This window comes from Zingiber officinale, chromosome 5A (assembly GCF_018446385.1).
Source record: "Zingiber officinale cultivar Zhangliang chromosome 5A, Zo_v1.1, whole genome shotgun sequence".
NCBI classification, from domain to species: domain Eukaryota; kingdom Viridiplantae; phylum Streptophyta; class Magnoliopsida; order Zingiberales; family Zingiberaceae; genus Zingiber; species Zingiber officinale.
In genome coordinates, this window is record NC_055994.1 from 497,803 (window position 1) to 635,620 (window position 137,818).

The following is a 137,818-nucleotide window of genomic DNA, read 5'->3' on the forward strand; positions in this document are numbered from 1 at the left end:
TTTGGTCCTAACAAGTGGTATCAGAGCAAGGCCGCTCTTCACCGGAATCATCGCCGGAAGGGTCAAGTATAACAAGAAAAGCTAGAGGGTGAAGAAGTTGGAGCAAATTCTTCAAGTTCAAGATTTTATCAAGCTCAACTTCAAGATGCAATTCCAAGATGGGCTTGGATTTGACACAAGGGTGGCTCCACCATACACTTCTACGAGTTTCGATTCTTGGAAATCAAGAATCGAAAATTTTCTTATGATGGAGATAGAGCAATGGTTTGCTCTCATGGAAGGTTTTGAAGCTCCCACAAATTCCAAGGGCAAAGTACTCAAAAGGAGCAAGTGGAGCAAAGACCAAATCCAAAGATGTGAGGCCAATGACAAAGTGACCAAGCTTTTGGTCAATTTATTGCCAAGAAACATCTTGGAACAAATTGGAGAGTTTGAAGATGCCAAGGAGCTTTGGAGCAAATTGGCAAGAATTCATGAGATCCCCTCCACTGTACCAGATCAAGGAGAATCCAAAGAGGGCGACTCATTGGATCAAGACCAAGAGGAGGACTCCGAGGTTGAGAGATGCTCAACCTCCGAAGAAGAAGTTCAAGAAGAAGCTTCATCTTCAAGGGAATGCAACGAAGGGAACAAGGAGGGAGCATACTCCTTGTTTCATATTCAAGATGATGAAGCCTCCACCTCTAGGATTGAGGGGGAGCAATTTTTGGTGACGCCGGATCAAGAAGAAGGAGAAGCTTCTACATCCGGGTCAAGTGAAGAAGAAGAAGATGGTGCCACCTCCGAAATTCAAGAAATATCAAATGGAGGAGCAAGTGCCATCCCTATACAAGAAGGTATAAATGTTTCAATTAAAAATAAAAATCATATAATATGTTTTGAGTGTAGGGAACATGGGCACTATAAGAGCAAGTGTCCCAACTTGGCCAAGAAGAAGGGCCAAGTGGCACAAAAGGGCAAGGAGAAGCCCAAGGAGACCATCCCCGAAATAAAAAGGAGCAAGGAGCACATTGTGTGTTTTTCTTGCAACCAAAAAGGGCATTACCGAAGTCAATGCCCCAAGGGGAAGAAGATGGTCAAGGCTCAAGGAGGCATTAGTCAAGGGGGAGCCTCCAAGGTAAAGAAGAAGGTAACATTTATTGAGCCTACCCCTTTACATTATGGTAAAAAGCATGATAGTTCTAACTTTTATCATTTTAATGCAATTTACCATAAGAATAGAAAGCATGAGGGCTTTAAGGAAAAACATGTGGTCCTACATGCCAAAACTACCCAACCTAAGGTTAGGAAGGTAGATAGAAACCTAGGCGATAACTCTAAGGATGTAAGATACAAGCCTAGAAACAAAAATGCTCATGGATCAAATACTAAGGACTTAGTGAGAGAAAATCAAGTCTTGAGGTCAAGACTTGATAAAATGGAGAAGACCCTAAAAATGATGGAAAATATCCTATTAGGGCAAAGTGAGCATAACTTAGGTTTAGGAAAATCAAAGTCATCCAATGGCCATAAAGGTTTGGGATACAAACCAAAAGCTAAGAAGGATGTGCCTAGTTATCATAGGGTTCCATATAGTTATGGAACGAATCCTAAGTCTAGAGGTCAAGTCAAGGATACAAGGGAAGATATCCCTAGAAGTATTTTTGCAATGAATGTGACTAAGACTTCTAAGAAGTCTAAGAAAGTCACAAAGAAGGTTACAAGGGAAGCTATCCCTAGAGTTGACCTAGAAAATGTGACCAAGGCTTCTAAGAAGCCCAACAAGGTCACTAGGAAGGTATGTAGGGAAGTTATCCCTAGTGAGTACCTAGAGCATCCAAGGAGCACCAATAGGTGTTGGGTTCCTAGGAGCATCTTCTCTACCCCATAGATGGGTTAGAGAGTGTCAACTCCGATTAGAAGGGTAGTTAACCCAACTTTGAGGAAATTGACACTCAAGGAGCATTTTCAAGGTTTTAGTTAACCTTTGAAAATGAAATGGACCTATTGATTACTCCTTGAAAGAGTAAAATGTGCCTAATGGTGGAAGAATTGATTTTAATCTTAAATGGCACATATTGGGAAATTCATAAGAACTATCAAGTTGGGATTTTGGTATGTTCTTAGGCAATTTAAGGCAATCCGGGCCTTAAATTTAAAAGTGCTACTCTTGAGGAAAAATGGAATATGCCAACATTTGAGGACATGTTTATTTTCAATTGGCATACATTAAATCAAGGAAATTAGAAATGCCAAATTTAGGCTTTGGCATTCTCTTGTAGCACTTTAGGGCAATCTAGGTTTAAGTTGTAAGTTTAGCTAAGACTTTAAGGATACTTAGATAGTTAATCTAGGTATATTTTATTTATGCTAAATCTTGCCATGATTGTTTGTCCATAATATGCCATGACATCATGTCTAGTTTTGCATTCATGTTTCATTATGAAAAATCCAAAAATACCATGTCATGACATTCATACATCATGTAGTAATAGGATATTTTCTTTTGAAAATTATTTTCTTTTGATGTATGCCATAACATAATCATGCATTAAGTTTAATTCCTTGTAATTAAGGACGAATGGCATTTAACGACACTTATTGACAAGTGACATCCTGGGTGGATGTCTAATATCTCTAAAATGCCTAGATAGATATGTATGATCCCTAGAATAGGGCAAAACCAAATTTTACATCTCACAAAGACCTCTAAGATGACTTGTATGTGTTTTGTCCACAATAGATACAAGTGAGATGTTAGGAAGATGAACAAAACTCAAGATGTTGATTTAGTGCATTCTTTTGAGTTTTAGGTTCATCAAAACACATAGTTATGTGTTTTCCCATCATTGGGAAAGCTAATGTACAAGTCATGTGCATTAAGCCCAAGGAATGTGATGGGATATTGGTTTTGAAAATGTTTTAAAATGTTTTTGGAAAACCTTGGTGAAGGCTATCTTTTGATAGTAATCACCATTGAATAGTTAGACACAAACTTGAAGAGAAACACTAAAGTTTTTGCAAGTTTTCAAGTTTGTGTCAATCTTTGAAAATATGAAGTATTTTCATAGAAAACTATTTTTCCGTGATAGTAAACGCCCTAAATAATGTCTACACGAAATTTCATAATTTTTGGATTTTTGTAGAATTTTCTAGGGGTTTCTGAAGTTGACTGAAATGGAATTTCAGCAACTATCAGAGCTCCGATCGATCCATGGATCGATTGGAGTTCCTGAATCGATCCATGGATCGATTCAAATGGCAATTCCCGCGAGCAGAAGCTCGCTGGATCGATCAGCCGATCGATCCAGGGAGTCTGAATCGATCAGTGGATCGATTCAGCAAGGTTCAATCGATTGGAACCCAACTTCAATCGATCCAAGTTGCTGGTTTTGGCTGGGAAGGCCTGATTTCAGCATCTTTGAACCTATTTTAGTCTAGGTAACCATTCCAAACCCCTTAAATACATTTGTATACATACAAAGGGTGTTTTCATGTTGAAAACAAGGATGGATTGGTTAACGAAGACTAAGTAGAAGTTTAGGTTGAGGTTTTTTTTAAATTTTGAATATTTGAACCTCAAAACTTCTAAATTTGGGTTTCCTAATGTTTTAGGGATTCCAAGTCATTGTTGGTGCAATGACAGAAGTTGCCACCATGTCTTTAGGGGGAGGGACTCTTTAAAGACATGAAAATTATTTTTTTTCATGAACCTTGGAAGGTGGTTAACCTTCTGTTGTGAACTTGCTCAAGGTTGAGCATTTAAACTTGAAATGGGGAAAAATGGGGAGTGGATATCCTCATTATTTCAAGTGGACACTCAAGTGGTAGATAATGCTCAAGGTTGGGTAGTTGTCTACATTGAGGGAGAAGTTAAGGATAAATGAAGGGTATGGGACCTTCATTATCGTGTTGATCACAACGAGTGATGTTGTGAACAACGATGAGCAACTCTTCAGGGGGAGAGTCTTCAACAAATGGATTTGTTGAAGTGTGCCCAGAATTGGAGCATAGGTTGATGTGTGTCCAATGATGGGTTGATGTGTGCCAATAGGGGGAGAATGTATGGTTAAGCTTAGGCCTTCATTACCTATGGGAAGGTCATAGGGGGAGAATGAAAGGACTCATGAAAGGGAGTAAGTTAGGCTTTCATTACCTAGAGGGAGTTTGCCCTCTTAGGGGGAGAATGAAGAGCTTAATTTATGCTTTCATTACCTAGTGGCATGAAGAAGGAGGCTATGGGATTAGCCTAACTTACATATGGGATTGTAAGTGTTATTGTGGTATTGTCAAACATCAAAAAGGGGGAGATTGTTGGTGCAATATCCCTCAGGTCAAGGTTGACCTGGGTAACCAAGCTGAGTCTTGGTTTGGGTTTAGATGTTTGACAATAAGATATTGATTGAAGAAGAGTCAAGTAGGTCAAGGTTGACTGGATACTTGACTGGGAAGTCCTAACTGGGATGTTAGGCAAAATGAAAGTCCTGGTGAGTGAAGCCAGACAGAAGGAAAGTTCTGGTAAGTGAAGCCAGGCAGAAGGAAAGTCCTGGTAAGTGAAGCCAGGCAGAAGAAAAGTCTTGGTGAGTGAAGCCAGGCAGATGGAAAACCCTAGTGAGTGAAGCTAGGTAAAAGTCCTGGTGAGTGAAGCTAGGCAGATGGAAAACCCTAGTGAGTGAAGCTAGGTGAAAGTCCTGGTGAGTGAAGCCAGGCAAGGGAAAATCCAGATAGATCAAGGATGATTGGACATCTGGTGTTGGGAAGTCCAAGTAGGTCAAAGGATTGACTGGATACTTGGCATGAAAGAAAAGTCCAAGTAGGTCAAAGAGATTGACCGGATACTTGGCACAGAGAAAAGTCCAAGTGGGTCAAAGGGATTGACCGGACACTTGGTAAGGGAGTCCTAGCAGGTCAAGGGAGTGACTAGATGCTAGGCATGACATACCAACAGGTCAAGGTTGACTGGATGTTGGTTTGGGAGGTTTGGGACTTGGTTTTGGACAAAATCCGTCGATCGATCGATGATCGATTCAGCTCGGATCGATCGCGATCGATCCGCACTGCCCCGGTCAGAGCCTCGGATCGATCCGTGGATCAATTCAGAGGTCCCAATCGATCGATGGATCGATTGGGACGCGCCTGCTTCGCTAAGCGCCGGATCGATCCGTGATCGATCCAGCGCTTTCGCAGCGATAGGCGCCGGATCGATCCGTGGATCGATCCAAAGCCTCCCCGATCGATTGGGAATATTCGAATCGATCGGGATCCGACCGTTGGCGTCGTTTATAGCTGCAGGCGTGTGATGGCTGCGGCACCTCTTCACCGATTCAACTCAGATCTTCACCAGCTCCTCCACAGCTCTCTCCAAGCTCGAGATCACCAGTTCTTGAAGGATCTTGGAAGTTCTCCAAGTCAAGAGGCGGATCTATTGCAAGAGGAAGAAGTTAGGGTTAAGGTTTTTATTGCACATCTTGTAAGCTTTTGCTTATCTTGTATTTCCCTTTCTTCTTCTTGTATTGAGAGGGTTGTAGGGCTTCTCCGCCTTTGGTAGTTACCATAAAGGAGTGTTATTCATAGTGGAGGGTGTGTGTGTTGGTGTGGATCCTTGGATTAGTCACCTCTTGTGAGGTGGATACCAAGTAAACCAACCGTGTTAGCGTTGTGTGATTGTTTCTTTGTATTTCCGCTGCACATCTTTGAAGGAACAAGCACCGCCGAGCACCGAGCGAACGCGACGAGCTATTCACCCCCCCCCTCTAACTACTTTTGGTCCTAACATAAACAACTTGTCCTAATTTTCAAACAAGGCATGAAAGCTGAAATTCTTGATCCATGTTATGTTTAGTTCCAAGTTTGTCAAAATATATCCAGGTTGTTATTATTCCCTTTAATAACCTATCGTTTTATCAATCAAAGTCATGACATGAACCAAGCAACAATACCAATCAACACATCAACCATCAACCATGATTAGAAAATTTCTAGGCAAAAGTCCAACCAAGATTCCTTGGTTGGAATTTATGAGTAAGATCTAGGAGCCAAATACACATGAATTATGTAATGGCCTTCCCCATACTCAATTAATGTCTCTTCAACCTAATTATTCAAGGGATGCATGATACATTTTGAATAATTGGGTTGATCCTAGCATCTTACCCCATTTCTAGCAAACAAAAATATTTTGTTAAACCTTATTGTTTGTGTGAGATGTTCCCAAGTTGCCCAAATTATTGTCCCAATTACTCTTGTCATTTTAATAGTCCTTATTGATCATGGTGAAGTTCTAATGACCTAAGGAGCCAAACACATTCCCAACTCCCTCCTTAAATGACTAAATTCATTCTCCGGAAGGGGTTTGGTGAAAATGTCGGTTAGGTTTGACTTTGACTCCACATATGTGAGCACAATGTCACCCCTAGCTACGTGATCTCTAATGAAGTGATGACACACTTCAATGTGCTTGGTCCTTGAATGATGGACTGGATTTTTAGTTAGGTTGATCGTGCTAATGTTGTCACATAGCACTTGTACACCCTTATAAGAAAGTCCATAATCCTCTAGGGTGTGTATCATCCACAACAATTGTGATACACTCTCTCCCATGGCAATATATTCGGCCTCGGTCGTGGAGAGAGCAACACAATGTTGCTTCCGACTTGACCAACTAACTAAAGATGAACCTAAAAATTGACAACCCCCACTAGTGCTTTTCCGATCCAATTTGCACCCAGCATAATCGGAATCGGTATAGCCTATCAAGTCAAAAGACTTTGTACGAGGGTACCATAGACCTACTCGAATTGTGCCCTTAAGGTATCTCAATATTCTCTTAACTGCAATTAAATGAGATTCCTTGGCACAGACTTGATATCTAGCGCACATGCCCACAGCGAAAAGTATGTCCGGTCGACTAGCTGTGAGATATAGAAGACTACCAATCATGCTTCTATATTGCGTTAAATCAATTGGTTTCCCACTCTCATCATTGTCAAGGCGAGTGTTTGTCGCCATTGGAGTGGACACTTCCTTAGAGTCACTCATATTGAATTTTCTAAGCATCTCTTGAGTGTATTTCGTCTGATGGACATAAATGTCATCTCGAGTTTGTTTGATTTCAAGTCCAAGGAAGAATGTCAATTCTCCTACTAGACTCATCTCAAACTCACTTTCCATGTGAGAAATAAATTCATTCAAATAGCCCTTGTTATTTGAGCCACAAATTATGTCATCGACATATACTTGGGCTACAAAAATATTTTCACCATCTCTACGCAGAAATAGTGTTGGGTCTATTTGGCCTCTCACAAAACCCTTTTCTAGTAAATATGTTGACAACCTTTCGTACCAAGCTCGTGGTGCTTGTTTAGGCCCATAAAGTGCTTTCTTGAGCTTGTACACGTGGTTTGGAGCTTCGGTATTCACAAACCCCGGTGGTTGTTCAACATAGACTTCTTCTTTAATAAAACCATTTAGGAAGGCAGATTTAACATCCATTTGATAGAGCTTGAAACCTCTATGTGCAGCAAAAGCTAGCATCAACCGAATGGACTCTAATCGTGCCACGGGAGCATAAGTCTCATCATAATCGAGACCTTCGACTTGACTATAGCCCTTGGCTACAAGTCTTACCTTGTTTCTTACAACTTTTCCCTTTTGATTTAACTTATTTTTGAAGACCCATTTAGTTCCAATAATGGTGGTCTTTTTCGGTCTAGGAACCAAGTCCCACACTTGGCTCCTTTCAAATTGACCTAATTCGTCTTGCATAGCTATGATCCAATCAGGATCGCGCAATGCCTCATCAACTAATTTTGGTTCAATCTCTGAAATCAATGCGACTTCATTAGACTCATTTCTAAAGAATGATCTAGTCCTAACCCCTTGTTGAATGTCTCCCACAATTTGGTCTTGGGGATGACTAGTGGCTATCCTAGATTGTCTTGGTGTTGGTGGTGCCTCATGAATGGTCTCACTCGGCACAGGCGAGGACTCAATATCAGGCAAAGGATCAAATTGAGTTCTTTGTTGCCTTTGCTCATCACCATCAGAGTCAACTTCGACTCGTTCTTCATTTTGATCATTCAAACTTGATTTCTAAGTTTAAATTGAATTTCTCCTACATCCCTTGGTTGATCATTTAAGTTAGGGATTTCTTCAAAGGCTACATCAGAGGACTCTTCAATCAATTTGGTCCTATTGTTGTAGACTCGATAGGCTTTGCTGGTAAGAGAATACCCGACCAGTATCCCTTGATCAGCCTTAGCCGTGAACTTCCCAAGATGGTCCTTGGTGTTCAAAATAAACACCTTACAACCAAACACCCTAAGATGTTTAATTGTAGGTGGTTTCCCAAACCAAAGTTCATGGGGAGTCTTTCCTAAAAACCTATGTATTAAAACTCTATTTTGCACATAGCAAGCTGTATTCACAGCTTCAGCCCATAAGTAGCTCGGTAGTGAGTACTCATTGAGCATGCTTCGTGCAGCCTCTTGTAAGACTCGGTTCTTTCTCTCCACAACCCCATTTTGCTGTGGGGTCCTTGGAGTAGAGAACTCATGCCTATATCCCTTCTCTTGACAAAACTCTAAAAACCTATGATTTTGAAATTCCCCACCATGATCACTTCTAATGGTTTTAATTGTTGTCGATTTTTCATTTTCAGTTCTTCTACAAAAGGAAATAAAAATATCTATAGTTTGGTCCTTATGTTTCAAAAAGAAAGTCCATGTGTATCTAGTAAAATCATCAACGATTACCAAGCAATATCTACTTCCATTCAATGATATTACACTACTGCAATCAAATAGGTCCATGTGCAATAAATCTAAAGCAGTAGATGTACTTACAGTGCTTTTACCTTTATGAACACCTTTGTTTGCTTACCCTTTTGACATGCATCACATAGTTTGGTCTTGTGGTACTTGATGCTGGGTAAGTCTCGCACTAATCCTTGGTTGGCCAACTTCCGGATGTTCTTCATGTTTACATGTGCCAACCTTCTATGCCATAGCCAAGACTCTTCTTCTTTTGACATAAAACACTTAATCAAAGCATTAGTAGCACTTTTAAACGATACTTGATAAATATTATCAACCCTTGTGCCTACTAGTACCGTGTCAAGTGTGTCAATGTGTTTAACCAAACATTGACTTGAATGAAATTCAATTGTGTAACCCGTATCACACAATTGACTGACACTTAGGAGATTAAAAGTCATCCCCTTGACTAGAAGGACATTCTTGATATGGAGACATTCGGATATATGAATGTCTCTAACTCCTACAACCTTAAGGCTACCATTATTACCAAAAGACACATTACCTCTACTTTTGTTTTGAATGGTTGTAAACAGTGATTTGTTCCCGGTCATGTGCTTGGAGCATCCACTATCAACAAACCAAGTTGATAGATGCTGTAAAATACCGGAAATAGGCGAATATTAATAAGGGATTTTTCCGGAATTTTTGGACATTTTTCGGGAATTTTTCGGAGCTCGTATGGACGAGTTAACGGGAACAAGAACGGGGTCCGGAAAATGCCTGTTTAGGCTACCCGATTTAAGCGAGGAAAAGATTATATTTATATATCCTTTTCCTTTTTATTTTCTTATTTCTTTTTCCTTTGCTTTTATCGCCGTTTCTCTCTCGCCGAAACCGTGCCGCGCCCCTTCTTCCCCACGCGAAATCTCTCTGCCCTAACCGCTGCCGCCCGCGGTGGTTCCTCCTCCTCCTCGCGACAGAAACCCCTCGGCCAGCAGGGGCTCGCCGGAAGGAAGATCAGTTTCGTTGCATCGCGTCGCCGCCACCGGCCGAGTCGACGCCGACCCTTCTTCTTAGCCTAGCGTCGACAGCCGGCCGCCATCGTCTGTGCCTTAGATCGCCGGGAGCCGAGAGCCGCCGTCGCACAGAGCAGTGCCGGCCACCAGATCTGTTCCGAGACCCCCTCACTCTCGATCACCCCTGCGCCAACACCGTGCCCTAGCTTGTAGCCGGCTCCGACGCCACTGCCTTGTTTCGTGTTTGAGCAGCCGGCGATCGCAGGGATCTTCCTCACCAGTCCCGTGCCCTGGGTTTGATTTTTACAGTCGGCCTTGCTTCATTTTTTCTCGGAGACAAATCGATTAAGGTAAGGTTAGGTTGTTAATTAGGTTGGTGTTTAGATCTATGATTCCCATAGCTTGATATTTGTTCTTGTTCTGATCAAGGATATTATTGCTTGATACCATATTGATCTGTTTCGTGGGAAGAATTTCCAGCAAGGTGCTGTTCTGTGGTTTGTTTTGGGTTCGGCAGCTTTCTAACAGCGGCTACTTTTCTTAGGCAGCAACGTTTCTGCTGGGAATCTAGGTAAGGTGTAGGATAACAGATCCTTGTAGTAGATTCTGTGTTGGTTGGACTATTATGATGGTAGATGTGAGTTAAGTTTATATGATGAATTAGGTTATGTATAGAATTGGATTGGTATTGAATTTAATCCATTGCTTGTTTTGTTATATGGGATCAATTCCATTTCTAAGGAAGGATAAGGTTATTAAATAGGTTTGGAGATTTTTATTTAGTTATATAGCTAAATACATTATCTGTTTGATAACACAGGACTTTGACGCGAGACGAGTATCTCGACGTCGGATTTGGACATTTCTATTGGAGGCGGGTACTTTTGACTCTTGTTGTCTTTGATATGCTTAGTAATGGAATTAACATGTTTCATTAATTATGTTTCTTATCTATTTCGGTTAATCACTACCCAAATCTTACATGCTTGATTGATTGATTGGTTTTGCATCTCAGGTATATTTTTACCTGTTTATACATGCTTATAGGGGTAGTGATATGCCATGCTTGACCATGTTCAGGACCTAGGTTTTTATACCTTCTGTGTACCTTGATTTGATATGATTCTTTGACCTAGGGTGCACATTTCTATATATATGGATTAGGTCAGGATGTTTATATGGTTATTGCCATGCATCATTTGCATGATTGCATGCTGTGCGATAGTCCGCTCCATTATTGCTGAGCACATCGCCAGTTACATGGATCTGCACACACCACCACTCATGGGTTAGTGGTCGATTCAGGCTGAGTGTGTTGCAGCAGGGACTCTGTTAGGCACCGTTGGTCCGCTCATGGGTAGTGTGACACAACGTGTTATCCGGCAGGGATTCCTCCCCGTCTTTGAGTACCGGGAGTTGAGAGCATTGCGCTCCCCCATCTATGATTTGGGGTAGGAGGATAGGTGTACTCCGACAGCATCCCGTCCACTCGGTCACTCATCAGGAGTAGTGACGACAGAGTGCACGGTTGTCACAGCCCTACCCACTCGGCCTCACTTTGGTATGAGATGATCGACCGGCGGGGTGACCACGATCATTGGCATCATATGCATGATGCATTTATTGCTTGTGTTTGTGGTTGCTGCATTTATATGCTGCATATTGTTTGGATACCTATGTTTGACATGCATACAGGATTCCTATACCACTCGGACTGTTTGACCTTATACTCAGGACCTGGTTAGTACAGCATTCTCCTGTTTACTTCAGATGCATATATATATCTTTCTTATATCAGGAGACTGTACGCATGATTAGTGTTAGGTGTTATTTCTTTACTTTGCATATCAACTGTACCTGCTGAGTGTTGGACTCACCCCGCCTCCATTGTTGTTATTTTCAGGTTGATGCTGTCAGGAGAGAGTTCCAGTTGCTGGTCCCTGCAGACCTCGAGGATAGGATTTGGTTTCCGTTTTGGTTTCTTTTCTGTTCTAGACTATTTAAAACTTGTTATGTTTTAGATTTATTCCACCTATGGACGTTGTATGGATTTTATGATGTCGATGAAATTGGACTTGGTTTTATTCTACTACATGCCTGCCTGAACGGCAGAAGAGGTAAGAAAAAAATCGGATTTGGGCTTTACGAGTGTAGTTGAGTAGGGTGGATTTCGAGTCAGAGTATTATTACTGCGTGGTTGTGTCAGCCAGAGGCTGAATATATATATAAACTGCGTGGTGATTGATTTTATTTATTGTTATGATTCCAGCCGCCTGTGGCTGAGTATTTAGTGCTTGTAGAAATTTTTGATTGTCCGTCGTACAGGGGAGATGCTGCCGAAATTTTCTCGGACAGGGACTCCTCTGGGGGCGTGACAGATGCTCCCCCTCGACCAATGCCTACAAGACACGGAAGATAGAGGTTTTAGGTACCCAAATCTTGGGACCTAATGCTTCTACAACGAAAGACCTAGGAACCCATGCCTTGGTCATACCTTTCCTAGTTCCATGAGCCCTAGAAACATGTAATCTACTATCTTGAGTTCTAGACATTAGAGAAATGAAACTGACTCCTTGGGTTGATACCCTAGCCCGGCCTTGTTGTAGACTGCCCTTTGGGCATTTAGAATCATGTCTAGAGTCTTAGAGCTAGTTGAGAACTTCTCAAGCATTTTCTTGAGTTTCTCAACCTCACCCTTTAAAGCCTTGTTCTCATCCTCAAGGACTTCTAGATGTAGGTCATCGACCTCATCTTCCCTAAGGGTCCTTAAGGTTTCTACTTCTTCTTTTAACAATTAATTTTCTGTTTTTGACTTTTTAAGCAATGTAGATAAATGAGTGATAGTCTTATAACACTTTTCTATATGAGAAGAGGTTACCTCTTCATCATCCGACGATGATGAAGCCGCGGTTGAGGCGTCGCTCGAATCTTCCTCACTTCCGGAGTCCGAAACCTCCCTTGCCATGAGTGCTAATTGTCGTGTGCTCTTTTCCATCTTCTCTTCCTCCTCCGATGAGCTCGATGAAGACTCATCCCAAGTGGCCTTGAGAGCCTTCTTCTTCTTGGCTCTTTCCTCCTTCTTTTTGGCTCGTTCCTCCTTCTTCTTAAGTTTTGGACACTCACTCCGGTAGTGGCCTTTCTTGCTACACTCATAACATGTAACATTAGTCTTATCGATATTTTGATCATTAGATTTACCTTTTCCTTTATATCTCCTGCTTCTTCTCATGATCCTCCTCACAAAATTTGCCATCTCTCTTGATGATGATCCACCTTCATCATCGGACTCGGAGGAGGATGAAGATGAAGGAATCTCTTTCTCCTTCTTCTTTTCTCTCCTTCTTCTCCCATCCTTGCTCTTTTCTCCTGCAACCAAAGCTATACCTTTCTCCTTTTGACCTTTGTTAGCAAGTTCATGAAGTTCCATTTCACAAAAGAATTCGTCTAATTTAACAATGGAAAGATCCTTGGAAACCTTGTAGGCATCTACCATAGATGACCACAAGGCATTCCTTGGAAAGGATTTAAGAGCGTACCTTACTAGGTCGCGATTCTCCACGCGTTCATCCACGGAATGTAAACCATTGATGATTTCCTTGAACCTCCCATGTAGTTCACTTACCGTTTCATTTTCCTTCATGGTGAGATTTTGTAGTTGATTCAAGAATAGGTCCCTCTTGGCTATCCGAGAATCTCGAGTTCCTTCTTGGAGCTCGATGAGCTTGTTCCATAAATCTTTTGCACTCGAGAATGGACCTACCTTGACGAGTTGGTCCTTGGCAATCCCACATTGTAAGGTGACAACCGCCTTGGCATCGGCTTGCCCTTTACGAGTTTGTTCAGTAGACCACCTTGATGAATCGAGTTCCTTACCTTCTTCGTCCTTCGGTGGTGTGAAGCCTTCCTTGACCGAGAACCACATGGAGATATCAGTCTTGAGGTAATACTCCATGCGGCTCTTCCAATACTGGAAATCTGCTCCATCGAAGAACGGTGGTCTGTTGGTGCTGAATCCTTCCTTCATGGCCATCTTGTTGCTCCTTGGAATGTTAGTCCAGATGAAGAGCACCAGGCTCTGATACCACTTGTTGGGATCTTAGATGGCTAGAGGGGGGTGAATAGCCCCTTAAAAAACTTAGACAGAGAGTTCTACACAAAAACTAGTTAGCACAGCGGAAGTGGAAAACTAAAACGAAGGAAGAAAAACACACACACAGCAGACACAAAGATATACGAGGTTCGGGGATAACTTGCCCCTACTCCTCGGCGTGTCCGTAAGGTGGACGACTCCTTGATCTTCGGTAGATCGCACCCCGGATAACTTCCGGTTAAAGATGTCTCCTTCTCGGTGGAGCAACCTCTCAACAGAGTCTTAAGAAAGATCTAAATTAAAGCACGAGACTTACAGAAACTCGGTGGCAAAGGAGAATGGAAATGCTTACAACCACGCGAGTATCAGTAGCAGAAAACAGAGATCGCAGTTCACCCGAGAGCTCAAGAACTTCGCACAACAGCACAGACTATTCTTTCAAGTTTTTTTCGTTGTCTTTGTTCTTGTTCCCCTCTCGCTGTTTTTACTGCTTCTCAAATCTGATCTCTGCTGTCACAGATCTGGTCAAAACTGCGCAAATCAGCGCTGCAGCCAATCCCTCTTCCTCCTTACCTGGTTCTCTGAACTCACACCAATGATATCACAGTCATCACTGGCGTCTTCTGAGCTCGAACCAATCCCCAGGAGTCAAGATCGCAGAAATACCATCAGAAACCCAAGGAACGTTGATGCCTCAAATGCATCTGTTGCAGAAATCACAGTGTAAAGAGCACTTGTCTTCTCTTAATGAAGCTCAATTTGAAATTAACCATGAGAATGTGATCTGCAACCTGCAAGCTCAAAAGACTCACAGCAGATGGTTAAAAATAGATGGTGAAGACAAATACGACAATCGTAAAAGTACATGCAAAACAACACATCGGATCGGTCTCGCACCGATCCACGCTCGATTATCGCTGATCGGTGCGGACCGATCAGAACTAACCCGATCCCCGCACCGATCGATAGCGCTGTTTGAAAATACGTGCAGCTCCTGATGCGGACCGATCAGCATTAACTGATCGGTCCCGAGACCGATCGTAGCGTTCTTCCCAAACGCTATAGCTTCGATCGGTCCGCATCGATCAAGAACGCTCAGAGCCATCGATAACTCACAGAGGCTCACCGTGTGGTCACCGATCAGTCTGCAGACCGATCGAGCTTCTTGACTCAGTCCGGGTCGAGCCCTCTCTGACCTAGTCCGGAGAAATGAGCTCCCTAGCCCTCTCCGACTTCATCTGGTCCTAGAGAACGAGCTACCGAACCCTCTCTGACTCCGCATGCCAAGTTTCCTTCTTGGACTTTTCAACACCAGATGTCCGATCACCCTTGATCCATCTGGATTTTCCCTTGCCCGGCTTCACTCACCAGGACTTGCACCTAGCTTCACTCACTAGGGTTTTCACCTGGCTTCACTCACCAGGACTTGCACCTAGCTTCACTCACTAGGGTTTTCACCTGGCTTCACTCACCAGGACTTGCACCTAGCTTCACTCAGGTCAACCTAGTCAACCTGGATTAGTAATTAATCTGAGTTAATTATCTGATACAAACTTAAATCAGTGTCAACAGCAAAACAACATCCAGGTCAGACTGTATCAACAATGACAACCTGCGTTAAAATTAGAAAAAAAAATACAAACAGATAGAGCAAAAATCATTTAAGAGAAATTTAATTGATTTTAATTTTTTATTTTAATCTTTTGATCATTTTAGGGTTAAATTTTTCAGATTTTTTTTTAATTTTTTTATTTAAACCCTAAACCTTCCCCTTTGTTGTTCATTAAAAAAAATGTAACTTATCGGGTATAAAGCAGGTAAATAGAGCAAGTAAGCATAAAAAAAATTCCAAAGGTAATTTTTTTCACAACCACCTCCAAGGAACCTCCGAGCCTCAAAATTTTATCTGCGGTTCTTATCGCTTTAAGGGCGCCTTTGGCTCATCCAAGGTGCCTCCAAGCTTCGATCTGAGGTGCCTTAGAGCACCTTTGTGGGGCCTTAGACATTGTTCATTTGAGGTTGATTTTTGTTTCTTTTATCCTGCAAAATGTGTTAGTCCAAAAATAAAGTATACCTTACAAAATAAAGTTAGCACAATAATAAAATAACAGTATTAATTAGTTTTTGTCTTTCTAAGACTAGAAACTATTCATGGTCTCAATTTAGTTTTCCAAAATAGACATAAACTAGACCTACGCCTAAAGTTCCTAATTGGGACTCGTCCTCACTAGACACTCTCCTCCAGTGACTTATCTTACTTACCATGTAGAATCGTTTGACTTTACTTTGACCTACCAGGTCTTCCCGCTAGTTGTCATGTCCACAGACCCAAATGGATTTCGACCAACTGTCTAGTCCACGGACTCAACCGAATATCCCGCTAGATATCGAGTCACATCTTGACCTCTCTGTACTTCTACACCAGCTATCAGGTCCTCGAGATCTAGCTAGATTTAGCCTTCTGTTATACCAGTCAAGTCCTGTATACTTGGTAGAAAGGTTGGATCACACAACACCTAATTTAATCCATTTGTCATTCATCAAAATTTAGGTTTGACCATTTATGCTAACTCCACCAATAATCTCTCCCTTTTTGATGCAATGACAACCTGTGTTAAAGTTAGAAAAAAATACACTGATATAACAAAAATGATTTAAGAGAAATTTAACTAATTTTAATTTTCTATTTTAATCTCTTGATCATTTTAGAGTTAAGTTTTTCAAATTTTTCTTAGTTTTTTTTTACTTAAACTCTAAACTTCCCCCTTGGTCGTTCATCAAAAAAAAATATAACTTATCGGGTATAAAGCAGATAAATAGAGCAAGTAAGCATAAAAAAAATCCAAAGGAAAATTTTTCACAAAAACTTGTAGGTCTATTTTAGGAAGGAGTTGATGAGTTCAAGGAAATTTTCAAAGTGTTTTTAAAGGAACGTTCGAAGGGATTTTCAAAATTTGCAATGCATTTGTAAGTATTTTTCAAAAACAAAACATTTTACAAAGCATGTCCAATTTTTTTTTTTAAATTCAAAGATTAACTTTACAAGAATTTACAAACCATTTTCTATGGCAAATTTCAAAACACTTTTTAAAAGGAATTTTCAAAATAACTTTTAAGGTAATATTGCAAAGTAATTTTCAAAGTTAAATTTTTAGGGTAACTTTTGAAAAGCAAGTTTTGCAAGTAAGTTTTCAAAATAGTTTTTAAAGAGTGTGTTTAAAGAAATTAAGCAAAATAATTTTGTGAAGCATTTTTAAAAATATTTTTCAAGCAAAGTTTGACAAAGTTAAAAGTTGTGACACAACATTTTACAAGGATTTTTCAAAGTAATTGTTAAAGCAAGTTTTGAATAAAAGTTTCAAGTATTTTCAAGGATATTTTTTAAAATTTATAAGTTATTTTCAAAACATAAAGTGTTTGCATGAATTTTTCAAAGAAGCGAATTTCAAAATATTTTAAAGTGTATCCTCTCTCTGAACCTCATATTATTTTAAACATAATATTCATCTAAAAATTATCCTTAGATGCCTAACCTTTAGTCGCTAACTAACTACTTGAAGATTGTAACGTTCACTAGGTTAGTAAAGTTAAGTGTGTTAATCCAGCTTATATACTGATATAAGCATATGGAGTTCAGGCAAAGACCTAAGCATCTCACACCATTTCATGTTTTTGAATACACAAGCAAGATAATCCCAGTATACTTGTGAGATGTTGATTGCCTAAAATTATAGGATCATGATTTCTAGGGGAAGTCCTAGGCTAAGTCCATAATAGTTTTGAAACACCTAGAAAACTGGGATTTTGTGAAAACATAATTAAGGAATTTGCCTAGAATTTAAAAATTACTTGTAGAAAAATGAAGTGAGAGATTAAGTCCTAATCTATTGTAAAACAAAATCATTATATTATCAAGGGAAGCTATCAATCAGGTAAAATATAATCAATAAGTAGGTCGATCAATCAAACAACATATCCAAGTACAGTCATAAAACATAATAATGTCAAGGGATCATCAGTAGGTGGAGGTGGGGGTTGAACAGTGATATGTAGAGCCTAGAGGATCACCTATACCTGCTCCTCAATCCTCCAAAATCCAGTAGTCATCTCGTCTCAAAGGGTGGTGTACCCTTGTGTGATGGACTGCTCGATTAGGGTGGAAGACTCCTCTAATCTGGCGAGGCGCTTGTCTATGGAGAGTGAGGTAGAAGGATGAGTCGGGGTAGGAAGAGGTGCAAAGAACTCATCAAATGAACTCTAGCATCTCCCCTTTAGTGGCGACAGTTGCCCCATCGGCCTCGGCCAGAATGACTGGTGGGATACCCTCATCGTCCTCATCCGGAATGGTGGTTGAGGCTAGATACCCACTCTCCAAGCTAGACCCCTCTGAGCAGTGACCTCTATATGTGCTAGGGCTAACTGACGCTATCCAATACTATCATACTCACTCAGCAGAATGAGCATGTCCTGGGTGACATTGACTCCTATGGATGAAAAGATGGCGGTTAGCACATGACAATGAGGCATGTGGATGCACCCTCGGGTGAATAGGCTAGATATATGTATGTATGATATTATAAAAGATATGTAATGTAATGCTAACTTCGAATCGTTGGCACTGTGCGTAAAGGAAAAATGAGTGGGATGGTCTCATCATCGCAACATTGAGGGATGTGACCGGAAAAATATAGGTGGTGAGGACTTAATATAATATATAGTTTTGTACAAAGAGAGAGAGAGAGAGAGAGTTAGTCACGGTGGGTACTCTCTTCACCCTAAAAAAGTACATATGGATGATATTCAATGTAATATGGGAGTAAAGCTCACCAAATGGTAAGTCCCTACTAGGGTAGTACAAAAATGGACAAGCAGACTACCGTATACCTAAGTAGTCGATTAGAACAGTAGGGGAGAAACTAATGTTCCTACCAGGTACTCTGGACTAAGGAGGAGTAGGTCAGGTCATCTACCTTAATTAGGTTATTGTAAAATTGGACATATAGATCTAGATTCATTGTCTGATTACAATAAACTAGACAACCTAAGTTATAATAATCTATTAGTTCTATTATGTTTGGACAATACCGGGTAAAAAAAATCCTATTTAGATATTTGGCCTTAAGGGTACATATGTATGCTCAAAAAAGTACAACCTAAGTTGCTCAGTCAAGAATCTAGCATCGGTAGATGGTGTAGTGATGGGTGGAGTAACAACTCATTTTTTTTTCCTAAACAATTAATAGATATATACAAATCTAAGCACATACAGTAAAAATTTCAAAAAAAACACACAAAATAAATAAATAGATCAAGTTAGAGGGTACCTCGGAAGTATTTTTGTCGTTTGGGAGGTGAAAAAAGGAAAAAAAGGTGACCCACAAAAATTACTGATAGACAATGATTTATAAAAAAGCGTTGTCTAATATTAGTTAGAAAATAAAGAGATAGACAACGCTTTTCACTAAAATTGTTGTTAAAAAAAAAGACAACGTTTTTTTACAAAAAATGTTATCTTTTAAGTGTTGTAAAATCTTAATTTTCTTGTAGTGAATCCTCTTCTGAAACTGCCGGAAGAGGGAATCCAGTACAATAGTAAAACAAAGATAAGTGTAACAACTTACACTTTCCTTTATGCAGTAATTAGGTACATTAATTAAAACTTTTGTTACCCAACACTTTTGAAGGTAATCGGATCAAGCTCGGTGTTGGACAACTTCTCAGTAATAGTCAAGTGCAGTAGCGTAGCAGCACAGCAGGAGGACGAAGCTGGAGCAGCCGAAAACTTGAAAGATCGCTTATAGAAGTCATGAATGAATTGTGTTGCAGACTTGGGTGAACCTTCCTGTTATAGACTATTTAGGGTGTTTCCCATCCTTGTCTGAGGCGTCTCCAAGTGCAAACTTCATCTAGGAAACTTTGGTTGCGATAAGCTGCGCAAACTTCGGCTTCTATCCACGTGAGGGCGCCTTCAACCACTTTAAGGCGCATTCGAGGCACATTAGGCGCCTCCACACCTCAAGACTTTATCTACGATTCTTATCGTTTTGAGGGCGCCTTCAGCTCGTTCAGGGTGCCTCCAAGCTTTGATCCGAGGTGCCTCAGAGCACTTTTGAGGCGTCTCGGACATTATTCATCTAAGGTTGATTTTTGCTCTTTTCGTCCTATAAAATATGTTAATTCAAAAATAAATTATAGTCTGCAAAACAAAGTTAGCACAATAATAAAATAATAGTATTAATTAGTCTTTGTCTTTCCAAGATCAAAAATTAGTCATGATCTTAATTTAGATTTTCAAAATAGACTTAAACTAGACATACGCCTAAAGTTCCTAATTGGGACTCGTCCTCATTGGACACTCTCCTCCAGTAACTTATCTTACTTACCATGTAGAATCGTTTGACTTTACTTCAGTCCATCAGGTCGTATCGCTAGTTGTCAAGTCCGTAAACTCAATTGGACTTCGATCAGCTGTTTGGTCCTATGGATTCAACCGAACTTCCCATCAGGTATCGGGTCATACCTTAACCTATTTAGACTTTTGCACCAGCTATTAGGTTTTCCAGATCTAGCTGAATTTCAACCTGATGTCAGACCAGTCAAGTCCTACATATTTGGTAAAAAGGTTAGATCACACAACACCTAACTTTAACACATTTGTCGTTCATTAAAACTCAAGTTTGAATATTAATATCAACTGCACCAACAGATCTTGCATTACCTTTGAGTTCACTCATAACATACCATATCATAAAGAAAAATAAATTTCTTATCAAAAAAAATATTTCTCGAAAGAAATTAAAATTAATAAAACAAGATGTTGATATAGACAAATTCTAACCTAAATATCATAAAAATATAAATTATTAAAAATAGTAATAAAAGCTTCGGAGGTTTTGATGAGAATTTAAATCTTATTTTTTGGATCTGAAACTTGGCGGCTACGGATTTTCTAATAATAAATATAATTATCTGAATTTTGTACGGATTTTCTAATAATAAATGTAATTCTCTCAATTTTGTACGCGTGATCGTCAACGGAGTCAAATCAAAAGTAGGAGTAATTAATCCGACGTAGTTTTTAGAGTTTTATCTCATATACGTAACACAGTCAAACTGTAAATTTTCTTTTATCACCAACCTCCATACGTAGATCTATCTTGTTTCAGAATCTAGCGATAAGAAAGCAAAGAAAATCTTTAATATATACTGCAACTAGATCCGAAGAATTACGTTCTCATCCCTGCGCGAGGCAGAAAAATTCAGTAATTAACTTATCAAGATCTATGGCGCGTTAATTGGGAGGGAGACAAGATCATATCATACCGTTGCGACAGTTAATTGCGTAGATCGGGAGAAAAAGAGAGAGAGAGCGCGATGTGAATATGTAAATAGTAAGAAGAGGAGGGCATTTGTTGCGTGCCCTTGTTCCACATACATGCAGAAAATGTGTTTGGAGTTATTGTAGTGGGAGACCAATGGTCAAAATGATGTACAATGATAGGGCTCTGAAAACCTCTGTTACATGCCTGCATGCTTCCATTTCCCCTGCAACGCAGAAAGAGCGATTAAAAAAGCCCTAGAAGAGGGATCAGCACCGGTACAGCATCATTATTAATTGTGCAGGTGGTGCCGATCCCAGCCAAAGCAAACAGTTCATCCAAAAGTAGTGAGTTGAAAGGGTAAAGAGAGGTGGGGGGAGAAGGCATGTGGAAGCCTGCAGAAGGATGAGACATGAATTTGTCTGCAAATTAAACACTCCAATCATTGTGGGGGGAAGATGGCCAGCAAATTAACACACCCACCTATCTTTTCAGTGATGATGGATGAGTGTGAGGCTATGAGCAACTACTCCAGACTAACTCAGCTCCATCACATGACCATGAGTGCCCTCTCAGGTGGTGCATGTTCCCCGAACCCCAGCCACCACACTTGGATTATCTTTTGTTACCCTTGTATTAATTAGGCAAAAAGACTGTGAGTCTGGTGAATACTATGGACCACATTCTGCATATGGGAGAGGTGAATGATAGTAGTAAAAAAAAATAAGAAAAAAAAAGTTGCTATAGCCATTCATGAAGCTGTACTGCAAGCAGTGGCATCCATGGAGTAAAAGTGGGAAGAGTCACTGTCATGGACGCCAGTCAAAATGAGGTCCTTTTCACCATTAATTGAACGGATTCATAGTCAATCTGTAAAGTGTAAGATACCATCATGTTGCCTAGCTCATGTGACTCCTTGCCTATTGCGAAAAAGAAAGTGGAGGTCTCAGCCTTTTGTATTCATGTACCTGAAGGACTGAGAATTAGCTAGCATCCATGCAGCGAGCACAAGTTTCAATTAATATTACAAAACTATATCTTTCTTTTGCAACCATAAAAATACAAGAAGCAGGGGAAATGACAAGACTCATCAAGGAAAGATATATGAATTGGATATATAACAATATGTGAAACGACAAGACCACACAGAAGCCTGGATTCAGTTTAAAGCATGGCCGAGATTTCCTTTCTTTTCCATTGTATATGTTTAATTTATATGTATAGATTAGTTAAAAGGGGTGATTTGATGTGTAATAGTAGCTAGCTAAAACTACAAGGGAGTAGGGAGAGTGGAGGAATGAGAGTCACTAAGCTGGTGATCAGGTGAACCCACTACTTGCTGCTCGATGACCAGATGAAGCTAATTCAAATGCACCAAGTGATGGGTTGATAAGACTTGACCTTCAAACAGCTAGTGCAAAGTGACAGCCATGATCTTAGCTAAGAATCATCCGGATGCTATGAGGATTCTGATCTGATCAGTTCACTGACTTAAATTCTTTTACTAGGTAGTCTGGCATGCATTTGAGGTTATACAATTGGAGTGAAAACTTGAAGTATAGACTGTGACTAAAAACATGTAGAGAAGAGATCAGCTATCAATTGTTACTGTCCCCAGAAGTTTGGTTGTTTCAAAGTTTTTTCGATCTGCTATCAATTGGAGGCAGACAGGCTTATAGATGCATATAATCACTGGAGACTTTAATCAGTGATGGAGTAGTCCTTGGAATGAGACGAGAAGAGTGGAGGCCTACACAAAATGAAAGTTCTGAATTTTTGTGAATGTGTACGATAGATCGAGGAATCCAGCAACTCACTGCTGGAAGTGAAGAGGATTAAAATGTTCTACTAATGTTTAGTAAATATATTCCTTCGGCTTCTGATCTCACTCTGAACTTTATTAGTTATTATTGAGAGGTATTCTTCCAATTTCCATAAAAAAGGATAATATGGTGCACGAAGTTTCGTTATGCGAAATTTCGGGAAAAGATTCATGGTACGCAGTCTTACCCATGACCTTTTGGTCATATAATAACAACTTTACCGTTGCGTCAAGACTCCCATTCTTCCAACTCCATAAAGTTTAATAATGTATCATGTATTCTAATTCTAGTGTATAAGATTCACACTGTACTGGTCCTCAAAAAGTGGGTCAAAATAATGAAGATTGGCTGACGTGGAGGTTAAAGTCAAACGATCAAAATCGTATATATGGTCAGATGAACCATGAGATTATGGACTACAGATTAGGCAAGGTTGGCCGAGCGGGCTTTCAGAGCCAGTAGGATGTGAAAGGCTGACTAGACCGTCCGAACGACCATCCTCCGCGACTTGCAACTAAAATTAAAAGTCAAATACTAAGTTATCTAATCTACTGTACTTGCCGATCAGACCTTAGGTCCAATTGAACACAATGCGTCCCTCTAACAATAGGAAAGTCGAGTGAAGAATAGGTCAGTAGCTTCACTCTATACGCCTGAGCTAGCGATATCCCGACCGAGTGGCGACTGGGCAGTCTACAGCGGGACCCAAATACATGTTATATCGTATTTTTTTGGAAGTTTTATACAAAAAATGATAGAGAATATCCTGCCAGTAAATAAATCGTCCTTTAAAAGTTTCCCATATGTCAATCACAGTGATTTACTATCTCATTTGAGAAAAGATGTTAAAGATGTCAGTTTTTAAGAAGTGTTTGGAAAACGTGTTAATGCTTTAAAATGTGTGCACAATGTAACAGTGATATTATAAAAAAAATCTTCATCTACCGACGGAGATATGTGATGTTTCTTGCTTGTACATGTCATTTACTACAGTTTATTGCTTTTATCTCCAAAACTAAACACTGATTTAAATGTCGGAGGGTCTTTTTCTAATTAGATACCAACACTCCTTGTATTATAAGATAACACAGAATTTTCCTAATTTTCATCAAATTACGTCTCAGTTTACTGCCTCGATCAATTTCGGACAAAATAAATGAATACATAAATTACTAGTTTTATAGGTCAGAGGATTGCGTTGTGGTGCCAACCAAAACGATTGGTCCCCTTTCCAATTTCTAATGGCTCTCTTCTCTCTCTCTTTGACTTCACATATGCATGTAAACTATATAAAATATAAACCCAGTTCACGTGAAGCATGCAAGATTACAACTCAGGGCTTAATTAGACTGCTAATTAATCTCGAGCAGTCTGTTAATTTCTCAGCTTAATTATATCAGAAGATAGTTTTTAACTAGTCAGAACAACAAAGAATAGATATGGTTTTGTTTCATTAATATACGTAGAAATATTTATTTTTCTCGGAGAAACCTTATAATTCAAAGTAAAATGAATCTAGACAGAATTTCCACACATGCTTAAATTCTACACCAAAGAATAAAGTAGCCAGCTAGATCTCCACCAAAAAACCCTCACAAGTCAACTCAAGTAGTGCAATTGCTCCGATCAAATAAATCCAAACAATTAATGTTCGAAGTTGTTTTCAAAGAAGGAAGCTAAAGGTAGAGTGAGATGATCATATAAATTGGTCGAAGTGTGCATCCCACATTACATCAAAACAAAATTGGCGAGCACCGTGCCCTCCTAATCAGTAAAGGGGATGCTCATCAGCCATGAACTCTCTCACTTCCATCCGCATTCAAACCAGCACAACTTTGGCACAAATTACAAGCTTAGATTTTACAGCTAGCGCATGGTGCGTGCGTGCGTGCGTGCATCAGGAGAGGGGGGATCGGTGGGGAGCGCCCTTCCTTCTGCTGCTCAGCGACAGCACTAGGAACCCGCCGCCGGTCTTCTTCTTCCTCGGGCCCCGGCCGGCGGCGCGGTCGGCGCTCGACCCGGAGCTGCCGTCGTACTGCGTCGGATCCTCCAGGATCGAATCGGGCGCCAGTCGGCTCTCCACTTCCTCGATCAGATCCGACCCGTCCATCCGGAGATTTTCAAAGCGGGAGAAGGCCAAGTCCGAGTCATGCAACCGGAACAGGATGCTCGACAAATCCTCCCCCCGCGACAGCACGTGCTCCACCTGCATACACGCGCCGATTCGTTTGACTGAATCAGGGTTCGTAATTAAACAGAGCGCGCACCTTGCAGGAGAGGGAGCAGAAGTGGAAAGGCTCCTGGAGGATCCTGTCGCAGCTCATGCAAATGTTTCCTGAGCCCTTGAAAGGACGAGACTGAGGCCTCGGCTTCAAGAACACTACTTTGGCACTGTTAATGGTGTAGGGCTGGCGAGAACAGTGGACGAAGTCACTGGTTTTGGACGCGAACGAGCAGACCAATAATTTCTCTGAATTAATTAAGTACCTGGACAAAAGAGCAGTCTATGAGCTTCTCAAGGTCGTCCAGTCGAACCACATCATTGTACACATATCGCCTCACCTGAATTTCAATACAATAACAAAAATAAACACAGGAATGAGAATTCGAGTGAATAATTAAAATCGAGAGAGTTCGTTACTACTAATTTGACCAAGCAGAGGAGCAGGGGAAAAGGCAAGATGACAATTATACTCCTCTGATGGCAGCAGTGCATGGTAAAGGACGCTCTGTGCTCGAGGGCAAAAGGGTATATGCACTTATCGTGAAATGCAGAGAAACATACACAGCACAGAAAGAATTGGGAAAAAAAACAGAGAGAGAGAGAGGATTGAGATCAGTGTGTTAATAATAGTAAATGGGATTGGAGCAGAGAGAGAGAGACCTGGAGAAGAGGGTGGTGGGAGTGTGCAGGGGCGCAGTGGGGGCAGATGCTGGAGCAGCAGTCGAGGCACAAGATGTTCTTCTCGTTCTTCTTGCGGCTCTCGTGGGCCCCGCAGCTGACGAAGAAGCTCTCCTCCACCAGCCGACCCAGCCACCCCGGCACCACCGCCGGCGCCGCCCCTCCTCCTCCTCCGCTTCCATACTCCCCTCTCCCCATGCCCTCTCTCGCTTCGCTCGACTCCCCGGCTCCCGATGTGAATTATGACTCCGATATATACATGGATCGGAAGAGAAGAGAGAAAAAGAGAAAAGGTAAAGTGTAGGGATGCATTAACGACCCTGCTGCGTCTATTTATAGCAGTACAGAGCAAGGAAAAAAACAGGAAAGATAAAGACTGATTCATTATGGGCAATTAATTTAAAAAAAAGGGAAGAAAATTATTTCATAGTGATTTCTGTCTTCTTGTGTAAGTTGATATTGTCAGGGATTTTGAGGATTCGGTGGAGGTGTAAATGGCGGGAAGGGAGGAGGAGCCTGGCTCCAATTTCTTCGTACTTTCACTGTGCTCATCCATCACCTGCCTCGCTCCTCTCTCCCTCCCTTGGAAAGAGAAGAAGAAATTAGTACCAGGCTTGTGAAATTTGTTTTTTTGCTCCAAATTTGTTTTTTGTTTATTGACAAAATTTTGTATTAAAATGGTATTTAGCTTAACAAAATCATTGCTGTTTCTGAATTTTTATATATATGCATGTTTACTTTCTAGATAGTTGACTTTTAAATTTCGTCTGGATAATATAATAATAATATATACGCTGTTCGTTGCTTGGATCGATCGAAGCCACAAAAATTCAAGAAAGATAAATGTGTGAATTTTTTCTTCTCCCTCATGGCCATGGAATGAGTTTGAGAAGAAAAGCAAAGGAAGAAAAGATAGAGAGAAATGGCTTTGCTTCCTAAATTCTCCTCTCCTCCTTTCCCGGGCCTGCAAAAGCCTTCCCATAGGCTGCCCTGTTCGCCCCCCGCGGCGTTCACCAAGCTCGACCTCCCCCCTCCCTCCCTCAGCCTCGACGCCGTGCAGGAGAAGAAGCCGCTCTCGCTGCCCCACGGGCCCCCCTTCACCGCCACCGGCGGCGGGAGCGGCGGCGGCAGCGGAAACGGCCACAGGAGCGAGTTCTACCTCAACGTCGGCCTCGCCGTGAGGACTCTCCGCGATGACCTGCCCACCCTCTTCGCCAGAGACCTCAACTACGACATCTATCGGTGCGAACCGTACTCCTCCGTATCGAATTTCCCGAAAAATTTGATCTTGCTGCGTTTCTGACTGGCTGCTCTCGCTTTTACTTGCTCTTTTCCCTGTTTTTTTTTCCAGGGAAGACATCGTCTTCATCGATCCGCTTAATACCTTTCATGGCGTCGAGAACTACAGGCTCATTTTCTGGGCGGTGAGGTTTCACGGCAAAATTTTGTTTAAAGAGATAAAGCTCCGGATTTTCCGGGTATGGCAGCCGTCGGAAAACATAATCTTGATCCGGTGGGAGCTGGAGGGCGTGCCGAGGGTGCCGTGGGAGGCTCGGGGAACTTTCCAGGGGACGTCGTGGTACAAACTGGATAGGAACGGCAAGATCTACGAACACAAAGTCGATAACGTGGCTTTGAATTTTCCACAAGCGCCGATCAAGCCCGTCACCATGATGGATTTCGTGGCGGCTGCATGTCCTCCGAGTCCCAACTTGACGTTCTCTGCCGGTCTGCCGGAGGAGAACTCCTCTTGGAGATACTCCTCCTGGTCGGAGCTCTACAGGGCAGTGAGGAGCACGCTTGAACTGGAAGGAAAATTTCCAGAGTTCATAGGCATCGAAGGTCTGGTTACTTGTTCATAGCGTGGACAATTGGGGGTAGCTGGATAAAGAAATATGAGATCAGAAAGGGAGATCATGGTGAGTGATGTTCATATGCTCCCTTTGTGTTTCTCTTCCTGTTGTTAACATTTGATCAGATAAGTGCTGCACAAGTACAGTTAGTTGTTCCTACTCTTATGCTAGTTGTTGTTCAATGAGCTGGTGATTGTGATGCATTTCTGGAATTCTCTATGATCTTGCCTGAGAATCATCAGCTTGAAATCTCCCTTCACCATTATGCAAAAGATGGGCATTCCAATCCAATGAGGTTATTGCCTACTGTTCTGTGTTGCTTGTTTAGGCCACAATGACTGGACTGATGAAAATTATAAAGCTTCTGATTCAATTCACTGAAATCCATTGGCAATCCCTAATTACAAACTTTATTTGTCAGTCTTTCAAGTTAGATTTTGCTCATCATTCCACTTGAAACTCCATATTCTTCTGTAGTTCTCCAATATCTACTGATCCTGCCCGGAAGTTGAGTCGGACAGAGGTTGGCTGTGCTATCCTCGATGTTGATAGAAAGTCGTGAAGATGCCTTGTTGATCTGACACTTACTGAAAGGGTTCCACGAGTGAATGACGGGGGGTGATAATTGGGACGATGAGACGAGAGCTCTGTACACACTCAAACAAGCCGCCCTCACGTTAGAGACTAAGAATCAGGGAAAAAGTCCCCGGGTCAGGCTCTCCGACGCTCAAGTCAGGTACTTTTTCTCCAGAAGCACAGTGGAAGGACGAAAAGTAAAAGACGAAGGTGAAAAAATGAGTGAGCATACCTCTGTAGGAGGAAAAGCCTCCCTTTTTATATGACAGCGGGTACTTTTGGAGTCTGACGAGTGTTAGGGAATGTTGGGTGTCAGGATTTGTCTGGCGGTGAATGATACATGACATCTTCCTATAGGTCTGAGGAGGGATCGGTAGGCAATGAGCCCTACACCGTTAACATATTCCCTGACAAACGGTGATTATTCTCTGACAGGTTGTTATGATTCCTTAGTTTGATTGTCGTATAGTGTGTGCCCGCCCTGGTCCGCTAACCCTGGACTGGGTCCTCGTACATGCACATCTTGACTTGTGGGAACAGACTTGCGTTCCTTGGCGCATTTCCCTGGCTTGTGTTTGTCGTCCCGTAATTCCAGATCTGTATGTCCAGCCCTACATTTGTCCTTCGATAAATCCGGACCTACGCTTACCGCCCTGCCAATCGAGGCCTTCACTTGTCGTTCCTTAAGTTTCGTCCCGCATGCTCGGCCCTGCTCCGTATTTTATCCTGTAATTCCTGAATCATACGTCCTGGCCCACATATCCTGTTCTGCATGCTTCGTCTTGTAAATCCCAACCTGTAAACCTTAGTCCGCTCACCTTGAACTGTACGTCCTGGTCCGTATGTCCGGCTCTGCATGTCTCGCCCTATAAATCTCGACCTGTACACCTTAGCCCGCTTACCTTGAACTGTATGTCCTGGACCGTATGTCCGGCTCTGCATGTCTTGCCCTGTAAATCCCGATCTGTACACCTTAGTCCGCCTACCTTGAACTGTACGCCCTACCTTCAGCGTTTCTACTTGCCATGTGCCATATAGGCCTAACCCCTAAATACCACATAGGCTCAACCCTGAGCGCTCGGTAATCTTGACCTTTGACCTCCATGTACGCTGAGTCTTTGACCGCCACGTAGGCTTGACTTCTGACCGTCACGCGGGTTTGACTTTTGACCGCCACTTGGGCTTGACTTCTGACCGTCGCGCGGGCTTGACTTCTGACCTCCGCGTGGGTTTGACTTCCGATCCTATCAGCTATATGACCCCTCTATCATGCACCGTATCATCTACAATTGGAGAATGCTTTCTTACCCAACCAGAGGAGCTCTTCCATTTGTTAATCACTCCATTGAAAGGCCGACGAACATGGCTTGTGGAATGCGATCATGATCTTGTTTCCTCTTCTTTCTGTCGGTGTATTACTCATTTGTTAATCACACCATTTGACCTGAACATCCATTGTCACAACACAATTGTTGACAATGGAAAGCATCAAAGCAATGGACCAATGGTGTGTCATGAATCATCTTCTGTCTATATTTGTAGGTTGAATGCCTCAACCTGATCATTTTGATCTTCGATCATGACTTTTTCTTGATTGGTTTGTCTTGTTATATTCATGGAACACTCTTTCTATGTGCTTGTATGGAGATAGTTTGTCAATTTTATGCTTTCATCTGAAATTGTTAAATGCAATCTACCAAGATCAATGTTCCTGATTGTTGTTTTACTGTTTCAGGTCTAACATTATTGCTTGTGCCATGAACAGAATCAAAAGGTCACAGATCGTAGATCCTTCCACTGTATGCAGCTAGAGGAACTGTCAAAGTGTACAAGTTAGTTGGCAATGCTAGCATTTTATTTGTAGTGATGTAATCCATACATTTAGGGATACAGAAGAATGAAATTTGCACTTCACTGTGTTCTTCAATGCTATAATCGATAAATAAGTTTCAGCAGGCAAAAAAAACATATCCAGAGAATAAATAGAGAGGAATTCAATTTCTTTTTGTCAAGCTTTTACGTTTAGAAATCAGAGTTCTCCCCTTCACTCTATTGCTGTTAGATTCTGAGGTAAATATAAATATTATCTTAATGGGTGAAGCACGACATATTTATCAATAATTTAATGAACAAAAATTAAACGGTAATTTATCAAATCACGCGCCTAGACATCTTAATTGATCAAAAAGCGTATACTATTTTGGTATTTATCAAAAGACGTACTTTTTCAAGTGCACTTCCTTTTTTATCCTCCTGACCAATCAATTTTTTTTTGTTGTTTTTTTTCTCCCTCTTCTCTTTCCTATCTCCTCTTTCATCAACGACATTTAAAATTTAGTTAATTTTTTGATAACATTTTAATACATTTAGAGAGGGTAAAATAAACTATGAATAATAAATTTGAACTCCTTGCAACATCAGGAATTCACAGGAACTGAAATGAGTGTAATATGATGTCTTTAGGTCCATTAGTGAATTTCGGTCAAAACACACTGATAGACCTAGAGAGATCCGATTGTACCCATTTCAGTTTCTATGGATTCCTGGTGTTGCAAGGAGTTCAAATATGCTATCCATTGTTTATTTTGACTTTTAGAAGGTGTTAAAATATAAGAAGAAAGAATCAGCAAAAAGACTCCATATTAGGCCTGATATGATTCCATATCAGACCCAATGTGGATTTTCACTCTATTAGGAATGCTCAATTGTTTTAGGAACTCTTCATTTCCAATGTAGCATTTTATTTTGACTTAAATCTCAGTTCATGATGTATCTCTTTGTTGGGGGTTTGAAAAATTATGCACATTGGAAAAGTCTTAACTGCTGAATACCTCTTCAAATATGCTGGATTGGATATTGAAAAGTAATGATTTTTGCAATTCCTCTGCCTTTTGCTTGGTATCTTTTTTCCATTTAAATAATTGACACACTTTTCTTTCGACCTTCAGAATTTGGAGTGGTGTCTCTTTGTTCTTTTCCCTTATTTCTCGTAAGTGATCTCATTTTCTGGATTAATTTTCTTTTACAAAGAAAAAAGAAATAAGTGAGTCATGACTTATTTGCAATTACATGCTAGTAGAAGAATTAGGTCTATCTGGTATTGTGTCAATTCTATTTATTGGAATTATACGTATTTTCTCTTTTTTCAATAGCTATACTATAACTATTTGTTCTAAGTGTTTGCATATGTATTTCTTACAGGTAATGAAGCATTATACATTCTCTAATTTGTCAGAGAACTCTCAACGTTTTGCTACTGTCTTTTTCCACTTGATTTCATCACTAGTTGAAACATTTATGTAAGAGGATATGCATTGATGCCCTTATCTATTTTTCTACTTAGAGCAATCATAAACACATCCATTATGAAATGAAAGAGTTCCTAAAACAGTTGAGCATTCCTTATAGAGTGAGATCCACATTGGGCTTGATATGAAATCATATCAGATCCAACGTGAAGCTTTTTTGTTGATTCTTTCTTCTTATATGTTAACACCTTCTAAAAGTCAAAATAAACAATGGATAGCATATTTGAACTCTTTGCAACACCAGGAATCCATAGAAACTAAAATGGTTGCAATCGGAGCTCTCTAGGTCCATTAGTGGGTTTCGGTCGAAACCCACTAATGGACCTAGAGAGCTCTGATTGCACTCATTTCAGTTTCTGTGGATTCCTGATGTTGCAAGGAGTTCAAATATGCTATCCATTATTTATTTTGACTTTTAGAAGGTGTTAAAATATAAGAAGAAATAATCAACAAAAAGGCTCCACGTTAGACCTGATATTAATCATATCAGGCCTACGTTGGGCCTGATATGATTCCATATCAGACCCAACGTGGGCTTGATATGAAAATTTTTTGCTGATTCTTTTTTCTTGTATTTTAACACCTTCTAAAAGTTAAAATAAACAATGGATATCATATTTGAACTCCTTGCAACACCAGGAATCTATAGAAACTGAAATGAGTGCAATCAGAGTTCTCTAGGTCCATCAGTGGGTTTTGACCGAAACCCACTGATGGACCTAGAGACCTCATATTATACCCATTTCAGTTCATGTGGATTCCTGATGTTGCAAGGAGTTCAAATTTGCTATTCATAGTTTATTTTACGTTCTCTAAATGTATTAAAATGTTATCAAAAAATTAACTAAATTTTAAATGTCGTTGATGAAAGAGGAGATAGGAAAGAGAAGAGGGAGAAAAAAAAACGGAAAAAAAAAGTTTGATTTGTCAGAAGGATAAAAAGGGAAGTACACTTAAAAAAGTGTGTCCTTTGGTAAATATCAAAGTAGCATACGTCTTTTGGTCAATTAAGATGTCTAGGTGCGTGATTTGGTAAATTGTCGAAAATTAAAAGGGTAGTTTTTATTTTTTAATGAAAAGGATGTACCATATCTCTCCCTATGATATATATATATGCGAAAATATTACCCTGCGACACACATTCATGCGGATCGGTGCGGTGGATCGATCCATTGATCGATTCATCCTCGCTTGTTGGTCTTCTTGCGAGCGATGGATCGATCCAGCAGGGACTAGATCGATTCAGCCCTCGTTTACTCACACCCGTCTCACGATCGTGAACAATTTTGGTTGCAATCCAGCCCCAACAGCTGCCGGAACCATTTGGGTTCACCTTCCCCTCCGGTTATAGTAAAGTTCGGGGGCAGGCGGCCGGAGCCCGCCGACGATGGGAGGGCGCGACTGGCACGACGGGCGCGAGAAGACAAGCGGGCTGAATCGATCCACTGATCGATTCAGGGCGCTAAAAGACGAAGCAGGGCTGAATCGATCAGTGGATCGATTCAGCTTTACGCGCCGCACCAAACCGCACGGAGCGTGCCGCAGGATAGCTTTTCTCTCTCTATATATATTTCTTAATTATATTTCTCATCTAAATCTCGAACTTATGTGGTGTAGTAATTACAGTTAGAATATAAATATTAATTAAAATTTGAGAAATCATAATTTTTAATTCTTTTGTTTGGTGTCTATTATTTTTTATAAAGAATATAATTCGTATTATTATAAAATGACAAAAATATCCTGTGACCTCTACCGATAGCCACCGCACCTCTGCCGAAGCTTGCGGCAACCAACGGTTGTCGCCGGTGGCCTCCTCCGCCGGCAGCCGTCACTGGCGACGGCGACAATCGTCGACAGCGACCGACAGTGGTCGCCGACGACGATCGTCGACGGCGGGCGGTGGTCGCCGGCGACGGGCGGTGGTCGCCGGCAGGCCGGGTCGACGGCGGTGGACAGCGGCAGCCGATGGCAATGAATGGCGGCCACGGTGGACGTACTAAGGATATATTCGACATTTAAATTTTGGTTAAACGGTGATCTCGTAATGTAATCCGATTACATAGTATTTGCTTTGTAATCCAGATTACAAAACTTCACTACTTTTTGTAATCCAGATTACATTACATTATAAGTTTAAAATTAAACCAAACAAAATAATCAACCTTGTAATATAATCCTAATTACATTACAAAGCAGATTATACCCTACCAAATGTAGCCTAAAACAATGTATCGAAGTCCATTTATGTCAATTTACAATGAAAAAAAAAATTAAAGTGGAGCGATTTTTTTATCCTTTGACAAAATAGAGGCTATTTTAACTCCCCTATTTTAATTGTAATTATACTTTTTTTTTTTTAAAAAAAACTATAATATTAAATATTATAGGAGTACTATTTATATAAGCTGGATTAGTTGACTGGCCCAGTTAAGAAGGAACGGGCCCAAGTTGCAGTGTAGAATGTGAGCACAAGATCGCACGATTTCAAGGACGGTTCGGTTGGAGAATTGGCAGCATCGGATTGATGGCGAGTGTGTCGGAGGAGAATGGCTCGGTGCTGCGCGAGGGGGTGGCGTCGGTTCGCCCACCGAGGCTGGAGGACGCCGGGCTCGAGGACTGCGCCCTCCCGCCGGAGTCCATTATGGAGGCTTTCGCCCGCGCCGCTATCTCCGCTCGTCCCGATTTGGACGAAGAGAGCGAAGATGAGGGTTCGCACGAAGCCCTAGATTCGCGGTCGCCTGCAGGGGTGATCTCATTCGTCGAGCAGACGGAGCAGTATCCTGATGGGCTTACGGTCCCTGAAACAGTGGCTTCCAGTTTGGGAAGGGAGGAAAGGATGGCAGAGCGTAAGGAAGAAGGGGAAGCAGTAGCTGAAGACGCAATCTGATTCAGGTATGCCTATTCAATTCTGTTTGAGGTTTCGATATGTACTCGGAGAAATTGATCGATCTTTGAATGCTCATTTAGAAATCTTTGTTACACAATGTTTCAATTTGGTCGATGCTTCTTGAGCGATATTTGAAACCATGCTTTTACCCACTTTACTCTATTTCTCCGATTTACCTGTCAAGGTTGTTAATGTTATGGTGTCATGTTGTTCAGATCGTCTCCATCATAAAAAATTTAAAAAAAAAAACAAAAACAAAATTTATCAAGCTAAAAAACATTGCTGAGATATTGAAGTGTTTCTGGGAGTCGATTCAAACGGGTTATCATTCTCATATCATTAACAGCAACTCTAATTGCACCTCATTAACTTTGACGAATAATCAAAATCTATCTGAACCTTCAAGTTGAACGAAGAAAAATATGTGAGGCGTAGCTGCTTCCATAGTATGTCTGTCACCCTACTTGAGCTCCATGATGTGTGATTCATAGAAAAATTATTATTTGTCGCTGTAAGTAGCTGATTTTCATGCAACTGATGGCCTGATAGTGGATTGCTTCATTCTATTCTAGTTTAAATTAAAAAATGTGGCAATCCACCATCCATTACCATTAGACACTATTAGCTAATAGCTGTAAATAATAGCTTAACAGGCAAAAGGGTCCACTATTGCAATAGTAATAGTAAGTTTCAAAAGAGCATGGATGATAATCAAGGCAAACTGGGCAAACAAAAGGTAGTTGGGAAACAAAAGAAAGCCAAAGATAGTCCCCCATTCTAGTGCGATGAAACTCTGGTTATTCCCCTATATTAGTCCTCTAGAAGATCATAAGTCAAAGGATGATGACCCAGCCCAATCTGATGGTGTATTTTTTTGCAAAAAACAACTAAGAAAATGAAGGTTGAGTCACCACATAATCCATACATTGTATTGAGAACACATATTCAGCTACATACACGGCCATTATTAATAAATTATTTAACTTATAAAATACAACTTAGATATTTAAGAATTTAACCAGAAAAATCAATTCATTTAAAATAGTTTAGACTTGTCATTTAATAACACAGTGCTGAAATCAAAGTTAATACTTATTGCTTAAAGTAAAAAAATCCTATCCTTACAATAGACAATTATTGATGTAGTTCATATGGTATAAATTTTTGGGAAAAGATTTATGGACAAAATTGAGACTTTTTTTTCCCTCTCCCAGTTGTCACATTATACACTCTCTTTATCCAAACAAAGCTGTGCTTGGCTGGTTTCTTGTTTTTATAGGTGCAATCGTTCATAAATGCTTGAACTCGTTTGCATCTAAATCTCACATCAGACATCATTCTATAGATGAACATTCTTATCTTTCTCATGTCTATCAAATTCAACTTAGATTAGAGCATCATGGTTTTTACTCTATTCGGGATATATTATTATGTTTGAACTGATAAACTAGGATGATGTGAGAGAGCCAAACTGGAGACTAAAGCAATATGCAAACTACATATGCATGTGCAAGAATTTGAGATGTGGCATTGTTGGTTGCTACTCGGAAAACCTAATGGTTCCATTGTACAATAATTTTGTACAAAGGTCTGAACCTTTTTCTAGCTACCATGTGTTCTTTTAAATTAAACTTGGATCGCCTGCGGAACTTTACACGTTTGATCCAAAGTTTAATCTATTTGTTCTTTTAGGTTTAGACTTGGATCTCCTGCGGAACTTAACACTTTCGATCCAAATCACCTAGGTTATTAATTCTATTAAATATTAATTTCCAAAATTGGCTTCCAGTTCTGACGTGGCGAGGCACATGACCTTCTTGGATATGGGAGCAACCACCACCGACTAGACAAAGCCTTTTAAGGAAAGCTAATATTTAATTTCCTTAAATGACTTTAGGTCAACCGAAAAGAACAATCAAATCACAAGGAAAAGAAAAACCAAAAGAACACAACATCGAAAATAAATTCGAAATACTAAAATCGTATGCCTCTTGTATTTGGTATTATTTTCAAAAATAACTAGTATGATGCGAAAAGGAAAAATACTAGTTATACCTTTTAGAAAGACCTCTTGATCTTCTACCGTATTCCTCTTCTAACCTCGGATATTGTGTGGGCAACGATCTTCCGAGATGAGAAACCACCAATACACCTTCTTCTCCTCCTTGCAAGGTTCGGCCAAGTCAATAGCTCCTCCAAGGATGAAGAGAAAACACCACCAATGCTCCAAGGGATAAAGCTTTCTCTCCTTCTTCTCCAAGCTTGAATCCGGCCACCACTTGATCTTCTAGAGGAAGAGAAGGTTCGGCCACAACAAGGAGAATATAGAACTTGAAGGGGCCGGCCACACCAAGGAAGAAGAGAGGGAGAAGAATAATAAAAGTTGTGTGTCATGAAGGCACCCCAACCCCCTCTTTTATATTCCTTAGCTTTGGCAAATAAGGAAATTTAATTATAATAAAATTTCCTTAACTTTCCTTGACATGAATTAATTGAGAAAAATAAAATAAAATTTCCCAATTAACCTTGTAATGGCCTGCCACCTCATGGAGATCAAGCAATACAATTTTTAATCAACAATTAAAAATTCCTTATTTGTCTTCGGAAATTTTAAAAATAAAATTTTCCTTTAAAATCCCTTCATGGGTGATAAAAAGAAAATTCTATAATTTTAATTTTTCAACATGTGAATAATTTACAAAGAGAAAAAATAAAATATTTTTCCAATCTACAAATAAGGAAAGAGATCTAATCTCTTTCTTTAATCTTTTGTAGATCCTTTTAAAAAGAGATATTTTAATTTTTAATCTCTCCAATTAAATTATATCTTTCACATAAGAAAAATTTAAAATTAAAATTCTTTTAAATTTAATGGGGCCACCACCTAAGCTTGGGTTTACCACCCACGAACCTGTGTCACGACCCTAGCTGAACCACAAGCCAGCTGGCCGACCCCACATCACGGTGGGTATAGATAAGAGGCTACGATAGGGACCGGAGGAGGAATTGGTTTTGTCTCCCGAACACAACTTAATTTATCAATAATAATTCATACCATACTGCACCAATCCCAATTACATTTTTGGGCTTCTTATTATGAGTGTGTTAGAGTCCCGAATGAACATTAATTAAGTGAGTTATCGACAACTCATTTAATTAGAATAGTACCACTCGACCTTATCATCATGTCGGACACCTCCAGGGTTTAACATCCTTACGAGCTCGTCTTGGGACATTATCAACCTAGATTTTTAGGACAAACACACACATAAGTGATATCATTTCAACTTATCGGGTTTATTGATTTATCGAACTAAATCTCACCCATCGATAAATTAAAGAAATAAATATCAATATATGTGTTTGTTATTATATTAGGATTACACTTCCATAATAACTAAGGTCTAAAATCAAACAACCTCTAATGGTCCTACTCAATACACTCTAAGTGTACTAGTGTAATTATATAGTCAAGATAAACTAATTCCTAATTACACTACGACCTTCCAATGGTTTGTTCCTTTCCATTTTGGTCGTGAGCTACTGTTTATAATTTATAAGGTACTGATAACATCATCTTTTGTATGTGGCACCACATACTATGTTATCTATAATATAAATTAACTGAACAACTACAACTAAATGTAGACAATTTGACCAAATGTGATTCTTTATTCAAAATAAATGTTTACAAAAGCTTAGGCTTTCAGTATACACTCTAACAGGCATAACACTGCAGATGCAGCCATGTGGATTGCTTTTTTAACACTATAATAGTAAATGACAGATCATAGCATGCGTACCCTTCCATTGCTGATCCAACCTTAGGGCAATTGATTGAGGAAGTATTATTTAGGGAGCTTTGCTTTTGCATATAAAAGGTGAATGTGTAGTACTTTCGAGGAGTGAGCATGTATGATCCTGTCCGAGAGTCGAGGTGATGGACGCTGGGGGATGTGGCGCTCCTGTTGACTGTCGGCGGACTCCGAGTCGGAGAGACCTGCAACCACAGTAGCGTCAGTGCCGAGCCAGGGAGGGATTCGCCGGCGATAGTCCTCCGACGCTCAAGTCAGTCACCGATGATTCGAAAGAAACGAATCGAAAGAAGCAGAGTAACAGTAACTACATTAATGTTAGCATACCTCCGCTGAAGCTTGGTGCTCCTTATATTGGGCTACCGGAAGCATGCACGCTTCTCAAAGCTTTTCCTGAAAAGACCTATCTGGAAAGCGTCTCTGACACCATACCTCAATGACCCGAGCATATCTCTGACATGATAGCGATCCTCTACCCTGCCATGCCGCCAACCATGCTGTCTGTCGGTGGCACGAGTTCCCACTGTTGGAGTGTATACTGAAAGCCTAAGCTTTGTAAACATTCATTATGAATAAAGAACCACATTTGGTCAAATTGTCTACATTTGTTTGTAGTTGTTCAATTAATTTATATTGTAGATAACATAGCATGTGGTGTCATATGCAGAAGATAATGTTATCAGTACCTTATAAATTATAAACAGTAGCTCACGACCAAAATGGAAAGGAACAAACCATTAGTAGGTCGTAGTGTAATTAGGTATCAGTTTATCTTGACTGTATAATTACACTAGTACACCTCGAGTGTATCGAGTAGACCATTGAGGTCGCTTTTCAGTCGACTTTATAAAGCAAAGACCCTGCTATTATGGAAGTATGCTCTTAATCCTAATATAATAACAAGCACATATATTTGATATTTATTTCTTTAATTTATCAATAGGTGAGGTTTAGTTCGATGAATCAATAAGCCCGATAAATTGGGAAACGATATCACTTATAGTGTGTGTTGATTATGAAGGAAACCGTGTCCTAGAGATACTAGGTTGATAATGTCCTCAAGAGGAGCTCATAAGGATGTTAAACCCTGCAGGTGGAAGTCCGACATGATGATAAGGTCGAGTGGTACTACTCTCTTAGATATTAATTAAACGAGTTGTCAAGAACTCACTTAATTAGTGAACATTCGATATCTTAAACACAGGAGACTAAATTCGCCATAAGAAGGAGCCCAAAATGTAATTGGGATTGGTGCAGTAATAGTTCTCTAGTGGAATGATTATTATTGATAAAATTAAGGGGCGAACACGGATGCTTAATTTTATCGGAGACCAAAACCAATTTCCTCGTCCCTATCGTAGCCTCTTATTTATGAGTTCTATACCCACCTATACCCACCTGCATACCCATGGTGTAGGGGCCCTTGAACCCAAGCTAGTGGGGCCAAATTAAGTTAAAAGGAATTTTAATTTTAATTTTATTATGTGGAAGAAATAATTTATTAAAGAGAATTTAAATTAAAATATCTCTCTTATAAAAGATCTATTAAAGATTAAAGAAAGAGATTAGATCTCTTTCTTTATTTGTAGATTGGTGAGATATTTTATTTTCTCTTTAAAATTATTCACATGATAATAAAATTAAAATTATAGAAATTTCCTTTATTAACCATGAAAAGATTTTAAAGAGAAATTTTATTTTTAAAATTTCCGGAAACAAATTAGAAGTTTTAATTTGTTGTTGAAACTCTCCTAATTTGCTCTTTTGATTGTGGCTGGCCATCACAAGTTGATTGGGAAATTTTATTTTATTTTTCTCAATTAATTCATGTCAAGGAAAATTAAGGAAATTTTATTGTAATTAAATTTCCTAATTTGCTAGGTCAAGGAATATAAAAGAAGGGTGAGGTGCCTTCATGAGATACAACATCTATTATTCCTCTCCTCTTTGTTCCTTGGTGTGGCCATCCTCTCCTCTCTTCCTCTTGTGGTGGCCGAACCCTTCTCTTCCATCGAGCTTTGTGGTGGTGTGATACTACTCGAGAAGAAGAAGAAGAAGGAGAGAAAGCTAGCATCTCGAGCTTGGTTAGTATTTTGGTTTTCTTCTTTGGTGAAGTTCTTCCTTTTGGGACGAACCTTGCTGGAGGAGAAGAAGGTGGTTGGTGGTTTCTCATCTCGAGATCGCTGCCCACACAACGTCCGAGGTTAGAAGAGGAATACTAGAAGATCAAGAGGTTTTCTACAAGGTATAACTAGTAATTTTATTTCCATATCATGCTAGTTATTTATGGAAATAATACCAAATACAAGAGGCTTACGCTCTAGAATTTCAATATGTTTTTTCGATCTTGTGTTCTTTTGTTTTTCTTTTCCTTGTGATTTGATTGTTCTCTTTGGTTAACCTAAAGTTATTTTAGGAAATTAAATATTAGCTTTCTATAAAAGGTTTTGTCTAGTCGGTGGTGGTTGCTCCCATATCCAAGAAGGTCATGTGCCTCGCCACGTCAGTACTGGGAACCAATTATGGAAATTAATATTTAATGGAATTAATAACTTAAGGAGACTTGGGTCGAACGTGTAAGTTCCGCAGGAGATCTAAGTCAAAACCTAAAAGAACAAATAGATTAAGTTTTGGATCAAACGTGTTAAGTTCCGCAGGTGATCCAAAATTTAATTTAAAAGAACACATGGTAGCTAGGAAAAGGTTCAGACCTTTGTACAAAATTTTTGTACAGTGGAACCTATAGGTTTTCCGAGTAGCAACCAACACCCACAAAAATATCAGCTGATTCTCCTTTTGTCTGTTAGTGGGCCGAGCGGGATGGTCGCTCGGCCATCCCTCAGCCGTCCGAGTGTCTGGCTCTTGGGCCGAATGGGGTGGCCGCTCGGCCAGTAGGACCGAGCTCCAATGTTGTGCTGAGATCTGGGTGACTGCTCGGTTGCGCTCCCGTTTCGCCGGTTCTGAGGTTCGACTTAAATCCGAGCGAGCTGGCCGCTCGGCGTGTGCCTCGTCGGCACATGGTTTTCTGAGCGCCGGAAGCTCGGTACGTGACCGAGCTACGTACCGAGCTATGGTGACATTGGGTTGATATTGGTTTGGCTATCCTCCACCCCGGTCGGGCGAGTGGGTTGCTCGACCAGCCCGCGATATAGGGGCGTTGACCGTCCAGACTTTGATTTCCATCGTGGCAACGACCCTATGAAGGATGGACCCTTATCACCGGATCAATGTATATTGAAGCAGCCAAAAAATCAACCATATAATGGTTTTTCATCTTTTTTTCCATGGGCAGTCTATATATAGATTGATACCTGACACTTTGTATTAAGCAGCACACGAACCTGAAGGTCAACCACTTAGTGCCATTACTAGAAATTCCATCTAAAGTTCATCTTGCTTAATAAATACCTTTGATCCAGCATGAGTTGCAACAATACTTGGCAACTAGCATGTCTTGTGCTTTATTATTGTGCACGAGTCACATGGATTTATTGTGAGAGCCACTATGAGTAATTCCATTTAAAGTTCATCTTGCTTAAGAAATTCCTTTGATCCAGCATGAGTTGCAACAAGACTTGGCAACTAGTGTGTCTTGTGCTTTATTATTGTGCATTAGTAACACGGTTTTATTGTGAGAGACACTTCCTCTACTCATCGGCCAATAGGGCTATGTTATATGCTTTTATTAAATCAACGTGCACAAGTCATTTGAGCTAATTGTGAGTTGATTGCAGTTGTTGACACCACTTACTGTCAGCCTCACTGCGTTGCAGTCGCAAAGTCAACTTTCATATGCATGGTACTGAAGCTCACCGTGGGATCCAACAAAACTATCAAAGTGTATCTCCCGTTGTTTTCATCCCCTTTTGTATAAATGTATATCAAACCTCAAACCAAACATAGTACTAGTTGGACAGAAGGAATCCTCATAAGAAAGTTCAAAAACTCTGGGAAGGTTTGAGGGGATTGTTAACAGTGGTATGATAATATTTAAGTTGGTATAAATGTATTTATTTGCTCTTTTGGGTTTAGTTAGAACTATGAAATTCATTCCAACTTTGCAAGTGGGTTTAGGATAATTCATGATTGCTCATAGTTTAGTTTACGCATTGTGTCAAGGAAGATATCTTCGGTCATGCTATCCTAACCCATCTCCCTTATGCTTTCGGCAGGATCATGAGTTGGTCTGATCTGCTATTCTCTTCCATCCACTGAACGTGGAGAATGCATTTTAGGTTGATTTTGACTTGATAGGATATAACTTTCCCTTTGATTGGTCCAGAGGTAATTTAGTAGACGAATTGATAGTTCGTTGCCCCACGTCAGTAGAAAAGGTTCCAACTTGAACTGCTTTTGTATAATCAATTCAATTATTTGTAAACCTGGGAATGCAATTCGATGTCCTGTCTGTAGACAGCAGCCAGTTAGGTTTAAATGACTGATGATTCTTAAATCTACAAGTAATCAATCCTGTGTTTGGGGGAATTTTAGTTGCTTACACAAGGGAAGGTATTCAATACCAATATTGTTGGATGTACTTTGCCAAAAATTCACTTATTATATTTTTGCGAGAATAAATAATTGCCTACTCGTCTGAGCATTGCATGCTTGCAACTGAAAGAAAATTACTTTCTTCTTCGTTCAAAATCTCCTTTGATGCTTGCCTGGAGGAGGGAAAGTTTGTTGGCATCACAGGTGATCTCAAATCCATTCTGCTGGGGGGTTCCCATGCTGCAAAAAGGGATTCCATGGTAGTCTTGCATTCGAGTATGTTCACCACAGCCGACATGGTGGGTCTTCGAGTTGGAGTTGGGTCGGTGCAATTGAGAGCTAAGTTTAACATCTGCAATGCCTCTTCCTTCGAGTACTCTGAATCCAAGGCAGGGTCGACTAATTGGAGCAGATTACCTTGCTCCAAGAGAACATAAGCCTGCAGATCAGGTAGATGGAACAATTACAATCACTCAAATCGCTAGCAAATGAGAATGTCCTAGAGATGTTACAAAAAGAAAGGTATCATTTGCATAAGATGCATGCACGAGCAATACGAGCAAAAATGTAAACTCATTCAATTGATATAATTTACTTACCCAGTCAAGAAGAAATATAAATTCTTTCTTTTGCCAATAATTTGTGTTGCAGATTCCACTAATAGTTTCTAACATGACCACTCCAAAACTGTAGACATCTGCTTTGTCAGTCAGGTAACCCCTCGTTGCATATTCGGGAGCCATGTAGCCCCTATAAGACAATAATTGTGAAACACAACTTATCCAATAATACTATACCTACTGACAGAAGACTTGAAACTTTGTAGTTATTAAAAAGCATGATAAAATTCTTAATCTACTAGGATCACTACAATAAGCAAAAAGCATAGTTCTAGAAAGTATATAAGACATCATATGAGAAATAGTTATTGATACTATAAAGCATACAATAAATAGTAGTTATTGATACTAAGAGAGCTAGTTTATCGCATCCTTGCTTGATTGTCACTCTAATGAGAAATAGTTTTCCAGAATATTCTCATCAATCATTAGCAATTACCGAACACAAGTTTGAATTCTCCTTATTTGTTCTCTCTTGGCCTTTGCATAATAGTTCAATGAGAAGCCCGAAACAGGGCAAGCAAGCCAAGAATAAATCATCTGGAATGGAGAGCCATAATAGCTCAATGTGAGGCAAGAAACAGGGCAAGCAAGAATGAGCAACACTTAAAATCAACAAGAATGGAGAATATAGGAAGATGTGTGCTCTACTTAATTAATCAAAAATATTAATATTTCATTGCAATTGCATGTTTATCGTGGCTGTGTAGAAGCTTAATTTTTGTTATCTATTAGTTAAGCAAAGATATGATCAATTTTTCAACAATACAACAAGAAGCAAATATTTATTCAGCACAAAGAATGGGTGATTGTCATGGACAAGAGCTTCTATTATATTGTATAATAGTCGTGCTTCTCTTAAGGCTGAAAGAAAAATTTATAAATTATATTACAACACATCATGCTTCATGGATTAGAGTGTTGAGCAATTAGAAAACCAAAGGATAATACTAAGAAGAATATGTGAGATTTTAGGAAAGATAAGAATCATAAGATCAAAAATATTATTATTCAGGATCAATTAGATGAAGCTGGATTGATAAAATGAGAGAAAACACACTAGATGGTACATATATTAGAAGAAAATTGATACATTATATATTTAAAGAGGTTGAATCAATTAGTTTTTAAGATTGAGGAGCAGAGGCAAAACAAAGAAAATTTTAGTTAACATAATTAAAAATGAATTTAAGAGACGAATATCACTAATGTTATAATTTGGCATACAGTTCCATGAAGAGTCCATATGCGTAACCTCAAATAGTTGAGAGTTGAGACTAGTCTGTATAATCTTTGAAACTTTTTTCCTGTAGCAAAATCCTGCATTACATTGCATGACTTAACTTTAAACTAAACATGTTTGGAGAATCATCGTATTAAGTAATCATGTGTATATGTATTGTTAGAATAAAAGGGTTCAAAGTTTAGTGGTTATTATCTGAGGTCATATTATTAGTCATGGGTGTCATGTATACAAGACGAGTAATCATATTATCAACATTGAAATAAAACCTGGCTTTACACTAGTATCATGGTCAAGTACTTCCATCCACTTTTGTCATCCCCTACTCTTTCCTCCTCTGTCATAATGAAACAAAACACCTTTCTCGTGTATTTATCTTGAACAATCTGCCTTCCCTTTATTAGAGTTTTTTAGTCTTTGCTTTGTTCATGCCTTTTGACCTGAACATGACAAACTTAAACTTCAGTTCTTTCATTGCAACTTTTCTTACTCGGAATCAAGTGTTGTGATCTAGTCTAGTGGATATCTTATTTTGTGGAGTATGCCTTGTATCTTGAATCCATACACCCTCCACCAACTTTGTGCTACCTCTCCTCTATCGTTGTCCAACTCTACTTCTCATCCAATACATGTGTATGATCAATGTAGGGACTTCACCAAATCCTCAAGTTCTACTAGTGACTTCATTCATAGACCCTCTTATAATTGTTATTACCATTAGACATAAAACCTCAGCTATTCCTTTACAAAAAGTTAAGCCTCCACTATGTATCATGTTGCCCATTATGTTTGTACCACACATCATCACACATTTGTTTGTCTTTGTCTTTTGTGACAATTCATGTCTTACCACAAAATTCTAAGTGATCCCTATTGATATGTGCCATGGATGAGCAGGCACATGCTCTTCTTTCACGTGCTATATAAGAACGTTTTCACCATCTCTTAGAGTGAGCATGTGACATGCCAATTGCATGATCATGATATAGTATCTTCTAAATGGAAAATTGATTTATACATGGCTTGACTATTTGCCCAAGGGTATGCTAAAACTTATGTTGTAGACTACTTCTCCAATCAATTGTTTAAATTTTGGCTAATAATTATATATAGTTTACGTGTGTCTTAAATGAATGCCAAATAAATTTTCATATGGCAATCTTCCAAAGAAAATCTTTGTGGAGTAACTAATAGATTATATTGTTGATCAGTTCAAGCAGACCAGATAGATCTTATTGGGAGAGTCTTATAGTCAAACTAGCGCGATGCCTCAATCTATGGCAGAGTGCTTTTCTTTCTTTGGCAGGTAGCCTAACACTTATCCTTAATGTTCTTAATAGCCTATTGAGATGATATAGATTAAGTCTTTACATACGGACCTCAGATTCTGTGTTCTAAAACATTGCAGATGCATTGTGAGAATCAAGTAGCCATTCATATTACTGGCAATCTGATGTTTCAAGTTTTCACACTTCATATTAATGTTTCACACTTTATTAGAGATGCTATTATTGCAAAAAAGAAGATTAGCACGCCATATACTTCTCCCAAAGACCACATTTAAGGGGCGGCACAAGGAGGCTAGGAGTGCCTCCCTTGAAAGAAAAAATAATGTTAATTTGCTTCCCTGAAACTCATAATCCTATTATTCAACTGATTAGATATTGCTTATGGTTTTACTAAGTCAGCAGGACCAATGTTTTCAGTTGACCAGTTAGGCAAACATGTATCTATCTATGCTCTAAGCCTCTAACTTGAGGTGAGTTATATTAGACTTGGGAGTTGCATATACTTAAGGTTAATCACATTGTAAATACTGAAACAAAATTCTAGTTGATGTTGTTTGATATAAAGACTATTATGCATGTAATCTGAGAGTTCACCTTGTTCCTGCTATTCTAGTGCTGATGTGAGAATTCTCTTCTTCATCAAGCTTAGCCAACCCAAAGTCTGATATTTTTGCATTAAAATTTTTATCAAGCAGAATATTAGTTGCTTTGATGTCTCTGTGAACAATCTTTAATCTGGATTCCTCATGAAGATATGTCAATCCTCTTGCTATTCCCATACAGATATTGCACCGTGTCTGCCAGTCAAGATTTAGCCTATATTGCTCAGGACCTATAAATACTGATTTGCTTAGTAAGTTGTCTAACATAACAACAAAGATAAATGTGTAAACAGAAAAATATGTAGTTACAGAAACTACCAAATAGCGCACGAGCAAGACTATTGTTTTCCATGTACTCGTATATTAGAAGTAACTGATCTCGCTCAATGCAACATCCATAGAGTTTCACAAGATTCGGGTGTTCTAGTGCAGATATCATGCCTATCTCATTTACAAATTCACGGTTCCCTTGCTTTGACTTAGCTGAGAGCTTTTTTACAGCAATTAGAGTTCCATCTGGCAGCATACCCTGGGAGTTATAGTTGTGCAAATGTTAACCTCCTACTATTACTGGAGGATTTTAAAGTTCAAGTGTAAGTAAAACAAGTAAAACTGTATGATTTAGCAACAATACCTTGTAAACAGGACCAAACCCACCCTCACCAAGCTTGTTTGAAATGTCAAAAATTTTTGTGGCAGCTTTGATTTGTTTAAAACTGAAGTATCCTGTCACCAATTCTATTCCTCTAAGTTCTGCATTAAAAAATAGTTTAATCATAAAGTCAAATGGATGCTAATATGTTATAACAATGGACTTGTTCCAAGCTCTGCAACCCATTTAGTAGATGGATCAGTACATATATATATATATATATATAAAGAAAACTAAGTTCCAAGAGAGAGTTTCATTGAGATCATAATTTTACAGAAAGCAAATCAACACAAAATAGATGGTGTATTGAATCTAGACGCACAAGATGACTTCATTTACAAATGTGGACAGTAGTAAAAAATAACTACTTAGCATAATTAAAAGAAATTCACCTATTGCAACAAGAATGAGAGAATTAGTGTGAGATCCTCATGATCCCACAAAGTCCACATCTTTCTTATTTTTCTTATTTTTAGGTTCCAAGCATAAAAGCTTGTGTTGTAAATTGTTATCATCTTATAGTTTACAAATTGAAACTTTTTTCTTGAATATCTCCTCCTCTCCATGTGTCTTCATCCTCTACTTCTGTTCTTTTCATGTCACTTTGTTACCTCAACGTCTTTGAGCATCACCAAGTTAAGTGCTGGTGGTATAAACTTAATGGACTTCATTACATACCACACAGCAAATAATTCAACAAAGGACATGCTATTGTTGTTTAAAGACCAAAAAATATACTACAACTTCAAAAGGGAAGGTCTAATATAGTATCCAAAATTGTTACAAAACTAATCCTCTGGCAATGCGTGTTTATCTAGAGCAATGACTGATGATATGCACCTACGTAGTGCAGACAAAAGCGTCTACTCAAAGCCACTAGACTTGTAAATTTTATGTAAATTATGGATAATAAAAATAAAATAATGTCTTATAGGAAGCACTCTAGCATACAGTGGATACATCATATCCATCAACAAAAGTAAGAAAAAAGAAAAAAGAACTAACATCAGAACAAGTCCATGAGAATACAGAGCCCTTAAGGAACTTCTCCCCTCTTTGTAGGTTGTTCAAGCTCTCTTTCTAGCTAACAATGTTACATTTTTGGTCCTCCCCAGATTAGCATAGGCACTCAATGACAATGAACAACAGATAGAAAAATCAATGCTGAGACTTGAACAGAAGGCACTAAGAAGCAGCAGCAATACAAAATTTGACATCAGCAATATGTATGCAGTCCATCATTAGGCAATGCAACATCATTAATAAGAACCAAGTAATGACATTCATGTAATTACAATATATTGAGTGCTGCTACATTAGGCAATATATTCATGTGACATCGCATTCAAATTAGTACATTATCATGTTTTGATATATATTATTGTTTGATTAGTTGCATATATTGAGTGCTGTCAATATATAATAAGAACCAAGTTATATATTCTTGTTTGATATACATTAGGCAATATATTAGTTGCATATATTGAGTTGCATATACTTAAGGTTAATCAGTACATTATCAAACAAGAATATATATCTATAAAAAAAGAAAATGACATCAAATAAGCATAAAAATTTCCACATTACCATTATCATGTTTTCTTCTTCTTGACAAAAGCAAAATTGGTAGTACAATTAGGCTGCTACAGTGCAGGCAGCAGCAGTAATGCCAAGAATAGCTCCAGTAGATAACTTATGTTGCGAAGCTTCTATACACATATCAGGTGAGAAGTCTACAGAGATAATAATCAGGTCATTTGTCACTGTAACCGTAAGCACAAAATTGAATCGGAGAGAACATAGTATGGACATTGAAGGCTCACTTGGTGTTACTGAAATGGCAGATATAAGAGGTCCATATACATTTCTATAAGGTATGGCGTGTGTGCCTTTTCCACCCCATTGTAAGTGAATTTCCAAAGTGCCATCTATATCGACATAAGTATTATTGAAGACCTCAATTTTTACTTTTCCATTGCCATGAGCTTCTTTTGCAATGTTATAGTCTCTCAGAACCTTCTGTCCCTGCATAGTTATAAATAAATAAATTTCTTCAAAAATCATATTCTTCAATCTAGCATAATGATGTCTAGCAAAGGCTATATCTTCATATTGACTGAATAATAGCATAAGTCTGAAAAACCAGGTGCCATACTGGAAAATTTTCAAATTTTGGTGAATTGGAATTAACAATTTGCCTTAAAAATGCACATAGTGGATTAACTAGTGCCTGATATCTAAATTTTAATCAATTTCAAAAGAAATACTTAACTGACTTTTAGAGCATCAATCCATATTATCTAATTTTAAATACCGGTAATATTTTGGAGATATAAAATCACCATCACTCTGATCTGAATGAGCTAACAATTGTTAAACATTAGTTGGATAACAACCACACTAATGAGTTCATTTCAATATGTAAACTTGGCTGCATAGCAAATAGATTACGAAGATAGAGTTAACAACATAAGCATGAGAGTGGCACAGAAGATGAAAAATGCAACTAAAATTTCTCATACAAAAAACACTACTGAAAAGACTGGGTATCTCAGTTTGAAACAGAGAACTAGGCATGCAATTAATGGAGGGATATAGATAATACTAAACAATTACCTGTATAGACACATCAAATATCCTCTGTCCAACACTTGGGAATGTTTGGTCATCAGTAAACATTATTTCAGCAAAGTGAAGCTTCACTGTGTAGTTTCCTTCATGTAAACAGAGGCCATAGTACTTAAGAGAGAGAGGACTGAGCCTAGCAGTCATGTATAAATTGGGATTATCCATGTGCAATAATGAGGAATTTGTAGGTATAGCAATGTACTTCTCGCTATCATTGTTATGCTTGTCTCTATAGTAACCCGTAGAACTGTATGCCCATTTGCCATTGTCACCAGAATAATAAGATGGCCCTAACCGGTTTGTATCTGCTTCATATACATTACCATCAACAACTACTTTATGCCCTCCACAATTGATGAATAAGTTGCAATCTGCAATCATTATGAAATCACTTTTGAATCTTCTTGATGCATCATTTTGCTCTAAAGGAGAATTAAAAAGAATGCTTTTGGCAGATAAGGGTACTAACTTCGCACTTCATCAGTGCAGGGGTGATTTCGCCTAAAACATGGTGCGACTCTATAAAAGAAACACAAAAAGATACTACTTTTATTTTCTCAAGTCTAAACCAATTGTTAAATAAAAATGAACAGGCAGTAACTGATGCATCAAGAATTAAGGTGGGAAGAAATTAACTTACAAATCATTGTGAATGGATGAATAACTAGAAAATAGATTCCTGCAATAAAAAATTAACAGTTGTTGGACATGAACAGTGTCTTGTCAGTATCCAGTAAACCACAACTTACACATTTCCTTGTTGACAACTAGATGTGACAGGCGAACCATTGAAATTGTTATAAGAAAGATCACTGTTACATATGCAAGAATGAGGTCATGTGTTTCATGCTTAACATAAATTTGGAGATATAAGTGCCCTAGAAAGAGTTTCATACAAATTTTTAGCACTCTCCAAGATCCAGTCTGGTATTTTCCCACTAATCATGTTACTTGTAAGGTACCTACATGAAGACAGAATATATAATTTACTAGCAAGATCATAGGTAAAATATATACACTGAATAGCCCATGAAGTAAATTTTCTTTTTTAACAAAGGGCATGATAGAAAAACGATTACATGTAATTAATTGTTCCTAACAGTGCTTGATAGCTATCTGGAATTGGACCACTTAAGTTGTTGAAGCTCACATCTCTGAAATGAATCATAAAATTAATACGTTGAAATGAGACCAGACCAAAAAGGAAAAAAAAAGTTTCCCTGAATGAAAAGGAAACTGAAATTAAATAATAGCAGCATATGCGTCTACAAATAAAGGATGCATTATCAGTTTCTCCTTAGTTTGAGCAATTGCTTGATATGGAAAAGAAAGAAAATAGAAATATAGAACTTCACAAACATAGAAACTTACAAGGTTTTTAGTGGCAATTCTTTAATAAAATCAGGAAGGTGGCCGGTCATAGACAAATTCCTAAGAACCCTGCACCGATTCGGCAATTTACAATAGGTGTCCACTAGGGAGTGAAACAAAAACAAAAAAGATGAAAGCATAGTGTTACTATATTGGAACTTGGAAGGTTCATCTGAAAAACTAGTGTACTTACAGTCTGTGTAACATTTTCATATTTTGTAGAGCAGGAAAACTCCGAAGACCTCCTTTCAGATCAGAGACCCTCCTTAAGGACCAAATTAGCCAGTTTGTTAATAGTAGTAATACAGAAATGTCAAGAAGAAAAAAGGATGGAAACTAAGCTCAAAACTCATACAACTGAAGAATTGATGTCAAATTTGAGAAGGTGGGAGGAAAAGGCCCCTCCATTAATGTTCCTTGAATATCCCTAATAGCAAATGGTTCAGAATTCAGGAAAACTACTAAAAACCCTGATGCTGATAAAAATTGGAAGGCCAGATAACAAAGAACCAAGAGTACAGGTTCTTACAATCTGACGAGTTTTGTCCAGTTTCCAAAGAAGCTTGGAATCTTTCCAGATATTGGGTTCCCATCAATTACACTGAAATCAAATAAGAAATCGTCAGTACAAATAAAATAGCCCAATCACTTGGTATGGCAATTAACAGATTTGGGTAGATGGAAGGACCAAGCCACTGATATTTTCACAGGAACCATATATCACTAATTAAATAAGTAGATGAAAATATATTACTCACAATTCTGTTAGATTTGTCAATTTGCCAAGTGAATCTGGTAATGGCCCTGTTAGGTTATTTGCAGAGAGATGCCTGACAAGAAAACAGGAAGAAACAAATAGATTGTAAAACCATTAATGACTAAAATAGGTAGGAACTGGGAAAAAACCCCAATGGCTGCTTTTATTAGTTGATTAGTTGGAGAATCATTGAGCATTAGCATTCCTCCACGGTTTCTTAATAAACAATATTGGTATTTCCAAGGAAAAAACTAAATAATTGTTTGAGGCTCATCTGTTTCTATATCACTTGAATCCATCTAGCAAAAAGATGAGGATGCAACACTAATGCAATTTCAAGGCTGTTAATTTGACATGGATAGTGCTTAAATATTTTCAGTTTATTAACAGAGTATGATAGCTGGATTGGTGTAGGCCAGTGGTTGAAAATCTTTTGCAAGTTTCCATAACCTCAAATTAGAGCATGGGGCAGTGCGACCCTTGGGGATTCATCACCAAAATCCCCCCACCTACCAGAAAGAACTCGTGGGTCTCATAAAGGTTGTGCGCCATATATTTTGTTCCTTATTTTTTAAGTCATACTTTCTCCATTCACACAATTCAGTACACCTGAAGTGCATATTTGGGCAACAAATCCCCACACCAACACAATGAAAGTGGGTCAACAATCTTGCACATCATGCCTTCTGATGTGGCGGTTTTCTGCAGCCCTCACATGTTCTGTGGGTCAGGAGTCATGCTGAGTTGTCGGTTAAAGTCAAGATGAGGTGGAAATACATGGGGAGCCAGACTCATCCTGCGGAACTCAGATCTAACCCATCCGACTTTATGTGCTCTAACACCTTCACATTGTGCGCAAGTTGGTTTTGTATTTCCAACAACCAAAGCTACTCCCGTTTGATGCTATGAAATATGAGAGCCAATTTAATGTTGAATTGCAACAACTCGTAATGTAGATCAAAACAGTACCATTTGCAGTAAATGGTGGATAGCTTGATATTCATGGTTGATAGGTTTTCCAAATATTCTCACTTCCTTGCTCTATCACATCCTTAAAATGGTGATGTAGCAGTGGTCATAGACTGTTAGAGTCAATTTTAAGCTATCATGATCCCATCTGGTGGCCTTTAGTAGGAAGAGGAAAGAAGTAGAGAATGTCAGACATTAAAGATAGAAAGAGACGCAGGTGATGAACCTGACAAGGTCACACTCCATGAGGCACAGTAAAATGAAAAAGGGAGGAAATTGCTTGCCTAACTTAATTATGATGCAGGGGTTTTATAGATGAGGCATTGAGTCTATATATTTGACTGATTTGATAGATGGGTTATGTGTTAAACTCCGTAGTGATTGTCGTAAAGTCCAACAATCAACTGACTGAGGGTACTATCACTAGTTCTTTTCAAAAGGAATTATCAATCTTTGTAGCTTATATCAAATTCAACTTAGGGTGCAACCCTTAATCAGATGATAGAGCTAAGATAGTGAACAAATGAGTCGAGTAGGGTCATTGATTTGTTGGCTTCATAATGTCTTGCTTTGGTTGATAATATTACAATGCACATACCACTTACATCTACAAACCACTCCATTCAAAGTAATCTATGCTTGGACTCCCCCTAAGCTCAAGTAATCTACACGAGGAATTGCATGGCTTAAGCCAATAGAAATCAAATAATGCTCTTGGCTCTTGCAAAAAGCCCAACAAATGATGTGTAGATTTAAAGGAAGAGATTGAAGGAAGAACTTTTATTAATGGCAAATAGTAGATTGATACAAAATTATTCGCTTGTACTCGCAATCACTCAAAACTCTTATTACAACTCCAAAAAACTCTCAATGCTCCGTTCTATAGATTGATAACATGACTCGATCTAAACCCTAATATAACTTAATCTAAATTCAAAATAATAATAGTAATAAAAGAAAGACCAAGCAACATTTTAGTTTATTCAATAAGGAAAATTTCCAATTGATCTATTCTAAAATTTATTCTAATAAAACTTTAGTTATCCCTAAAGATAAGGAGAAAGGCAGTGATTCTTCAATATGATGCGACATTACTATGACATAAACATCATGGTGTCTCCCTTGAAGTGGTCAATTTTGTCTTGCTTAATCTACAACAATGCTAACAACTGTTCATTCAGTAATGTTCAAATAAGAATTTTGTGGATCACTTCTTTAGGTCATTTCATATTACTCACATTGGGAACATTAGGTATGAGATTAATCTGCCACATGACTACAAATCCACTCTTTCATGTCTCATGTCTCAAAGAATTGAACAAGAAGAAAAGCAGAGGAACCTCATCCCTCAATCTATCCTACAGTTAAGGCTTGTTCAATCCACCTAGATTATATCTCAGGTGTCATGTTAATCTTTCAATTATTTTAATATAAAACAAAATAAATAACAAAGATTAATTATATCTTTCAAGATAATAATTTTACAGTGTCTAAGATTAACTAAACTAGCCTAAAAATTGTGTTATATGATATAAATGTTAATAAAATATTTTAAAGTTAATTTACTTAGTAAATTTAGCAATTTGTATCACTCATTTATATATTCAGGTTGTGTCATGGCTATTTTGAATTTTATCCCTATTAATTGAATTTGAAGTTAATTCAATTTTTTTCTTATTTATTGTATCAAATCTAAAGGCAATTCAAAACTCTTCCTAGTATAGTGCTCAGGTTGATAACCAATAAAGCCTCTCATATACCCATGCTCAAATTTTCTTAGAAGCTCCCTATCAGGGAGTGGTTTAAGAAACCTTACACTATTGTCACGGGCAAGGGTTGATTGTTGAGCATATCGACACTTCAGCAATGATAAATGAAGAATGCAAAAAAAAAAAAATCTAAATGCAATACAATGTCGAGTCCTGAAAGAAGTAGCAAGGGTAGATTCTACCATATTTGTCCATATCAAAAAGACTTGGTCATCAAGGGACCTATGTCAAGTAAGAGGATTTGTATGAGGAAATTGTCAGAGAGGCATGACAACACATAAAGAGAAAAGGTCGGACAAGCTATGTAAGGAAGTTGAGAGAGGATGATAAAAAGGTGTGTGTGTGAAAGGTGAAGGGGATAGACTGAATGTGAGTGAGGGAATCAAAGGATGGAGTGTGAAAGTGGGTATCAAAACCCAAGAAGGCCTCCTGAATTTCAAAAGGTCATAACTTTTGACTTGGGTATCAAAACAAGGCGTCGTTTGACTTGAATCGAAGCTCGTTCAGAGACCTAGATTTGTTACCAGGTGTACTCCATAACCCCCAAATTTTGGATCCGAAAAACATCGTTTAGGGCCATCTTGGAAGCTCCAAACATCTAGTTTATTATTTTTGATAATTTCTATTTTTTTGGTATTTAGGATATTTTGGGTAGTTTTTTTGTTATGAGTTAGGTTTGTCTATATAAACGTCTATTTAGTTGTTTGAATGATTATCCTTCATTATTGAATAAAATTTTCTTTTTTGGAAAACCTTAAGAACAGCGGTTTCTCTTCTTGTTTTCTTCACAAATCCTCCTCATCAGCCTTTAGGGCACTCACTATTCCACTAGACATCAAAGTCAACTAGGTATGGCCCCATTGATCCATTAGACTTTTATTTTTAGGTAAAGTTATTTAAGACTTGGTTGCTCGGCATTGACATTGTCATTGATATCGACTATTGGGTTACATTTACATGGGTGGAAGGATAAGAGGAGGGAGAGGGGAAGGGAAAGACTCACAAATCTACACATAATGTATATGAATCACTAATGTACATATTGTTGTCATATCCGCTCTATCTCCCTCTCATCTCCTTCCAATCTTTCCACCAAAGAAAACCCATCCATAAAAAGAAGATAGGATATGATCATCATGTTACAAAAAGTTAGTCTTTCTAAAGACATCCTCAATTCCATTCACGAGTTCACTTCTATCTTTCTTCTCATAACAAATAGTTAGGAGAAATAAAAGAAGTATTGGCAATGAACAATCCTCTCAACAACCAGACAATGCCTTTAAACCCACATTAGATCAATTGGTTCAAGTAGCTTAATTGTGAACATAAGACCATTAGTAGAAGGCATTTGGTTTGGCCAAATTTTAGATCGGTTCAATAAAACATTCCAATCGAAAACTGCAATCAGAGGGATGCCTTCTAAGTTTCCCCTGCAGTAAACTATCGGCCATATACTCAATCTCTAAATTAAGCACGTGACAACCTAATGGATCAATCATGAAAAATATGGGAAAATTGCAAAACACTTCATGTTATCTTTTCAAAATGTTAGATATTACCTCTCAACAATTCTCAATTTTTTTTGTTTGTAGTTTGATTGAACATAGTCACATACCAAAGTTACATACAATCCTTATTACGGTATGTCACAATGAATGGTCTATAAATCTCACATATCATCCACTAAATTATTGAGTGAGAGAAATGCTTACAATAAATTTAAGTTGATGAGGTTGCCAAGAGATGCAGGTATTGGGCCTTGTAGTTGGTTGCTTTCCAAAGTACTGCAGCAGAATAAATCTACATAACATCAGAGAGTGTGTAGAAAAAGAGTTCAAGAGAAGAAAATGATAGAGGTAAGCTCAGTTCAAGAAGTGTGGTGATGTTCCCTAGTTCCTCTGGAATTGTCCCTGACACGCGATTTCCTAGCAGTGACCTGCAAAGAAGAGTTTCTTGTGTTGCCTTTTTCATATGTTATTTTTTCATTTAATTTTTCAAAAGTTTAGAAACAGGAAAGATAGAAGAAAGCAATTAAATATATTACAATTTGGTCAGAGGAAGAGAAGCCCATGCACTTGGAATAGTTCCATTGAGATAGTTTCGTGGTAGGTCTCTATTAAACAAACAAACAACAAATTCTGTTCAAAACTATCAACAATTCAATCAAAAATGTCATTTCTATATCCAATAAGAGAAGGACTCGAGCATTCAATCACATCCTATATCATTTCTAGAACTTACAACACTTGCAAGGAGGTAAGGTTGGCAAACTCATCTGGCAGAACACCAGTCAAGTTCTGACCTTTCAACTGACTAAAACATCAAATCAAACATACAAGAATGAGGTCAAGTTAGATGAGATGCATTATTAATAAGCAGAGAATTAAGTTGCAGGATAACGAGGTGTACATGCTAGTCACATGGCAAAGACTCATGGAGGAGCTGCAACTGCATGTGAGATTGCTCATAATGTACTCAGAAGTAGTTGGTGCTGTTTCTACCCATCCAGCATTTGTGCTGCATGGATCTACTGAGAAATTCCAGTTTTTTTCCAACTTAGAGGCTATCACCCTCAATGCACGAACTGTAAAACAAAACAAAACAAAACAATTTATGTATGATTCTATGTGTGCATTTATATGATCAATGCCAAACTACTTGGAGCTTCAAGTGTTCTTCCAACTAATACTTCCTACGATTGAAATTTTACTAATTTTTACAGACAATGTACTTGCTGAAATAGAAATTTCTTTTCCTCATTAAAAAAAGGGAAAATTACTTATACATGTAGCCTACTAGTATATGAGGTAGAAATCAGCAAATAATTCAGACTAAAAAGAAACATAATACCTTCTCCCGGATCTAGTTGCTGGGCTTGGCATCCATGTTCTTGAATCAAGCTCAAGAAGAGAAGCAGATAGAAGATGATAAGATTAAACTCACTGCTACAGCAGCCACATGAAAACAATCTGAAAGATCTCTGCTTCATTATTGTCCTTTTCTAAGTCGATCGTCACCAGGACTAAAATCTTGAAACAACTGCCATCTTTCCCAGCTCCTTGAGTAGGAAGTAGCTTCTGGTCTGCGTGAACCGTTTAGTGATAAAACCAGCAGCTCACTCTTTGACAAGAAATTATTTAATGCTGTTCTATGGCTACAGTCGACATTGAAGTTTTGTTCTGCAGCTTGACAAGAATTTTCTTTGTAATTTTTTTGTGGCTAGTACAATCATAAAACAAGTGGTGTGTGTGTGTGTTTTTTTTGTATTTATACACTAATTTTAAAATAAATTAATATGATTTTTAAAGTACTTTTATGTGTATATAACTTTAAGTTACTATTAAATTAAAATCGTCAGTGGCGGATCTAGGGGGAGCGGGGGTGTGCTTGAGCACCCCCTTGCTCGTGAAAAATTCCACCAGTATGCTGTAGTCCGAGGGACAGCGAGAAGGAAGACAAACTCTAACTCTCTTCTTTGAGCACTCTCTTTTTTTTTTATCTGGATCTGTCACTAAAAATTGTAATAGGTAGTAGGGCACTGTCAAATTATAAGATGTGCTAAGGGGCTATTAAATTTTATTATATATAATATACAATTATATTTAGGCATTACCCAAATTTAGTGTTGTATTGTATTAAAAGCAATACTAAATTTTAACAAAGTTAAAATTATATCATATCTACTACTATATTTTTATTATGTATATTAAATTATATTATATGAATTAGTAAAAAAACTAAGTATAAAAGTACTACATAATAGACCTTTATAAAGTTTTCTTTTTATTGATGCAGTTTAAGGCCATTCTTTTGTAGATAATTTAGTCACGGAGTCCTTAAAAAAAACCTATACTCTCTCAAAATAAGTTAAATTATAGAGGGTATTTGTCTTAGCAAATACCTAATGAGACATTTTACCCATGTTAAAAATTAATTTCAAGACTTATTAAAATAATCATAGTCCGTCCAAAATTATGTGAAGGAAGATAAATTACATGATCAATTTATATTCGACTGTTAAGAAGTAAGGGGAGTCAGAGAAATTTTTTCTTCGAGTACTTGCACTCATTAGAAATGAATTTTTATTTTAATCCAAGTATCCAGTTTTTCAAACTGATTAATCCTGGAGATGATTGATCCAGTCCCAAGAAAATTTTCCACCATTCATGAAAGTAAATCAAGAAGTGTTAATGGAGGCTCATTGAAACAACAAACATTCTTAGGTAACATCTCACCAAAGAAAAAATTCCTTATAATACGACGTAAATTAAGATTCAAACTTTAAATTTCTTTATTATTCATTAAAGGATTTAACTATTATACCATTGCTCCGGGGATAAATTAATCTTTTTCTATTATAGTAAAGATATCATTCTCTGATTAATTGGGCATCGGTTAGACGATAATTTAATTTCTAGGGTAGTAAAAAAGGTGAAATTCATCAGCTAATAGCTAATGATCCCACACGGATAGTCCTATAATCATGTATAAAAAAGTAAATTGATAAATTATAGTTGTCCAGTATAAAAAGAATTATTCATTCAACTTGACCGAGAGTCGACTCTTATCTATTATAATAAATTTATCTCATAGTAACCAACTCAATCGACTCTTATCATTATAATAAATAGTACTCAACTCAACCATAATTTAGTTCCCACGAGATGCCAAATTTGAGTTGCCGACGCTCGTCAATCTTTCAATTACCAAGCAGAGACACGCGACAGCTGTTTATTTTTATTTATTTTTTCCTTAAGCTTGTCACCATTCAGTATGAGAATTGACAGCAGACCAAGAAAATTAATCCACGTGGAATGTGGGGGGCATGTCAGAATAATAAGAGAGGCAATCATCATATGCTACCCTGTTGACTCAAGTCAGAGAAGAATAGAACCTGGTCAACTTTTGATTTTTTTGAACAAATAAATTGAGAAATTGTTTTTCTTTTTTTTTTTAAAAAAAAAAATGAATTAAGACCACTATTTCGTTGATACTCTACTGAGTTTTTTTCCCTCATAAAATGCCCTTAGAACTAACCCTTTTTTCCATCCTTTGAGCATGAAGATTTTGATATGACTAAGTAGTAGGGGTGATTATGGGTCGGGTTGATTTGGTTATTGGGGTAAAAAACTATCCGGCCCTACTAGATCAGACAATGTAATATCAGGACCTATATCCGGCCCTATATCCGGCGGTTCTTATGTATCAAATATCTGACGGGTTATTAGTTATTTGGATATCCGACCCTATATCTAATGAAATATAAAATATAAATATAAGTACAACAAAAAAAATAAAATATTTTAAAATGATAATAGACATTACTCATTATACGTTGTAGCAGCTAATCGAAAATAACTACTATAACATGTAGTAACTTATCGACAGTAGCTGCTACAACGTATAGCAGCTTATCAACAGTAGTTGTTACAAGTAGGGGTGATCGCGGATCGGGTTGATTCGGTTATTGGGATAAAAAATTATCCGGCCCCACTAGATCAGATAATGCAATATCATGACCCTACATTCAGCCCTATATCCGGCGGATTATTTTTTTTCGATTCGGTTCGGGTCGGTATAAGCGGGTTGGTCGGTTTGACGGATTGACTACTCACCCCTACTCAGTAGGATGAAATCTTTTCAACTTGCAATGGTTTGTATAATCAATAAGGTGACGTTTGGTTAAATGATGAGAATGACTATGAGTTTATCATTGATGTTGTCGGATATCATCCACCAAAAATTCACTTTTGTCTTAATTTTGTCCAAAAGAAATTCCCGAGTATGCTAAACAGTTCAATCTTGCCATAGCCAAGTACTTGTGGCAATAATGTTCAGAAACACAATTGTGAGCAAAACTCTCATTCCCCAGAGAAAATGACTCACTTGTCTGTGCAATGCAGGCTTGCAACAGATAGCAAACTGCTTTCTTCTGCCATCACAGTCTTCACAGACGCTTGACTGTGTAAGAAGACAGAGTTTCCGGGCACCACAATTGATCTGAAATCCATGCTGTTGTGGGGTTCCCATGCCACAAACAAGGATTCCATAGTCGCTTTGTGTTCGAGTATGCTCACCACATTCGACATGGTGGGTCGTCTAGTCGGAGTTGGGTTGGTGCAAGCGAGAGCTAAGTTCAACATCTGCAATGCCTCTTCCTTCGAGTACTCCGAACCCAATGCCGGGTCGACTAGTTCTAGCAGATTACCCTGCTCCAAGAGAACATAAGCCTGCACTTCGAGTAGATGGAACAGTTACAATCACTCAAATCACTAGCAAATAAAAAATGTTCAAAGAGATTGTTAAGGTTACTCGGGTAGCTTGCCTAGTTTATCGGTTGGCGAAAACGAAAACTCATTGAATTGATAAGATTTACTCACCCAGTCGAGAAGAAATGTGAAATCTTTCTTTTGCCAATAATTTGTGTTGCAGATTCCACTCACAGTTTCTAACATGACCACTCCGAAACTATACACATCCGCTTTGTCGGTCAGGTAACCTCTCATTGCATATTCAGGAGCCATGTAACCCCTATAGAACAATAATTGTCATACACAACTTATAAGCATACCTACTGACACTGACAGAAAAGAAAACTTCTTAATGATCATGAATTCCCACAACATCATCCCATTGATTCCACTGACTACTTTATGTTTTCATGTATATCACCAACTTGAGAGTGAGTTATATATACTTGAGGTTAATCGCGTCGTAAATACTGAAACAAAATTTTAGCACCTTGTTCCTGCTATTCTAGTGCTGATGTGAGAGTTCTCCTCTTCATCAAGCTTAGCCAACCCAAAATCTGATATTTTTGCATTGAAATTTTTATCAAGAAGAATATTGGTCGCTTTGATGTCTCTGTGAACGATCTTTAATCTGGATTCCTCGTGAAGATACGCTAATCCTCTTGCTATTCCGATACAGATACTGCACCTTGTCTGCCAATCAAGGCTTAGCCGAAATTGCTCAGGACCTATAAATAAATACCCATTTGCTGAGTAAGTTGTCTAGCATAACAATAGATAAGTGTGTAAACTTATGTAGTTACATAAACTACCAAATAGAGCACGAGCAAGACTATTGTTTTCCATGTACTCATATATTAGAAGTAACTGATCCCCTTCAATGCAACATCCATAGAGTTTCATGAGATTCGGGTGTTCTAGTGCAGATATCATGCCTATCTCGTTTACGAATTCACGGTTTCCTTGCTTTGACTTAGATGAGAGCTTTTTTACAGCAATTAGAGTTCCATCTGGCAGCATACCCTGGGAGTTATAGTTGTGCCAATGTTACATTGGAGAATTTTAAGGTTCAAGTAAAAGAAGTACAAAATGTATGATTTAGCAACAATACCTTGTAAACAGGACCAAATCCACCTTCGCCGAGCTTGTTTGCAATGTCAAAATTTTTTGTGGCAGCTTTGATTTGTTTGAAACTGAAGTATCCAGTTACCAATTCTAATCCTCTAAGTTCTGCATTGCAAATCAGTTTAATCACAAAGTTAAGTGGATGCTAAGATGCTATAACAATGGCCTTATTCAAATTTCCCTACAACTAATTTCCAAGAGTAAATGCAATTGAGATCATAATTTTACACCAATCAACCCAACACGAAATAGATGTGTCTTATAAGGATTATAAGACTACATTATCATGGATTTATTCTTTAAAGTTACAAGATCTGACACCCATAGAAATACATTATCAAACAAGAACATAAAAAAGAAAGGAAATGGCATCAAATAAGCATAACATTTTCCACATTACCATCATCATGTTTTCTTCTTCTTGACAAAAGCAGAATTAGTAGTACAATTAGGGATGCTACAATGCAGGCAGCAGCAGTAATGCCAAGAATAGCTCCGGTAGATAACTTATGTTGCGAAGCTTCTATACACAGATCAGGTGAGAAGTCTACAGAGGTAAAATTAGATCATTTGTCATTGGATCAGAGAGAACATAGAATGGATGTTGAAGACTCACTTGGTGTAATCGAAATGGCCGATATGAGAGGTCCATATACACTTGCATGAGGTATGGCATGTGTGCCTTTTCCACCCCATTGTAAGTGAATTTCCAAAGTGCCATCTATATTAACATGAGTATCATTGAAGACCTCAATTTTTTCTTTTCCAGTGCCATTAGCCTCTTTTGCAATGTTATAGTCTCTCAAAACCTTCTGACCCTGCATAGTTATAAATCAATATATATCTTCAACAAAAATTTATATTTTTAACTCATATGTTCAAGAAAAATTATATTCTACACTCTAGCTTGATGAACATAATCTAAATGAACTAGTAAGTTGTTAAAAAATAGTTGGATAGCAACCACATTAATGAGTTAATTTCAATTTGTAAACTTGGCTACATAGAAAATAGATTATGAAGAAAAATAATTTAGTAGACTTAACAACATAAGCATGAGAGCGATACAAAAGATGAAAAAATGCAATGCTGAAAAGTCTCAGTATCTCAGTTTGAAACAGAGAACTAGGCATCCAATTAATGGATGGATGTAGATAAGACAAAGCAATTACCTGTATGGACACATCAAATATCCTCTGTCCAACACTTGGGAATGTTTGATCATCAGGAAACATTATTTCAGCAAAGTGAAGCTTCACTGTGTAATTTCCTTCATGTAAACAGAGACCATAGTACTTAAGAGAGAGAGGACTGAGCCTAGCAGTCATGTATAACCTGGGATTATCCATGTGCAGTAATGAGGAATTTGTAGATGTAGCAATATACTTCTCGTCGCGATTGTCTAGAAAATCACCCGTAGAGCTGTATGCCCATTTGCCATTGTCACCAAAATAAGATGGGCCTAACCGGGTTATATCTTCTTCGTATACATTACCGTCAACAACTACTTTATTCCCTCCGCAATTGATGAATATGTTGCAATCTGCAATCATTATGAAAGTCACTTTTTTTTTGTGAAAAAAGCATGATTCTTTTATACACTGAATCTTCTTGGTGCATCATTATGCTTTAAAGGAGAATTAAAGGGAACCCTTTCAGCATGTAAGGGCACTAACTTCTTGCTTTATCAGTGCAGGGGTGATTTCGCCTAAAACATGGTGCGACTCTATAAAAGAAAACAAAAAAGAGATGCTACTTTTATTTCTAAATCAGTTGTTAAATAAAAATAAATAGGCAGTAATGCATCAAGAATAGTGAGAGAAAAATTAACTTACAAATTATTGCGAGTGGATGAATAACTAGCAAATAGATTCCTGCAATAAAAAATTAAGAGCTGTTGAACATGAGCAAGTTTCTTGTCAGTAGTAACAAATAAACCACAACTTACACATTTCCTTGTTGGCAGCTAGATGTGACAGGTAAGCCACTGAATTGGTTATAAGAAAGATCCCTGTTACATATGCAAGAATGAGATCATGTGTTTCAAACTTAACATAAATCTGGTGCTCTAGAAAGAGTTTCATACAAATTTTTATTACTCTCCAAGATCCAGTCTGGTATTTTCCCGCTTATCGAGTTGCTTGTAAGGTACCTACATGAAGACAGAACATATAATTTGCTAGCAACATCAAATGTAAATGCACTGAATGGTCCATGAAATAGATTTTTCTTTTTAAGAAAAGGCTTTATAGAAACACAATTACATGTAATTAATTGATTTTATGAGTGCTTGGTAGCTATCTGGTATTGGACCGCTCAAGTTGTTGAAGCTCACGTCTCTGAAATGAATCATAAAATTAATACTTTGAATGATACTAGACCAAACAGGAAAAAAAAAGTTTCCATGTATGAAAAGGAAACTGATAGCAGCACTTGCATCTTCAAATAAAGGATAAATTCTAAATTTCTCCTTTGTTTGAGCAATTGATTGATATGGAAAAGTATAAGAGAATAGAAATATAGAACTTCGCAAACATAGAAACTTACAAGGTTTTTATTGGTGTTTCTGCAATAAAATCAGGAAGGTGACCGGTCATAGACAAATTCCTAAGAACCCTGCACCGATTCAGCAATTTACATAGATGTCCACTAGGGAGTGAAACAAAAACAAAAAGGATGAAAACATAATATTATTATATTGGAACTTGGAAGGCTCAGCTGCAAAACTAGAGTGCTTACAGTCTTTGTATAAGTTTCATATTTTGTAGATCAGGAAACCTCTCAAGACCTCCTTTCAGATCAGAGACCCTCCTTAAAAAACAAATTAACCAGTTTGATAATAGTAGGAAGACAGAAATGTCAAGAAAACAAAAAGAAGGGAAACTAAGCATAAAACTCATACAACTGAAGGATTGATGCCAAATTTGAGAAGGTGGGAGGAAAAGGCCCCTCCATTAATGTTCCTTGCATATCCCTAATAGCAAATGGCTCAGAATTCAGGAAAACTACTAAAACCCCTGATGCTAGTAAAAATTGGAAGAACAAAGAGCCAAGAGTACAAGTCCTTACAGTCTGGTGAGTTGTGTCCAGTTTCCAATGAAGCTTGGAATCTTTCCAGATATTGGGTTCCCATCAATTATGCTGAAATCAAATTAGAAAACGTCAGTACAAATGAAATAGCTTAACCTCTTATTATGGCAATTAACAGATTTGGGTAGATGGACAGCTAAGCCACTGATATTTTGACAGGAACCATATATCACTCATTAACTAAGCAGACGAAAATAAATTACTCACAATTCTATTAGATTTGTCAATTTGCCAAGTGAATCTGGTAATGGCCCTGTTAGGTTGTTTGCAGAGAGATGCCTGACAGAAAACAGAAAGAAGCAAATAGATTGTAAAACCATTAATGACTGAAATATGTAGGAACTGGGAAAAATAACAATAGTTGCTTTTATTAGTTGATTAGTTGTCCTATTATTATATCATATCTAATATTCCAAACTCTCACTTAGAGTTCTTTGTACTGGCTCAGGTTGATAGCCTATAAAGCGTCTCGTATACCCACGTTCAAGTTTTGTTAGAAGCTCCCTATCTTCATATCAGTGAGTGAACATATTCTGTACAAGGAAGTGGTTTAAGGAACCTTACACTATTGTGATGGGCAAGGGTCGACTGTTGAGCATATCGACACTTTAGCTATGACAAATGGAGCTTGAAAAAAATCTAAAGGCAATGCAAAAGAAGTAGCAAGGGTAGGTTCGACCATATTTCTCCATATCAAAAACATTTGATCGTTAAGGGACCTATGTCAAATAAGAGAATTTGTCTGAGGAAATTGTGGGAGAGGCATGACAGCATATAAAGAGGAAAGGTCTTGGGCCTTGTGGAAGAAGGACATTCTATGCAAGGAAGTCATGAGAGAGGATGAGAAAGAGGTGTGTGTGTAAGGTGAAGGGGATAGATTGGAAGTGAGTGTGGGAATCAAAGAATGATGTGTGAATGTCAACCAGGTATGGCCTCATTGTTTCATTAGACTTCTATTTTTAGGTAAAGTTATCTAGGCTATTGGGTTCCATTTACATAGGTGGAAGGATAAGAGAGGGAGGGAGAGGGGAAGGGAAAGACTCACACATCTGCACATAATGTATGAATCACTTATGTACAAATTGTTGCCGTGCCCTCTCTATCTCCTTCTCATCCACAATAAGAAGATAGGACATCATCATCAATGAGTTTAAAAAGTTAGGCCTTCTGAAGACGTCCTAAGTTCCCTTCATGAGTTCACTTCTATCGTTCTTCTTCTAACAAATAGGTAGGAGAAACAACACAAATATTGGGAATGAACAATCCTCTCAAATCAATTGGTTCAAGTGGCTTAATTGTGAACAGAAGACCACTAGTAGAAGGCACTTGGTTGGGCCAAATTTTACATCGGTTCTACAAAAAAATTGAGAACCAACATGAAACTGCAACTAGAGGCTTTCTTCTAATTTTCCCCCGTAGTAAATCATCATCCGTATACTCAATCTCTAAATTAATCACATGATAACCGAATGGAGCAATCATAAAAATATGGGGAAAACCGCAAAACACTTCATGGTGTCTTTTTGAAATGTTAGATATCATCTCTCGATAGTTCTCAATACTTCTTTTTCTTTTTTTGTATTTGATTGAACATAGTCATGTGCCAAAGATGCACGCAATCCTTATTTTTACAAGGATGAATGTCTAATAAATCTCATACACCATTCACCAAAATATTGAGAGAGAAATGCTTACAATAAATTTAAGTTGATGAGGTTGCCAAGAGATGCGGGTATTGGGCCTTGTAGTTGGTTGCTATCCAAAGTACTGCAGCAAAATAAATCAACATAACATTAGAGAGTGTGAGAAGTAGCAACAGAGTTCTAGAGAAAAACAATTGAGCGAGGTGGAGCACAGTTCGATAAGTGTGGTGATGCTCCCTAGCTCCTCTGGAATTGTCCCTGACACGCGATTTCCAAGTAGTGATCTATAAAGAATGTTACATTCTTCATAATTTTTTTATTTGAATTTAATTTTTCCAAGGGTTAGAAACAGGAAAGATAGAAGAAGAGAGCAGTAAAATATATTATTACAATTTGGTCAGAGGAAGAGAGGCCCATGCACTTGGAATAGTTCCATTGAGATAGTTCCGTGATAGGTCTCTATTAAACAAACAACAAATTAACAATTTAATCAAAAACATGTCATTTCTATAGCCAATAAGAGAAGGACTCAAGCATTCAATCATATCCTATATCATATCTAGGACTTACAACACTTGCAAGGAGGTAAGGTTGGCAAACTCATCTGGCAGAACACCAGTCAAGTTCTGACCTTTCAGCTGACTAAAACATCAAATTGAGCATGCAAGAACGAGGTTAAGTTAGATGAGATGCATAGTGCATTAATAAAAGGCAGAGAAGTTGCAGGATAACAAGGTGTACATGCTAGTCACATGGAAAACACTCATAGAGGAGCTGCGGTTGCATGTGAGATTGCTCACAATGTGCTTAGAAGTACTTGGTTCTACCCATCCAGCACTTCCACTGCATGGGTCTACCGAGAAGTCCCACTCCTTTTTCAATTTTGAGGCTATTACCCTCAATGCACTAACTGTAAAACAAAACAATTTTATGTTTTATGTGTACACATCAATTTTATAAGAAACGCATTGGAAACAAAAGAAATTTCAAGAAAACGAAAAGACCTAACTAACTGTAATAGTTAAAACTTATCAGAACATATGCAGTTCATATTTATGGCACAGCAAAAATTGTCAAACTACTTGGAGTTTGAAGTGTTGTTGAATAGACAAATAAGACAAGAGTGATTGATTATTAACTAAAGGAGGAGAGACAATCTAACTAAATCATGCCATGTAATGTATCCCTACTTAGAAGACCAAAGGAGGAGGAATCCATTATGAGATTTTTGTTTTTCAAGAAAAAGAGCCACACAAAGTCAAGTTTTTTCTTACATGATTGTAACCCTATTTCCACTCGTTGATCATAAAAAAGACATTTTTGGTCACCGCGTAACTAATATAGCAAGTGTTCCTGCTGTGAAGGAGTAGAGAGAAGGCATTTAGAGGAAAGGGGGAAAAAGCACAGTACAGTGCCAGTCGGCAGAGAGCAATAGAACAATAACAAAAAAAATCCCATTTTTATATGTATTGTTAATTCGAACCTTCCAATTAATACTTCCTAAGATTGAAAATTAACTAGTTTTTGCAGACAATATACTTGCTGAAATGGTTTTTTTTTTCTCATAAAACAAGAAAATTATGCAGTCTGAGAGGTAGAAAACAGTAGAATTCAGATTAAAAAAGAACAGAATGAATACCTTCTCCTGGATCTAGTTGCTGGGCTTTGCATCCATGTTCTTGAATCAAGCTCAAGAACAGAAGCAGAGAGAGGATGATAAGATTGAACTCACTGCTCCGGCAGCCGCATGAAAACAATGTGAAAGATCTCTGCTTCATTACCGGGCTTTACTGAGTCCTCACATGGACTAAATCTTGGAAGAACTGGCAATTTTCTCCTCCTTAAGTAGGATTTAGAGCAGCATTCGAAGTTCCTAGTCTGAAAACTAGAAATCTTTTGCTATCTGCATGAACCCTCGAGTGATAAATAAAACCAGCAACTCATTTAATGTTGTCGGCTAGCAGCTGACATTGATATCTTGTGCCGCAACTTGAATTTTTCTTATTTTTAATTATTTTTCGGGTGATATTTTTTATCGTTCACCTCACCCACGAAATTGTTCAAATAAATATCGAACGTTTTCTTATTTACTAAAAAGAGTACCTTAATTTTAAAATGACAAAGTATTAAAAATAATGTTAGTTCTTTCTTACTCCTTTCGAGTTAATTTCCTAAATTCCCTTTCTCTCTGGTCATTTTTAATACATCCCCTCTCTTCAAATTAAAAAAAAAGTTTTATATTTTTCCATATCAATTCCATCATTAGACCTTATATAATTTCATATCAGATTCACAGTGGACTTGATATTTTTCCATATCAGACCTATTCTGGGTCTGATACAATATAAGTCTAGTGTGGATCTGATATTTTTCATATCAGGTCTAGTGTGGGTCTAACATTTTCTCACATCAAACCTAGCATATGTTTCATATTTTCTCACATCAGATCCAACGTGGGCATGATATTATACATATCAAGCCTAGTGTGGGTCTGATATTTGACCATATCAGATCCACACTCGACCTAATATTTTTCTATATCAGACCCACATTAAAAAATAACTTTTGGAGAGAGAGAATTTAGGAGATGGGTGGGAGGAATAGAAAGAAAATAACATTATTTTTGATATATTTTTAATAATTTTAAAATTAAAATATTTTTTGATAAATAAAGAAATATCATTGCTCCTTTTGATAAATAACATGATAAATATAGATAATGGTACAATATTCCACATTAAGTATCACCCTAAGATGATTGTTATATATTTTTTACAAAAGAAGTGAAAATTACTGTTTTAAAAATAACATTTAAAATTAATTACATACAAATAAAATAATTATGTATAAAATACTAGAAATAGAACTAACTAAAAATGAAAATTTTATTGAGCTAGAAGGCTTATTGACTTATAATTTCATAAAATCATCAACTATATATTCTTAGTAATATATTTTGACACCAAATATTTCGTTTAATTAATTAAAACAGAGCAAGGGCACGTGAAATTTAATTGACATCTAGATAACTCTTTGACTTGGATTGTTTAAAACATTTAAGACATTTCAAAAAAAATGGGTTGTCTTTGAGTTCAAAGAGGATCAACAAAACTCCTTTGACTTGAATTGTTAAAAAATAATACACGCTTGAAAATAACTCATTTTGGCTTTGAAAATTATCCTAAAGACTTTCTAGAATTTTGATGATAATATTTAAATTATTTTTTAAAAAAAAGAACTGAGTAACGAACACAAAGTGTTTGATGATTAAACAAAATTCAGGACTCAATATAACTCATTTTTTCAGCACTTTTTTTTTTAAAATTAAAAGCATTTATCAATACAGTTAGATCAAAATTCATTGATAATGTAAAGTATTTAATTTATTTATTGCATCAAATTAAAAATAAATAAAATATTATTTTAAAAAAGTTTTGACTTTTTTGAATATGTAAAAGGAATAGGTATTAGGCAAGTAATAATAATAAAAAAAAAGATTTTGAACATAAATTTTCATTATCCATTTATCATTTCCAAATATGATATTGATGTCAACATCTCAACCACCTCAATTATTAATAGGATAATTTTTCTAAAAAAATGCTTATAAAATAACTCAAAATTCTCATTTTGATATTAAAGAGCCTCTAGCTAACCCACTAAAATACATATGCCATCTTTCTAGGTCATTATTTGGATTTTGGATGGCCCACTCTTTCTATTAAAACAAAAAAAAAAAACTAAAAGAAATTTTGATATAAATGAAAACTTAGAGGTATTTTTTAAAAGACCAACAATTGGATACATCTACTACTAAGGACAATAACACTACACAATCAACTATAAATCAGTGTTGCATAATCAATAAAAACACTACATATCTTATACGTTTGTTTTTTTTTCTTTTTTTGGCCATTCATTTTTTAAGGAAAAAAAATGTTTAATTTAGTCCCATGAAGCTTCCTCGAAGTTGCAAATTTTGAATTACAAATCCTTGTCAATCTTTCATTTTCCAAGAAAGAGGCTAGGAATTGGTCGATGTAAACATCCAGGACAGCCTAAAACATTAATGTTAAGGTGACAACTTCACTTTTGGGCACCAAAGAATTTGTGAACTCTTATTTATTTAACAATAGAGAGATTGAACAGTTCTTCAATCATGATAAAAAGATCCAGGGTCTGCCGATTGGCAATGCAAGTAAAATTAATCATCACTAGTATCTGCACAAAGACTTGGTACAAGTCAGCTGATTCTCATAAGTCAGAATTGTGAGTTGGCTGCTTCTCTTGTGCTTGCTCTTTGCGTTTTTGAATGCAGTTGGCAGGATACGCTACAATGTTTCTCACATAGTGCTGAATGGAATGATGAAGATTGAACACCAACGAAAATTCTTTTAAGCAGTTGGATCATTTAGCTACTTCATCGAGCTTGTGAAGAAATCCTTCATTTTCTTCCTTTTGAAAGATAGAAGCATCGAAACTTAGATGATTTGAGGAAGCAGCCTCAAACTTAGTCCAGAGCTCTCTCTTGAGTGTGGTTTCGCCAAGCAGTTTCTCTTTTTGGGTACTCTCCAAATTGAAAGGAGTGGAAAATGAGAGTGAAACGTTGGGAGTTGTTGGAAGCGATTTTTCATCTGATGTTTCCAGCAGTTTACAAGTCTTTAGGGGTGATAAGAACCAATCAAGTGTCTCACAAACTTCCTTTCTTCTGTTAGCAAACCCAGGAAGAATCTGCCCGCCAAATAGATTTAGGTTATTGGTAATGGATCTGTTGGAATGTTCATCATCCAAGTCAACAAATAGCTCAGCAACATTGTTATTCTCAGGAAGCTCAGAAATCTCCACATCCGGATGTGACTCGATGATTGGATTAAGAAACCCAGAGCTCCTTGGTAAGCATGGAGTTGAAAGCTGAAGATCACTTGTTTCTCCGAAAGAGCAAGGCTCTGATAAGACAATTGGTGCTGGCTTTTCTTCCACTCTAGCGAGACAATGTTGAGCAGTAGCAGGGCTAAATGATGATGGAGGTAACTCATGAGGCTTTGGATGGGCTCTATCGAAGAATATCTTGAGCGCAGATTTGGATTGCCCTGGGAACTTTGAGGAGCATGTTCTGTTTTTGGGTAGTGGTGTGAGCAAAAATAGTTGTTTTCCGCAATCGACCATACAAGTGCCAGCACGCCAAGAGACTAGTGGTGAAGGTGAAACTGCAAGTTCAAGTTCAGTATCTGTTTTAGGTTGATTTCTTTCGATTTTGACAGCATCTTCATCTTCCATGTCACCAGAAACAGATTTAGTTTCTTTAGATTGAGTTAACTGATTTTGAGTAGCTGTCGGAGCAGTGTCAAGGGATTGTTGTAGTTTTGAGAGCCATGGCTGAATAAGATTTAGAAAAACAAAACCATACGTTATGATTCAAGAATGGCTCCTCCTCAATCCAATTTTAAAAATGTAGCGGGCATTATCAAAATAATAGTTTTCTACAAAACAAAACACCAACGAATGTAATACCAGAGATGCTTGATAGCTTAAAAAAATCAGTTACCTTCAAAGATGCATGCATATCTGATAACACATTCCGCAAGGAATCAATTTCTTGGTTTGCCTTGATGCCTTTTCCTTTATTCTCAATGGCTCGAGCAATTATTTCATCAATCTGCAAAAGAGCTAAAAAGTTAGTTAAAAGATTAGAAGCTAAAAAGTCGGTATAGAAGCTACAAACTTTCAAATGTTAATATATCAAATATTACATCAACAAACAGCAGCAACCATTATCTAACCGATCATCGTAATGATAATCCATTCAATACAATATAGAACAAATAAAGCCATTACAACAATTGAAAAACATTGTTCCTATCGTTATCAAATTATCAACTTTACTTCCAAAAAGCGTGCATGTACAAACCAATTTGAGACAAATTTAGTTTTCATAAATGGCTTAAAGTTCGTCGCTTCCTAAAAGTTTCCCTTTCTGGGAGAAAGCTGCATTCTTTATCAGACAAAATACACTAAGAACCCCCATAGAAGTATGACACAGAAGAGGCGAAAAACGCTAATTTTATTCCCCTTTTTTCCGAGATGGTGATAAATCTAGGGTTTACAGAGGCGAACCTGGGCGACGACACTGGCTAGATCGGAGCGCGCAAGGAGGAGGCGATCGACGCCACAGTCGTGCTCGTTCACTTCCTCGGACTTGTTGCTCTTCTTGCGTGACCGGAGGGTGTTGCGCCCGCGGTTCGATATGTCCCCGAGAGGTTTCCTCGCCGCCGATTTCCCGCGAATGCTCTTCATCGTCCCTCGTACCTCGGCCTTCTCCTTCCCAGCGAGTCGATCGAATCTAAGGGATGGGAATCTAGGGTTTCTTTCTCGGTGAACGACGACGAAGACCGACGAACAAGAACTCGCGAGACTTCCCAACGGATCTATTTTTAAGTTTGAAAAAAATGGGATATTTATAGATTTTTAAAAGCCTTTTAAAACTGAGCATATGGGCTGAACTGGGCCGGCCTAATATAAAATAAATTAATATTAATACACGTAGTTTACTAATATTCCTTATTCAATGCATGATTTGGATTATTAATATGATATTGCATAGGATTTTATTTCTTGAATAATCCAAATTGATTACCGATGCGATAAAAACTTCTCTGAAAGTTTAATTCAAATAAATTAACATAATTTAATGTTATATTTAATTTTCCTAAAATTGTGAAAGTCAATTTCACACTTTAAAATTTTTGTTACAAAAAATAGATAGCTAATAAAAATATTCGTTTTTTATAATATATATATATATATATATATATATATATTTGAGTAATTAATAAATGAGCAAATAGTTTCTTTTGCTTATTATTTGAATCATAATATTTTATAAAATTGGGGGCCTTTATAACTTGTTTAAAAAAAAAGAAAATAAAAAAGTTTCAAAAATAAAAATAAAAATAAAAATAAAAATAAAAATAAAAACTGAATGTTACTGCCCAGGATCGAACTGGGGACCTTTAGTGTGTAAGACTAACGTGATAACCACTACACCACAGTAACTGAGTGTTAATTTTTAAGGTTTCTAGTTATTTACAGATATTATAACCAGTACACTTTCTAAAACTGGAAATTTTGGTTACAAAAATAGATAGCCAAGAAAAATATACTTGTCTTTTTTAAAATATATATATATATATATATTTCTGAATAATTAATAAATGAGCAAATAGTTTCTTTGGCTTTTTATTTGAATCATAATATTTTAAAAATTAGGAAGGAGGTTTCTTTTATAAATTTTTTAAAATAAAAGAAAATAAGAAAGTTTCAAAAACAAATCTAATGTTACTGCCCAGCATCGAACTGGGGACCTTTAGTGTGTAAGACTAACGTGATAACCACTACACCACAGTAACCACGTTTCAATTCTTCAGGTTTTAAGTTATTTAACAACATTATAATATATTATTATGAAAGAATATATTTAAAAAATTATTAAAATATCATCTCACTCATATTTATAACTTATTAAAAATTATATTTGACCAGAGCGTATTAATTAACTTAGGAAATTTTAATTATAAATACTCCAAACAAAAATCTCTCGATCAAACCCTAAACTCTCTTGCCTCAAACCCTAAAATTTATGGAGCAAAAGTCAGCTGAGTCATTATTCCAAAGATTAGCAGTCGTCCGTGATTTACCTCCCTCCATATTAGTCCTTGGACGGATTGACAGTAACGCTAGGGGCGAACATATTTATCTTTTACCATTACATTTCGAAGACATAAAGAACACACTAGAAGAGGAGAAGAAAAAGGAAACCATGCAAGCAACCATTCTTAAACTGGAGGCTGAAATTTCTGATTTGCGGAATGAGATTGCAACGAGCCAACGAGAGAGGAGAAAGAATTCACAATGGTTGGATTCTGCTTTGCGACTGGACTCGCCATAATGACGACTGCGTTTTAATTCTAAGTATAGATATATCATGATAGTTTGTTTGGCTTTCTACAAATTCCCAAGGACATGCATGAACTCACATTGCTAGCTAGTAAATTGATTTGTTCCACAGTGCAAGCAAATTTTTCTGATTGGATTGGAAGGTATTAATATGTGCGTTAAAAAACAACAATAGGCCATGCATTGTGATTGTGATGCTTGAATATTAAATGATTAACTGTACATATTTGATTGTTTGTTTTTTTAAAGTTTCTTGGGCTTATTGTATGTAGAAGGATGATTACGTTTATTCTAGATGTTCCTTACAATATGTGTTCAGATTATATAAAATGGGTTAAATTATGATGACAACTTATAACTAAATCTTGAGTTATGACTGAAGCAGCCCCCAGGGCGTAGCGTAATCGATGGGCACATGGTATTTCTGGCGTAATGGCCAGGGGTCGATTCTCAGGAACTGACGATCTGATGTTTACCCCGCCATGTGCCTATGACCTATGTACCTGCATGAACCTCCCTCCATATCCGTGGGGCCGGCATTAGGGGGGCCGCTAAGGTAACGGATCTACCTTTGAGTTATGACTGAAGCACATGAGTAAAAAATGAGGGTTGCAAAGATATATTAAGGTGGATGTATGAGCATATGAAGATAGATAAAATAAGAAATTAGATCATTAAAAAGAAAGTTAGAGTTGCAACTATTGGGTGAAAACTCCTAGAGATGCGTTTAAGATGATACAAATATGTACTTAGACGATCAATAAATATTTCAATTATGAGATATGAAATTATGACAAACACGCACATCAAACAAGGAAGAGGAAGACCAAAAAAATCTTTATTAATAATATAATAAGATAAAATTTATTTAAGTATAGATGATAATTTAGTAGGGGATAGAATTATTGTCAAAAAAAAATTTGATTAATAATAATAAAATAAGATAAAATTTATTTAAGTATAGATAATGATATAATAGGAAATAAAGCTATAAAATCATCTATATAATCATACTAAGATAAGATTTGATTATTGTTATATACAATTCAGTTGCCTTCATAATGTATAATATAGCTACAAATGTATTATGCATTACTAATTGGGCACATGAAGGTCATTTTTTTTGTGAATTTCATTTTATGATTTTTTTTATAATCATATCCAATTCTTCGAATCGATTAATTTTGAAAGCGACCAGTCAACTCTATAAAAATTTTTTATCGACCATCAGAATAAATTAAAAAACACTCACGATTTGACATTCAATGGTCAATGTTCTTAGATCTGTCATCTCACTGGAGAACTTGTATTATGCTATAGTTGAAAATTAAATTTTAAATATCTAATTAACCATTGGAATGGTTGAAAATTAAATCTTAGATATTTAGTTAACCATTGAATGTTTTACAGCTTCATAGCCCGGGGCGAATTTCATAACATAACATGATGAAACTAAGTAAGATTCCATACCACCTCAAGTGTGATAATTCATCAATCTACAATAGGACTGCCATCTAGTGCTTTCACACCGTATGCCATGACTTTGTACTCTAGATGGATCAAATGGATAATGGGTGAAAAAATATATCTATTACCTTAACGACCTCTAGTGTTCACTCCATATATATGGAGGGAGGTAAATACAGATACACAGACGTTAGACGCATGGTGGAATAAACTCAGATTATCAATTTCTAAGAATTGACCCCTGACCATTATGCCAAAAATGTCATGCGTCCACCGTTTATGTTACACCCTAGGGGCAAGATAATGGGTGAAAAAAGCTCCATCGTCATATCAACCCGGTTAGAACTCATTTGCTTCTTATCAAATTCAAACAAAAATTCATTAATTTTTCAAATTCAACATTAGATTAAGGTTATGATTTATGCACAAAGTTCAATTGAATTATAATTCAATTATCTACGGCTAGTAGATACCAGAAACAGAGAATGATCCAGGTTTGGTGTTATGTGACTCAATATTTTTTTCAGAAATAGGGAGTGAAGCTTCTCAAACAGTATGTGAGTGTCAATACGATCAAATGTTTTGTTGAGATAGAGGCATCTAAATCGGAAAATGTTGGCGGAGGCCCATTCAAACGATCAATGTTCTTAGAATTATCATCCCATTGGAAAAAAAATCTTTGTTGCTCCGGAGGTGAGATAGAGGCATCTTTCGATCATTCTTCCATCCGATGGAATCACGGTGTCATCATTCTTTTACCATTGCAATTGGGTTAGGAAACATAATCGATCCATACTCATTTTCACAAATGAGTGGTTTCTCTTTTATTTTTTTTCACTAACCCTCTATTTGGGAGGAGGTAAGAGAAGGGGAGGAAAGGTTAAATAAAGAAAAGAGAACTTTTAACCCCATTTGGGAAGAAGTGAGTTAACTGATAAGTATGTAATAAACAAAAGAGAGAAAAGAAATAATTACTTTCTTATTGATAATAGCATAGGCTAACAAACTTATTTATACAGATGGTCAAATAATTATATGCAAAAGTATTATGATATATATGGTAATATATTATAATACCTATGGTAATAATAAATATAAAAATAATGATAAATATAGTTGCGATTGCAATCCAAACATAATAAGTCATCAATAATTGAAATCAATTTCAAATTCTATCTAGAACATGATAAATCTTCTTATTATTATTCTGGACTGCTATCCTTATCGTCATTACCCCCCGATAAATTCAACTGGATATTCAACATGTTGAGTTTGATTGTCAATCTATGAAACTATTGTCGGGAAAACGGTTTGGTGAAGATGTTAGCAATTTGATCCTTTGTAAAGATGTATGAGACTAATAGTTGTTTAGCTGCTACATGTTCCCGTACAAAGTGAAATCTATCTCCACATGTTTTGTGCGAGCATGAAAAATTGGATTTACAGTAAGATATGTTGCTCAAATGTTATCACACCATATCTTAGGTATAATATCAATAGAAAGATATAATTATGAGAGAAGGGATTAAAAGTAAATGATTTCAGACGTTACATTAGCAACAACTTTATATTCAGCTTTAGTACTGGATCAAGATATAGTATGTTGCTTTTTAGAATGGCAAGAGATAAGATTTTGTCCATGAAATATTGCATATCCTCCAGTAAAACATCTGTCTTTAGGAGAGTCGACCTAATTTGCATCACTAAATGCATTCAACTCCCGTGAGGAATGTCGATAAAAAAAGAAAAAAATGAAGAATAGAGCCTTTAAGATAACGAAGGATCCTCTTAACTCCTTCCCAATGTTGTTCAATGGGTTAGTGCATATATTGACAAGCTTGATTATAGCAAAAGATATGTCAGGATGTGTGATAGTGACATATTGTAAGGCTCCAACAATACTCTGATATATTTGAGGATCAACCAATGCAGGAGATGATAAAGGTGCAGAAAAATTGCCTACAACAATCGGTGTTGAGACATGGCGTGCACCATTCATCTTAGCCCGTTGAAGGATTCCAGTAATGTATTTGTTTTGTGAAAGGAGACAACCATCCGAATTTGAGAAAAGTTCAATACTAAGAAAGAAATGGGTTGTACCGAGATCTCTAATAGGAAATTCTTGATTAAGAAGATAAAGTTGAGAAGTGATGCCTTCTTAATCATTACCAGTTAGAAGAATATCATCAATATAAATAAGGAGAAAAAGCATAGAGCCGACATTGCACTTATAAAATAAAAAGCAGTCAGTTTTTGAGCCAAAGAACCCTTGAATGTGTAGCCAAGTAGAGAGACGATGCAATCATGCACGAGGAGCTTATCAAAGACCATATAATGATTTATTCAATTGACAAACATGTGTTGAAAGTTGTGGATGAATAAGCCCAAGTGGTTGCTCCATATTTACAATTTCCTCATGATGACCATGAAGAAAGGCATTGGAAACGTCTAATTGACGTATTGACTAGTTGGAGCTAACAACTATAGATAGTAACAATCTGACGATTGTAATTCTAATAACCATACTTAATGTATCATTAAAGTAAATGTCTGGTTGTTGATTAAATCATTTTGTCACAAGACGAGCTTTATATCGCTCAAGAGAGTCATCAGCATGATACTTGAGATGGAAGATCCATTTGGAACCCACAATATTCATGGAGGCAGTGCGAGGAACTAAACACCAAGTCCCATTGTGAAGAAGAGCATCAAATTTTATAGTCATCGCAGCACGCCAATTTGGATCCTTAACAGCTTATGTAAATCATGTACGTTCGATAAATTTTGAAGAGACCACTAGAGCCTGTGGAAGGGGATATCGAATGGCAACTGGTGGACATCGTGCATAGATATCACTTAAGAGAAGTGTGCGCCGAAGAACATCTTCATCAAAACCACTTGTCGAATAAGGCAAGGGTTAGGCTAGGAATGTGACAATGCGAAATGTGACATATTCGAGAAAGGAATCAAAATTATCCTCATGATTAGATGATGTGTTAGAAGGATCAAAAGGGGATGTCTCAATGAGTGGCGGAGATGGAGCTGAACCCAAAATACCATTACCTCGTGTATCATTTTCCGGTAGAGGAGATAGATGTTGCATGCTTGTTGTAAGGATGGGTGGTACCAAATATGTGCTACTTGTCTTGGGAGGAGAGGATGAGCATGTTACTAAAAGAGGGAAGAGAGACTCATTAAAAATAACATACCGAGATATATAAATCTGCCCAATCGGTATATGTAAGCAACAATACCCATAATGCAAACTGTTATAACCAATGAAAACACACTGTTATGAACGAGAGTAATTTATGTTTAAAGTATGGACGTAACCATGAATAACATGTACAACCAAAGACTTGAAGAAAAGTATAGTCAGGAGTTTGATTATAAAGCTTCTCTAGTGGACACTTTTGATCAAGCAATGGTGTGGGAAGATGATTTATGAGGTAAATTATAGTGTTAATTGCGTCATCCCAAAATTTTCGAGGAACAAATGCATGATTAAGAAGAGCTAAGGTTGTTTCCACTATATGTAGATATTTTCTTTCTGCAAAAGTATTTTATTCAAGGGTGCAGAGATAAGAGACTCGATGAACAATTCCACAAGAAGTAAGATGACAATGAAAAGCTTGATACTCACCTCAACAATAAGAATGAAAAGAAAATATTTTGAGACCAAAATAATGCTAAACTTTGTTTTGAAAACAACAAAATATGTCACGTAAATCAGACTTTCGTTTCATAGGATAGAACTGAGTAAACTTGCTAAAATGGTCAATAAAAGTGACATGATATAGAAAATCTTGATTTGACATGATAGACGCGGGACCCCAAATATCAAAATGAATTATTTCAAGTGGAAAATTAGAAATATGATTACATAGAGAAAAAGGTAACTTGTGACTCTTGGCTTCTAAGCATGCCTTACATAAATGAGGTGATGAGGTATATGAAATAGGTAAACTAAATTGATTTATGATTCTTTGAACAATACGAAGAGAAGGATTACAAAAAACGAGCATGCCAAACTGGTTTATTAGTGCGCTCACCAATAAAAACTTTAATGGAAGGACATTGAAGATGGTAGAGACTTTTTTTAATCTTAGCATGAAGTAAAATTTCACATGTCGTTCTATCTTTTACAAGACAATGATCAAGATGAAATTCAAATAAGACATTGTTATCAAGACTAAATTGATGTGTAAAAAGCAAGTTTTTAGTAATAGACGAAACATGATAAATATTGTGCATGTGAAAAGTTTTATTAAATGACTGAAAATGTGTGTTTCCATAGTTAATAATTTGTAAACCCGAGCAATCGTCTACCTGTACTGTATCCGAGCCACAGTACGATAAGATTTCTGTAATGATGTGATGGTCTAGCGTGACATGATGAGTTGCTCCAGTATCAAGATATCATCCAACAGGTGAAGATTTTGTGGATAAAAGGATTCTAGAATAAATTTGTGAAGCAACTTGCATTGTTAGAGACTTGTTGGAAAATAAATAAGAGAAGTTTGCTCTTCTGTTGATATGAAGAAATCTGAAGTTAGATCTCCAATAATAAACTTGGTCGACACCGTGAAAGAGATGCTCTGATGCTGTTATTATTGCTGGAAAACAGGAAGGACTACAGAAGAGAAGATCTCCTATAATAAAGCTGCTTGCTGTTGAGAGGAGTTAGGACTGTTTGTTGCTTGCTGTTGGGAAAAAGGGAGCCCTTTTTTTTCTTTCTTCTTGAGCAACCAAGAATGACAGAGAGAGAAAACAGAGGAGATTTGGAAAAGAAAAAAAAAAGATAAAACAAAATAAATGGTGGGGAAAATTTTAGAATAAAAAAAGTAGAGAGGACTATTGGGAAGAAAAGAGAAATAGAGGAAAAATAATGACAGCTAGTGGAATGGGGAAGAAGAGAGAGATCATGACTCTGATACCATGATAAGTATGTAATAAATAAAAGAGAGAAAAGAAGTAAATACTTTCTTATTGATATTAGCCTAGGCTAACAAACTTATTTATACATATGGTCAAATAATTATATGGAAAAGTATTATAATATATGATAACATATTACAACACCTATGGTAATAATAAATATAAAAATAATGATAAATATGGTTGCAATTGCAATTGAAAAGCTATCAATAATTGAAATCAATTTCTGATTCTATCTGTAACACGATAAGTCTTCTGATTATGTTATCCTCGTTTGGGAAGAAGTGAGTTAACAAGGTGAATGGGAAGGAAGAGTAAGCTTTAATCTTGTAAGGGGGGAAAGAGACAAAATTCCTTACACTCCAATTCAGGATGTAATGAAGGGGAAGGGGAAGCCTAAAAAATTCTATTCCAACTTTATCCTCGAGCTGCCAACATCCTCCCATGCTTTTCTTCCCATGGAGAGAACCCTTCACCGTTCGGACCCAAGCGTTGCCCCTCCTTCCATTGTATTGACTTCGTCCCCGATCATGCTCACAGGTCAGCAGCCGACGACTTCTTTTTCTTAGTCCCAAAGGTTGCCACTAGGAAGGTCGGAGATGGCAATGATGATTGCAGATCCTATCCTAATTCAATCTCCGAGGGTAAATGGCGAAGTCATTATATTCGAAGAAGAAGAGGAGATTGCGGACATTGAGGAGGGAGATTGTAGAGAGCCCTTCTATGATAAGAAAGAGGCAGCCAAGCTTGCTTTGCAAAACTATGCAACTTAGTGGTGAAAACACGAACTTTGGTGGGGAAAAGAAAAACAAGTTTGCCGATTTAGAGGAAACAAAATGGAGCCATAATTTCAAAAAAATTAAACGTGCTAGCTATCGAAAGCAACCAAATATCGAACATTTAAAACTAACAAGAGGATAGGGTTCAATGCATGAACAATTGAATATGAGTCAATTGGTCGAAAAAGATTTTTTTTTTCCGAAAAGCAAAAACAGAAATCATGGAATACAATGAAATGGATGTACGCAGATTGAATGGATCGGATCGGATCGGCTCGGATCGGATTCCATACATAAGAACCTGGACAAGGACGACGACACCGATGAAGAGGAGAAGCCACCGACTCAAATTCCAATATAATTTGAAACTCTTAAATCTGAATCTAATCCAACCGAATAACTCAAATAATCTGATTAAAATTGATTTTTTTTTATTAATTTCTCTATAATTCATCATTTTTATCTCAATACTCTATAATTATTGATCCCGTCTAAAAGCGGAGAAAATGGTTGGCTGGAAAGGTGACTCTGATGTTGATTGCTTGAAGACTGATTCAACAAAAAGTGGCTCCCAGCTGTCCTACGTGTCAAAAGGAGTGTTAGTGACTGGGTTAGAGAAGGGGTCCCTGCCTAAAGCCTTCGATGCTCAAGTTAGTAATCGTGTCGAGTAGATGAACAATGAGAGGAACAATAACTATGAGTGTATAAAACTGCGTAGTCTCGCATACCTCCATCAGTAGATGAAGATTTTTTTTTATAGTGTTACTATTTGTTTGTGCACAAATTTCAAAGTATGTCTAAAAAAAAAATAGACCATAAAGATGTTCTTACACCTTTTTCAAAATGGACCCACAATCTCTGCGTTTGGCAGAGGAAAAACTTCTAATATACAATTTGCAGGGAGAATATTCTCTATTCTTTGTGGCACAAAACGTCAAAGAGGAATATAAGGTTGTTAGGTTGAGAGACCCATAATATGCTTACAACATAGTTTCCCCTGTGACTCGATGACAATCGCTCATAAGGACCAGTCGATTGGACTTATAGAGTGTTGTGGGAACTCGTCCTTCAGTCGGCCTATTTAGCCAAAGGGTTCAATCGGACTGGGCGTCCATTCTATCTAATCGGAATATAGTTTCAATCGGCGGAACTACTTGATCTAGCTAGTAGTACTACCTCAAAATGACAAATATGCTTGACTATGTTGAGTGCTGACAAGTCTTGCATTATTCATCAATATTTAGGAATTTATCGTCCGACCGGCCCAATAGTCCGATCAGATAACCTGATGGACTCGACGTCCGACCGGCTAAATGGTCTAGTCGGATAACCTCTCAACTGTGATGTTCGACTGTGCTAACTTTAAAGGTTGACTCTTCCTTGATTTTGACTATAATGTCAATCAAGTCGACCTCCTTGACTTCGACCCGACTCGGAAGGTCTTCTCTCAATCATTATACAATTATCATACTAACATTGATATTAATACACGTAAAAATATCTTGATTTTCAAAATAAAATTTTATTTAATCCTTAAAAAAAATCACTAAAACTTAAATTCGGGTCAATCCAATTCAATCTAAAAATCTCTGATCTGAATCGAAAACCTCTAACGTGTATCGCAGCAGTGCTCGACTTGCCAAATTCTGAAAACACTCCAGAACAAAACTTGAAGAGGAAAAGAGAAAGCAGAGCCTCCAGAAGTAGGGGTTTAATGTTTAAAAGCATGCAATCGAAATCGAACAGGGTATAGAAATTGTTTAAAATAAAAGAAAATGGGTAAGTTTCAAAGAACTTGATTAAAAAAATAAAAAATTCTATATTAATGTTGCTGCCCAGGATCGAACTGGGGACCTTTAGTGTGTAAGACTAACGTGATAACCACTACACCACAGCAACTTCTAACTTCATTGTAAAGATTAATAAAATTTAATAATATTTATTTATCTAAATTAAATCAAAACATCCTTGAGGTGAGATTTTTTACCAGTTTCGAGTGGAGAGTTTAAAGTATTTAAAATGAAAGCTGCCATTGAGGTGCTTCAGCATAGTTAGTTTAAACTTTTTTTAATGAATATAACCTTACTAGTCTATACTTTTATCTACATTCATTTTCTTTTACAGTTCATAAAATAAATGGCAAAAATAAGTTCTATTGAGAGTCTCTTCTACCGTCATCTAATCAACCGTACTAATTGATATGGTGGATGATATGAAGTCTCCGAGTCGATGAAAGTCAAAAAGGTCGGTTGACGGGTGGTCAAAGCTAAGAAAAGATCAACCTTTAAAAATAGAGCGATCGATCAGTTGGCCAAGAGGATTATCCGATCGGACTAATGAGCCGATTGGAAGCCGAGTTCCTCAGTATTAAGAAATAAAGACGGGTTAGTACTCTCTAGAGCTAGGAATTCTTTGTCATTTGAAGATAGAACGATTATTAGCTTGATTGAGTCGTTCAACTGGTCGAAACTGCAGTCCGATCAGATAGAACGAACGCTTGATCTAACCGAACTTTTTGGCTAAAATAGATAGACCGAGCGAGAGACAAGTTCCTAACAACACTCTATAGGTCCGATCAGCTAGAGTTATTATTGATCGGGTCACAGAATGAGCTCTGTCGACTTGCCATGTAAGCATACTGTGAGCTCCTTAACTCAACGATCTAGTATTCCTTTTTGGCATCTTATGTCACAGAGGACAAAATATTCTGTGTGCAAACTGTATATTAAAAGCTTCTTCTCTACCAAATGCAATATTGCTGGTCCATTTTGGGAAAGGTGTTACAGGATCTTTATAGTCTGTAGAAATGCTTTGAGATTTGTGCATAGAAAAATAATAACACTATAAAAAGGGACAAGTACGCTTAGACAACACGAGACTAGATAATTTTACATATGCGTCCACTGTTCTTCCTATTGTTCATTATCTTCTGCCGATCACTGCCTTGAGCCTTTGAGGGACTACACTGAGACCCTTTCCTTGACTCGATTGGTAACACTCCTTTTGATATGCAAGAATGCTTCGGAGTTATTTTTGGACAATAAGGAGTCTTCATCACATATCGAGCACTTCATCTCCATCGATTTCAGACAGGATTACTAATCATTTCATCCGGAAAAAAACTACTATCACCTTATCTGAAATTGACGAATTAATTGAAAAAAGGAAAACGAAGTTTGCGTCGAAAGCACTTGTTTAGCTTCAATTACATTCGTGCTTGCAGAATTCTACCAAGAAACAGTTCAAGTGACTCTTATGGCTCCAAGGCATAAAGTTTAGGTGATGAACTATTCTGGTTCAACCTTGGGCTTGAAATTCTGAGCTCCAGATCTAGTGCATGTGAGACTTCACCAGATGAATTGGGCATCTGACAGGGGCAAGAATCCAGATGAATCATTTCTTCTTCTTCTTCTTCTTCGATCGGTGAATTCAGATCTATCGCCGCAGCCTGAGGTTCAAAAGAGATCAAGAAAACAAACATATATCCTATCAGGAAGATTGCACGAGATCAATGAACCTACCACATCCAAGAGAGTCGATCGACGCTTCTTTTTGCTGTGGCTGTTTTGTCTGAGGAAATACTTTTGAGCATGACTAGCTACTTGTGTTGGGGTTCTTGTGGTGACGAAGTTCCTCGAGATGCCTCTCCAATCTCCTTTTCCAAGCCTCTCAAGTCCCACAAGAAATTGTCTGTGTTCTTCCTCAGTCCATGGAACACCTATGAATAAATAGCAATTCAAGCTCGAGCAAATTAAGTAATGAAAGAATCCTGAAGACAGAGTATGATGGCTCACCCTTCTTCCTCTCCTGAGTTCTGCCACAGAGACCATCAGAGAGATAGCCATTAGAAATCCTCTCAGTGGCTTCATTGACTGAGCCAAGGGAGGAAGATGTCGATGATGTAGGGGAAGTAGCAGGAGGATAGTTGTGGGAGAGACACTCCATGCTAAAGCTCTTCTTCATCGCGGAAGCCATGTGCAGCTCTACCCCAAATAGCTTCACTCCCCCTCCTCCAACCATGGCTCTTGTGATGATACAAGTCCTAGAATTGTGGCCATAATTGCCACAATGGGAGCACTTCCTCACCATTTTCAACCTTCACAAACTAAATCCGACAAACCTCTCTGTCACAAGGCTATAAGAACTGACTAAGTGCTGGATCTCAAGGTTGGAGGAATTAAAATTCAGGTCTCATTGGTGGGCAGGATTGTAGTGGGGTGTCACCATAATGGACACACAATTGGATATGTATTTTACTCTGACAAACATGTATAAATAGATGATTGCAACTTGCATGAGTGTCGAGTATCTTATGCGTTCTCTGATGCAATCAGAAGGTCTTTTTTAGTTAAATAATGAAGAATCATCATTGTGAATTCTTTAATGCAAATATCTCCTATGTAAGTTGGATCGAAAGTGTTAGAGGAGGGATAACACTCATGGTTTTTTTATGTTTTTCGAAAAACAATCGATTAGAATAACATAGCGGAATAGAAAGAATAAAAGAAAATAAACAATTGATACACATTGATTTTACTTAGTTCGGAGCATGTGACGACTTCTACTCTAAGACCCGCGATCGTCAATCGCTTTCGTTGGACAATTCACTATCAATTCGAAGTATTGTACAATATATCTTTATTACAATGTAAGTGCTAGTGTGTAAAAGTTACCGACAACTAAAGATTCGTAGACTCGAGATTTGGATCGTCAGAGCAACGTTTCGACGTCGTAGAGTCATTTCCGGAGCAGCGCATAGGAGAGAAGTCGTTCGGATTTTCATCTTGAAGCTACTAATCGAACTCTCCTTTTATAACCACATCCGAGCACTTGGACTCCTCCTCAAGTGCCGCCACTGGGCTGATGTGGCGCGCTCTCGTCGAAACTTCATCTAGCAAACTCTATCCATATCCGAGCGCCTGGATCAGTTCGGGTGCCTGGACCGTTGACGTGGATCAGCCAATCGGCATGCGCCACCTCTGCCCGCGCAGGTGCCTAGATTCGCCCCACTCTAGGCGCCCAGACCCAATCCGGGCACATGGATGTTCATTTTCCAGCCAACTTGCAATTTCAATCATCTGCACCACAAGGTTAGAGACAGACAATAATATGTAAAGAAAAGTAATATTTGACAGTGTTTAGACTGTCCAGTCTTGACTTTGAGTTTCGCTGAAACTTTAGGTCAGACAACACCTATTGTTCCCTCAACGGAGAACACGTACTCACTTATGTTGGTGCGGTTAGCACTAACGATCTAACTCAGGTTATGATGAATGACAAAGTAGGTTAAGTTAGTTTTATTATGATCTAACGTTTTGATCAAGTGAGCAAGAAAAGCCCAGCTAGGTCGACGGGCCGACTGGATAGTTGGCACGAAGTCCAGACAGGTCGACGGGGTGACCGGATGTCTTGCACGAAGTCCAGCTAGGTCGATAGGCCGACCGAGCTGGCACGTAGTCCAGACGGGTCGAAGGGCTGGTCGGACGTCTAGCATGAAATTCAGACGAGTCGAAGGGCTGATCGGACGTCTGGCAGGTAAGTTAAGGTAAGTCACTGGAGGGGAGTGACTGCGGGGACGCGTTCCCGGGAAGGGAACTTAGTCGCCGATCTAACTTAGAACCATTTCGGAACTCTAAGTTGAGATCTTAACTAGATTCTGATCTCGGTAAGACGGAATCTAATTACTAATCATTCCTTATATAACTGTGCTAACACTTTATTTTGTAGGGTAGTATTATTTGCATTTCGCCTCGGATTAACGTTTTCTTGCAGGTAGCTAGAAAATAGAGGTCCGGGCGACCGAAATGCAAGTTTTATCCCGAAGCGATGTCACAACATGAAGCGCTCTGGTTGGCTTGGCTACGTCACAGTCCGGGCGCCCGGAAGGGATCCGGGCTCCCGGATCCTCCTATATAAGGAGGTCTTCTCCAGAGCTTCAACACAACAACTACAACACCATCTAACGCTTGCTCTGCCATGTTGTGCTCCTGCGACGCTGTGAAGCTTCTCCGACAACGTGATGCTAAGAATTTCTTTTTCCTTTATTCTGTTGTCGGTAATCATTTTAAAAGTTCCTGTACTTACACTTGTAACATTTTTACGAACTGCTAATGATTGCCCAACGAAAGCACTCGATGAGTGCGGGCCTTGGAGTAGGAGTCGACAAAGGCTCCCAACCAAGTAAATCGGATGGTGTTAGCGTTGTTCTTTTTCTCTTCCGCTGCTTACTCTCGATACGATAATTTTTTAAATCGCTATTCACCCCTCCTCTAGCGAATTTCTTGATCCAACAACTTACTCCTCTCAGAAGAGTTTATCTTTTGTCAAATCAGTCCTTCAAACTGTTTGGACTTTTGCTCAGCATCTGAGACTTCGGGACTTTCATCTAATATCTTCGACCCTAGGATTTTCTGCCTGGTGTTTGCGACCTTAAGGACTTTCACCTAGTGATCTCGATCCTAGAATTTTTGCTCGACATCCTCGACCTGCTAAGACTTCGCTCAGTCCCACGGACTAGGACTTCCTTGCCTAGCCATAACTAGAACTTTTCCCCTGCCCAGTGTCCGTTAGGACTTCTTTGCCTAAGATCACTTAAGATTTTCATGTACACTCAGTTAAACTTATTAGAACAACAATAAGACTTAACTTAGAACCCTTTATCAATATCAAAACTTAGGTTCGATCATCTGGTACTGCTTATACTAACAATCTCTCATTTTTTTTATTATGTCAACATGGTTCAAGCATAAAGATAACACATCAATAAGTTAAGTACAAGATAACAACTTTCATAAGCAAGAATTTTTGAAGTATGGAAAATTGCATTTTCAAAGTAAGAATTTTTTGGTATAAAAATAAAACATAGAATTATTTCTGAGTTAAGATTTTAAGCTCCTCTTAAAAAATATCACTTAGTTTTTCTTCCATTAAATAAAAAATTCTTCCTTAAAAAAAATTTAGTTAAATACTTAATTTTAAAAATAATTTCTTTGAACAATACTTGTTAAATATTTAGCTTTTAAAAGGACTTTAGTTATACTTTTGAAAAAAAATACTTAACTAAATATTTAGTTATACTTTTGAAAAAAAAAATATTTAGCTAGATACTTAACTTGAAAAAAACTTTTTCCAAAAAAAAAAATACTTAGCTTTTGAATTTTTGAAAAGGAACTTAACTTTTTAAACAAGTACTTAAGTTGGAAAAACTTCATCTTTTAAAGCAATACTTAATTTTGAAATCAATACAATTGAAAATACTTAACTTGTAAATCTTCATTTAAAATATACTTTTATTTTTTTTGAAAAATACTTAACTTTTAATTCCCCATATATAAAAAAAATAAGCTAAGTGGCATTCTTCGTAAAAATCTAAATAACCGAAGAGTACTTTTTTTAAAAAATATTTTAAAAAATAATGTTTTGAAATTCCTCCCCTTATTAATTCCTTAAAAAATTAAAAAAAAAAATTAAATAAGTGATTTAAATTTGAGGGGATAGTTAACTTAAAAATTAGGTAAAATTAATGCATGCAAAAAATAAAAATATGTTTAAAAATATATTTAAAATAATCATCTATTTTCTTAGCATCTCACCTATTTTAGATTTTCAAATATGATAACCTTATGTGTTTTGAGATACGCATAATTCATATAAAGTATAATTAATTTGATTTAGAGTTTAAAGTATAATGACAGGATTCGAATTGAGTAAAATTTGAATTTGTTAATTGATTTGAATTCAAGTTCAACTTAGATTAAGTTTAAATCATTTTTGGATAAAACCAAATTGAATTAAATTTTAAGTTAATTAATTTTGAATTAATAAAATTTTCTTTTGTCAAATTAAAAAAAAAATTGAATTACATTCGGATTACACTAGTTTAGATTGAAGATTAATTAAAGTTTTAAAAATTAATTAAAAATTTTTGAAAATTAATTTAAGGTTTTGAAAATTAATTAAGTTTTAATTTAAGACTGAATTTTAAAAAAATATTTAAGTTTAAATTTAAAAAGTTATTTAACTTTGACTTTTAAAGAAATATTTAGGTTTGAATTTTTTAAAAATTTTAAAAAATATTTAATTTGAATTTAATAATAAATAAATTTTAAAAATAATTAAGATTTTGTAATTAATTTAAGTTTGAAAATTAATTAAGTTTTAGAAAATAATTTAAGTTTGAAAATAATTAAGTCTTAAAATTAATTAAGATTAAGATTTTAAAATTAAGATTTTGAAAATTATTAAGTTTTAAAATTAATTAAGATTTTGAAATTAATTCAGATTTGAAAATTAATTAATATTTTAAAATTAATGAAGATTTTGAAATTAATTTAAGTTTTAAAAATTAATTATGTTTTGAAAATTAATTATGATTTAAAAATTAATTATATTTTGAAAATTAATTATGTTTTGAAAATTAATTTAAAATTTAAAAATTAATTATGTTTTAAAAAATGATTTAAAATTTTAAAGTTAATTGAAGATTACAAAAATATTTAAGTTTGAATTTGATCAATTGAATTAATTAGGTTTTATGATAGATTGATTGAGTAAATTGATTAGGTTTGAGTTAAGTTTGATAAGTTTTGAGTTAAGTTTGATTAAACTAATTCTTAATTTTAACTTAAATTCATCTCTCTCTTTTCTAGATTATCAATCAGAGAATCTTATAGGTTTTGTGAGATAGTTAATTTTATCTTTAATTTAAATTGAAATCTAAGGAATGATTTATATTTGAGTTAGATTTAGGTTTAACAGTTAGTCGATTAAATATCCATTTTGATAATTGACTTCCAAGCTGTGGTGAGGTATAGGGACCTTCTTAGTTATCGGAGCAATGGTCACTTCTAGACAAAGGTTTTTAAGAAAATTGAATATTTAATTTTGTTTCTAAAAATCCTAGGTCTAATTAGTCAAGTGTTGATCAAGCCTAAGTCCTTATCTAACCATCCTAATCTATGCAAAAATAAAGAAAGTAGTAAATCTAGCAATCAAACAAATCTATCTAATAATAAAAATAATTTTTCTATTGGCTCCCCTAGATCATAGCTTCAATAAGATCTATTAAGGTAATGAATTTGTTCCTTAGGGATTCAATATTAATTAAGTCGAACTTGATTAGTCAAATTAGACTTATGAACCCATGCTTGGACTACGTTTATATTTGTTCAATTTACTAACGATAAGTAAGATTTAAATCGATGTTTAGTCTTATATCCGAATCCAAATTGGTTGTATACGACCCTTTGTTTTCTAAGAATTAGATCAAGGTTCTTGGAACCCAAAGTGAATCATTCCAATGTATCCTTGAGTTCATTGACTTGAGTTTTCAATGTGGAATTCTCTTCCTCAAGTTGTTGGACATGAGTTGAGGTTCTATCTTAGAATTAGTCAGTCACAAAACTCAGGTTAGACACATCCTTAAGGGCTTTGACCTCTTTTTGGAGTGACTTAACACAAATATTGAACTTGGCTAATTTCATAGATAAATAAGAAATTAAAATTTTCTAATCTAACTACTAATGGACTTACAGTGGAATTGGAATCGTCTGAACCAAATACATATCTGTGGCTTCACTCAGACTCGGTTTCCGATTCATTCTCGGACTCGATTTCGACAATGTAAGCTTGTACTGGTAGAGCAAGGAAGCTCGCTTGAGCTTGTTCTTCTTCCAAGCCTTCTGATGACTCAGACCACGTTACTTTCAGAACCTTCCTTTTTCTTTTCTTTTTGTTTGGACATTTTGGCCTGTAGTGTCCCTTCTGGTTACACTCGTAGTAGGTCACTTCTGATTTGGGCTTCGTGGTTGGATTCAAACCTGGTTGCTTGCTCTTGGATTGGATCATCTTTTTCTTCTTAAGTATTTTCTGAAATAGTTTGACTAGTTCAGCGGTGATCTCATCTTTGTCTTCGGAATCTGATTCGTCTTCGGATTCGAGCTTCTAGTTGGTACTTGGGCTTCATCTTCTTAGTCTTAAATTTTCCTACAAGTAATGTGATACCTTTCTCGGTCGAAGTAGCATTAGATTGTCCATGAAGTTTAAACTCGAAAAATAGTTCGTCTAATCTAATTAAAGAAAGATCCTTAGAGACTTTGTATGCATCTACTATGGATACTCACAAAGTGTTCCTCAAGAAAGTGTTTAATGTGTACTTTATAACGTCGGGATTCTCTACCTTTTTTCCGATCGCATGGAGGTCGTTTAGCAGGTCTTGGATTTGAGCGTATAATTAGCTCACCGATTCACCATCCTGTATTTTGATATTATATAATTTATTTAAAATAAGGTCGTGTTTACTTTTACATCGGAGGTGACCTCATGTAGTTCGATCAATTTCTCTCATAGATCCTTTGCACTTGAGAATGTACCGACTTGGTTTAGCTCTTCTTTGGTTAGTCCGTACTGTAAAGTCTGAGTGGCTTTAGCGTTGGCTTCGACCCTCTTCATTATGTGTGGGTCCTAGTTGTCACATGTCATTAGTTTTCCAGTGCTATCGAGTGGTAGGGAGAAACTTGTTTAGATGATAATCCACATTTCTGTTAGTACAGATTGTACTAATAATCAGGTTTTGACGTATGATAAATAGGTTAAAGTTAGATGTATTGTTTGTCTAACCTTTTACAAAGTGTGTAGGATTTGATGGGTCTAGAGGACCGAGACACCAAGCTGAAGTTCAACTAGGTTGATAGCTGACATGAAGTCCAGATTGGTTGAGATATGACAAAAGGAAGTCTAGTTGGGTTGGCAATTAGCTGAAGTCTAGATTGGTTGAGATCTAGCAAGAAGTCCTTGTAGGTCAAGGGACGTGACATCAAGGAAGTTTGCGATTGATAAATGGAGTTAAGCAACTAGAGGAGAGATCCAATAAGGACGCGTTCCTGGTTGAGGGAACAATATTCGTTGGTCTGACCAAAAGTTTCAGCGAAACTCAAAGTCAGGATCGGATAGTCTGAAGGTTGTCAAGACTCTTACTTTATATATTGTGTTTCTTGGATGAATGTGTTTTGCAGACGGAATCAAAGCAGTAATGTAGCTTAATAGCGGAGGTCCAAGCGCCCGGAGCAGGTCTGGGCTCCCTAGTCAGTACCGTCGAGGGAGACTAGGTAGGCACCCGGACTGTCCAAGAGCCCGGAGCGTGTCTAGGTGCTCATACCAGCAAAATTCATCTAAAAGCTGAGTTGGAGTGCGAAGAGTGACCAACCCACGTCAGTGGTCTAGGCGCTCAGAGGGGTCCGGGCACCCGAAGGTGGATAAACTTCAAGGATGAAGTTTCAGCTCATCACGTTAGCATAGTCCAGACACCTGAGAGGGGATCCAGACGCCCAAATGGGGCTATAAAAGGAGCCTTCAACTAGCGGCTTAAACACAACATTCTATAAGACTTTTGTACTCACACGTTGCTCCAAAAAGGCCTCCATGATACCAAAAAGCTGATCCGATAAACTACGCTTGCTTCTTCTACTTTGTATTATCAGTATATTTTTATTTCCTGCAATATGTACTGAATCTTTGTTTGCATCATTCATGTTTATAGTGATTTTCCAAAAAAAGCACTCAATGAGTGCAGGCCTTGGAGTAGAAGTGGTCTAAGGCTCTGAACCAAGTAAAAATTACTTATATTAGCGCATGCCTTTCTGTTTTCATCTCGCTTTCCCTTAGTTTTATTTCCATTGTGAACTCAGTATTTAAAAAAAAATGATTTCAAAATCATGTGATTCACCCCCTTCTCACGTGCACACAATCTTACAAGTTCTACCTGGGTTTCAGATGATACTCCATTTAGTTCTTCCAATAGCTGAAATCTTCGTTGGAGAAAAGAGGTGGAGGGGCAGTGTACAACCTTCTTGATAGGCAATAAAATAATCTTACACACAAAAAAAAAATAAAAAACAAAGTGTACCAAGACTTGATTTTGGATTAGTAGTGTGGGAAGATAATAAGGTGAAAAATTGGTTCAAGTGGTGCGGCACTAATTTTAAAAAAATTCGAAGAAATAACAAATTTGTCAGAAAAGGTTATTACACCATTTTGACTTATGACGAAAATTTAAAAATGAAAAAAAGGCATAAGAATATTTTTTACCAAAAAAATAGATGAAAAAGATTTCTCGAACAGTAGTTGTACTGATTAATAGCGGTCCCGCTCTGATACTAATTGTTAATCGAAAGCGATAGAGGGGGTGAATAACGCTCATGACTTTTCATGTTTTTGGAATACAATCGATCAGAATAACACAGCGGAATAAAAAGAGTAAAAGAAAACAAACAATTGACACACATTGGTTTTATTTGATTCAGAGTCTGTGACGACTCCTACTCCAAGGCTTACGATTGTCGATCACTTTAGTTAGGAAATTCACTATCAATTCGAAATATTACACAATATATCTTGATTACAATGCAAGTGGTAACGTATAAAAGTTATCGACAACTAAAGATTTGTAGACTCGAGCTTTTGGTTGTCGGAGCAGCGTTTCAATGTCGTAGAGTCATTTCCGAAGTAGCACGCCGGAGAGAAAGTGGTTCAGATTGTCGTCCTTTTATATTCTCATCCGGGAGTCTGAACTCCTTCCCAGTTGCCCCCACTGGGCTGATGTGACGTGCTCTTGTCGAAACTTCACCGAGCAAACTCTATCCATCTCTAGGTGCTTGGACCGATCAAGGCGCTTGGACCTATCCGGGCGCCTGGATCACTGATGTGGGTCAGCCAATCTGCGTGCACCACCTCAGCCCATGAGATGCCTGGATTCATCAAAATTTGGGTGCCTGGACTATGTCTGGGCGCGTGGAAGTTTGGGCGCCTAGACTGGGTCCGGACACTTGGATGCTCATTTTCCAATCAACTTACAATTTCAATCACCTGTACCACAAGGTTAGAGATAGACAATAATATGGAAAGAAAAGGAATATTTGACAGTCTCTAGATTGTCCAGTCCTGACTTTGAATTTTGCTGAAACTCTGGGTTGTATCGCGCATACTGTTCTCTCAACGGGGAGCGCGTCCTCACCTACTTCTCTCAGGAGAGTTTACCTTTTGCCAAACCGGTCTTCCATATCATTTGAACTTTTACTCAGCATCCGAGACTTTAAGACTTTCACCTAGTGTCCTCAACCCTAAGATTTTTATCCGACATCCTCGACCTTCCAAGACTTCATCAGTCCCATGACCAAGACTTTCTTGCCTAGCCATAACTAGTACTTTCGCTCTGCCTAATGTCCACTAGGACTTCATTTCTTAAGATCACTTAAAATTTTCCTGTACATTCAGTTAAATTTGTAGAAGAACAATAAAAGTTAACTTAGAATCTTTTGTTAATATCAAAACTCAGGTTCGATTATCTAATACTTTTACCACTAATATTATATTATATTATATTATATTATATATTTATCAGCATGGTGTAGTCATTTTAGAATCTTTGACAGTGTGGATGCAACTGAGGAAGTTCCAACTGAGACATTTTGCCTTTTGCCTATCAGCTTTCTGAAGTGCTTGAATATCTTAATGATATATTTGGATGGATTATATTTGGTGTGCTTACTTTCATTAGCATCTAATCTAAATCATTGTTTTTTGGTTATTTAATATTCCCTTCAACTTTAAATCTGGATAGAAGTTTCAACTTCTTTAAAGAAACGAAACACATAAATCATTATATGTGTAGTTATCCTTGTTATGACATGCTTTGACATCCTCCTCTCGGAAACACAGGGATGGCACATGATTCTCATTTAGGTAAAGTACCATTGATTGAGCTGCACCAGATAAATATAAGGCTTAAGAATTAGATAGTGAAAGTGATGTGGATTGGGGTGAAGATTCCAAGCCTTATTTCTTGTCTTGTTTATTTCACATCAGCTCTTTCATGACCTCGGTGGACAAAGTAGGAAAAGCATTACTCTCTAAAGTAGCTTGCCAGTGGGAGATCATTGTCTTGTTTATGCTAAGGATACACCTTCATTTCTGAATTCCTGATGGAAATGCTACTGTTCACTGGGATTTCTATATTGATTTTGAAAACACTGGAGTACCCCCAAAAAAAAACACTTTGCTTGTTCTTTAGATATAAATTGAATATCTTCATTGAGAATCCAATGCAGATAATATATTTAATGTGAAGAATGGATGATGGGAGCAGTGAGATCATTAAAGCACTGAGAGAACTCACTGATCTCAATAATGTAATCAATCATATCCGGAGAGAATGTGAATAACTGACCTCTGTTTTTTGTTAAGTTCTTCCTATGAATATCCTGCGGTATACAAACACACCCACATACAACACAAATACACACTCACAGACCAAACCTCATGTCTCTGGTATTTGTATGCAGGACAGATCCAGAAATTAAAATTGGAAGGGGTTTCATTTGATGTAATAAAAATAATATACTTTTTTATTAGTTGAAGGCGAATGCTCTAACTAATGAAAATTTTAAAATCCATTTTGAAAGTCAATAATTTTAACTTTCAAATTTTGTAGCAGACTACTCAAACATATCTAATTGATAAGGCTCCATCTTTAGATATGAACTTCTTTTAACTGAATCTTGTTCAATATAAATAGAGGATGACTAATGATCATTGTTAAGAGAGAAAATTGATTGAAATTCGAAGTCTTTTACTAGATTAATGTTGCATTGTATAAACTATAAGAATTGACTAGTTTAACTGTCTTTCTTTAGAAAAAAAAGGAGGATATCAATGTCTGTTTTTTGTTTGCAGTAGATTGATATTTTATTTTAAAATAGTTTAAATTATATCTCCAAACAAGTAGAAAAAATAACAATCAAATATATAAACAAGTAACAATCAATCAATTTGGTTTAACTAGACGAAAGAAAAAAATAATGGAAGTCTTATCATCTTCTTCAATGATATGATCTTAGTTGTCTCCGGCGATAAGAAAAGACAAAATATGGATTGTTCTTGTCGGAAACAAAACTAGGGTTGTTGTTGATTGGTTGGAAAAAACAACAAAAGTAAGGGAAGAAAGATAGTTATTGCAAGAGAAGAGGAAGAAAAAAAAGAGAACGACGGTTGGAGGAGGAGAAGAGAAAAACAACTAAGTTACGTATGATAAGAAAAAACAGAAAGAAAGAAGGAAGGAGAAGAAAACGAAGTCAGCAGAGCTGAATATTTGGAAGAGAATAAAAAGAAAAGAAAGGAAAGAATGGATTTTCTTAAAAATTCTCAAACTAATTTAATCAATTTAATTAGTTTAATCCAATCAAACATAGTTTGATCATAACTTCATCAAATCAAATTCAAATCGACTCCAATTTGGATCAACATATTTCTTATGTCTGCCTTACCTGATGAATTTTGTTCAACTCCAATTCAATTTCAGCACTTTCACTTCATGTGTCCGGTTTGTTTATTTATTTATTTATTTATTTATTTTTGTTAAAAAATGAATACATACTCCTTATTTGCATGAAGGGGTCTGGTGTTGCCCTCAGGGCGTAGCGCAGACGGTGAGCGCATGGTATTTCTGGCGTAATAGTCAGGGGTCGATTCTCAGGAACTAACGACCTAGAGTTTACTCCGCCATGCGCCTATGACCTGTGTACCTGCATAAACCTCCCTCCATATTTATGGAACCGATACTAAGGGGACCGCTAAGATAATGGATCTATCTTTTATGAAGGAGCCTGGTGTATCAGTCTCTACTTGTATGATTTTATCTAGAGCGTGGTCAAGGTGGTGTGTGGGGCCCCACCTTCGTTTGGCACCATATTTTATTTATTTTAGTATTTAAAAATAGAAAAGGTTAAACTTCTGTGTTCCTTAAACTTTTTTCAACCCTACGTTTATTATTTCATTAAACCGTATTTACTAGTTGTTTTTTTTCATGTCTTGGAGAAGGACAACGACGCTTTCTTCTTCACCGAACGATAATCTCACCGACGATGCTTTCATCATACTTCTTCACCGAACGACAAAAGCTGAGATAATTCTTCTTCTCCATGCTTTTTCTCCGACTGCACGTGAGCGGGTCCTTTGGAGAGATTTATCTAGGTTTGTCACTCATTCAACTTGCAATTAGGATCTTTTTTGTTATTATTTTGTGATAGGAATTGGAGAATCTGATTTTGTGGTGATTCCGTTTGCTGCCTTTGCTGCAAGAACAAATATCCAAACGAACGAAGAGATTGTCATTAAACTTATATATGTAGTGTTTTAACAAGGATAGTTTGTGATGTAGCTTATGCATAAGGAGATCCAAATTGGGTTTTTTTAAAGTAGTTATTCATTAATTTTTATTTTTTAAATTATATTTAATTTTATCTTAAATCTTAGAAACCAAGTCTTGTTAGTTAATTTATCCTAAATCTTAGAGAATAAATATAGTTGGTTATTTTTCCGTTTAGATTTTTGTAAGGGTTTTGAGAACTATATAAATCTATGCTTAGATGATGTTTATGAAAAGCTATTTTGATATTGAATCAATTGGTTTCACTTAAGTCATGTTATGACTATATCTCTTTTATTCTTCTATTCCCGTTCTTATTTTTTTTTAGAAAGTTTTTTTTTAACCTTGCTTGGGCTACTTCTTATTTCATTATTTTTCTCTCTTGTTTTCTCGTTAATCCCTCTAAAACATCACGTCCCAGAATAATCTATATTCTGCTCAGCGTCAATTGTTATCAGAGTTCATTAAGATTCAATGGATGGTCATCGTGGACGTGGTCGTGGTCGTGGTCGTGGTCGTAACAGGTAGGTTCCGAATGAGGAAGCCCAACACTGTGATCGTAATATCTAGGATGTAATGATGATTGAGGATTTGCAGAAGCAAGTTACAGAATTAACCCAACGTCTAGCAGCACGAGATTTTGAAGATCGTGAGATTTCTGATCATAACTCTGAGTCTACATTTGAGAATCATATCACAATCGTACTATGTACCAAGAACACCGTAGTCGAGAGGAACGATATGGGGACTTTGGTTTTTGAGTTGATCTTCCTGATTTTTTTTTGGCACATTACAAGCGGAAGGCTTCATTGATTGGCTCAACGAAGTAGAGAGGATTTTCAGGTACAAGGAAGCACCTGATCATGTCAAAGTAAAATTGGTCATTATCAAGTTCAAAGGTCGAGTCTTAGCATGGTGGGAGCAGCTTCAGCGATCACGAGAGAGACAAGGTAAATCTAAAATCACCAATTGGGAAAAATTGAAAAAACTTATGAGAACCCACTTTCTTCCCTTTGGTTATGCGCAAACATTGTCTCAACGACTCTATACATTGAGGCAAGGGGCTAGAACCGTCGACGACTATACGGAGGAATTCTATCAGCTTATTGTTAGGAACGATCTATCTGAAACCGAGGAGCAAACGACAACGCGATATTTAGGGGGATTACGACAACCCTTACAAGATTCCTTGAGCCTCCACTCACTCTAGACTATTTTAGAGGCTTATCAGCGAGCTTTGACGGTTGAAAAATAGTTAAACCGTAAACCAACAAATAAAAGTGATCAAAACAATCGAGTTGTTCGCCCTCAGGAGTTGCGTCCTTCCCAACAACCACCACAAGGTAATTCTAAGACCTCTATCAAGTGTTTCGATGTGGTGAATAGAGGCATCGAGCTTCAGATTTTAAAAGATCCCTAAATAAAAACAAAACAAAACTCTGATGGTTGAGGAAGACATAGAGGATGAATCCGAACAAATTGATGAGCCAATTTATGATGATGATATCGATGACGAGATTCTTTATGGAGATGATCATGAGACTCTCATTGTACGCAAGAGCCTACTGGTCCCTAAGGAAGAATCGGAAGAGGATTAGCTGAGAACTAGCATCTTTCACACAACTTGCACAGTTGCAGACAAAGTTTGTAAGATGATTATTGATAGTGGAAGCTGTGAAAATATTGTATCTGAGGAAGCTGTGCAAAAGATGCAGTTGAAGACGGATCGTCATCTAAAACCCTACAAGTTGTCATGGCTGAGCAAAAGGAGTGAGGTAACCGTAAATAGAAGATGTCTTTTAACTTTTTCTATTGGAAGCAAGTATTACGATCGAGCATGGTGTGATTTTGTGTCAATGGATAAATGTCATGTATTGTTGGGACGACCTTGGCAATATGATCGTAGTATCATCCATGATAGACGGAAGAACATCTACACCCTCAGCATCAAAGGGAGAAATATCGTCTTGGCTCCTCGACAAGAAGGAACCCCGTCAAATTTGGTAACCAATAACTCTACACTACTTTCTATGTCCATATTTTTGAACGAGATGAAGCACGAAAACATAGTCTATGCTTTGCTTCTTTACAAAAGCGATGAACTAGACCTAGACTCGGATTTACCAACTGAGGTGCAACAACTCTTATCCGACTTTGCTGATTTAATGGTTGAAGACCTTCCTCTGGGACTTCCCCCTATGAGAGGCATTCAACACCAGGTTGACCTCCTTCCGAGGTCAAGCTTACCCAACTGACCGACATACTGTCTTAGCCCTAAGGATGCCAAAGAACTACAATGACAAGTTGTTGAGCTATTGAGACGAGACTATATTTGTGAAAGTATAAGCCCTTGTGTAGTCCCTGCCCTACTCATGTCAAAGAAAGATGGTTCGTGGCGCATGTGTATTGATAGTAGAGCCATCAACAAAATCATGGTGAAATATAGATTTCCGATTCCTCGCTTAGATGACATGCTGGATCAACTTTCCAGTTCAAAGATCTTCTCCAAGATCGATCTTAGGAGTGGATACTGTTGGAACCCCAAGGTTGTTTTGGTGTGATCAACAAGTTAAGTTAGGTTCTGTGTGTTTCTAACCTTGTGTCTAAGTGTGCAGGAGCTTAGGAACATAGGTAGTCGAGCGGAAGACACAGCTAGCGAGAAGGATGACAGTCCGAGGGACGAGGTGCTGCGGAAGAGTACACCGGCGGATGAGAAGGAAGTGCGCGCGGTAGTTCCGAGGTACGAAAGCCGGAGCGGAAGATTGCTCGGGGAGCAAGAGACGCAGCTAGTGTGAAGGTCGGCACGGGGTGCGACCGAGGGACGAAGTCTACGGATGAGTACGCTGGTGGACGAGAAGGGACACGCGGCAATTCCGAGGGACGAGAAGCCGGAGGGAAGCATGCTCGAGAAGACCGGAAGATGGGTTCGGGTGAGCCCTATTCCGGATGTCAGAGATCACCCAAGCAAGCGGAGCCAGAGCAGAAAGACCCGGACCAGAGGCGAGCTGAACCGGAGAAGAGAGCACGGACCAAAAGTCAACTGGGTTGACTTTTGGCTCCGGGGCGCCCGGAACCCTTCCAGGCGCCCGGAAGCGACTTTTTCACAAGATCGAGCTTTGACTCGATCCAACCGTTGGGGGATAAATTTTATCCCCCCCCAGGGCGCCCGGAACCCTTCCAGGCGCCCCGACCAAGGCTATAAATATAGTCTTGGTCCAGAAGCTTTTCATCAGTTCAGAAATTGTAACAACACTTGTGTGCTTCCACTGCTTTGATTAGCTTCTTTCTTTTTGTGCCTACACTGCTGTAAACGAGGCTTCTCCGCCTGAAGGAGTTCTTAGTGCAACCATCTTCCTTGGATTAACAACCTCCCCGGTTGTAACCAAGTCAAATCCGGTGCCTCGTTTTTATGCTTTATTTTCTGCTTAATCTATTTTTCAAGTGTTAGCTTAATTGTTCGAGAAAAGGTTGTGTTTTATTCAGGGCTATTCAACCCCCCCTTCTAGTCGGCCCAACGGTCCTACAAGTGGTATCAGAGCCGAGGCGCTTCAGGAGGACTAACCGCCGAATGAAGCAACGTCATGGTCGGACCAAGCATCCATCCGCCGAAATACGAAGGGGACTTCTCTACGTGGAAAAAACTGATGCAGGTATTTCTTACAACAGATATTGAACTATTTTTAACAATGAAATTTGGCTTTGAAGCTCCAGAGGACAAGGAAATAGATAAATGGACAAAAAAGGAGAAGGCTGACTTCGTGGCGAACAGCAAAGCAGAGTACCATCTGCTAAGCGTTCTTCCGCCTCAAGAAGTCAACAGGATCGGTAAATACAACTCCGCAAAGGAACTTTGGGAGAAGTTCCTCGAGCTGCACGAAAGTACGTCTGAAGCCAAACTCGCTAGACGAGATCTGCTTCGCAATCAACTCACCAGCCTGCGACTTGGGGAAGACGAGACAGTCGCACATCTGCACTCCAGAATAAAAGAAATCAGCACCGGACTCATGAATCTCGGAGAAAAGGTAAGTAACCGAGATTCGCTCAGGTATGCCTTAAATTCATTTCCAAGAAATTCAAAATGGGCATCACTAGTAGATGCTTTTTACATTTCGAAGGACTTAGAAAAAATTTCATTAGAAGAATTTTTTTCAACATTTGAAGTGCATGAGTCAAGATGTGCAGGAATGAAGGAGCCCAAGAACAACGTCGCCCTCAAAGCTTTGAGAGACGAACCTGAATTAGAATCTTCTCTCGACGACGAGGAAATGGTAATGATGGTAAGAAGATTCAAGAAACTTTGTAAATCCAGATCTACTAACCATCCGCAGGGGAAGAAGAAAAGGACGATCCACTGCTACCATTGCGACGAAGAAGGGCACGTCAAGGACAATTGCCCCAAGCTGAAGAACAAGAACAAGGAAAAGGGTAAGAAGTCTATCCAAAAGCGAAAAACCCTAAAGGCGACGTGGGACGATACGTCGTCGGAGTCGGAAGTCGAGGCATTCTCCGGACTTGCTCTAATGGCAAGTCATCAAGACGACGACTGCGAGTCAAGCTCTTCCGAAATGAGCATCGAGAGTATCGATGAAGGGGGAGCTTCGTCAGAAGAAAGCAGTAGTTTAGGGGGAGACACGGAAAACGAACTCGATAAGGTAAGTCAGGTACGTTCTCTTCCTCCCAATAAACTTTATAAATTTGTTAAGTTATTAACTAAAGACTGTTGTAAATTAGAAAAATAAATAAAAAATTTAAAAATAATTTTAGCTAAGTCTTGCCCTCTAGAAGAATTAGATAAATGAAAATTGGAAAATGAAAAATTGAAACTTGAAAATAATGAATTGAAAATTCAAGTAGATAATTTGGAAAACCATGCATGTTCATTTAAAACCAATGGTAGAAGATTTAATAATTTAAATTGGTACTTTAAATATCACCCTGGACAAATTAGGAACATTTCAAGAAAATATATTCCTAAAAATATTTTAGTTAATCCAGTAGGTTGGAACCTATATTGGGTTCCTAAATCATGCTTAAACTGAATTTTAAATTAAAATTAGCGCTTTAAGTGAGAAAATTAAACAAAGAATTTTTTTATGAGGTTTTGTCAAGGAAGTGGTTGTTGCTCCAATAACCAAGAAGGCCTCGTGCCTCGCCATAACCTGGAAGCCAAAATATTGAAATAAATGTTTAATTAACTTACTAATGAAGCATTAATACAAGAATTAATTAGTGCTTTAAAAAGGGTTATTCAAAACATTTTATTTCAATTTAGAAATTTACTTACTTAGAAATTTTTTATTGCCTAGTCATTTATGTGCTTAAACATTCTCAAAAATCATTCTTTCTTAAGTTAAAAGATTTTCTGAAATTAGAAATTTATGCTCAAATTACTTAGAATTTTTTTTTAAGTTAGAAATATTTTTTTTAGATTGTTTATCTTAGAACCCCATTTTTTTGTGATCAAAGGGGGAGAAGGGAAAGTATAAGTCTAGGGGGAGGTAGATAGATTTAATTTTTTGTCTATCTTTTTTACTGAGGTAGATAGAGTTATTTTTTTTTCCTATATTTTTGTACTTAAATTGCAAATTAAGTTTAGTTACTTAATTTTATTTAAAGTCTATTTTACCCTAGCTTAACTTGGGTTGATCACACCAAAAAGGGGGAGATTGTTGAAACCCCAAGGTTGTTTTGGTGTGATCAACAAGTTAAGTTAGGTCCTGTGTGTTTCTAACCTTGTGTCTAAGTGTGCAGGAGCTTAGGAACACAGGTAGTCAAGCGGAAGACGCAGCTAGAGAGAAGGACGACAGTCCGAGAGACGAGGTGCTGCGGAAGAGTACACCGGCGGACGAGAAGGAAGTGCGCGCGGTAGTTCCGAGGTACGAAAGCTGGAGCGGAAGATTGCTCGGGGAGCAAGAGACGCAGCTAGCGTGAAGGTCGGCACGGGGTGCGACCGAGGGACGAAGTCTGCGGATGAGTACGCTGGTGGACGAGAAGGGACACGCGACAATTCCGAGGGACGAGAAGCCGGAGGGAAGCATGCTCAAGAAGACCGGAAGATGGGTTCGGGTGAGCCCTATTCCGGATGTCAGAGATCACCCAAGCAAGCGGAGCCGGAGCAGAAAGACCCGGACCAGAGGCGAGCTGAACCAGAGAAGAGAGCACGGACCAAAAGTTAACTGGGTTGACTTTTGGCTCCGGGGCGCCCGGAAGTGACTTTTTCACAGGATTGAGCTTTGACTCGATCCAACCGTTGGGGGATAAATTTTATCCCCCCAGGGCGCCCGGAACTCTTCTAGGCGCCCCGACCAAGGCTATAAATATAGTCTTGGTCCAGAAGCTTTTCATCAGTTCAGAAATTGTAACAACACTTGTGTGCTTCCACTGCTTTGATTAGCTTCTTTCTTTTTGTGCCTACACTGCTGTAAACGAGGCTTCTCCGCCTGAAGGAGTTCTTAGTGCAACCATCTTCCTTGGATTAACAACCTCCCCGGTTGTAACCAAGTCAAATCCGGTGCCTCATTTTTATGCTTTATTTTCTGCTTAATCTATTTTTCAAGTGTTAGCTTAATTGTTCGAGAAAGGGTTGTGTTTTCAGGACTATTCAACCCCCCCTTCTAGCCGGCCCAACGGTCCTACAGATACCACCATATTTGAATTAAACCCAGAGATGAATGGAAGACCGCCTTCAAGACACAATAGGGGTTGTACGAGTGGATGGTCATGTCTTTCGGACTATCCAATGTACCCAACACGTTTATGAGATTCATGCATCAGGTCTTGTGACCTTTCGTGGGAAGATTCATGGTTGTATACTTTGACGGCATACTCATTTATAGCCCGACACGAGCTTTGCACCTTCATCACCTTCGTACTATTTTTGAGAAGCTAAAGGCGGAACACTTGTTCATCAACAATAAGAAGTATTCTTTCTACATGACCTTAGTTTTGTTTCTTCGATTTATAGTATCTACTAATGGTGTTAATGTAGATCCATCAAAGATAAATGCAATCTTAGAGTGGCCACAGCCAAAAACCATTCACGACGTTCAAAGTTTTCATGGATTAGCCTCTTTTTACCGCAGATTCATTCAGAATTTTAGCTCCTTAATTGCTCCAATCACTGAGTGTCTCAAGGGGCACGAGTTTAAGTGGACTGAAGCAGCTATGACTAATTTTCAATTGGTGAAGCAAAAGATGACAGAAGCACCCGTTCTAGCACTTCCAGATTTCAACAAACTATTCTAAGTAAACTGTGACACATCTAGCATTGGCATTGGTGGTGTTCTAAGTCAATCAGGACGTCATATTGCTTTCTTTAGCGAGAAATTATCTGGTGCTAAGAAAAATTACTCTACCTATGACCTGGAATTCTACGCTATTATGTAATCCTTGAAGCATTGACGTCATTATCTTGTGCAGAAGGAATTTATCTTGTTCGCTGATCATGAGGCTTTGAAGTATATCAATGGCCCACACAAGTTGAGTAGTCGACACACCAAGTGGGTACACTACTTGCAGGAGTTCACCTTCACGCTAAAACATCAATCCAAGAGTCTCAATCGTGTTGCAGATGCTCTAAGTCGTCGTTCTTCCCTGCTTACTACCATGAGCATTAGGGTTGTCGGCTTTGGATCTTTCTCAAATATGTATATTGATGATCCCTCTTTTGGCAAGATATTTCAGGAGGTAAATAATGGTCTTCGCAATGACTTTATTTTGCACAATGGTTATCTATTTCGTAGACTACGATTATGCATTTTGGACTGTTCCTTAAGGCAACACATTATCAGTGAATTGCATAATGAAGAACATTTTGGCCGAGATAAGACATTAACCCTCATCTCTTTCGACTTCTATTTGTACAAGCTAACCAGTGACCCTAGCTCATTTCGTGGATTGTTGCTTTGTCTGTCAGCAATCTAAGGGAATTCTTACCAATGCTGGTTTATATACTCCCTTACCAATTCCCAAAGCCCCTTGGTGTGAGGTTAGCATGGATTTCGTATTGGGTTTATCTCGCACCTAACAGACTGCAGATTTTATTTTAGTTGTGGTGGATCGATTCTCTAAGATGGCTCACTTTGTGGCGTGTAGAAAAACTATGGATGCTGTTCGGATTGTCACCCTCTTCTTCAAAGAGATTGTGCGTTTACACAGTATTCCACAAACTATTACTTCAGATTGTGAAGCTAAATTTGTCAATCAATTTTAGAAGACTTTATGAGGAAAGCTAGGGACGAAACTACACTTCAGCAGCACCTATCACCCTTAAATGGATGGTCAGACTGAGGTAGTGAATCGGAGTTTAGGAAATCTTCTGAGATATCTCACAGGAATCAAACCGAAGCAATGAGATATTACCTCAAGCAGAATTCGCATACATTAGATCAAATAACATAATCACTAGTTTGAGTCCTTTTGAAATTATTTATGGATGAAACTCATCCAGGGTACTAGATTTAGTCCCTATTTCGCGTCCAAGACAAGCTAACCCCAAGGCTGAGGAGATGGCCGAGCATCTGTAAGTTATTCATAAGCAAGTTATGTAGGATATTCAAGAAATCAACACTGAATACAAGATCAGGGCAGATCGGCATCGGCGTCAGGTTCTTTTTGACGTTGGTGATATGGTTTGGGTTATATTAACTCATAACCGTTTCCCTGTTGGTGAACACAATAAGCTCAAAGATCGAAAGATTGGACCTTGCGAGATACTAGAAAAGATTAATGACAATGCCTACAGGTTGTGTTTTCCTAGTCATTTAAAAACTTCTAATGTTTTTAATATAAAACACCTAAGTCATTGTGCTCTAGAGCCGGATACACCCACCCTAAACTCGAGGACGAGTTCTCTTCAACTCCAGGCAACTGATGCAGGAGGAGATCCAAATTAGATTTTTTTTTAAGTAGTTATTCATTATTATTTTTAATTATATTTAATTTTTTCTAAATTTTAGGAACCAAGTCTTGTTAATTAATTTATCCTAAATCTTAAGGGATAAGTCTAGTTTGTTATTTTTCGGTTTATATTTTTTTTTTAGGGTTTTGAGAACTATATAAACCTATGCTTAGATAATGTTTAGGATAAGTTATTTTGATATTGAATCAATTGATTTCGCTTAACCCACATTACGGCTACATCTCTTTTATTCTTCTATTTTCACTCTTATTTTTTCGAGAAGGTTTTTTTTTAAACCTAACTTGGGCTACTTCTTGTTTCGTTATTTCTCTCTTATATTCTCGTTAATTCCTCTGAAACATCACGCCCTCGAATAATATATATTCTGCTAGGTTTCAGTAGCCCAACTTATGTTGAAGCCCAAGATAAGCCTTTAAACTTTAAACGGACATAACTTTTAACTCAGGACTCGGAATCAGGCTATCTGTCGTCACGCTTGTAGGATTCAAAAATCTACATTTGTTATAGGTGAAACTGTAATCGTCAAATTTCTAACTCCAAATTCCACCATTTAAATCCTTTTCAGGACATTTTTACTATTTTGATAATTTTTATTTTTTTGAGTATTTAGGATAATTTTAATATTTCTGGTATTTTTTAGAAAGGATTTATCTTGATCCATGTCATGATTTAAGTTAAGATCGTTAAGTTAATTATTTTTCTTTTTAGGTAAAAATCTATTTCCTTTTTTTTTACAATATTAGAATTAATATCTGTTAATTTTATTTTTTTTCCTTATTTGAGTTTTAGATCGTGGTCTATATAAGAATCATATTTAGATGTTAAGAGATTAACCCTCAAATTTAATAAAAAGTGTCCTTCTTGGAGATTCCTCTTCTTGTCTTCTTCTCAATTTTGCCTCTTCTCGTCAGCATGTAGAATAATCACTATCCTGCCCTGTGTCAATTTACCTTCTTCAACAATTAATAAAACCGCAAAAATTATTTTTTTTTGGAGAGTTTAGTATGTGCTTCAAGATATTTCTACATCTTTTATGCCTATGAATATTTAGTTGATTGAGCTAAAATAGAAATTTGTTTATTTTTTTTTTCCTTTTCAAGCCAGGACACTATTGAGATAGATAGTTTCAGTTTGAAAAATCAGAAACAAAATCTTTTTTTTTCCATTATCTACTCATTTTTCTCTTTGCGTTGGGGTGTTTATTTTGGGAAAAATGCAATAGCTTTCACCCTGAAGCTTGTTACAGAAACGTTTGGATTGGAATTTGTAAGTGACGATGTATGAAGAAACTTTTAGAAAATTAAACCTTAGGCATATAAGATAACATTATTATCCTTATGTATTCCATGATATGATACAATTAGTATCATCCCCTTTGATTAAATAATTTTAAAAAAAAATAGTTTAGCATCCTTAAAGCTAAAATAAGCATTTTATAAGAAATGTCCGTTAAGTGGTTGTTTGATAGCTTAATTTGTTTTTTTGCTGTACCATTTGTTTATTTTTCATTCTATGTGTCATTAGTGAAATTATGTTTTCTACCATCCATTTTATTTTTTTTATATAAATGCAAATGATTTTTTTTATTTTTTTGCATTGGACCCTTGAAAGTGTAGGATCGATCCAAATTTTATCTTCTGTCTTATGGGTAGAAAAATTAGGTTAAGGTCCATTAGCCAAAAACTCAAATTTTCTTTAATGTTGGTCTATTACTCTGCAACATTCCTTCTAAAAAATATCCTCACTTTATTTTGTGAATTCTAATAGTTAGAGTTCTATATGAATTTTTCATTAGTCTGTAATATGTCATCTCAATATCACATCAAAACTATAAAAATATATTATAAGTATCCCGGGTAGTTTTGATGTAGTCAACCAAGTTCAGTTAGATCATATTGTGTTTAATCCTTATGTCTAAGTGTGGAGGAGCTTAGGAACACAAGAAGTTGAGCGGAAGATGCAGCTAGCGAGAAAGACGGCACGGGAAAGGAGCCGACGAGCTCAGTGCATCCGAGGGATGAGGTACTACCGAAGAGTACACCGGTAGACAAGAAGGATGTGTGCGACATTAGAGGGACGAGAAGCCGGGGAGGAAGCCTGTTCGAGGAGATGGTCGAAAAATGAGTTCGGATGAACCTTATTTCAGATGGCCGAAATCACCCAAGCAAGCGAAACAGTGTAAGAGCCAAAGGAGAAGTTTGGAGCTCGGTAGTAGCTGTTGAAGGCGCCTTTAATGGTATTAAAGGTGCCATCGCGCCTTTCGGGAGGAAGGCGTCTTTCAACCCTTAAAGGTGCCTTAGCGCCTCTATCTTCGCACGGATAGGATTTGCCATGTTGGAGGCGCCTTCCACCCTATTAAAGGTGTCTTTCAACCTCGGATAAATTTTTTCAGGGGCTATAAAATGATCCCTGGACCTTGAAAAAATACAACAATTGAACTACAAGTCTTGTATTCACTTCCTAGTCATTCTGTGAGCTGTAAACGTCTGTAAGAGGCTATTCTGCCTTCAACAAAAGAGTTTTTCTAGTGGAGCTTTCTTTAATATTTTGGATTAACAACCACCTTGGTTGTAACCAAGTAAATAGATTGTTCTCTTATTTTTTCTTCAGTTTTATTATTCTGCTTAGTATACTTGTGCTACTAACTAGAGTTGAAAAACAAAAAAGATTCACTTTTTTTTTAACAAATAATTCACTCCATTTTATCAACCCCACTGCACCAACATATATCACTATTTCCTCAACTAAAAGACCTCCTTATAACTTTTTAATAAACTCTATAGGATTAATTTTTCATGCATCATTAATTACTAACCCATCCACATTGTTAATTTAAAAAATGAAAGAACGGGTTGCATCATTAATTACTAACACACTCACATGGTTAATTTAAAAATGAAAGAACGGGTTTAAAATTTTACTAATGCTCTTAAACTATAAATCGTAAACCCTGCATTCATATTAGAGCTTTGTTTCTTCAACTTTTTCCATTTCAGGAATCTTTAAAAAATTTCCCATCAAAGATATCCTTTTTTTTTTTTACATGTTATTTTCCTTGAAAGTTGGTAATTAACTCAAAATGATTTACTTTTATTTTCATTTTTGCTATGAATCATTATGTTATATTTATTTCGTCCGTTCGGGACGATGCGATGATTGAGATATTAGGTATTATCATATTAAATTTTAGGATCGAAGCTCAGCACATCTGAGTATATCTTCTTTCATACCTTGAGTACTTGTATTAATGACTAATAACTATCTATAATTAACCTTTTTTGTGTTGACTTAGAGTATCCCCAATATAATGTCCACTGATAAGATAGAGGAGAAAGAATGTTCAAAGATTTGAACACCCTCTCTCTTAATTTTTTTTTAATTTCCTTTTTTTTAAAAAATGTAAAATTTTTAATATTATTTAAAAGATAGTAAAATTATTTTTTTACAAGTAAGATTATTATTAAAATAATCATATTAATTTAAATATTTTAAAATATATTTATTTAATATAATATAATTTTAAAATGAATGAGTGGACAGTGAAGCCCATAAACAATGAATGGTAATATTAAAAGGACGTGAGTGAAAAAGATATGTTGTTATAATAAGTATGTGATAATAGACTCGATATTTTTTTGATGAGATGATGAATATTATAATAACGATATATTATGGATGCTCATAAGGACGGATTACCATAGGTTGAAGTTAACACAGTAAATATCTACATAAATATTTATTTTAATAAGTCTATATAAAAGACTACTATCCTAAAGTAAAAGGTCTCCAGTCTCATTTTACTACGAGACCAATGATATTATACCGTTTGGGATGAGGGATTTGCTCTGATTATTACGTTATATCTATCCATCAAGGTTTCTCTAATCACTACTATATTCAAATTCTACAACACTTTATTAGTTAATTATTACAATAACAAATGGGTAATTTTACATGCAGTTCCTATTTGTAAACAAATCTTTGCATGCAGTTCCCATCCATGAAAATCTTTATTTTCACTCCCCAGTCAAACATCTTTATTTAATTGTCCATAATATTTTTAGGTACAAAAAGTCTAAAAATCAATATAAATCCTCTTAAATTGAGTATATTAACTTAGAATCTAGTATATTTTCTATCAAATTGAGTACGATTCTTTTTTCATCTCAAAATATACTCGATTTTAGTTTAATGTGCTGGATTTAATAGAAATTATACTCATTTTTAGACTATTTATATCGAAAAATATGAGAATTAATTTCGATAGAAAATATACTCGATCCTAGTATAGAGTGCTGGATTCTAATATAAAGTGCTGAATTTAATAGGAATTATACTTGTTTTTAGACTTTTTATACCTAAAAATAAGTGGTACAATTTTAATAGAAAATATACTCGATTTTAATATAAAGTGTTGATTTTAAGAAGAATTATATTTGTTTTTGGACTTTTTGTATTTAATTTTTGGATTTTTTGTACCTAAAAAATTTTAAGGACAATTTAAGTAATAATATTTATATGAAAGAGTTGAAATAAATAATACTTTATATGCAGAAAATGAAAATAAAGTTTTTTAAATATGAAAATTACATTCAAAGTTAAATGTTATGATGATTGATTTTTCACTAATTTACCGACAATAAATTTCTTAATTATTTCAAAACCCTTTATTCATTGTCACTGAAAAGTAATAGCAGTGGGCACGTGCATCATTCATTATAGAATGACAGCGTGTTCAGCTTTATTATTATTTTTACAAATATTTCTTTTTGTCTATAGAATATTAATTATTGATTAATAATAAAATAGGACAAGTAAAATGGTTAAATGCACTGGTCGTCGTGTTTCTTCAAACCCGCACCGGACATCGTTCTCCGGCATCTGCTGCCGCCGCCGTTGACCTCCGACGCGCGCTGACTCACTCACACAGCAAAGGGGGGAAAAAATGCGATCTCGTAGTCAGTCCCATTGGGAGAATCCACTTGCTCTGCTCATCTCCGCCTCTAGCGCCTCCATCTGCGTCTCCAACTTCTTCAGCTTCTCGTTCATTCGGTCCAGTCGCTTCCTCGCTGCCTCGCCTGCAGAAGCTTTGGTGTAAATTCCATTCTTCGTTTAGAAGTCTAGTCACAATTCTGATTTAAGCAAAAGAGGAAATTAATCTCGAGATCGAGCTAGTACGTACCAAAGCGGGCGACGAATTCGGAGACTGCCACATCATGGTTGGCGGCGGCGGCTGAGGAAGCGGCGCCGGCTACTCCCTGCGCCTTGCTTGACCCAACTTCTTCTTTCCTCGCCAGCATGATGCAGGAAAAGACGGCGGGCACGTAAATAATCGATCTTCCGGCAGAATTTGCTAGATCGACTCGGTTGCCCGGCTGACATTGATATAGACCCGCGAGTTTTCTTGTTGCCTTGGAGAAGGGGCTGGGGTGAGTGAGGATGACGGATCACGTGTGTATTGGTGACGGTCAAAGTTTCTGATTGGGTGGCATTTGACTGCCGTCTGGAAGGAGGATTAAGTTGGTCAAAGATTCCAGTTTTTTTTCTTTTGGCTAATTTTCCACGTCACGTGTTTATTATCACTCCAATTAAATTCATCCTTATCGATAGCTTGGAAAAGAAAACAAAATGATCCATGGAGAGCAACGCAACTGGCTGCCTTCATCCTTCCTGCTGACAACGTTAATAAACGATCAATGAATGAGAGACGGAGGAGGAAAGAACCTGCAAATTATTTAAGTGACTTGAACCGGCGTTGTCGAGCCGGAGCGGGGGAGAGAATGCCTTGAGGAAACGTCCACGTATTGCTGATATCCAGTCAACCACGGAGTCCAAGTCAATGCCCAGAATCATTCCAGGTGATTTTATATATATATATATATATATATATATATATATATATATATATATTTTTTTTTTTTTTTTTTATCCGGTGATAAGAACGGGGATTCTCGTCGGCAGAGGGTCAACGGTACATGGAGGTCAAAGGTCAAGATAGTCAACCCGGAGACCGGCCGACCGGACGAAGCAGGCCTACCGACAAGGCCCCGCAGGCCGACCGACCGTGAATTCTTCGAACTGAATGGAAGACAACCCGACTAGGGGTCGGATTTCCGATACTCAAGGTAAAAAGGTTTCAATGATCGAGCGGACTGTCCGTTCGGCCGGTGCACAAGGCAACACAGGCAGGAGCAGTCTCATCCGAGCATATGACCGATGCAGAAGTAATATGTCTGCCGAGCAGCCGATCCGCTCGGCCCTGGAACAGACAAGGAACGCAAGAGGACAGAAGAGACAGGAGATAACATCATCCTCGAGACACCTGCCGCCGACAAGCAGTAGAGTTGGCGGCCGAGCCGTACACAGAATCATACGGTACAAGCTTCCACCGTCACATCCGGGATATGCTCGGACGATTGCGGAATGACGCCAGAGGTACTTTTCTGACACAGGCTTGTTAAGGTATGTTTGGGGAAGCGTGCATGCATCGGGAAACGTGTCCGCGCTTTCTCGGGGTCCTATATAAAGACCCCAGACGTCGACGAAGGTATGGACACATCTCTACTGTAGCCTCGTTACTCTGCCTCTCTCGTTGTCTGACTTGAGCGTCGGAGGGCCGTCGCCGAGAAACCCCTCCCGACTCGGCTTCCTTGCAGGTTCGTCGGAGGGCTACACCACCATTCGGAGACAGCGGAGCGTGCCACGTCTCCAGCGTCCGTCAACTTAGCGCTCGGACAGGATCAAATTGGCGCCGTCTGTAGGAACGCACCTGAATCCGAGCCAAGAAGATAGAAGAAGCTGGACGTCAACTTTTGGTAACGCTCTCTCCGGAAAAGCTCGAAGCACTCGTCCAAGCGCGAGCAGCGAAAATAGTGGAGCAGCAGCAGAAAGCTCAGGCCGAGCGGGCAGTGCAGCAAGCGACATCAGCCTCGGGAGGCCGAGCGCCACCCGAAGATCGGCAAGAGCATCTCTCAATATGGGGGCAAAATAAGGGGCCGGCTGGCACACAGATGGGAGCGCCGTCCGCCCCGATACATTTTCATCGGGCTCTGTTCCAGACGCCCTCGGAGGTGACGTAAGCCAATCAAGATAAGGGATCCTCGTCGGATGAAGCACCCATCCGGGACGTTAGAAAAGGAAAGGCGCCCCGATCGGACTCGTCTCCTGAGCGGACCAACCGGCAGTTCTCAAATGTCATCCTTCGCGATTCACTGCCGAGGCATTACGTGCCCCCTGTGATTGGGGAGTACAACAGGACAACCGACCCAGACGATCACCTGGTCAAATTCGACAGCACCGCCACTCTGCATCAGTACACAGATGATGTGAAGTGCCGAGTGTTCCTCACCACGCTTTCGGGATCGGCGCATCGGTGGTTTCGAAGACTGCCGGACGGTTCCATCACCAGTTTCAAGGAATTCCGAACGGCGTTCCTTTATCATTTTGCAAGCAACAGGCGCCACTAGAAGACAAGCGTCAGTCTGTTTGCCATCAAACAAGGCGCGAGGGAGCCGCTCCGAGCGTACATCCAGCGTTTCAACCAGGTGACCATGGACATCCCAACGGTCACCTCGGAAACAATGGCAAACACATTCACGCAAGGGCTCGTGGACGGTGACTTCTTCCGATCACTCATCCGGAAGCTGCCTCGGGACTACGACCACATGCTGCATAAAGCCAACGAATACATCAATGTGGAGGAAGCCTAGGCGGCGAGAAGAAAAGAAGCCTAGAGCGACCAACCAGCTCCCGCCGAGCGGAAGCAACCCATTAGTCACCAACCACCCAGAGGACCGCGAGCCGAAGCCGCCCGTCCTCATCAGCACGCTCGGCCGCACACCGTCCAGCAAGTCGCGGCTGATCGACCCAAACACAAGAGGAAGGTATGGACCCCGATGTTCTGTTCACTCCATCAGTCGGCCACTCACAATACCCGCGACCGTCGAAGCCTGCCCCCCATCGCTCATCCCGCGTCGAGGAGTTACCGCCGCCAATCACCTTCACCAGACCGACAACATCGACAGCGAAGCCCCGTTCCAAGGACAGAATGGAGATCCCCCGAACGGCATCATCGTCAGCAACACGGAGCCCACCATCGGGCTTCAAATGAACGACCTCGACCTTCCGCTCGGGAGGAGGAGAATAGGGGCAACGCATCTCGGGGAGAGATCAACATCATCGCCGGGGGCTCGACCGGCGGAGATTCTAACAGAGCCAGAAAGGCGCATGCAAGGCAGCTGAGGATCCACGCGGTTGGCTGCAGCCAGGAAAGGGCGAGCGGACCCGAAATCAGCTTCGGGCCCAGGGACCTTCAAGGAGTTGAAGTCCCTCACGATGACGCCCTGATTATCCGAGCGGTAATAGCCAATTATACTATTCACCGTATTTTCATTGACACAGGCAGTTCGATCAACATAATCTTCAAGAAGGCCTTCGACCAACTACAAATTGACTGAGCCGAACTACTGCCAATGACGATCCCCCTCTACGGATTCACAGGGAACGAAGTCTTGCTGAAAAGCCACCTTCTTTAATTTATGAAGAAAAAGAGGAGGTGCAGATTGACCCTTCCCGACCGGAGGCCACCACCTTCATTGCATCCGATCTGGAGGATAAGCAGAAGGAGAAGTTGATCAAATGCTTGCGGGGAAACTGCGACGTCTTCACCTGGTCAACCCATGAGCTGCCTGAAGTCTCGCCGAGCGTAGCGCAACATGAACTTCATGTCCGGTCAGACGCTCGTCCGGTGAAGCAATGGAAGAGGGACTTCAGCGCGGAGCAAAATGCAATCATCCGGGAGGAGGTAGAGAAGCTTCTGGAGGCCGACCACATAAGGGAAGTACAATTTCCGAGTTGGCTTGCAAATGTGGTCCTGGTTTCCAAGACGGGCAACAAGTGGAGAGTCTGCATCGACTTCCGGGACCTGAATAAGGCGTGCCCGAAGGACTTCTACCCCCTTCCCCGGATCGATCAGCTGGTGGACTCCACGGCCGGGTGCGAGTTGATATGCATACTGGATGCATACCAAGGCTACCATCAAGTACCGCTTGCCCGAGAAGACCAAGAGAAGGTCAGCTTCATCACGGCGGACGACACCTACTGCTACAATGTAATGTCGTTCGGTCTGAAGAACGCGGGAGCCACCTACCAGCGTCTGATGAACAAGGTCTTCAGGGAGTAGATCGGACACAACTTGGAAGTGTACGTGGACGACATACTTATCAAGTCCTTCCGGGCGGCCGATCTCTACGCGGACATGGATGAGACCTTCCAAACATTGAGAATGTATGACGTCAAACATAACCCGCAGAAGTGTCTGTTCGAGGCAAAAGATGGGCGCTTCCTGGGCTACATTGTGACCAAGCGGGGTATAGAGGTGAACCCCAGCAAGATAAAGGCATTGCAGGACATGCCGCCTCCTAGAAATCTCCGCGAGGTACAGCGTCTCACCGGTCGGATAACGGCGCTGTCAAGATTCATTACTAAGACGACCGACTGGAGCTTGCCATTTTTCAAGATCCTCCGTAAAGCCACCAAGTTCCAATGGGACGAGGAGTGTGATAGGGCATTCGAGGAATTGAAGACTTATCTGAATTAGATACCCGTGTTGGCGAAACCAGCCGAAGGTGAGCCGCTCCGCATTTATTTATTTTCAACTGAGCATGCTGTGGGTTCAGCATTAGTAAGGTCGAGCGGTGAGGAATAGCCAGTGTACTTTTTAAGCCATATCTTAAAAGATGCTGAGTCTCGCTACACCGGTCTTGAGAAGTTGTCTTTCGCCTTGGTACTCGCCGCTCGGAGGTTGCGCCCTTACTTTTTGGCGCACACCATTATTGTGATGACAAATAGCCCGCTCGCAAGGGTACTCCTGAACCCTGAAGCATCCGGACGGCTCATCAAGTAGACAACGGAACTTAGCGAATTCGACATCCAATATCAACTCCGCTCGGCGATCAAAGCGCAGTCCTTGGCAGATTTCGTGACCGAAGTACAAAAACCCGAGCCCGAAGCTACATGGAAAATATATGTGGATGGATCGTCCACTCGGCTCGGAAGCCGAATTGGGATCATGCTATTGTCGCCTCAGGGAGAGCGGATGCATTTATCCGTCCGGCTGGATTATCGGGCAACTAATAATGAGGTGGAATACGAAGCACTCATAACTGGATTGCAAGCCGCACGGTATATTGGAGCTAGTCGGGTCGTGATCCACTCGGATTCCCAGCTTGCCGCTCAGCAACTCACGGGCGCTTTTGAGATAAGCAATGCAAGACTCAGATTGTACGCAGAGGCCTTTGAGAAACTCAAGACCGACTTCACCGAGGTAATGATCTAGAAGATACCCCGAGCAGAGAACCAAGCGGCAGATGAATTAGCCAAGCTAGCAAGCTCGATATCGCCGGTCGTCATTCAGCAACCAATCGAGCAAGTATCCTTGGTAGCACATATAGATCGAATGGAAGGCCTCACGTTCCCGAGCGATTGGAGAACGGCTATTATGGAGTTTCTACGCTCAGGTGTCACGCCATCCGATCGGGACGAAGCTCAGCTACTAAGAAGGAGAGTCGGCCGGTTCACGCTCATTGTAGAGCAACTCTACAAAAAGGCTTTCTCCCGACCACTGCTAAAATGCGTCAGCTCAGAAGACGCAGAGTACATTCTCCAGAAGGTACACCAAGGATCTTGCGGAGGTCATCCGGGCGCCCGATCTTTGGCTAGGAAGATCCTGCTGGTCGGATACTTTTGGCCAACGCTACATGAGGACGCCGCTCGGACCGTCGCAACGTGTCTCTCCTGTCAGAAGTACCATAATTGCTCGCATAAGCCGACGGAGGAAATGAAAGCGTCCACCGTGTCTTGCCCGTTCGACCAGTGGGGCATGGACATCGTAGGACCCTTCCCTATAACGATCGGACAAAGGAAGTTTCTGTTGGTGGCGGTAGATTACTTCTCCAAGTGGGTGGAGGCTGAGCCATTGGCCAAGATAACCGAGCACATGGTCAAAAAATTCATCTGGCAAAACATCATCTGTCGGTTCGGCATTCCGCGTCGGCTCGTGTCGGACAACGGGCGACAGTTCGTCAGAAATCAGCTCGAGGAATGGTGCAAGGAATATGGCATTGAGCAGCACTTCACGTCTGTGGCGCATCCCCAAAGCAATGGTCAAGTCGAAGTAGCCAACCGGGAGATACTCCGAATTCTTCGGGCTCGACTTGACCACATGGGAGGAAGCTGGGTGGACGAGCTGCCGGGAGTCTTATGGGTCATCCGCACGACCCCTAAAGAGGGAACGAGAGTAACACCTTTCCATCTGGTGTATGGAGGCGAGGCGGTCGTCCCAGTCAAAGTCGGCGTAGAGTCCGCCTGAATCCAGATCTACGACAAAAATAATGCTGAGCGGAGGCAGCTAGAATTGGACTTGATCGACGAGGAGCGAGCCAAGGCGTCCGTCCGGCTGATGGCCTACAGGCAGAGAATAAAGCAGAACTACAACCGTCGCGTGGTTCCTCGAGCATTCCAGATGGGCGACCTGGTCTGGAAGAAAGTCAAGCCGGTCGAGGACGTAGGCAAGTTGGAGGCTCCCTGGGCGGGACCGTTCAGAGTCATCGAGAAGCTCCGATCGGGAGCCTACTACTTGGAAGATGAGGATGGACGAAGGCTAGAGAGGCCGTGGAGCGCAAACCACCTCCAGCCCTATCGGGCTGGATGAAAGGTGCGATGATGTAATATATTTTTTGAATATTTTGTTTGGATGTATTATCTGGTTGCAGGAATGAAAGCTATAAGAACAAAGCAAAGGCATGATTCGGGCGCACAAAGCGAGTAGCAGAATGATGCCGTGGTAGAGACCCCGTGCCATTCGGCCGGAGGTATATTATCCGAGCCATAGGCTCGATGGCGAAGACCCCGTGTCGTTCGGCCGGAGGTATATTATCCGAGTCATAGGCTCGATGGCGAAGACCCCGTGCCGTTCGGCCGGAGGTATATTATCCGAGCCCAATGCTCGATGGCGAAGACCCCGAGCCGTTCGGCCGGGAGTGTATTATCCGAGTCAAATGCTCGATGGAGGAGACCCCGTGTTGTTTGGCCGGAGGTATATTATCCGAGCCCAATGCTCGATGGCGAAGACCCCGAGCCGTTCGGCCGGGAGTGTATTATCCAAGCCAAATGCTCGATGGAGAAGAACCCATGCCGTTAGGCCGGGAGTATATTATCCGAGCTATAAGCTCATCATTGAAGACCGTCGAGCGGCGACGTTAAACTCTAGAGTCGGACCGGCGACTATAAACCCCCCGGCTTGAAGACCGTCGAGCGGCGACGTTAAACTCTAGAGTCGGACCAGCGACTATAAACCCCCCAGCTTAAAGACCGTCGAGTGGCGACGTTAAACTCTAGAGTCGGACCGGCGACTATAAACCCCCCGGCTTGAAGACCGTCGAGCGACGACGTTAAACTCTAGAGTCGGACCGGAGACTATAAACTCCCCGGCTTGAAGACCGTCGAGCGGCGACGTTAAACTCTAGAGTCAAATCGGCGACTATAAACCCCCCCCGGCTTGAAGACCGTCGAGCGGCGACGTTAAACTCTAGAGTCGGACGGGCGACTATAAACTCCCAAGCCAAATGCTCGATGGAGAAGAACCCGTGCCATTAGGCCGGGAGTATATTATCCGAGCTATAAGCTCATCATTGAAGACCGTCGAGCGGCGACGTTAAACTCTAGAGTCGGACCGGTGACTATAAACCCCCCGGCTTGAAGACCGTCGAGCGGCGACGTTAAACTCTAGAGTCGGACCGGCAATTATAAACCCCCCGGCTTGAAGACCGTCGAGCGACGACGTTAAACTCTAGAGTCGGACCGGCGACTATAAACCCCTCAGCTTGAAGACCGTCGAGCGGCGACGTTAAACTCTAGAGTCGGACCAACGACTATAAACTCCTCGGCTTGAAGACCTTCGAGCGGCGACGTTAAACTCTAGAGTCGAATCGGTGACTATAAACCCCCCCCCCCGGCTTGAAGACCGTCGAGCGGCGACGTTAAACTCTAGAGTCGGACGGGCGACTATAAACTCCCCAGATGAAGCATTGTCGCGTCGAATTACTTCAACGACGCATTGGCAGAGAGTCCATGAAAGAATGGAAATTCGTTGACCGATCGGTGCGGTAAAGGAAAATACCGAAAAACTCATGGAAATCCACGGTAGGGTGGATGGTCGTTTTGCCGATCGGTGAGGCAAAGAAAAACACTTAGAGCGAAAAGCTCATAGAAATCCCAGGCAAGATGGATGGCCGTTTGATCGATCGGTAAAGCAAAGAGGTTAAGAAATTCCCTACAGGTAAAAGGTCTAGTAACCAGTCGGCATAATCAAAAAGAACACGAAATAAGAAGATAACACAGCAAAAGTGGGCATTCATTTAATATTAGCGTTTAATGGTTACAGAGGCCACGCCGATCGGAATCATTCTTGAAAACTCATTCACTCAAAAAAATTAAAGATATGCTTGGGAATGGTTGTGAGAAGCGCCGCATGTTCCCGGGCAGGAATTTCCGCTGAAGCTGGGAGGAGACCCTTGGCCTTCAAGTAATCCGATGTGGCGGTGATGGCCAGCTCAAAGGCCTCGGCCATACGATTGCAAACCTTCTCAGCGAACTCATCTGAGCGGATGTAGTTGTGCCTCAACACGATGAACCGGCTCGGCTCAGCCTCTTGATATTCTTTGAAGGCAGCTTGGGAAGCTTCGAGAGACTCCTGCAAAGTCTTCAGTTCATCCTTATGTTTAATCGCCTCGGCCGAGCGGCTCGCCTTCTCGCCGTCCAGCTGCTCCATCAGCTCTTTGACTCGTTGCTCCAGGCCCCGGGCCTCGACGTTTTTCTTCTCTAGATCGGTGATAGCCATTTTCTTCCGATCGATTGCCAGGCTTATTTTTCTGTCCAATGATTTGACCTATCGTTCGAGTTCGGCCATAGTATGGGCCTAGTTGGCCTCTTCTTTCGCTCAGCCTCCAACAAGTCCTGGGTCTTCTTGAGCTCTTTTTGTAGCTCAGCGTATGAGGGACCCTGAGAGGGCGCGCCACCCGAGCTCTTTAGCCTTTTGAGCTCCGCGTCCACCATGGCCAGACGATTGGAGACAGCGATCTCCTCTAGCCACCTCTGACATAAACAAGATTATTAATAGTCGATCGGAGAAAGCGCGTAGAAGACTCCGAAGAAAACATACTTACCCCAGTGGCCTACTGCATATGGCTGTTGGCCAGATTGCCGAGTGAAATCATCGCGACACGTGCCCGAGCGTCGGCCCACATCTCGGCTAGGGGCCCCTTTCATGGTGATCATGTGCTCAGGCGCGGTTGGCCGATCGGACTCCGGCAAAAGCTCCTCGGTGGGAAGGTGCAGGGTGGCCCTAACGGTGCGGCTCTGGCCAGGGGACGTACGAGCAGATGCGGAGGGAGCAAAGCCCAGAGCGGAGAACTTGGATAGAATAGCCGAGCGTTGGACCCGGCGGGGGGCAGGCGGAAGAGCGCTGACCGGCACAGTCTCAATGGGGATGGCGGGCAGATTCAACTGAGACAGAGTCCGATCGGAGGATATTGCCTCCACCATTAGAGTTTTACCGCGAGAATCAGATCCCGCCCGCTCGGATACATGAACTGCTGAAGTAGCTAATCGCAGCGGCGTCTCCGTCCGGCGTCTCTTTTGTCTGAGTGACTGCTCATCTTCCTGACCGGAGCCTTCCTCTTGCGCGGCTAGCTCCCTGTTTGAAGTGTTGCCTCCCGTCACCTCCACGGGGGAAGCCTGAGCGGCCGACTCTTCTGCGTGTGTTTCGGTCTCACCCTCGTGAGAGCCGACCGGAGCGATGCCCAGTCGCTCCATCTCTTTGGCGGCGGCCGCCTCGAGCGCCTCGGCTTTCCTCTTCAAAATCCCTTGCATCACGGACTCCATGACGATATTTGCTGCAAAGGAAAAAGAAGAAAATCAGTTAGCACTCAAAGTACATGTGCAAGGGAAATTCTTACCGAAGCTGCTCGGAAGTGGAGTGCGACTCGGACTCAAGCCGAATATGTACAGCACTGTTAGAGTGTATACTAAAAGCCTAGCTTTTGGTATAAACATTTATCTAGAAATAAGAATCACATTGGTCAAATGTCTACATTTAGGATAAATGTAGTTGCTCAATTAATTTATATTGTAGATAATATGGTGTGTGGTGTCACATACAGAAGATCATGTTATCGGTTCCTTATAAATTATAAACAGTAGCTCACAACCAAGATGGAAAGGAACAAACCATTGGAAGGTCGTAGTGTAATTAGGTATTAGTTTATCTTAACTATATAATTACACTAGTACACTTAGAGTGTATTGAGTATGATCATTTGAGGTCGTTCCTTTTATACTGACTTAATAAAGGAACAAAGACCTCAGTTATTATGGAAGTGTGTGCTCTTAATCCTAATATAATAACAAGCACATATATTTGATATTTATTTCTTTAATTTATCAATGGGTGAGATTTAGTTCGATAAATCAATAAGCCCGATAAGTTGGGAAATGATATCACTTATAGTGTGTGTCGTTGATTATAGAAGGAAACTGTGTCCTAATGATCTAGGTTGAGAATGTCCCCAAGAGGAGTTCATAAGGATTGTCATGTTAAACCCTGCAGGTGGACTTAGTCCGACATGACGATGAAGTTGAGTGGTACTACTCTTGGAACTAGATATTAATTAAGCGAGTTGTCAGTAACTTACTTAATTAGTGGACATTTGTTATCTTAAACACAGGGAGACTAACACACTCATAATAAGAAGGAGCTCAAAAATGTAATTTGGGATTGGTGCGGTAGTTCAATAATAGTTCTTTAGTGGAATGAATTATTATTGATGAAATTAAGTTGTGTGTTCGGGGCGAACACGGGATGCTTAATTTCATCGGGAGACCAAAACCAATTCCTCCTCTCGGTCCCTATCGTAGCCTCTAGTATATAGAGATTTATACCCACCGCATACCCACCTTCTTACCCATCCAATGGGGTCGGCCAAGCTAGCTTGGAACCCAAGCTAGGGCCGGCCAAGACCAAGTGGATGAGCCATGTAGGTGGCCCGCCAAAGCTTGGGTCCCAAGCTTAGGTGGCCGACCACTAGAATATTAAAAAGGATTTTTATTAAAATTATTTCTTATGTGGATATCATGATTTTAAAAGAGAGTTTAAAAAATTAAAAATTTCCTTTTATAGCTTTCTACAAAAGATTAAGAGAAGAGATTAATCTCTTTCCTTATTTGTAGTTTAAAAGGATGGTTTTAATTTTTGGTAAAAACTTTCCTTATTTGTAAATCATCTACATGTTTAAAAGAGAGTTTAAAATTTGAAATCTTTCCTTATTTGTTGATTAAAGGAGGATTTTAAATTTTAAGAAAACTTTCCTTTTTAATCATGTTCATGATTTAAAAGAAAGTTTAAAATTAAATATTCTCTTTTATTAGTTTCTACAAAAGATTGAGAAAAGATTTGATATCTTTCCTTATTTGTAGATTAAAAGAGATTTTAATTTTTAGAGATAACTTTCTTTTTATCCACATGTTTAAAAGAAAGATTTTAATTTATTAAATTTCCTTTTTATAAACCAATCATGAAGGGATTAAATTATTGGAGAAATTTTATAAATTTCTGGAGACAAATTAGGAAGTTTTTATTAATTAAAACTCTCCTTGTTTGTAGCTTTTATGTGGCCGGCCAAATAAAATTGAGAAAGAAAATTATTTTAATTAAATAATTTTTCCTTTTCAATGGAAAAAGAATTAAAGAAATTTTTATTAAATTTTCCTTATTTGCCAGGATCAAGGATTATAAAAGAGGGGGTAGAGGAGGCTTCAAGGCTAACGACTCTATTCTATTTTTCTCCCTCTTTTCCTTGGTGGTGTGGCCGGCCCTATTTCTCTCCTCTCCTCTTGTTGGCCGAAACTTATCTCTTGGTGGAGCTTTTGTTAGTGGCCGGATCAAGGAAGGAAAAGAAGGAGAGAAAGCAAGCCTCGTTTCTAGCATCCCTTGGAGCATGGTGGTGGTGGACGAACCTCTTCATCCTAGAAGAAGTTTTGATGGCTGAAACTTGCAAGGAAGAAGAAGGTGTTTGGTGGTTCTCATCTCGGAAGATCGTTGCCCACACAACGTCCGAGGTTAGAAGAGGAATACGGTAGAAGATCAAGAGGTCTTTCTAGAAGGTATAACTAGTAATTTTTCCTTTCCGCATCATGCTAGTTATTTATGGAAATAATACCAAATACAAGAGGCTTACGATTCTAGTATTTCGAATATGTTTTTCGATGATGTGTTCTTTTGTTTTATTTTTCCTTGTGATTTGATTATTCTTTTCGGTTAACCTAAAGTTATTTTAGGAAATTAAATATTAGCTTTCCATAAAAGGTTTTGTCTAGTCGGTGGTGGTTGCTCCCATATCCAAGAAGGCCATGTGCCTCGCCACGTCAGTACTAGGAACCAATTATGGAAATTAATATTTAATGGAATTAATAACTTAAGGTGATTTGGGTCGAACGTGTTAAGTTCCGCAGGAGATCCAAGTCAAAACCTAAAAGAACAAATAGATTAAGTTTTGGATCAAACGTGTTAAGTTCCGCAGGCGATCCAAAATTTAATTTAAAAGAACACATGGTAGCTAGGAAAAGGTTCAGACCTTTGTACAAAATTTTTGTACAGTGGAACCTCTAGGTTTTCCGAGTAGCAACCAACAAGCACGCCTTCAGGCAGAAGCTTGTTGATATCAAGCTTCAGACCAGCAAGCACGTTCGCGGCCTCGAGGTAGTCCGGTCGGGTTTTGAATCTTTTTAACTCAGGAGAAGTGGGCGGTCCGACCTACCATTTGGTTCGGAAGGAAGCCCGCTCGGGGAAACGCAAATAAATGTAGTACTCCTTCCAGTGTTTATTGGAGGAGGGGAGTTTATCAAAAAAGACTAGACCGGGCCGAGCTTGGAATAGATAGGTGCCTAGCTCGGATTGCTTGGGATAATAAAAGTAGTAAAAAACTTCCGATCGGAGAGGGATGCGGTGTATCTTGAATAGTACAACCACTCCACACAAAAGGCAGAAAGTATTGGGAACTAGTTGGGCGAGCGGAAGACCAAAGAAGTTGCAAACATCGATGAAAAAGGGGTGAAGAGGAAACCGCAGATCGGCTGTGAATTGATCGCGGAAAAAATAGACAGCTCCGATCGGCGGTTTGTGAGGCCGAGCAGTTGGTGAGGGTAGAATAAGTTCGATGTCAGACGGAATATCAAGACCATCGAGCAGAGCCTCGGCGTCACGCCGGTCGAAGTGAGACTCCATGGTAGTATACCAAGGACCTAAAGCGGGATCTACGGGGCGAGATGAACTGGCCATTATCCGAGCGGACAGACAGCAAAATCCAAGAGAATAGAAAATGACACAAGGCAGGGAGAAGATGGGAGAAACAATGACCAGGAGACAGGAACTCGACAAAGAAGATGAGGAAAATAGAAAGGAGAAGAGGAGGAACCTTACGAACAAGCTGGGGATCGAAGGAGGGCGGCGGAGAATCGTCGGAAAACGGAGAAGCAGGGGTCGCCGGAACACAGAAGCACCAAAGAGAGGCAGAGGAACGTGAAGGCAGAAATGCGGCGAAGGAAGGAGGCGACGGCTTTATAAGGTCGGGCCCGATCGGCCTCGACCGTCTGATGCAGGTCACAGGAACCGAGGCCCCCATCGGGCCGTTCATTTCAAACCGCCGATGTCCCATCGGACACACCGCCGAGCCGTACGATGACGCCAGCAGAGGCGTCACGTGGCACCTGTTGGTTGCTACTCGGAAAACCTATAGGTTCCACTGTACAAAAATTTTGTACAAAGGTCTGAACCTTTTCCTAGCTACCATGTGTTCTTTTAAATTAAATTTTGGATCGCCTGCGGAACTTAACACGTTTGATCCAAAACTTAATCTATTTGTTCTTTTAGGTTTTGACTTGGATCTCCTGCGGAACTTAACACGTTCGATCCAAGTCTCCTTAAGTTATTAATTCCATTAAATATTAATTTCCATAATTGGTTCCCAGTACTGACGTGGCGAGGCACATGGCCTTCTTGGATATGGGAGCAACCACCACCGACTAGACAAAACCTTTTATAGAAAGCTAATATTTAATTTTCTAAAATAACTTTAGGTTAACCAAAGAGAACAATCAAATCACAAGGAAAAGAAAGAAACAAAAGAACACAACTTCGAAAAATATATTCGAAATTCTAGAACGTAAGCCTCTTGTATTTAGTATTATTTCCATAAATAACTAGCATGATGCGGAAATAAAAATTACTAGTTATACCTTGTAGAAAAACCTCTTGATCTTCTACCGTATTCCTCTTCTAACCTCGGACGTTGTGTGGGCAACGATCTACCGAGATGAGAAACCACCTTCTTCTCCTCCAAGCAAGGTTCGGCCAACAAAGAGAAAGCTTCACCAAGGAAGAAAATCAAAATACTAACCAAGCTCCAAGAGATGCTAGCTTTCTCTCCTTCTCCTTCTTCTTCTCCGAGTAGTATCCGGCCACCACAAGAGCTCCAATGGAAGAGTAGGGTTCGGCCACCACAAGAGGAAGAGAGGGAGAGGTTGGCCGGCCACACCAAGGAACAAAAGAGGGAGAGAAATAATAGATGTTGTCTCATGAAGGCACCCTCACCCCTTCTTTTATATTCCTTGGCCTAGGCAAATTAGGAAATTTAATTACAATAAAATTTCCTCAATTTCCTTGACATGATTTAATTTAGAAAAATAAAATAAATTTTCCAAATTAAACTTCAATGGCCGGCCACATCATTGGAGAGCAAATTGGACAAGTTTTAATCAACAATTAAAACTTCCTAATTTGTTTCCGGAAATTTTAAAAAATAAAATTTCTCTTTAAAATCTCTTCATGGTTGATAAAAGGAAATTTCTATAATTTTAATTTTATCAACATGTGAATAATTTTTAAAGAGAAAATAAAACACCTCTCCAATCTACAAATAAGGAAAGAGATCTAATCTCTTTCTTTAATCTTTTATAGATCTTTTACAAGAGAGATATTTTAATTTTAATTCTCTTTAAATTATATCTTCCACATAATAATAAAAATTAAAATTAAAATCCCTTTTTAATTTAATTTGGCCGGCCCCCACTAGCTTGGGTTCAAGCAAGGGCCGGCCACCCAATAATATACCTAGGCCGGCCCTAGCTTGGTTCCCAAGCTAGCTTGGCCGGCCTCTATTGGGTGGGTATAGGTGGGTATAGAACTCTATAAATAAGAGGCTACGATAGGGACCGAGAGGAGGAATTGGTTTTGGTCTCCCGATAAAATTAAGCATCCCGTGTTCGCCCCGAACACACAACTTAATATTATCAATGATAATTCATTCCACTAGAGAACTATCATTGAACTACCGCACCAATCCCAAATTACATTTTTAGGCTCCTTATTCTGAGTGTGTTAGTCTCCCTGTGTTTAAGATATCGAATGTCCACTAATTAAGTGAGTTACTGACAACTCATTTAATTAATATCTAAGTCCAAGAGTAGTACCACTCAACCTTATTGTCATGTCGGTCTAAGTCCACCTGCAGGGTTTAACATGACAATCCTTATGAGCTCCTCTTGGGGACATTATCAACCTAGTATCTCTAGGACACAGTTTCCTTCTATAATCAACAACACACACTATAAGTGATACCATTTCCCAACTTATCGGGCTTATTGATTCATCGAACTAAACCTCACCCATTGATAAATTAAAGAAATAAATATCAAATATATGTGCTTGTTATTATATTAGGATTAAGAGCACACACTTCCATAATAACCGAGGTCTTTGTTTCTTTATAAAGTCAGTATAAAAGAAACGACCTCAAATGGTCCTACTCAATATACTCTGAGTGTACTAGTGTAATTATACAGTCAAGATAAACTGATACCTAATTACACTACGACCTCCTAATGGTTTGTTCCTTTCCATTTTGGTCGTGAGCTACTGTTTATAATTTATAAGGTACTGATAATATCATCTTCTGTATGTGACACTACATACTATATTATCTACAGTATAAATTAATTGAACAACTACAACTAAATGTAGAAAATTTGACTAAATGTGATTCTTTATTCATAATGAATGTTTACAAAGCTTAGGCTTTCAGTATACACTCCAACAATCTCCCACTTATACTAATGACTAAGCTGCCATATCTTCTACCATACATCTGATTCCCATTCCCTCCACATGCCGATCGAAAGCTTTCGCCGAAAGGGCCTTAGTGAAAGGATCTGCCAGGTTATCCGCTGATGCAATCTTGGCGATGACAACTTCTCCTCGCTTCACAATATCTCGTATCAGGTGGTACTTGCGCTCTATATGTTTACTTGCCTTATGAGCTCGTGGTTCCTTCGAGTTTGCAACCGCTATTATCACAATAAATTGTGATGATTTTGGGCAAACCAGAATCACATCTAAGTCCATTAGAAAGTTCCTGAGCCATACTGCTTCTTTAGCTGCCTCGGAGGGTCACATATTTAGCTTCCATGGTTGAGTCAAACACATTTCGCTTAACACTCCTCCATGAAATGGCTCCACCTCCTAAAGTAAACACATAGCCGATGTAGACTTACTATTGCCCTATCGATTGGAAATCAATCCGTGTAACCCACAGGGAGCGGATCGTCTGCTTGGTAAACTAGCATATAATCTCTAGTCCTTCTCGGTACTTTAATATATGCTTTACATGATCCAATGTCCTTGTCGAGTTACTCGATATCTGTGACCATGCCACCAAAAGCGGATATCGGTCTCGTATAGCATTGCATACATTAGGCTTCCCACCAAGCATAAGGAACTGCTTTCATGTCCTCTATCTCTTTCGACGTCTTTGGAGACATCTCTTTAGATAGAGCTACTCCGTGTCTAAAAGGTAAGAAACCTTTCTTGGAATCCTGCATGCTAAAACGAGCAAGGATTGTATCTATATATGAAGCTTGGGACAGACACAACATTCTTTTCTTACGATCCCTTATAACTTTGATCCCCAGAATGTGTGCACAATCTCCTAAGTCCTTCATATCAAATTGTTTGGACAACCATACCCTTACGTCTGATAATACCTTGACATTGTTGCCAATTAACAAAATATCATCTACGTATAGTACAAGAAATACCACCACTTTTCCGTTACACTTCTTATATACACAAGACTCATCCGGACTTTGAATAAATCCATATGACTGGATTACTTCATTAAACCGGATGTTCCAAGATCTTGAAGCTTGCTTTAGTCCATATATGGACCGATTGAGCTTGCACACAAGATGCTCTTTGCCTTTTCAATGAACCCTTCTGGTTGCTTCATATGGATGTTCTCTTCAAGACTTCCATTAAGGAAAGCTGTCTTGACATCCATTTGCCAAATCTCATAATCCATATGAGCAGCAATGGATAAGAGTATCCGGATAGACTTAAGCATGGCTACCGGTGAAAAAGTCTCCTCATAATCGATTCCCTCTTTCTGAGTGTACCCTTTCGCAACAAGCCTAGCTTTGAAGGTTTCTACCTTCCCGTCTGTCCCTCTTTTCCTTTTGTAGATCCACTTGCATCCAACGGCTTTTATACCATCAGGTGGTTCTACAAGCTCCCAGACTTTATTAGAGTACATAGACTCTATTTCAGAATTCATCGCCTTTTGCCAAGATGCTGCATCTATATCTTGGAGTGCTTCATCATATGTCCGGGGATCAGGTTCATGTTTACCTGGGATCAAATCCGAAGACTCTCCCAAAAACATGAATCTTTCAGGTTGCCTTACAACCCTCCCACTACGACGAGGCACTGTCTGTGGTTGTGTATCATGTGTGACACGTGTTGCAGTCTCTTGTGGTACTTCATCTTGTACTGTTGGTACTGAAGTAGACGTGTCCTCTCTAAGTTCTTCTAAAACAACTTTGCTACTGGGCTTGTGATCCATTATATAGTCTTCTTCTAAAAACTGGGCATTGGTGCTAACAATGACCTTCTGGTCTTTAGGACTATAAAATAAACCACCTTTCGTTCCTTTGGGATATCCTACAAATACGCGAACTTCTGTACGGGATTCTAACTTATCAGCATCTGGTTTCAGCACATGTGCTGGACTACCCCAAATCCGAATATGTCTTAGACTAGGCTTTCGCCCATTCCACAATTCTATGGGAGTAGAAGAAACTGATTTAGAAGGTACTAAGTTCAGAACGTATACTGCTGTTTCCAGAGCATATCCCCAAAACGAATTTGGTAATTCTGAATAACTCATCATTGATCTAACCATCTCCATAAGAGTCCTATTCCTTCGTTCTGCTACACCATTCTGTTGGGGTGTTCCATGTGCAGACAATTGGGATTGAATCCCGGCCTCTGATAAGTAATTCCTAAACTCTCCTAAGAGGTATTCGCCACCACGATCAGATCGTAGTGTCTTGATACTTTTACCTAGTCGTTTCTCCACATCAGCCTTGTATTCTTTGAACTTATCAAAGCACTCGGACTTGCGGCGCATTAGGTAAATGTATCCATATCTTGAATAATCGTCTATAAAAGAGACAAAATATTCAAAACCTCCTCTTGCCTGGACAGACATAGGACCACACAAATCAGAATGAACCAATTCTAACACTTCTTTGGCTCTATACCCCTTGGCCTTGAACGGTCTCTTGGTCATTTTACCTTCTAAGCAAGATTCACAAGTTGGAAAATTTTCCAACTCTAATGAACTCAAAAGTCCATCGGCTATAAGCCTCTGAATCCTACTTAAGTTAATATGACCAAGCCTTAGATGCCAAAGATATGCTTGGTTCATTTCCGAAGGTTCTTTTCTCTTATTAGAGTTAGAAGATGAGTTATAAATTTCCATGTTTTGCTTTGTGGAAGAAATTGGATTTAAAGTATACAAATTGCCAACTAATGCACCAGAATAGATAATCACTTTATTTCTTTTAATAACTACATCGTTACTGAAAGAAACTGAATATCCATCTAAAAACAGTTTAGAAACTGAAATTAAATTCTTTCTAAAACTGGGTACATAAAGACAATTTCTTAAAATCAAATTTCTATTTCTACTAAAAGATAAGTAGACATCTCCCACTGCAACAGCCGCCACCTTAGTAGCATTGCCCATGTAGACGGTAATCTCTCCTTCAGTTAGTCGTCGGGTTTCCTGGAACCCCTGCAAGGAATTGCAGACATGATCAGTGGCTCCCGTATCTACACACCAGGTGCTGGTAGATAACACCGCTAAACATGTTTCAACAACTAGAGTATGAGATATACCTTTGTTTTGGTTCCTACGAGGACAGTCCGCCTTCCAATGTCTGCTTACAGATGAAGCACTTGCCCTTTGGCTTCTTCATTCCAGCTTTAAATCCCGTACTCGAGATTTATTCACTTTCTTTCTTGAACTAGCTTGTTTCTTCTTCTTCTTTCCTTCGGTTTAGAAGTAGAACCATTTTCGACATAGTGAATTTGAGCATTGTGACGAAATAATCCTTATGCTGCTTGAAGTCAGTAGTTCCGCTAATGAATAAACCCTCTTATTCATATTATAGTTCAGGCGAAACTGCTCAAAACTTCTAGGTAGCGTTTGGAGGATCATATCGATCTGGGTTTCCCCATCAATTTCTCCTCCAAGGATTTGTATCTCGTTCAGATAAGCCATCATCTTTAGGATATGATCCCTTACAGGAGTACCCTCTTGCATGGTGGCTGTCATTATCTTTCTCATGGCTTCTTGCCTAGAAGCCCTATCCTGATGACCAAAGAGTTCCTTGAGATTGTTCATAATATCATAGGCTGTTGGTAAATCTTGATGCTGATGTTGCAATACATTTGACATTGAAGCCAAAATGTAACACCGCGCCATCTCATCTGCTTTTACCCATTTCCTATGATATTCAATCTCCTCTTGGGTAGATTCACCAGTAGGTGCATCAGGGCACTGCTCAGTCAGTACAAATTTATAGCTTTCAGCAGTAAGAACAATGTCCAGGTTTCTTTTCCAATCTATGTAGTTTGGTCCAGTAAGTCTATTCTGTTGAAGTATGATGGACAGTGGGTTGAAAGACATCCTAAGAATCACAAATAACTTTTGGTCAGAACTCTAAATTTAGAATAATATTGATTCCTCAAACAATACTATTTTAAATTAACCAACACCTCAAAACACCGTGAATATTGTATGCCACGTTAGTGTGGACGTATACAAATTCAACATTTGTAAAAGGAGGGTTTTAACCCATTAATTTTATTATCTTGTCAACCTAACTTTTTGACAAATAAAATTAATAGTTGGTATCATTTGGTCACACAAATAATAGCAGTGACTCCGATGGGGAGGATACTATTAGATGTGTCTAAGTGTATACCATTACTTGACACTAAGTCCATTAATAAGATTATGCCCCTTCCGTTGGGGAAGATCACACGCTCTTAATTAACTTCCTATAGTCATCCAAAAATGGAAGTCTGTTCTAGTGATCCGCAAACAAGCTCATCCGTTATGGAGGAAGGCACTCAGAGCCAACGCGCAAGCTTGTTTGCATCACTTACAAACCAGTAATGGAGACCATGGGATTTATTTAAAAATCCCTCTCCCACTTAGTTATTTATAAATGAGGAATTTTAACTATGCTAGCCTACTTTACTTGTAAACTAACATGTACACACAGCATAATATAAAAGCAATACAGAAACTAATTTTCAACTATTATGGCTTTTATCTCTAGTTGTCATCCGTGTGTTGTCATCCCAAGCTGCTGCCATATTTGGCCACCGCCACCGGGTCTAGCTGTCGCATCCATCTTGCTCCTTGTTCCGCTGCGCCTCTGGTCCTTAGAAGGTTCCACGCTTTACAAGATTCGATCCGCGACATAAATAGAATTTTACATTTTGATCCTATATTCCATAAAAGGAATGTACATGTATCTAGATCAAAAATAAAATCCTAATAAAACTAAATACAGCTCCTGCTATATTTGAATACAATCATGCACACACATTTAAATGCCCTTGACATGTCCAAGGGTCCAATCACACACATAATAACTAAAAGCCATAATAGTTGGATCCTGAATCCACAAAGTTAGCACATCCTACTATTAACCTGCCTAAATTATGTATGACATGTGCATAATTAAACTAAATACCAAATACACAGAGGCAAAACCCTAGCTCTGATACCAATTGTTGGTTGCTACTCGGAAAACCTATAGGTTCCACTGTACAAAAATTTTGTACAAAGGTCTGAACCTTTTCCTAGCTACCATGTGTTCTTTTAAATTAAATTTTGGATCGCCTGCGGAACTTAATACGTTTGATCCAAAACTTAATCTATTTGTTCTTTTAGGTTTTGACTTGGATCTCCAGCGGAACTTAACACGTTCGATCCAAGTCTCCTTAAGTTATTAATTCCATTAAATATTAATTTCCATAATTGGTTCCCAGTACTGACGTGGCGAGGCACATGGCCTTCTTGGATATGGGAGCAACCACCACCGACTAGACAAAACCTTTTATAAAAAGCTAATATTTAATTTTCTAAAATAACTTTAGGTTAACCAAAGAGAACAATCAAATCACAAGGAAAAGAAAGAAACAAAAGAACACAACTTCGAAAAAATATATTCGAAATTCTAGAACGTAAGCCTCTTGTATTTGGTATTATTTCCATAAATAAGTAGCATGATGCGGAAATAAAAATTACTAGTTATACCTTGTAGAAAAACCTCTTGATCTTCTACCGTATTCCTCTTCTAACCTCGGACGTTGTGTGGGCAACGATCTACCAAGATGAGAAACCACCAACCACCTTCTTCTCCTCCAAGCAAGGTTCGGCCAACAAAGAGAAAGCTTCACCAAGGAAGAAAATCAAAATACTAACCAAGCTCCAAGAGATGCTAGCTTTCTCTCCTTCTCCTTCTCCTTCTTCTTCTCCGAGTAGTATTCGGCCACCACAAGAGCTCCAATGGAAGAGTAGGGTTCGGCCACCACAAGAGGAAGAGAGGGAGAGGTTGGTCGGCCACACCAAGGAACAAAAGAGGGAGAGAAATAATAGATGTTGTCTCATGAAGGCACCCTCACCCCTTCTTTTATATTCCTTGGCCTAGGCAAATTAGGAAATTTAATTACAATAAAATTTCCTCAATTTCCTTGACATGATTTAATTTAGAAAAATAAAATAAATTTTCCAAATCAAACTTCAATGGCCGGCCACATCATTGGAGAGCAAATTGGACAAGTTTTAATCAACAATTAAAACTTCCTAATTTGTTTCCGGAAATTTTAAAAAATAAAATTTCTCTTTAAAATCTCTTCATGGTTGATAAAAGGAAATTTCTATAATTTTAATTTTATCAACATGTGAATAATTTTTAAAGAGAAAATAAAACACCTCTCCAATCTACAAATAAGGAAAGAGATCTAATCTCTTTCTTTAATCTTTTATAGATCTTTTACAAGAGAGATATTTTAATTTTAATTCTCTTTAAATTATATCTTCCACATAATAATAAAAATTAAAATTAAAATCCCTTTTTAATTTAATTTGGCCGGCCCCCACTAGCTTGGGTTCAAGCTAGGGCCGGCCACCCAATAATATACCTAGGCCGGCCCTAGCTTGGTTCCCAAGCTAGCTTGGCCGGCCCCTATTGGGTGGGTATAGAAGGTGGGTATAGGTGGGTATAGAACTCTATAAATAAGAGGCTACGATAGGGACCGAGAGGAGGAATTGGTTTTGGTCTCCCGATAAAATTAAGCATCCCGTGTTCGCCCCGAACACACAACTTAATATTATCAATGATAATTCATTCCACTAGAGAACTATCATTGAACTACCGCACCAATCCCAAATTACATTTTTGGGCTCCTTATTATGAGTGTGTTAGTCTCCCTGTGTTTAAGATATCGAATGTCCACTAATTAAGTGAGTTACTGACAACTCATTTAATTAATATCTAAGTCTAAGAGTAGTACCACTCAACCTTATTGTCATGTCGGACTAAGTCCACCTGCAGGGTTTAACATGACAATCCTTATGAGCTCCTCTTGGGGACATTATCAACCTAGTATCTCTAGGACACAGTTTCCTTCTATAATCAACAACACACACTATAAGTGATACCATTTCCCAACTTATCGGGCTTATTGATTCATCGAACTAAACCTCACCCATTGATAAATTAAAGAAATAAATATCAAATATATGTGCTTGTTATTATATTAGGATTAAGAGCACACACTTCCATAATAACCGAGGTCTTTGTTTCTTTATAAAGTCAGTATAAAAGAAACGACCTCAAATGGTCCTACTCAATACACTCTGAGTGTACTAGTGTAATTATACAGTCAAGATAAACTGATACCTAATTACACTACGACCTCCTAATGGTTTGTTCCTTTCCATTTTGGTCGTGAGCTACTGTTTATAATTTATAAGGTACTGATAATATCATCTTCTGTATGTGACACCACATACTATATTATCTACAGTATAAATTAATTAAACAACTACAACTAAATGTAGAAAATTTGACCAAATGTGATTCTTTATTCATAATGAATGTTTACAAAGCTTAGGCTTTCAGTATACACTCCAACAGCACCATGTCATAAGGGCGCATTTAATGAGCGCCATTACTCGCGCGTGGACAGCTTAATGAGGATTGGCATGAATTCCGAGGAGACCCGACGACGCCGACCGCCCCCGGAACAGTAGCGCAACAAGCAGCGAAGGGAGATCAAAACTACAAGGCATAGCCATCAACTCGCCGATCGGCCTATGGGGCCTCCTAGAGCCGATCGGAAATACACTTTCAGGAGCGCGCGAAGTGAATGTCGCTCGACCAAATTCATAGTCCAGTCAGTCGGACTTGATGCCTCCTTCGACTAGAGTTGAAGGGGAGGCATGTGATCCGGTGATAAGGATGAGGGATCCTCGTCGGCGGGGGGGTCAACGGCACGTGGAGGTCAAAGGTTAAGATAGTCAACCCGGAGATCGGCCGACAGGACGGAGCAGGCCTACCGATAGAGCCCCGCAGGCCGACCGGCCGTGAATTCTCCGAACCGAATGGAAGACAACCCGACTAGGGGTCGGGTTTCCGATGCTCAAGGTAAAAAGGTTTCAATGATCGAGCGGACTGTCCGTTCGGTGCACAAGGCAACACAGGCAGGAGCAGTCTCATCCGAGCATATGACCGATGCAGAAGTAATATGTCTGCTGAGCGGCCGATCCGCTCGGCCCTGGAACATACAAGGAACGCAAGAGGACAGAAGAGACAGGGGATAACATCATCCTCGAGACACCTGCCGCCGACAAGCAGTAGAGTTGGCGGCCAAGCCGTACATAGAATCATACGGTGGAAGCTTCCACCGTCACATCCGGGATATGCTCGGACGATTGCGGAATGACGCCAGAGGTACTTTTCTGACACAGGCTTGTTAAGGTATGTTTGGGGAAGCGTGCATGCATCGGGAAACATGCCCGCGCTTCCCCGGGGTCCTATATAAAGACCCCAGACGTCGACGAAGGTATGGACACATCTCTACTGTAGCATCGTTACTCTGCCTCTCTCGTTGCCTGATTTGAGCGTCGGAGGGCCATCGCCGGGAAACCCTTCCCGGCTCAGCTTCCTTGCAGGTTCGTCGGAGGGCTACACCACCAGTCGGAGACAGCGGAGCGTGCCACGTCCCCAGCGTCCGTCGACTCAGCGCTCGGACAGGATTATATATATATATATATCAGGTTTAAGATTTTAAGATTTAAAAATTTAGTTATAATGAGTTTAAGTTAATAATATTTTCTATCTGGGTTCAAATTTTTTTCTTGATTATAGTGTTCAAGATTAAAAAAATTAAATCTAGACGTCTGGATCGTTGTGATGCGCACCAGCATTTGACGTTTTGTCCACAGCATAACATGTATATATATAAAAAGAGAGAGATTTGTTATGTTACAGACCGTCTACTATGGAATTGTCCGTGCCTTGACTAAATACACCTCCAATGTACGACCTTCTACTATGAAATTGTCCATGCCTTGATTAAATGCGCCTCCAATACAATGGAGGCGCCTTCGTCAATTCTTTTTTTTAGGAGGGGAGGCGTTTGAATTTAATTGCTCTGTTGTAGATTGCTTGCTATGGAATTGTGCACATCTCAATTTTTGTTTTTTATAGAGTTGAGGCACCTGGATAATAACACTATAATTCAAGAGGAAAGTCTAAACTCTAAAGAAAAAAATCTTATTAGCTTAAACCAATTATAACTCGACTCCTAAATTCTAAACTCTTAAACCCTAAATTCATATAATATACTTCTATGAACATCTAAAATTTTTAATATTAAATACTATAAATCAAGAAAGAAGTTTGAACCTTAGAGGGAAAATATTACTAACTCAAAGTTATTATAACCTAACTTTTAAATTCTAAAATCTAAAATCTTAAATCTTAAATACATAAAATATATATATATATATATATATATATATAAAACCAAAAATTTTATATTTACTAAATAAATTATAGATATATATATATATATAACCAAAAATTTTAAATTTACAGAGAGATCGTGTTACATGGGATAAAACATTTCTAATATTTACTAAATAAATTAATAATAATGGTATATTCAATTTATAAAGAAAATTGATCAATTGGAGGAATT

At 38.6% G+C, this 137,818-nt stretch overlaps 7 protein-coding genes, 3 non-coding genes and 1 pseudogene across 14 annotated transcripts; 2 read left to right on the plus strand and 9 right to left on the minus strand.

Annotated features, from left to right (window-relative positions):
* Positions 1 to 24,660: 24,660 nt before the first annotated feature.
* Positions 24,661 to 26,268, minus strand: LOC121979199 (protein RGF1 INDUCIBLE TRANSCRIPTION FACTOR 1-like). Its single transcript, XM_042531137.1, has 4 exons — positions 25,868 to 26,268; positions 25,471 to 25,545; positions 25,251 to 25,391; positions 24,661 to 25,189 (listed from the first exon to the last, which is right to left on the minus strand). The coding sequence occupies exons 1-4, from the start codon at positions 26,081 to 26,083 to the stop codon at positions 24,881 to 24,883; spliced, it is 741 nt and encodes a 246-aa protein (XP_042387071.1). The 5' UTR covers positions 26,084 to 26,268; the 3' UTR covers positions 24,661 to 24,880.
* Positions 26,269 to 26,647: 379 nt separating this feature from the next.
* Positions 26,648 to 30,241, plus strand: LOC121979198. 3 transcript variants are annotated; one of them, XR_006111334.1, is made up of 3 exons: positions 26,648 to 27,127; positions 27,237 to 27,804; positions 30,080 to 30,241. XR_006111334.1 is itself a non-coding variant. In XM_042531136.1 (2 exons), the coding sequence occupies exons 1-2, from the start codon at positions 26,808 to 26,810 to the stop codon at positions 27,745 to 27,747; spliced, it is 831 nt and encodes a 276-aa protein (XP_042387070.1). In that variant the 5' UTR covers positions 26,649 to 26,807; the 3' UTR covers positions 27,748 to 27,923. The 3 variants fall into 3 exon arrangements, 1 of the variants encoding a protein (XP_042387070.1); XR_006111333.1 differs by having other exon boundaries at positions 26,649 to 27,127; positions 30,050 to 30,241; XM_042531136.1 differs by lacking the exon at positions 30,080 to 30,241 and having other exon boundaries at positions 26,649 to 27,127; positions 27,237 to 27,923.
* Positions 30,242 to 34,097: 3,856 nt separating this feature from the next.
* LOC121979202 lies at positions 34,098 to 43,052 on the plus strand. 2 transcript variants are annotated; one of them, XM_042531140.1, is made up of 2 exons: positions 34,098 to 34,517; positions 42,500 to 43,052. In XM_042531140.1, the coding sequence occupies exon 1, from the start codon at positions 34,150 to 34,152 to the stop codon at positions 34,510 to 34,512; it is 363 nt and encodes a 120-aa protein (XP_042387074.1). In that variant the 5' UTR covers positions 34,098 to 34,149; the 3' UTR covers positions 34,513 to 34,517; positions 42,500 to 43,052. The 2 variants fall into 2 exon arrangements, with proteins under 2 accessions (XP_042387074.1, XP_042387073.1); XM_042531139.1 differs by lacking the exon at positions 42,500 to 43,052 and adding an exon at positions 42,062 to 42,346.
* LOC121979203 lies at positions 42,783 to 57,877 on the minus strand (annotated as a pseudogene).
* A 2,573-nt stretch (positions 57,878 to 60,450) lies between these two features.
* Positions 60,451 to 68,767, minus strand: LOC121979200 (probable LRR receptor-like serine/threonine-protein kinase At1g53430). Its single transcript, XM_042531138.1, has 24 exons — positions 68,467 to 68,767; positions 67,569 to 67,737; positions 67,398 to 67,469; positions 67,218 to 67,286; positions 67,040 to 67,111; positions 66,880 to 66,951; positions 65,392 to 65,463; positions 65,164 to 65,235; positions 64,997 to 65,068; positions 64,834 to 64,905; positions 64,642 to 64,710; positions 64,359 to 64,433; positions 64,181 to 64,246; positions 64,043 to 64,105; positions 63,930 to 63,968; positions 63,771 to 63,820; positions 63,267 to 63,637; positions 62,711 to 62,912; positions 62,495 to 62,641; positions 62,081 to 62,199; positions 61,782 to 61,992; positions 61,460 to 61,697; positions 61,099 to 61,249; positions 60,451 to 60,948 (listed from the first exon to the last, which is right to left on the minus strand). Exons 1-24 carry the CDS (start codon positions 68,603 to 68,605, stop codon positions 60,601 to 60,603), a joined length of 3,030 nt encoding a protein of 1,009 aa, XP_042387072.1. The 5' UTR covers positions 68,606 to 68,767; the 3' UTR covers positions 60,451 to 60,600.
* Positions 68,768 to 70,934: 2,167 nt separating this feature from the next.
* On the minus strand, positions 70,935 to 73,249 carry LOC121982559. The gene is made up of 3 exons (XM_042535708.1): positions 72,942 to 73,249; positions 72,373 to 72,483; positions 70,935 to 72,203 (listed from the first exon to the last, which is right to left on the minus strand). Exons 1-3 carry the CDS (start codon positions 73,119 to 73,121, stop codon positions 71,235 to 71,237), a joined length of 1,260 nt encoding a protein of 419 aa, XP_042391642.1. The 5' UTR covers positions 73,122 to 73,249; the 3' UTR covers positions 70,935 to 71,234.
* A 558-nt stretch (positions 73,250 to 73,807) lies between these two features.
* Positions 73,808 to 73,880, minus strand: TRNAV-UAC. Its single transcript has one exon. It is a non-coding gene; the product is annotated as a tRNA-Val (tRNA).
* A 280-nt stretch (positions 73,881 to 74,160) lies between these two features.
* On the minus strand, positions 74,161 to 74,233 carry TRNAV-UAC. The gene has a single exon. It is a non-coding gene; the product is annotated as a tRNA-Val (tRNA).
* A 9,557-nt stretch (positions 74,234 to 83,790) lies between these two features.
* On the minus strand, positions 83,791 to 83,863 carry TRNAV-UAC. The gene has a single exon. It is a non-coding gene; the product is annotated as a tRNA-Val (tRNA).
* A 918-nt stretch (positions 83,864 to 84,781) lies between these two features.
* LOC121982560 (transcription factor KUA1-like) lies at positions 84,782 to 86,206 on the minus strand. Its single transcript, XM_042535709.1, has 3 exons — positions 85,759 to 86,206; positions 85,486 to 85,682; positions 84,782 to 85,412 (listed from the first exon to the last, which is right to left on the minus strand). The coding sequence occupies exons 1-3, from the start codon at positions 86,051 to 86,053 to the stop codon at positions 85,218 to 85,220; spliced, it is 687 nt and encodes a 228-aa protein (XP_042391643.1). The 5' UTR covers positions 86,054 to 86,206; the 3' UTR covers positions 84,782 to 85,217.
* A 25,544-nt stretch (positions 86,207 to 111,750) lies between these two features.
* On the minus strand, positions 111,751 to 112,498 carry LOC121982561. 2 transcript variants are annotated; one of them, XM_042535710.1, is made up of 2 exons: positions 112,265 to 112,498; positions 111,751 to 112,169 (listed from the first exon to the last, which is right to left on the minus strand). In XM_042535710.1, exons 1-2 carry the CDS (start codon positions 112,380 to 112,382, stop codon positions 112,042 to 112,044), a joined length of 246 nt encoding a protein of 81 aa, XP_042391644.1. In that variant the 5' UTR covers positions 112,383 to 112,498; the 3' UTR covers positions 111,751 to 112,041. The 2 variants fall into 2 exon arrangements, with proteins under 2 accessions (XP_042391644.1, XP_042391645.1); XM_042535711.1 differs by having other exon boundaries at positions 111,751 to 112,160; positions 112,265 to 112,494.
* Positions 112,499 to 137,818: the final 25,320 nt, after the last annotated feature.

Bases quoted from the DNA above. Each gene is read 5' to 3' on its own strand.
- LOC121979199 (XM_042531137.1), bottom strand. From the start codon at position 26,083: ATGGGGAGAGGGGAGTATGGAAGCGGAGGAGGAGGAGGGGCGGCGCCG. The intron at 25,546-25,867 runs GTCTCTCTCTCT...ATTGAAATTCAG, and splicing joins CCCACCACCCTCTTCTCCAG to GTGAGGCGATATGTGTACAA. The intron at 25,392-25,470 runs GTACTTAATTAA...TGTTCTCGCCAG, and splicing joins TAGACTGCTCTTTTGTCCAG to CCCTACACCATTAACAGTGC.
- LOC121979198 (XM_042531136.1), top strand. From the start codon at position 26,808: ATGGCTTTGCTTCCTAAATTCTCCTCTCCTCCTTTCCCGGGCCTGCAA. The intron at 27,128-27,236 runs GTGCGAACCGTA...TTTTTTTTCCAG, and splicing joins CTCAACTACGACATCTATCG to GGAAGACATCGTCTTCATCG.
- LOC121979202 (XM_042531140.1), top strand. From the start codon at position 34,150: ATGGCGAGTGTGTCGGAGGAGAATGGCTCGGTGCTGCGCGAGGGGGTG.
- LOC121979200 (XM_042531138.1), bottom strand. From the start codon at position 68,605: ATGAAGCAGAGATCTTTCACATTGTTTTCATGCGGCTGCCGGAGCAGT. The intron at 66,952-67,039 runs GTGCTCCACCTC...ATTTTGCTGCAG, and splicing joins ATCACCACACTTATCGAACT to TACTTTGGATAGCAACCAAC. The intron at 60,949-61,098 runs GTGAGTAAATCT...CTCGAAGTGCAG, and splicing joins TCACATTTCTTCTCGACTGG to GCTTATGTTCTCTTGGAGCA.
- LOC121982559 (XM_042535708.1), bottom strand. From the start codon at position 73,121: ATGAAGAGCATTCGCGGGAAATCGGCGGCGAGGAAACCTCTCGGGGAC. The intron at 72,484-72,941 runs GTTCGCCTCTGT...GCTCTTTTGCAG, and splicing joins TAGCCAGTGTCGTCGCCCAG to ATTGATGAAATAATTGCTCG. The intron at 72,204-72,372 runs GTAACTGATTTT...AATCTTATTCAG, and splicing joins ATATGCATGCATCTTTGAAG to CCATGGCTCTCAAAACTACA.
- LOC121982560 (XM_042535709.1), bottom strand. From the start codon at position 86,053: ATGGTGAGGAAGTGCTCCCATTGTGGCAATTATGGCCACAATTCTAGG. The intron at 85,683-85,758 runs GTGAGCCATCAT...ATTTATTCATAG, and splicing joins AACTCAGGAGAGGAAGAAGG to GTGTTCCATGGACTGAGGAA. The intron at 85,413-85,485 runs GTAGGTTCATTG...TTTGAACCTCAG, and splicing joins GATCGACTCTCTTGGATGTG to GCTGCGGCGATAGATCTGAA.
- LOC121982561 (XM_042535710.1), bottom strand. From the start codon at position 112,382: ATGCTGGCGAGGAAAGAAGAAGTTGGGTCAAGCAAGGCGCAGGGAGTA. The intron at 112,170-112,264 runs GTACGTACTAGC...TTTACACCAAAG, and splicing joins CGAATTCGTCGCCCGCTTTG to CTTCTGCAGGCGAGGCAGCG.